Source organism: Lissotriton vulgaris, unplaced genomic scaffold, assembly GCF_964263255.1.
Source record: "Lissotriton vulgaris unplaced genomic scaffold, aLisVul1.2 SCAFFOLD_3092, whole genome shotgun sequence".
In the NCBI taxonomy this organism is placed as follows: domain Eukaryota; kingdom Metazoa; phylum Chordata; class Amphibia; order Caudata; family Salamandridae; genus Lissotriton; species Lissotriton vulgaris.
This window is the reverse complement of record NW_028245399.1, coordinates 151978-275981: the sequence shown is the minus strand read 5'-3', so window position 1 is coordinate 275981 and position 124004 is coordinate 151978. Positions and strand designations below refer to the sequence as shown.

Here is a 124004-nt window from a genome sequence, read left to right as displayed (position 1 = left end):
AGACTGTTGATGGTGGCCTGCTTGGCAATTCGTCCTTAAACAGTGATGGATTCTCCTAAATGCACCACAAATTCAAACAAATCAATGTTCAAATACAATTTATTTATTTATTTATTAGAAAGTTTTGTATAGCGCGAACAAGACCCGTGGGTATCAGAGCGCTTAACATATAGGCGTATGCGACAGACAATATATATCACTCAGTTATACGGGCATCGGAACGAATTACATATGAGGCGTGGACGAAAGACATATATATCAAACAGTTCTACAGACAACAAGTATGAGGTAGATGATAAGAGGTAGGTAATAAATATAGACAGTGTTGGATATACTTCAATCACGAGAAGATGTGTAAGCAACTATGAGGTAGATGATAGGAGGTAGATGATAAATAAGGTCGTAGGTGGATATATATCTATCATAGGTAGAGTGTGTAAACAGGTATGATATTTAGTTCATTGTCAGTTCGAGACTGATCAGTTCTAGATAGCTCTTTAACTCTCGCTTGAATGCTTCTACATTTTGGATCTTCCTGATGATAGGAGGAATTGAGTTCCATATTCTGGGGGCAGCTCCTGAGAACGCTCTGTCATAGGTTTTTTTCTTGTGGAAAAAGGCTGGCCGTAGTAGAAATTCTTCAGTACTCCTCGCTGGCCGATTCCTTCCCGAAAGCTGGAGTTTCTTCGCTAGGTATCCTGGGGTGTTGTGGTGTAGCGCTTTATGGGTGATACAAGCTATCTTCATTTGGATTCTGACTTCATAGGGTAGCCAGCTTAGAGCTTTCAGGTGTGGCGATATGTGGTCGTATTTCCTGGATCCGGTGATAATTCTTGCCGCAGCGTTTAGGCATGCTTTCAGTGGTGCTGTGGACATTTTTGGTAAGCCCGCTAAGGTGGTGCAGCCATATTCAATCCTAGAGATAACTAAGGATTGGATAGCCAATTTGAGATCCGTCTCTGAGATGAAAGGTTTCAGTTTTTTTAAGTAGTTCAGGTGGAATCGAGCATTCTTGGCCATTGCGTTGATGTGGGCTTTCATGTCTAAATTCTCATCCAGGGTGATTCCTAGAGATTTCGCTGACTTGATTAATGTTGGGGTGCAGTTTAGGGCAGTCATCACTTTCGTCCATTCCTTTATTTCCGTACGGCTCCTTGCTGGTCAGATTAGTAGGAACTCCGTTTTGTTGGCGTTAAGCTTCAGTTGGTTGGTAGTTAACCATTGCAGAGCCATTTTTAAAGCCTTGTTTCCTCGTTCCAAGTCTTGTAGGGACGAGATCTTTAGATATATTTGCGTGTCATCTGCATACATGTGATACGATATCCCTGCTTTTTGGAAAATTTCTGTAAGCGGCTCAACATAAAGGTTGAACAGATCTGGGGATAACATAGACCCTTGAGGGACTCCGATTGAAATAGGACAGGGAGGTGAAGTTGACTGGTTGACCAGGAATCGTTGTGATCTGTTCTGTAGAAAAGAGATGAACCATTTCAGCACAATTCCTGATAGACCCATCCTATCCCGTAGCCTGGACAATAATGCTTCGTGATTTACGGTGTCGAAGGCCGACGACAGATCGAGGAGAATCAGTAGGCACGCTTTGTTTTGGTCGAGTGCCTGTAGCGCATCGTCAACAATATGGAGGATCGCAGTTTCAGTACTGTGACCTGTTCTGAATCCTGATTGGCATTCATCCAGCAATGAGAACTTGATGATGTGTCGGCTCAGTTGGTTCTGTACGCATTTTTCAATTAGTTTGGCCAATAGTGGGATGTTGGTCACTGGGCGATAGTTGTTTGGGTCTGATCTATCTGCTGTAGGTTTTTTGATTAAGGGGGCAACTTGACCTGTTTTTAGGCAGTCAGGGAGGATCCCTTGTGAAAGTGAGGCATTTATAATTTCGGTCCATATCGGAATCAGAACGTGATTGATTTCTTTTACACATTTTGCGGGAAGGGGATCTTGATAGTGATTGTTTGGTTTAATTTTGGAAAGCGTTTTGGCGATACTGTGCTGGTCATACAATTCGAACGTGTCCCAGCTTGCCTCATTTTTTGTTATGGTACTCTCCGTTGTCACGGCGATATCTATCATAGGCATTTGTTCAGTGGGAATGTTTGCCACAGCGTCTTTGAGCTCAACTTCCAGAGATTTCGCCTTCTCTGTGAAAAATGTAGCAAATTCTCCGCAGTTTAGGGGTGTTTTTGAGTTCTCATGGGCAGATTTGGCTAATTTGTTTGATTGTTGCTTTAGGATTTCAAAGAGTTTTCGTGGTCTGTTTTTAGCACTCTCCAGTTCTGACCGTATGAATTCCTGTTTTGATTTGATGATCATTTTATTATAGTGGCCTCTGATTTCTCTGAGTGCTTTCAGCTCTGGGGATGAAGGGTGTTGTCTCCATTTTCTTTCGGCCATTCTCAATTTACGCCTTACTAATAATAACTAATAACTTACTAATCATTTTCCGCTTCTTGGATCTCATATTGTAGACCTGAGGAAGGGCCCTCAACCTGCACATAAATTGCGGACCACCTCCAGAAGAATCTGAATGCCAGTTATCACCTGGCTTAATGGCAGTTGATTAATTTCTCAAGTAAGGAAATCTCCAGTGCACAATAACACAGAACACAGACTACAGTACATTGCTATGCTCAGCAGAAATGGACACTTCCTCTGATACTCTATTTTGATAATAGGATGCTTTTGATTCCCACTTGTCTCTTGCAGTGGTTATAGTTCATTCCTGTTTAATTTATTCTGCTACCGTATGTATTTGCAGAAATATGTCCAACTGCTTGTTGTGTTTTCTAAGCCTTTAGTCAAGAACCATCTCTTTCTTTTTTTACCCGTGTTAGGGAACTACAAACAAAGAGAGAGCCAGCAAATGTAGATAGTGAATCATAGTTAAGTTCAATATCAATAAAAGGTGGTGGAAAATGTGAATAGAGGTCAAGTTATTGACCACTTCACATTGATTGAGATCCGGATGCTATTTTGTTCTGCTCTGAGACGCCTTGTGGTCAGGTAATTGTAAGTGCACTATTGTCTGTACTCAGTAGACTAAGACTATGTGAGTTGCCGTTCTGCGTTTGATTTGTAGGCTGGTATGGTACATTGACGGGGTGACTCCTCTATGGAGGGAGTACTGGCTCCACTACGCAGCTCCTTTAGAGAGCTTTTATAAATGGAAAACTATCAGCATCTTTGACCTTGGAGATGTTTAGGGGGGGAAACATATTATGCCCTTCAAAGAACTGCAGGATTGCTATTAGTTTAATCAAACACAATTCCATAAATATCGGCAGCTACATCAGGCATTCATGGCTAACATTCCTCTAGACACTGAGATACCAAAATGTATTCCCTGTTGATAAGTTGCATTGGTAGATGCGCCATCTCCCAGGTTTATCGATGACTTGTTGTGAACACTCTGCATGATTTTGACAAGTTCCGTTGTCAGGCAGTCTACAGGCAATGAAACACCAAAAAAAAGTGATGGTCTGAATGCTTGCAAATAGTCTAACGAGTAGCAAATGCTTGGGGTTTCATTCACAAACTCCAATTCCACCCTGGAGATCGTCGGAGTTTTAATCCAGAAAAGTGCAATCCCCCTTCCGGGATGGGAAAGGGAGCATCAAATTTTAGAAGAAATGTGGTAGCAAGAGTTTTTCCGGGGGTTTAAAAAAGTTATTTCCAATTTATTCCTATGGAGGAAAAAATATTCAATTATGCTTTGAGTGGGTAATGTAAAGGCAATGTGCATGCTATATTGTCTCTTCCCAGCCCTATCTATTCTCTCTCACCCGCCCTCAACCAGACACACAGGTGCCCATTCTGAATTCCCTTGGGATTGCAGTGGTAGAAATGCCCGCGATAAATGACAGTTCCACACGATTGAGAAACACAAATAAGGCACAGTCTCCGTGTGCACACAGTCTCGTGTTTACCGCAGGATTCACGATGAGCTCCACAATGTTTAAGTTATTATTTTATTTCTAATAGTGTAAATATTAAATAACCCACCCGAGAGCCATATAAACCAAAAGGAGCTATGATTGTTAAACAAATAATGAGGACTGGAGTTTCAGCAGAGTAGGTCGAGTCCAAAGACCTATAATTAATAGGTCGCCTGTTTAGATGCGTTTGTTCCATTTTGTTTGTGTCTCTGGTGAAATGCTTAAACATGGAGCTTCAAGGAAGATTTGCTTCTGGGCCCCCATGACGACTAGATCAGCATTCCACTGTTGCAATAGAGTCCACTAGTTTGTAGTATTAGAGACACCCTAGGAAAAACTCAAACCAAGAAGTGCTCTTTTTGGGAAAAATATAATTTGATTTGGAGGTGCTGACACCTCTTATTGGAACTGTAAACACGGAATTTTCATATACAATAGTGCATTGGGTCACGTCTTCTGATTTGTGTTGAAGTATAGTCGCTCAGCTTAGAAACGGTGATTTCTGAATATGTTTTTTAATGTTTTTTTCTATTTCCTATAAGGGATGTTTTGCCTTTCACCTTGAAGCTGCCCCAAGCGGTTACACGAGCTAGGACCGAGAGTGAGCTTGAAGATATTGCCAGGTTAGGAATACGTAAGTATGGCCAATTATTTGTGCTGGTGCAGAAATTTATTCTCTGAGAGATCTAAATATGTCATAATTATTCCCTCATAGTTGTCTTTATTTTGTTATGAAACAAATATAACGAAATGCCTAACATAAGAAACTCTAAAGGAAAATATGAGTTTCCCCTTCAGTGTGAATGTGCATCGTTAGGGTGACCAGATGTAGTTGAGCTTATATAGCGCACAGCTACCCGCAGTGGGTGTCCCGGCGCTTGCTTAGGGAACCCGTCCTGATATTCCCCTGTGTGATAGCCCCAGCGGGTATCCACAAGGTGAAAGTCAGGCATCCCGCCGCGAGGGGCCGTTGTGGAGATTAAGCAAGCTATTGCCCAGAGTCGCAGAGTGTGAACCCGTGAGTCGAGAAGGCACCGGAGCGAGAATTATCGAGTCCGTGGAATTTTTAGCCCAAGACCCGCCGAGGCGGGGAATTGAACCTTGGTCCTAGGACCGATCTCAGCTTCCGGGTCTGCCGCCTCTAACCCCTGAGCCACACTTCTTCGTTTTTTCCATAGGACCAGATTGTCCTATGGAAAAAACGGGTGGGGCACAAACATAGAAATAGGACTAAATGTCCTATTAAGTTTCAGGGAATCAAAAAATACATTTATATGTATATGTGTGCGTGTAAAACATTTCACATCCCCTCCCCTGCCTGTGAAGGGGTTCGGGTGCTGGGCCCGGCCGGGCTCTGCGGCCTGATTTACACCTCATTAACTCCTGTTGTGCTGTCTGAATGAGGCAACAAATGCACTTCTGTCCCCAGTTTTTAAGAGGGTGGTTGAAATATGAACCTGCACAACACTGTGATTAATGTGCAAAATCACCCGAACCTTCCTTAAAAGCCGGGACATTCTTGTGTTTTTTACGAGAAAGTGTTGGGACGCCAGGACAGTCCTTCAAAACCCGGGACTGTCCTTGCAAATCCGGGAAGTCTCGCCACCCCCATCCATCGTTCATAATCTTCCGATATGAAGTAGGCTCCAATCTAGCTGTCTGTTTTCTCTTTTTATATTCTACTCGATTGGAAGTAAAGGCAGGTGGTGAGTTTCGGTTTAGAAGGCAGCAGGTAATTCCCGAAAATAAGTGCACCAGTTGGTACTGGCAGTTATTTTGGTTCCAACTTTTTTATGGCAGTTTAATAAAGTTTGCCTTTCAATATTAACCCACTTAATCTGGGCTGATCTGAAAGTATGCATGGCTGTGACCATGGATGTGGAATGGACAGGGAGTTACAGGGCCCATTGGAACTACAAGGTTTTTCCACACAGAGAAAGCAAAACATTTTCTGTGAAACTTGTGGTTGAAGGCGTAAATAGAGGCAAAAAACTTGCTATCCATGTTATTTCCCTAACACCCGAAGTACCGTTTTTCCTGGTGACCGTAATTTCAAGGTGGGCAAAAAATGAGGATTTGAACAGCACACCATATTGAGGCTCTTAGTGTCCGATTCAAATATTCCTCGGGTTCTCATTATTGCCTCTCAGATAGAAGTGCAAAGTGTAGGACCTTTGTTTAATCAAACAGTGCTGTGTTGATTGGTTCATACCAAAAAAACTCTAATGTTTGTCAAATAAAGGGTAGCCTGTCCTTGGGATCAGCTCATGCTGGAGGAATAAACCATAAAGAACGCCAGTCTTAACGTGCATTATAGGTAAAGATACAGGTGTATCCGTTTACGTAAAAAGAGTCTGTTAACTGTTAAAGTGGGCTGCCTAGCCATTTTTCCTTACTGATGATTATACCAAATTCCCAATATTAACACATGAGTGCTGTGTGCATGAAGATTGTATTTAGGCGCCAAGCATAAACAAAGGCTATTATATCAATAGATAGAAAGTAATTTAAGGAAAAAAACAACTTTTTGTTGAAACTGCATATAGTCCTGCTGAATATAGTCATTTGAGTAAAACATATTGGCGTCTTATTGTGATAAAAACACATATTCTGTCTCCCTATTACAAGTGCCATGCACTGAAATGCATGTGTAATATGGCAGACTGGACACCTGACACATTTGTGATGGAAGATTCTGTCCACCATAGTCTAAATAAGGTTCTAAGTCTTTGGAGTGAAATAAAACATTGATGCCCATGTATGCATTTAGACGTCCTAAAACTGGTCCCTTGACAATTGTCTCAAAAACCTGCAAGGTTCTTTTACCTCAAGTCGGGCCCATTTCACAAAGGGCCTCTGCACATGTGATGGAGACCCCGCATTTGTGGTGGAGGGCCTTCACTCGAGGCAGGACTTCCATACTTCAATTTCCCTTTGCGATGGTCCCGCCACGAGTGCGGCCCTCTGCCAAGACTGCGGAGCCTCCCCCACAAGTGCAGAGGCTCTTTGTGAATCGAGCTCCACCAAGAATAATGCACTTATCTTGTAAACACAGGGGAAGACTTACAAATAGTATTGATTTTCCATAATAAATGTCATCATTCACAAAGGCCAAGGGGATGGGGGTCAACTTGAAGATTTCAGTGTCAAACGGATGCCATGTGTTTTTTGTTAATCTTTCCCTTGTACCCAGAGAGCTTGACCCATTTCAGAAGGATTTCTGACAGTAGCACTTGTAATTAAATGAAATGAACAGAATTTATAGAGCACACTATACCCTGAGGTGTCAGAGGGCTATAGGAAGGCACCCTAAAGCAGTCAAAAATTGCCCTAGAGATGGCTAAAGGATATGAGAAGAGAAAAGCCACGTTTTCAAGAGTTTTTTTAAAATATGGATAGTGAGTCAGCTTCCGAAATATGGGCTGGCAAAGTATTCCACAGTTTGGCAGCAACAAGATAGATCGGCCTCCCCATCTTGCCTTCTGAAATATGAGAACGACTACCTTCTTGCACAAGGAGGATCTGTGAATCCTACTAGGGGTCTACCAGTGGAAGGGATAGTTAAGTTGCTTCGAACCTTTCTGATGCAGGGCTAGAAAGACCATACAAAGAACCTTAAAACAAATCCTCTTTCTGACCGAGAGGTGCCTCAGGATGTTAAGGATAAGTCAATCAGCCGCATTCTAGGTGACTTGAAGTTTGTTAATGCATGAAGCATTACTGTTGAGATACAGTGACTTGCAATAATCCAATTGCGAGGTGACTAATTTCAATGATGACTGTTTGGTGCAGTTCTACAGGGATATTTATTTTATTTATTTATTTATTTAAAAGGTTTGATATAGCGCTACTGGACCCAAGAGTATCAGACCGCTTTACAGATAGGTAAACAACATAGAGACAAATTACAAAGTGAATTAAACTGTTGAGATACAGTGACTTGCAATAATCCAATTGCGAGGTGACTAATTTCAATGATGACTGTTTGGTGCAGTTCTACAGGGATATTTATTTTATTTATTTATTTATTTAAAAGGTTTGATATAGCGCTACTGGACCCAAGAGTATCAGACCGCTTTACAGATAGGTAAACAACATAGAGACAAATTACAAAGTGAATTAAACTAAAGGGGTTGAGGAGTAGGAGAGAGAAGGGAAGAAAGAGAGGGGGTACAAAAATAGGAAAAGGAAGAAGGAGGGGGTGTGTTGAGATCTTTCTCATGGTCCTGTTGAGGAGGAAATAGGTGCCTGTAGTGTGACTGACCTGAATATCAAAGCTCAAGGCATTGTCAATCAAGACACCCAGGTTTTTGGCAGATTTGACAGGAGTAGGAAGAGGTCCACATTCTTCCGGCCACCGGATGTTGGACTAAATAGGTTCCTGAGTGCCATACACAAATACCTCCTTTTTTTGTCTGCATTTAGTTTTGGGCATTGTCTTTAATCCACCTACTAAAGCTAGACATACAATAATTGAACTTCACAGCTACAGAAGTCAGGATGTTGTAAATAGACAAGATAATCTGGATGTCAACTGCGTACGACTGTGCCTGGAACCCAAAAGTGCACACCATTTCAGCCAGGAGAGCAACATACACAATAAAAAGAGTCGACTAAACGACGAGCCTTGGAGCACCCACCCTCCGAAACCCTTCGGTGGGCACTACTTTTTATCCTGCTATGCTGCATCTGCCAATATATGACGACCCAACACATTGAAAAAAGAGTCAGTGAAATCACTCCGACCCAAACGGAAATTAACGATTTTAAGCAGATTTATTGTTAAGTTGTCCTTGACTGCTCAGAGGTACCAGATCCACAATTAAATTGTAACTTTACCTCATACTGAAAGAAGCACTACGAGGCCGGCCGGCGAGATAATAGTGTGTATTTTTTGATTGTTTTCTTTTTTGTGTGTGTCAGAGTGAATATTGTGTGCTTGGATGCGAGTGAGCAGTTTAGAGGCTCTAATCTAGACGAGTTTGGAATGTCATTCTTAGAAGTACTATCCATTCATTCACTTACGAGTTGAGTAACATTATCATCAACTTTCAGTTTTGTACCCCATGTAAATAATCAATATCTTATGACTTTATTAACTACATTGTTGTTACTCATTTACGGACTGAGGCCTCCATTGCGAGCCGTCTGTTGTATGCTATCAGCAGATCGCGCACCTCGCAGAAAGGCCTGGCTGTCTGTCCTTCAGGCGGCGGCAAGGACATTTTCCTCATGACGGGTTTATAATCAGTGCTGAGGGAAAGCAGGCGGGGGCCTCTGGCGTCCCTGGATGAAAGCAGCGTAGATGAAGAACAGTCTGTCCTGTAGGTTCTTCTCAGAAGAAAAGTCAAAACAAGAGCTATTTCCCAATTCTCCCTTTTCTGTCTCGTAAAGCTCAGTCAGTGTCGCTTTTGGATTTATGCTGAGCCGCGTCTAAAAGCAGGAGTTGTGTAAGGCCCGCTCACCGCACTGCCACAGCTGCGCGCCCGGCGCCGCCTCCTCGAGGGGAAGCATTAGCAGATGATGAACTTGGCTGCACTGTTCTTCCGCGGGTACTTAGGGGCGGCTTGGGTAGACGGGGTGAAACCAGCCAGCAGGGTACAAGGACAGACTCTCAAGAGACGGGACGCGGGGACCGGCATACTCCCCGTTGCATTGCACCCTCTGATGAACACAACTGCAAATGAGCGTAACTAAGCTGACACTTGAAGAAAAAAAAGCAAGGTTTGGCAAACTATTTCAGTTTGCCTTTAGAAAATAACATTCTAATTATTTGGTCATTTTATTATGTTTATTGGATCTTCCGCTAGATATAGGGAACCCATTGTACGGGCTAAACCACAACTGGTGAGAAAAGGGACGTTGTTTGTGTTTAGTGTTTTTTTTCCGAGGGGGGAGGAGTGTGTGTCAGTTCTGTGCTTGGCACTTAACAATTTCTTGTTCTCTTTGGCTTGTTTTTCAGGTTTTTGGCAGTCTCCGGTTCACAACAAACCGCCTCCTCCCCCGAAGCCTCTCCCCTCGGACTCTGCAAGCGGAGGCCCGCGTCACGGGCCGCATATAAATGGAGTGCATTCCATCAGGACCCGGACGCCCTCGGAGCTGGAGTGCAGCCAGAGCAACGGGGCGCTGTGTTTCATCAATCCCCTCTTCATCGAGGTGCACAACCGAGACTCCGGGGGAAGCGCGAAGAGGCCAGGGAAGCGGGCTTCTGAGGTGAATGGCACGAGCAGGCCTCGCTCGCCTCCTCCGAGACCCCCTCCACCTGCGCTCGCGAGCCCGCAGCTGTACAGAGCCGCGCGGCCGGAGGCAGCAGGCATGCCAGAAATAGAGAGCCGCCAGCTGCGCGCGAGCAGCGACCCACCGGCCAAAAAGCAAGCTCCGATCCCGCCACCGCGTCGAAAGAAGCAGTCAGTGCTCATTGAGTGGGACACGGGTGCGAGGATAGCTTCGGAGCCTCTCTCTTGCCCCAACGCCGCGCTTCGGCTGCAGACTGCGAGGCGAGACCCAGCAGGAGCCCCCCTAGATATGGCCGGGAGTCCGCAAACGGTGGTGGGCTGCCTGCAGCCGGAAGCGCCGATCAACATACAGCGGCTTAGCGACTTGAGCATTTCCACGTCCTCCTCTGACTCCCTGGATCGTGACCGGACCATCCCGTTCTACGACTACGACGGGGACAGCTTCGAGAGCGACCAGGAGAGCATGGCGCCCCCCCTGAAGCCCAGGAAGAAGCGGCACAGCTCCTTTGGGTTTCCCAAAATCGTGAAGACGCAGCTCCGCAAAATGAGTGGGGTGTTCAGCTCTCTGATGACCCCCGAGAAGAAGATGGTGAAGAGGATTGCGGAGCTCTCTCGGGACAAACGGACATACTTTGGTTCTCTGGTGCAGGACTACATCAGCTTCTTGCAGGAAAACAAGGAGTGTCACGTGTCTGTCACAGACATGCTTCAGACTGTGCGGCAATTCATGACCCAAGTCAAAAACTACTTGGCGCAGAGTTCCGAGCTGGACCCTCCCATCGAATCCCTCATCCCCGAAGACCAGATTGGTAAGCAAGACTGATCCATATTGCTTCTGCCATGTTTGAGTTTCTTTGTGATAATGTCTCATAGTGGATCATTCATGCTGTATGTATGTGGAAATTCTTACAGGGTGAAACCTAGGCGAAAGGACAACAGAACGCGGTACACAGTCTCAGTCAAGAATACAATGAAGGATAGGAGAGGTGGCTGGTTAATCGATTGTTACTGCTTTCCATGGCGGCCAACTTGAAGTGGAGTGGTGGCATGGGGAATGTGTTTGGGAGGGTTAGGGGAATGATAATAAATACAATAAAAAAATACTTACCTGCTGCTAATGTGGCAGGCTGGCCGCCTCAGGGCCCTTGGGCTACAAGCATAGATTCCCCACTCATACCAAACGCTGCTCTCTAGCTATACCTAGCATGAGAGAAGCACCTGGGTTGGCCTCATGTTCGCTTAAGCAAATGGAGCCAGCCTGTAGCTTTTCTCCAACCAGGCGGTGCAACACAGCTGGGTTGGAGAAATATAGGTGTGCATGTCTGTTTGGCTGCCCTAAGACAGCTGACCAAACAGACATGCACACTTATAATTGCCCACCACTCCACCTTCCTGCTATGCCGCCTCGCCCATGACTCCGTGGGTCAGGTTACTCGGGCAGTGATGAATAAAATTATATATTTTTTCATTATCAGTTTATTTTTCACCTGCTGACAGTGGGGCGAAACGGATGAGCTATGCCTAGCTGCTTGTGATATAGTGTTCTTTAAAAGGGTGTGCCTTGAACTCTTTCCTAAATTGGAGCAGCGTTGAAGCATTTTGTATAGATATGGGGATGTGGATTGAGATTCTGGGGCACAGATGGAAAAGGCCTAGTTGCCAGCGTCACAAGAAACACCAGAGAGGCAAGCTTGTCTGCAGAATTGCAGGGGTGCTGGTTTATAATGGTTTTGTTATTACAAAAAAAGAGAAACATAAAGTCAAATTCAGAGTTCCTTGTAAATTACACAACAAGCCTATTTGTGCTTGATTATTCTTATATTGCTTTTTTTCATCTGGAGGACAGAAAAAACATACTCAGCTAACACGTTTCGCCCAAGCTTGGGCTTCTTCTTGGCAGTGTTATCAAGGCAGCAGTGATGTAATTGAAAAATGACCAGAGTCCTTCGTCATACATTCCACATCATTGAAATAAATAGAAGCTTGAGCAATCAGAAACATTAGATCATTTTCAGAGTCAAATATCCAAACAAATAGTTTTTAATTCAGGTATAATGTCTCAGTTGGATAAAGTGCCTTGTTCAGCAGGAGTATCTGGCCCATTACATCCAAATCCAACCATATTGTGGATTGTACTGTGCTTGCTTTTATGTTTTGCTATCTGTGTAAAGGAAGAGAGAATGGTCCTCTTGGCCATTGTAAATGAGAGATCACAAGAAGAGAAGAAATCAATAATTCTTTAATAATTAGTTTGTAGCACAAGTCAGGAAGATGACTGTAAAATATTTCATTATCAATAATGTAGAGATTTCTTGGCCTATCAAGGCAGACAAATGCATCTAATTTTCCCACTTTCTAAGTGCCTCCCCATTCTTGGCCAAACGTCTACTTTAGAGCCTCTACATTACCCTTGTTTTCTCTTTATCCCACTTTTCCTTCCCAGCCGCGACACACAATTTGATTTCACAGTTAGAAAAGTTTGAAATTGATAGAGCCTTTACAAGTGACCGAAATTATATTGAGCAAATGGGCCTCCATTTTAAGCTGTCTTTTCATTAAGTTGGGTCTTGTACACCACCAACTAAAATGAATTATAGTCTCTAAGTGAAATACCAAGATTAGGGGGGAAATGAGGAATAAGCAGGGCAGGCAAGATCATAATTATTGTTTGCGCAGGTATTTCTTCATTTCTTAGAAGACCCTCAGGATTGCACACGGGAGTTATCAAAGCCTTGGGTATTAGTAACTGTGGGGTATGATGTTACCACATGCAACTCTTGGGCACTCAGACCATTTTCTGTGATGTGGCAATGATTATGAGCACAGAGAACAGCAGACGTACTTTACCGCCCACTCACCTTTTTGCCACAGCCTTTTTCTCTCCACTGCATATAGAAACTTTGTTCCTCAGTTAAAAAGTTTTGAAGTAGCAACTTTAAATCTAAAAAGAGGCACTTCATTTAAACAAATATCCAAGAAAGCGATCATTCCTTGCGAATAAGTTAAAGTGCTACATATTTAGTAACAGATAAAAACTAAGTTGCAGAGTGTCTGCCAAGAATGCTTCCTAACGTGAGTTTTTGGCTTTATTTTCAGTTGAGTTTTGTAGGACCTGTGGGAGTGCTCTAATTCTTTTTTTTTTTTTTTTTCTTCTTCTTTGTTTTGCCGGTAGTGAGCTAGCATGCTACTGATGCATTGTGGGTAGGGCCATTAGAAGTAGGCTTGTGAATGCTGTGCCGTCATCCTGCCAGTACAGTACACTCAAGAACACACAGATCCTGTGCTCAATGTGCAGTTTCAATATGCTTAAGTCTTTGTTCTTCAAGAGACAGAGTTAGAAGGAGAACCGTTATGTGAAAATTGCTTCCCACAGGAATTTCCTTCACTCGCACTCTGTTTAAAGACTGAAGCAGTTTATTTGTGAGACTGGGTTGTCCTTTTCCAGGGCTTTATGTTCACGTATTTTGCTGCTTTAACAAAATCTTTTGATACGAAGGACCAATTTTTGGTGATTAGTTAGGTTTGCTTTATCTATGTTCTACCAACACCAGTAAACATCAAGGGGTCATGCTCAGGGTTGTTTTTTTATGAAATTTGAAGGATATTTTGTGTACCGAAGCTTTCCCGATGAGACAAAAAGTGTATTTTTTTGTAATATGCAGTGTCTACTACTACCTCTCTGTAGTAACTGGCAATAAAAGCTTGGATGCTTGTAAAACATTTCCATGTAAGCTTGCCTTGACAGTGCATTTGTGCCGGTGGTTGCAGGTGATGTGTGCCATCACTCACTTTTGGGAACTGGGGTTTATTTTTTTATCATCTAACGATGCTGGGCCAGAGTGACAGGCAGAAAATGGAGAAAACAGGAGGAATAAAAAGATAAGAAGGCGGTGACAAAGGGAGAACGCAGAGATGCAAAAGAGCCTATAAGAGTGAGAGAAACAGATGGGATGGTTGGTTGTACAAGGAAGAGTCTGAGGGGAAAATAAAGGCTTTAGCTCCTTCAGGAGCATTTTGGGCACTTGTGTTTTGACAACATTGCCAGCCTCAAATGCATTCATAGTATACTCTTCCTGTTCTTTCTTTTCTACCCTGTACCCGTCCCCACGCACAGACATCTAGGGGCATATTATCAAGGGGGTTTATCTCCGCTTTTTTGGCTTTAAAAGCCAAGAAAGCGGAGATAACAATCTCCCTAATACCTAGCTGTCGCTAACACCAGTTAGCGACAGCTAGTAGGAGATAGCGACCATCTTGGGCCCCACTTTGCATGTCAGTGATATTTATCACTAATGACATGCAAAGTGGGCGTGCCAAGATGTTAGCGACTGGAAACAGTCGCTAACATCGCTATCTCCTATTACCAACTTTTGGAGATATTCGCGCTAAGCGCGAATATCTCCAAAAGCTAACACCTGCCCTGAGCAGTTCTTAGCCATGTTATCCAATGGGAGGTGGATAACATGGCTAAGGGCATTAGCTTGCTAATGCATGAATATCGCTGACTTTTCAGCGATATTCATGCATTGCAGCGATTTTTATCGCATTTGCGATAAACCTTGGTAATACCAAGGTTTATTTGCGGTAAAAATCGCCGCAGCTCAGCGGTAAATTTTTCCCGCTAACCAAGCAATAGCGATAATTATCGCTATTGCTTGGTAATATGCCCCCTAGACCCTTTTGTATCAACACATTCCAGACCTTCCAACTCACACGGCGTGTGTCACACTATTTCGGCTCCCTTCACACAACCACTGTGTGAGGAGCCGAAATCACAAGGTGGCATGCTAGGCGAGGTGGAAAGCCTTCAAAGAGTGATTTTCCAGCTCCTCTTTTGCATCTGTAAGCAGCCAGTTTCTAATAAGAGGCGTGAAAACGCCTTAGGGCATCAGCTAAAGCACTAGGGACCCTTGGTGTTTTTTGGGGGGATGGGGGGTGGTGGGCTTGGTGAAGGGCAGAGTGCTACGTGCATTGCGCTCTGCACGAGACCCCGCACGCTCTAAGGCTCCGCCCCCTCTTAACCTGTGATTTTTGTTGGCCCTGGCAGGTCATGGACCCGGAATGAATAAATCCCGTTGATACACGAGCCCGCTATTTTTCAGTCAATGCCCTGATATGGAATTGCCGCCAACAAACTGTTTAAACAGACAAAAAAAGAAGATTGTTTACAATAAGGAGGATTTGTTTTCTTGCAGTAAGGCTAGCGTGTCTCAAAACACCCGCATTTGAACAGCTATTTGTGACAATGTGATGACTTAAGACTCCGTTAAACCTATTGAAGAGAGGACGGGGGTGTTTGAAGCTAAAGTAAACGCAGAAGCGTAGCGGCGCATGCTCGGATGAGAATCGCCCCTGTGGCTTTTGGCTGCCAGGCAAGGCCCGCTGGTAATGCTTCAAGTATGCTCACGCCCGCTGTCCAATAAGTGAAGGTTACCATGGGGACAACCACAGTGCGGTAAACATTCTAAAAGTGAAAATGCTATCGGAATTCTGATACGCCCGAGGCTCTGAGCACATTGTTGAAAGCACTTCCCTGCCATTGCTCACAGATTAACCTTATCTACTAGAACCTGTTCCCTGTTAGAAAACGGGTTTGCTATACTGCACGGATGTGTTACATTAGACAGGCTAACCTAGTAGTACTTAAATATAGCACCGGTTTCAGAGCTCTTCGAATCACAACAGTCCGGAAAAAGAGAGGGAGTAAAGTTGCAGGTTAAGGGAAAACAACAACTTGTCCTTAGTGATGGATCCTTGTGTACAATATGTCTTTAACGGCTTTTAGTATTACTTTCTAAAAAAATAACGTTATCCCTCTGCACAAACATTTAGGAGTGCATCAAAAAGGTTTATTATAATCAAATCTCTTTTAATGCAATGCTACTAAAGAACAGTAAGACCATGTCACGTGTTTCTAAGCACTTGGTACTGGGAACAGCTGGGGTGGCATCATAGCTAAACTGACACAACTAATCTCTGCGTGAGAACTAATGGCAGCAGATGGGCACCCAATGTGAGCAAGCTCTTTTCAGCTTTAAATGGTTTAGGTTTGGACACAATGCATCAAGAGCAGGCTACATGCACTTTTCTAACATGCAAAAAAAGAAGTGATTCAGTCTACGCCCTTGATAGTAAAATCAAAGACTGAAACCCAATCATACTTTGGGGGGATATTTACAATAAAATGTCGGTGAGCAGTGTTATACGTAAATTGGTTGTGCCGTGCTCCAACATTTTTTAAACACAGGTATGTGCCATATTAACAAAAATATGGCTCACCCTTGAGTTTCCCATAGTGCTATTGTCCATAGACAGTTAAATACACACAGCAGCTTGCAAGAATACATGAAACTCATGGCTTAAACCCATTTATTTCAAGTTAATTTGATGTACTTGTTAATATCTCGTAAACTGCCAGTTTTCACTCGGCCATGGATGATTTTCTCAGATTTGCACACCATCATTCAAAGAATGGGCCATGTTTTGATTTCCAGTCCCAGCCTTATGGTGCTTTAATAGCATCATAACTAGGGAAAGAAATTTGGTTGCCAGTTAGCTTCTATTAAAAATCGTATTTGTCATTAAGTTCCGGCACTGCAACTCTTTATGAGTGGGAGAACAGAATGGGGGCTCCTGAAAAGCAACTTTATTCACATGTGCCACCAGCTCCTTTCTGAAGCCTTGTTGTGCCCTTATAAACCTCCTGGGCATCTCCGCCCATGCCAGAGACCGGGATAAAGGCTTTGGTTGGTGCATTGGCTGCTGTTGGTAAACGCTATTACAATGCTTAGCTAGAAGCCTACAAGAGTCAATAGATAAAGTGAGGGCAACTCTTCTATAGCAAGTCAATAGAGATGACAATGCTATTCGGAGACGAGAGTGGGCAGAAAGAGTTTTGTCAGACCAGGTTATATAAGAGCTTCAAATAGGACTGTAGAGATGTTTGTAAATAACAGATTAGGATGATCTTCTTGGTGAATGAGGTACTCCATCAATTTGTGATGTTCACATGATAACACTTGATAGCGCCTCAGAATTAGATGATATGTAATAAATGAGATGAAAGCTCATTGCAAGGAACAACTATTAAGACCACCAGGGAAGTGCTACAAGGCGCACTCTTCTAGATAATAAAAACTGGCTTGAAAATTAGGCACCTTGGATAATTTTAGTATTGAGCTGATAAAGGACGTAGTCTCCGCTACGTGTCAAACATAGCTGCACCACATTCATTCATTTTTAAATAATTCGATTTAATAGGTCAGGCTACTCATTAAAACTTAACAAAACTTTGTGCACTAATAGGACACTCTTACGTTAACATCTTAGTGCCCGACAGAAGTGCCATATTGCTTGAGTAAATTAGGTTAGTATAATCTTGTGCAAATTGAGCGAAAAAGAAATCAATGACTTTAAAACGCCTGATCTAGGTCGGCCATGTAGTCAATCATTTGTGGTCAATTTTGCATGATCACATTGATTATCAATTCCTTCTCTGGTGGTGATGCAATTTCCTACTCCTTATAAACTAAATACTCTTGACAGACAGAACGTGTTGTAGATGATGGTTCATGTGGTAAAGAATACATGTTTAAACTTTACACAGAAATAGGTGAAACTAACAAAGAAGTATTTCAGAGGTGGTCTTCATCGTAAGAGTGTTGGATCAATGAGCAACCCATTGGTGTAACTGGGGGCGTTGCTCCCGTTTCCACTAATGGGGTGGAGTGGTTTGCCTTTCTGCTCACACTTGATATAATACAATGTTCTTCCTTGCTTAATGACCTGAACAATTACTGGCAGCTAGATTTATTTAATGTTGTTCTGAATATTGATGTAGTGTTGGATTATAGATGCTGGAAAATTTTAAACATAAAATATACGTGTTGAGTCAGGCTTGGATGGCAAATTATTTCAATTATGTGTGTTGGACTTTCTTGATGCTTTTTTTTTCTGTGGACTGCTCTGATGGTAATTGCCCCAAAGGGAGCACAACTAAGTAACCTGAGAATGAATGCCATACGCTCTGAAAAGCGTCCCGTAATTTCCAGCCTGACCATCCATGCAGGACCTTAAACCCGCATTTCACCTGTTCCAGTTATCTGCCTTATTTAGTCATCCTTTCTAAGTCACCGTAGGCACTCTGAGCCTCTGGTCAGGTTTAGTGGAGTTTTGAAAATGAGAGGATTAAAGTGATCCAGGGAAATTTGTTTACATTCTAAAATATCTTCAATGGAACACATTTTTGAATCTACCAATTGTCATCCGCCCGTTCAGTGCTATGACACATTAGTAATGTGTTATCCAAGGTCAGTCTAGGGCCTAGACTCTAGGCTGTTGTAACCTTGTTCCCTTGAGTTAAAAGCAGGTCAGCTATTTCTTTCATAGTTCAACACCCACTTTGAGCTTGAAAAATACATGTCTTACTTGTCAGGTATTGTGAGAATGATCCTGTTGAGGTTGATTGAGTTCCTATGTGATATTGTTTTACTTGTTTCCACTTTGTTTCGTCCAGGGCCTGCTATAAGGCATGTGTAAGCTGACTATTTTATTTAAACACTAGCAAGAGGAGAAAGGTGTGGTTATCTAGAGAGGGTAGATAACCAATTAGCTTTTATTAAGTCATCCTTGCGGGAACAGAAACATATATCTTTGCCTCGGTCGGTAAAAACCACCCTACTGTCACCACTGTTTTGGTGAATGGAATATACAGTTTTCAAATGAGGGAAAATACAAAGTGAAAAGTTCTGCGAGAGGTCGTGCGCGTATAGTCTGCAAGGTAACAGTTTAATGAGGATTTCCTGCATTATGCGTGAGAATAATCCGTTTTGCTGTGGTCAGAAGCCTTCTTTTTTTTTAAATGTTTGTGTCAGTTCATTTGATGCTGATCTCTCTCGGTACCCAAAAAGTAGACTGAAGCGCTGCGCTTTGTTTGTGGCTTGACAGGAATTGGAGCTTGTGCTGCATTGTCCTGCTGCCTGGGTGTGTTGCAACACTAGTTTGTACATTTGTCTTATTAATGTAGAGTTTGCTCACCAGAGTATCTGAAAACAGTGCCTGGCTCGCAGTTGGTTGGTTCCCTTTGCTTCAGCTGTCCAAAGTCTATCCGAAAAGATTATTTTAACTCTCCATTCACTAGGTCGTTTCAGTTGCGTAGCTCGCTGTGCCAAGCAGCTGGCTATGATGTTGTCTTGCAACATATTAGCAGCCCGGGAAGAGCCCCAGAAGAGCAGACGGCCATTACTGCTGACGTAAGGAAGCAAATATTGTCATCCCCACATCCTGACTCTTGCTGAGAGAAGCAAGTCAAGGCATAAGAGTCTGACAGTGCACTTCTCTCTCCCTTCACCTCTTTAATCTTCATCTTGAAAGGAAAGCGTCATTTGGGAAAATTCATCTGGTTCTAATTTCACGTCCCCCCACCGCAGGAAAGTTCACTGCTGCAGTCCTTTCCTCGAAGTTTATCTTTCAACAACAACAAAACGTCAAACTTTTTCTGCCGACGGCACCATGTAATATCTTTTTGCACCCCTCTTTCTCCTAGTGCTTCAATTCATATGGCCTATTATAAAATGTTTTGTATTTAGTTTCATATCACAATAAAGCCAAAGCAAAAATTAGAGCTCGCTCTAGGGATTAGTATCTCCGATGTTAAGCGCGTATTTTGCCTGGGTGATGTCACTTTTTGCGGAAAGAGTTGTTACTGAATAAGGTGACACTTTGCGAAGGCAGCAGTATTCTTGACGCTGAGGACTATTTCCCAGCTGCCTGTGTAGAAAAATAGAACTTTATATTAAACAATTATCCTTAGATCTATTTTAACCCTTTTGTGCCTCTAATTTCTAGCTCTATAACGGTATAAAGCTCTATTTAAACAAAATATTGCTATCTCTATTTCTCTTTTTCTTATTTTTAATGTTAATAACAAAAACAATAATACTATTAATCATTTTTAACAATAACAGCACGAATAACATTAAAACATTATTGATATTTGTAATTAATCTGATTGGTGTTATTTAATAGTAAAAACAATAAACATAATAGCAATAATAAAAAGAATAATTCCACTCTACATATTTCTTTTTTTCATTGAACTTTCTTAAGTTGTAACTTAATAGATCACAATTTCAGAGGAAAAGGCATAGAAATGAGTAAGTGTTCCTGGCTAGGTGTTTGTTAATCAACATACCTAAGAAATAAACATGCCAAGAAGTTACCCTAATCATACTAAGCAATCTTATTCAGAATTCGAAAGGTGGGGTTGCTGGTAATGTTGGCATGTAGATGTTCTGTGTTTCAGTTCTACTGCAAAACAGGAATGTATCATTAGAAAATATACTGCGACATGCTACAAAAGCATTTAAAGTATATCCCTCAGGTGACATGAATAATTTGCTGGATGAATTCCTAAACATATCGTCGCAGAGTGCATGGAAAGCAGGGTAGTCCCGTTGACGTACGTCTTCTAATAGTGTGTGCAAGGACATGCGAGGCCGGATTCACAAACTTTTTTTTCATTATCTTTGCTTTATTATAAACTTCGGTGTGAGTTACAAATGTAGATTCAATCCCAAGCAGGCCTATACTAATTTAACCCCTTGCATGCTCATGACGAGCTCAGCTCGTCATGAGGCATGGTGCTCCGGTGCTCATGACGAGCTGAGCTCGTCATGAGCCGTGGAACGCTGGGCTAATTCCCCTGCTGTACTGAACGTTCCACGAAAATGGGTGTGGTCATGGCGAGCTCAGCTCGTCAGGAGCACACGAGCACTGTGCCTCATGACGAGCTGAGCTCGTCATGAGCACAGGGGCGCTGTGCGCGCCCCCCCTCCCCCTAGCACAGCGGGGGAATAACACCAGCATGCAAGGGTTTAAGAGAACTGGTAACATGCTATTTACAGCCCACTTTAATCTGCGAATGTTTCCTATCTGGCTTTATCAGCATCTTCTGTTGATATTTTCTGATGCTTTCCCAATCCAGGAGGTGATGTTCAGGGTCAAAGTCAAGATGTGCAAAATGATTATTAAAGAATAGCTGTGCTTCGTGTGTGAAAACCGAAGGGTTAAAACATTTTCCATCCTTCTTTTCTATTTCCCTTTCTTTATAAATGCAAAAAAAAATTCCTGTGGTAGGAATGGGAACAGGATTGTTTTTCCCACCAGCTGCATTTTAGAATCTCTTGCACTGATGGAAAGAGTATGATTTTTTTTTGTTAGGTGGATGCTGCCTACTGAATTGCCAGTAAATTTGGGGTGTGGGTTAATTTGCAGCCTGTGTTTTGTGCTCGATGAGAATCTCTACAGAATGAAGTCCACCATTGTAGCAAAACTTTGTTCAAATGACCCACTGAAGTCCGTCCCCTATTGGGCCTGTGTTTTACCAAAGACACCTCAATTTTGCTCAGGCAAAGGCCCGGGTAAGAGGTAAAGTCCTGTTTAATCACTTCAGATTAATGTCCCTTTAGCTTGTGACTTCTTATCCCAGTGTTGTCCTCAGAGATTCCTAACACGTTAGAGATATGAAGGATTCCAAGAACAAGGGAAACAACTGAGGTACTTATATTTTCTATGAACAATGACCTTCAAGTTATCATTTACACACCCACAATGTAATGAGACTGAACGCAACATTTGCTATCTTTTGATATTTGAATTCTCTTGCAAGTATTGTGCGGTTCCATCACCACATGGAAATCTGCTATGTATAGCAGGAGACCTGTGTCAATTTAGTACTAATAAGAAGTGATGTAGACACGCACTGCTTGAATTGTATCAGAAATTGATAAGTTGTAGCGTGCTCCTAGGGTGTCACTCTCCAGTCCTGAAGAGTGTTATATGAGAAGAATACATTTGAGCATGCCCTGGCTAGGGGATGTCCCTTAGGGCACAGCGTAGTGGCCTAGTGTGGCTTAATAGTTCATTGATTTGTGGCTGAAAAAACTGAAAAATTCCACAGTTCGTGGTTGACTCATTGTTTTAATAGTGTCAGTTATTCACAATTTGTGAGTCACAAATAATAGTATTTTCCGTAAAACATTGTAGTTTCATTCCAAATTAGAATTGATCCCGATGCATTTCGGGCATCTTCGTGCCCTTCTTCAGGGGCCTATCTGTAGATAAAAGCCAGATACATGCGCTATTACCATCCTTACATATATAACACATTATATTCATGGCATTGGCATAGCATTTGTAGTGATCTTGCTTTCCATGTTCATGCAGCAAATTGTGAATCTGTGACTTTTAAAACATGAAAAATAGTGCCCATAGTTCAGGTTGTGTGAAACCGAAACTGTGCAAAGATGTGGTAGATAAACGTTCAGAATATGTTATGCTTGCTGATGATATTGAAAAGTGTGACACACATGCGTGTCAGAATCTGGGGTAAAACAACGTTCCCGAAAAAGTGAAGCGTGTTGCAAGATAGGAGACCAAGGAAACCCGTAAAGCATGCAGTTTGGATTCAGAAAAAACGTGGGACTTACGGAAAATGTATTGAAAACACATAACCGGTTCAAGTAACCGGGGCGTCTTTATAGGTAGCGTGTTGCGCTGGTAAGTAAGCTTTACAAACATGCTCCATTAAAAACAATGACATCTAAAAGAAGAGCAAAAAGGCTTTGAATAAAACTTGCGCGAATAAACATTCACAAGTTTGAAAGTCAAGGAATATATTTCCGCATTACTTCCAAGAAATGAAGCGGCACTTCCCCGATTTTCCTATCGCAGTGTGAGTCTGTTTGGCGTTTGGGCATAAGTGTGCACCAGTATAATAAAAAGTGTCAATTTAGAACTAACCTCACACATCTTTCCCTTTGACAATGGCTTATTAGATTTATTTATGACGAGTAGTCATGTGTGCATTTGAGAAAGTAGCAAGACTGCACACTGATGCTTTTCTTTAACTAACAGTTCTGATGTGATCAGATTATCACAAAGGCTGCTAGTCTTAGCCCCTTTTGAAACCAAGTATTAACAAGCCATTTGTCTGTGGAGCAGCCACGTCAGATCCTGGGTTAGCCAGATATTCTCTCCTCCCTCTGCCACCCAACAGAGGTCCAGATACGATCGCAGCACCATAGTAAAAGAGTTAATAAAGACTCTATGACCCACAGTAGGTAATATTGTCTTCTCTGCAGTATGTTTTCCCATCAACATAAAAACAGTTCCAACAACTTGTAGGGCCAGTTTGAGACTGCCCCATGGTATCCATTTTCCAAACACATCTTAGTGCAAATCCCACTTAATGACCAAGAATGCCATTGCATTGTTCATTCTAATGGATAATTTATATTTATCTGCTACATCATTCAAAGGTTGTCTATACAGAGAAAATAGATAGCAATTTGGTTCAGTACCCTCTTTTAGAAATCTCCCATGAAACCACATCCTCAATGGAGATGTATTGCATTATGTATATTCCACTTGACATCCAGTTCCACCGACCTTAGACAAGAACTCATCAGTGGAATTTCTGAAGGCCAAATATGTTGACTTCAACTGCTGTTTGAATATGGCCATCCATTAGGGTGCCCATTCCCTAAAAATCAATTTTTAAGACAACACATATGGTCCATTTGACAATGCTCAGCACTGATTTAATGTTAGAGAAGAAACCATAGCCAGAATTACGTATTCATTTATATGCCTTGGTAAGTGAAACCTGTTAGGAAACTGCAAACATTTATCCCCAAAAACCTTCTCATTCATGTGATGGCCTATGTTTATTTGCCCTGGTTTGGCATAGTGAAAAGTAATAGTTGTCTCATCACTTTACAATTGTCAGGCGAAACCACTTCCTAAATTGTAACACATCGCAAGTGTGAGACCATCACATGTTGAACCTTTTCTAAAGACTTCAAGTCTTCTCTTATAATTCTCATTTTGGCCAAATTGTGAATCCAGTTTTTAAGAGAAATTGCCATTTAAAAATTTATTTTTTACTATGAGGCAATGTCATCAGAAAAGGCTTTGGCGTTGTGGAATTCTTTTCATCCAGATCCCACGCTCTGTGACATACTCCTTTTGATAATAACACCTCTTTCACAATCTGAATGATGTTAACTCTTCGTTATAGGAGTGGCCGACCATGTTTTTCATTCCAGTAACACCTATCTGTTTCTTTGAGGGAAAGCAATTATGACATGAGTGAATTCACGTTTACATTTTTATTCCTCAGCAGCATCATACCTAGTCCATCAACCACACCTTAAAATAAAAAGATGTCCTCATGAAAGAGATGCAAAAAAAGCAATCCGAGTTTGAGCAAAATTATCTGTTTTTAAGAGTTGAGTAATATGGAAAACCACAGAAACGGAAGCCACTCCTAACGCATTTCGGTTCAATTAATGGGTCGAGAGGTCAACACCGGAACAGCTTCCAGCAGAGAAAGTTTAAAAAACAGAGCTTTTTAATCTATCCTCTAGATCCTCCACCTTCTTAGCATAAGAGTGTCTCCCATCTATTTCCCATGTTCACCCATCCCAGGTATGTATTTAGGCATTATATTTAGAATGTTGTATACTTAGATGAACATGGCTCAACAAAAACGTTGAGCCTACCTCCAAAGAAGAAGCACCAGAGCTTGACCATCTTCCTTTCATGCCTGCATTCGGGAAATTCCATATTGGCAGTGTGTCCTTCTCTGTACTGGCAAGCAAACTCTGGAAATAAATCTCTCCCAGCAAGGATAAGGAACCTCAGTAACAATCTTGAGTTCTGTAGAGTTGTAAAGACAGATGTTCTTATCCACCCTCAGACTTATCAGTCTACCTACCACCAATCGTTCACCCGCCAGAAAATCTGTTCCCGTATCTTTTGTCTAGCTTTGTTCCTTTCCCATTTTTTTTTAGGGGGGGGGGGGGGGGTTATATAGTGCAAGCTCGACTTAAAGGTATCAGAGCGCTTTACATGAACACCAATTAGGTTACAGATGGACTCATTAATTTTGTTAGGCACAGGGAGATGAATTGATTTGCCCAGAATCACAGGATGTTGAGCGTCCTTGCCGAGACTCCTACCAGGTTCCCCTAAGCTTCGGTGTCGACGGCTCTAACCCGTAGACCACATCCTCTCTCCTTCACTTATCCTCAGTAACTATCTGCTTGTTGTACCTTCAGTAAAACATGAGATAGGCTTTCACTTCCAAAGTCACTTGTAATATTTTAAATTGTGGCTGACTTCAAAATGCAAAGTTTTGCCATCTTTGAATAACAAAGATTGATGTTTGTATTGACCATTTTTATTGTAGGTATTTGACTTCAATGGTTTGTTAGTTCAGTACAGCTAAGAACTCATGTAACATGTATAATCAAATTTCACTTGTACTCGGAAACTATAGTATTGCATATTTGATGGTTTCATTTTGGCATAATGAATAATGTATGAGGGGCAACTCGAAATTGAGACTAGCTGTTCTGAACTTTCGAAGTTTGTGAAATGAGCTGGTGGAGCAATACGTTTGATGAAATACGAATTTTCCTTTTGCTTGTGCTAAACAGTGAAAACCAGCTAAATTAAACATACCATATTGAATGTATACTGTGCAAGATCTTGTGCTCTTCTAAAGGGACACGTCATAGGCTACTGTTTTGCCTGCACTAAATGGCAAATGGGAACTCCTAACATCCACCAGGCTTCCTACCTATTCAATTTCCAGCTCAATGCATGTCAGAAGATGCTCTCATGCTGTGGAAAGTACAGCGAACGGGCGACCTAAGGAGGTGGTGCCAGGCAGTAGTCACGCTAACTCTGTAGTCAGTAGATGCAGTGCTTACTTTGTTCTGGTGGTTGCTGGTGCTCAGCCTCCGTGCTTATTTTTGGGGACCGGGGCTTAGGTAGCTAAGGGAAGGAAGAATGAAGGGATCGATAGGAAAAGAGTGACCCAAAAAAAAGGGATGGAACAAAACATGCAAGAGTGAGATAAAGAAACAGGAAATGTGGGGTGTGAGAAGAAAGAGGCTTGAGGGAGATTCAAGACTAGGAAGCCTTGGTATTTGACAACCCTGGCATTTGAGAAATACCTGCACCGGGCTCCTAAGAAAATGTTTAAGCCCCTGCACTTATGTTTTTGTTACATATTAACCCGTTAACTGCGGCGGTAATTCCGCCACGGTGCGGCCGTTTCCGTGCGCGGGCGGGGCCGCGTCGGCCATTGGCCGACGGCAGCACTGGGAAGGTAGTGCTGTCATCGGCCAATGGCCGACGGCAGCAAGGAAAGGGTTAAATTGTGGGTAGATGCCCCCAATAACAAAAAGCCGAGCTGAGCAGTGTCATCAACGCCACTTGGCAAAGACAGACAAGCCGAAAAACATTTGCATGTAGGTGTTTTTCGGATCACTGACCTAATATCAAATACACAAATATAGAATTACCAAAATATCGAGGAAAAAATATAGAATGCAAAAATATCGAATTCCTATCTCCGAACAGGTAAGTATAAACATATCGAATCAAAAATATTGTTTTAAAAAATAGTTAGTCAAAATATCAAATTTTTTAAATTGTCTTAAAAGTAATTTAAAATTAATGAAATAATAAATATAATTAACTAAAACCTACTTAAACAACCTTAACATTATTAAATTAATTTTAGTATAAAAAAAATAAAATTGTATTTTTAATATATATATATATATATATATATATATATATATATATATATATATATATATATATATATATACATACATAATACTAATAAAAAATATACAATATATTTACCATAGGATAACGGGGGGGTAACATTTACTATTACCACTCCAGTGAGTGCAACAGTAGGGAAAACGTTGGATAGCCTAGGGGCAAAAATTACTATTCCCACACCAGTGAGTGCAATAGTATGGAAAGCGTTGGTTAGCGTAGGGGTAAAAATTACTATTCCCACTACAGAGTGAGCAACAGTAGGGAAAGCGTTGGATAGCGTAGGGGTAAAAATTACTATTCCCACTCCAGAGAGTGCAACAGTAGGGAAAGCCTTGGATAGTTGGAGGGTGAAAATTACTATTCCCACTCCAGAGAGTGCAACAGTAGGGAAAGCGTTGGATAGTGGGAGGGTAAAAAGTACTATTCCCACTCCAGAGAGTGCAACAGTAGGGAAAGTGTTGGATAGTGGGAGGGTAAAAATTACTATTCCCACTCCAGAGAGTGCAATAGTAGGGAAAGCTTTGGATAGCGTAGGGATAAAAATTACTATTCCCACTCTAGTGAATTTAACAGTAGGGAAAGTAATGATTTAATATATTAATACAAATAAATTAAATACCAATAAAAAAGTAATTACAATTAATTGGCAATTTAATATTATGTAATCCATTATAAATACCAATAAATATTAGTTATTAGAATTAATTACCTATTCATAATTAATTAATTTCCAATAACAAACTAATTAATAATAAAGTTAATACCAATTAATAATTAGTTAACAGTAAATTAATTATCAATACACATACAATATTTTTAAGATGCAATTAATTACAATTAAATTACTTCCCACCCAATTCCCCTATAAACCCACAATCCGATACAGAAAATAAATTAATACAATTATTGTAATTATCAATTAATAAATTAATGCAAATTAATTACCAATTAATACAAATTAATTAACAATTAATTTACAATAAATAAAAAATCAAAACCAATAAAATATTTATTTAATTACAATTAAATTACTTCCCACTCTATTCCCCTATAAACCCACTACAGAACTAAAACGCAAAATTAAATTAAAAACAATTAGTAATTTCTAAAAATGAATATTTATTTTAATATAATTAGATTACTTCCCCCCTATAAACCCACAACCCGCTACAGAATTAAATTACGCAAAAATTAAATAACAAAAAATTCATTTAAAATAAATTACAAAAATAATATACACTTTTCACACATATACTAACATACAAAACACTTTAAAAATTCGATATTATTAAAAACTCGATATATTTTAAAACCTATAATATATACTTAGATATTTTGACTTTCTATATTTTAAAAAATCGATATTATATTACTCCCCTTAAATTCGATATTTTTGACCATTGTATTCTGTCCATTTGAAATTTTGTCCATTCTATAGTTTGACTTCGATTTGGTAATTCTATGTTTTGAAATCAATATTTTGTCTTGTTACTGTGTTTTTGAAAGACGTGCTGTCAGGCCTGTCAAATTAAGCACATTGTCTGTACCTTGAAGAATGCCGGAATCACACGAACTGAAAGAAGAGGATTGTGGAACCGCAAATGGTCTCGAGCAGTTCACTCGCGGAATTCTAAGATGGCCACCAACTCGGTAGACAAGTTGGCGGTGTAGTGTTTTTCCCTGTATGCAGGTGCAAGGCTCTAGGTGAAGCGCGCAAGCTATTTCTGCTGCACACTTCACCAGAGCTCATGGAGTATCCGGACGTAGTATTTAGGTTCTAGTCACCACAGTTAGTTTCTGGCGTCGCGTTTATTATTTTGTAGCCAAGTTATCTTATTTTCCCATTCCCGGTCAGAGGTCAAAGCGATATCACAACTTGATGAGAATCCACGGCACTGCTTACTGGCTATTCTGAAGGAAAGAAGCGTTCCCAGTCGGTTAGTCACGAAGCTGAGTTCCTGAGAAGACAAAGACACAGATAAGTCATTGAAGTAAGCGTTATTTGAATTCATGACAATAACGTAACTTATGAGAATAAAGAATATACAAGCACAGTTAACGATATCTAGAATACTTACCAAATGGCAGGAAGTTCAACACTCCTGTGAGAGAAGAAGACAAACTTGAGTTAGTATTCATCTAGAAAAGGTCAAACAGAGTACAATTTAAATACAAGGCTACAGAGCTCAAATAGGAGGTAAGACCAACAAATAGAATAACATATTTAGAAAGGCCAGTAATAACAGTAAAGAAGAGTTATTACATTAAAAATTATTTACAGATACTTCTTGAGGGCAAGAGAGCAGAAGAAACAAATAAAGATAAGAAGAGATAAGAAGAGTAGCTAAATCCTAGATCAAATAGGTAGGAGAGGAGAGAGTTCAGATAGTGTATAACGAATTAGAGGCCAGGAAGTTTTTGACCTTTTATTTGTTGATGTATTTGCATTAGGACTTCTGCGGCTTCTAAGATTAGACGAATTCGAGGAAGCCAAGAAGAAGACGATCCAGGACAGCCTCTTCTTGTTTATTTTATCCAATTTCCCTCTTTTACCCTGAGGAATCTTGAGTTTTGTTAAATTGAATGACGGACTCTGAGTGTCTTTAGGGTGGAGTCTTGAAAAGGGCTTCAGACTGTTCCCGTGCAATTCGTGGCAAAGCACTGTACCCTTTGCAAGTCGTTCTGACACGTGCAATATTAGAAGGCGGACTGTGCCTGCTTTGTATATGTCGGTGGTGCAGGGCATTAATTCTGCAGACCAGTATATTTCCATGCATGTTTTTGACTGCTTATGTGATAGAATTACATGATATGTGTTGCTTGGCAGTGCCATTCGGCTCCTCTCCTAAACTCAGACCAGCTGAGTGGTTACATTTCAAAAGCGAAGCTGTTTCCAGCTGTGAAAGCATACCAGGTGCATTATTAACACGCACATTTATGCTGATTGGTACCCAGTCCAATCAAACAGCAAAGTCTTCAAGAAATGTGTTATGCATTTTGGATGTTGGATGTGGAGAAGTGTGGCTCACTGGTTAGAGCAGGCAGACCCTGAAGCAGAGGTCAGACCCGGGACCAGGGTTCAATTCCCGACGCGGCAGGGTCATGAGCTCAAAAGTCCATGGACTCGATAATTCTCGCTTCGGTGCCTGACCTAATCATGGGTTCACACTCTGCAACTCTGGGCATTAAGCTTGCTTAATCTCCACAACGGCCCCCCCGCGGCGGGATGCCTGGCTTTCACCTTAGGGATGCCCTGTAGGGGCTATCTCACAGGGAAAAGCCAGGACGGGTTCCCAAGGCAAGCGCGGAGATACCCCTTCGGGGGTCGATTCAGGCGCTATATAAGAAACATAATAATAATAATGTGGAAAGCTCGGCCCATTCGACTTTTGGACATTTTAACAGATGTGTCAGAACAACTGTTGCTAATATTGAGAACTACAAAGATTCAGTAGCAGCCGGCATTGCTCGCAGGTGTGGGGGCGGGATCAAGGGATTGCTGGGTGGGTGGGGTTCATGGGGGGGATCGCGGGGGAAATAAAAAAAAAAATCAAATAAACTTACCTTTACGCCGGATCCCACGTCTTCTCACCTCCTGCTCTCCTGCCTCCGACAGGAACTGGAAGCAGGCAGTCAGGCTCCCTCCTCTAAGCCAATCACACAGTTACAAACAACGTTGTGATTGGTCGAGATGCTGCTCAGTATTGGGGCTAATGGGGTGGCCATGTTCTCCATGCAGCCTGCATGTGGAAGGGGGAGTGCGCATGGCTGGTTTGGGCGGCCCGAGAGGGCCGACCAAACAGTCTTTGCACACTCAGAGGTGGGCAAACCACTCCTCCCCTGCCCTGTTCAAAGATCAGAGCAACCCCATCCACATGCCCACCCACCTGCAATGCGCAAAGGAAACATAAAATGGTAATACGTTTTAGTTATTCCCACTTTATGTTTTGGGTTTCTCGCACTGCGAGAAGGCAGTGGTGTGATGTTCCTTTGTCCTAGTGGAGGAGCCGCCCCTGCAAATATCATGGGCCATAGCACAAAAAGAGAGCTTTGTTAGTGCTAATTTAAGATTCAGGGCCATACCACATTTTTGGCTGGCACTATTTCTTTTCCTTGGTGGTAAGTAAGGCCTGTGCTTGTTTCAAAATCTTTTAACACCGTTTTATAAAAGCACAATTCTGGAGGAGGGAATATGTGACATGAGTGTTTGTACACATTTACTTTGTGGAACTGTATTGTGGTGCTTATATGTTCTATTGTGTTTGTTAGTACTTCTGTATTTTTTAGTGCTGCCTTATAGGAGTGTGATTTTGTTGTGTTAGTTGCAGTGCTCTCAGTTTTAACTATTTTGTTGTGATATGCCATGTTATGTTTTAAATGTCTTGGAGTTGCTATTTTCTCAGCAAGTTATTACGTATACAGATAACTGTGGATTCATTTTACAGCAACAATGCACATGTTTCATTGCAACAGCTTGAGAAAAAAACACTATGAGCAGTAAGTGGTAGTTTAAATGACAAACCAAGTGAAAGTTGAATGTGAGAAGTCTTCTTGATAAAAGTAGCTGACATGGCTACTGCAGCACCAGTAGATATTGTTGTTTCTAGTTTGGCTTACTTCTTACTGCTGTTATGGGTATCTAATGGCGTGTCATTCAATATCCTCAAAGATGCTGTTCTGGAGAAATCTATGCACAAGTGCATTCTGAAGCCGCTGAAGAGTCACATCGATGCTATGCTGAAGGAGTTCCACACAGCAGACGGCTCTTGGAGGCAGCTGAAAGAAAACCTGCAGCTGGTGCGGCAGAGGAATCCTCAGGAACTGGGTGTCTTTGCTCCAGTCCCAGATTTTGTTGATGTGGAGAAGATTAAAGTGAAGCTGATGACCATGCAAAAGATGTACTCACCAGAGAAGAAAGTGATGCTGCTGCTGAGGATCTGCAAGCTTATTTACACTTGCATGGAAAATAAATCAGGTGAGACATGGGTGGGAGTCTTTAAATCGGAGATCTTGTTGGTTTAAAAAAAAAAGACCCCATTCGGATATAATGTGCATCGACAGGTAGAAGTCTCCTGTGCAGGATATAGTATCTACCTGCAATTGTCCATTCTAAAACAACTAAAGCGAAGAGCTGGGGAATCCACTTAAAGGGTGCAGCCACCAGAAAAATATTTGTGGCATAATTTGATGGAAATTAAGCCTTCTCTCTAGCAAACAGAGGAGGGGGGGTGCATTCCCCTACATAAATGCAACCTTGGAGGGATGGCATCTGGCAGAAGTAGTGTAGACCTTGGAACAACCTCTGCAGGGTGGGACAAAAACATCTTCCTCTCAAAGTGTCTTTTGTTTCATTTGATGGCAACATTACCACCCTTTACCCATTCAGAATTTAGTCTGACTACCCAGCTCACTTGCTCTTCGTGTGAGCAGCATCACCAAACTAATGGGCGAGAACCTGAACGGAGCTGCAATGCAGTGCATACTTCTTATTAAAAAATGCAGTGACTTTAGATTGTTGAATATGCCCTTAGGCTCGGCTGGTCTCTTATGTTGCATACACGAGCCATCATTTGATGTGACGTGCGTGGTCCCTTTTGTAGTCCAAGTAGGCAACACAGTGACACTTAGGAGGTCATTAGGATGGCGGGCGGACTTTGCCAGCCCGCCATCCTCACGGGGATTGGGACCGCCCACCATAAGGGCGGGGGTCCCGGGGTGGGGATTAGGATGCGCCCACCACATTGGTGGGTGCATCCCTCATTTTCAACATTGTGGCGGGTGGTGCTCTCTGCACCGCCCGCTACAATGTTAAAAATGCATGTATGCATTTGCATACACGAAGCGGCAGGCACCGCGCGGTGCCTGCTGCTTCGTATATGAAAATGCTGGGGGGTACCACAGGTACCCCCCGTGTGCACCCCCCACCTCTCCTTCACTCTGGGGGCCTGCATGGGGCCCCCAGAGTGAAGACCGCATGCCTTTCTGGCATCTAACTGAGCCCATTGTAATATGGCTGGTGGTGTCTAATAGACACCGCCACCATATTAATCCTTTTCCGCCCCGGCCCAAGGCGACAGGGGCGGAAATATGGCGGACGGTCTTCGCGTCCACCGCAGTCCCCCCCGCCATACTAATATGGCGGGGGGAATTTAGGTGCGGGTGGATTGCCCCCGCCAGGCCGGCGGTGGCTACCGCCAGCCTGGCGGGGGCATTCCGCCCGCCATCCTAATGGGCCCCTTAGTTCTTAAAATTAAGTAAATAGGTGGCATCTTTGCTATATAAGTCGCAGCTAGTCAAGCAATCCCTGCTGCAAGCCAAACATTTACTGATAGTGGACAGTCAACTCTGATGTGGTTCAGTTCAGCAGAACTCTCCCACCTAGCCTGGAAATAATACTGGCCTGAAAGATTTCCATCCTTCCTTCTGACTATTTAAATTTCAGTTTCATATCTGTCAATGGAGGGGGCTAAGAATTGTCCGTTGAATAGGGTGTGAATTAAAGTGATGCTAATTGCACTGCAGACAGCCATTGGCAATGCATTTAGGCGTTGTCCTTTAAAGATCATGAAGGTAACCTAGTTACCAAAAATTTCTGCATTTTCTGTCCAGCGTAGTTTGGTTCTGGAAACCATAGCTGAATATTATTGGGAGAAATGGCTATTCTACACCACTCTACGTGGTGATTTTCACCAATGTCTAAATAATATGCAGAAGAAAACATTGGCTGGTGCCTGTTTCTCAGTCATTTTTCCGCTCTGCCGGCATTCCATTAAAATGTAAATAAAGGTACGTGCAGACTCACTACCTGTCCCACTAGCCACCGCAGCAGTGTCACACAAGACTTGAAATATAGCAGTACAAAAATAGAAACAAGGAAACCCTCCAGGTCAAAAAGGGACCAAGGGTTCTAGTTATTTCAAGAGACAACGGTCCCTTTAGAAGGAGAATCAGTGAAATGTAGCCAAATTAGCACAATGACGATTAGCTCAGTCTGTGTCTAAATTGACTGTATCAACAAATTTAATCGCAATAAATGTTAAGTTAGGAGGTTCAGTTGGGGATGGAGCCTGCGGGTGGGGAGGGAAACCCAGAATGAGGAGGGGCGGCAAGCGGGTGATTTGCGGAAATCACCCGCTTGCCGCCCCTCCTCCTAACTTAATACCAGTATCAAACCAGCCGCGCTCCATGCAGGACGTTATTTCACGTAGTCTCCGCGCTGGAATTTGTGGTGTGCGCCTCATAGCTTGAGCGATAAGCGATCTATACACGCTCATATTACCCGCAGCCTCCGGTAGCATATCCCAACTTGACCGCCTGCCTTATTTCAGCTCCCTCTCCAACTTTCCCCACTCACCTCTATCCTCCTTTCTCTATGGGCCGTTTTATCCTGGTATAACTGGCTGGCTCTTGCCAGCACGTTTAAATTGACTGTGTTGCTCATTCAGGGTAAGCCCTTCTCTCTCTCACCCCGCATTCCCTTACTCCTCTGACTATTGGCTACCTAAAAACTTCTATGATTATCTACCTCAGCAATTCTGTTCATGTTGTTATTTGGAACTGGTGCATAACCATGCTTTGTTGAATTTTGTGGCTTCCACTGCATTTTTTCAAAGTTTTGCGGGTATTTACACTGTCCTAATTTTCTATATTGTGGCTCTAGTGCGTTGGTGTATGAATTTGTATAGTTGGCTTAGTGGTGTCTCCACGAATTTCATTGGATAACTGTAGTCATGCCTCTATGATTTTAATATTTTTTCCCCCGACTCGCCTTCTCCTCCCCCTCTTCTTTCCCTTCACCTACCCAGGCTGTTTCCCAGGCATTTGTTCTATTATTTAGTCCTGATGATGATCCCATAACCATGCTTGGGATCGAAATGTTGTCAACACCTGCATCTTAACTCTAAACTCTAATTGATTATATATGTAGAGTACAAGATGTATTTTTGATTGTAACTTTTACATATTTAAATTTTTACACCTTAAAGTCACTTTTAAGTCACTTGACTGGGGTAAGGAAATCGGCAGATTTCCTCTTACCCTGTCACATCCAGTTCACTCACTTTATTATGTATTGTGTTGTTTTTCATTTATTGCGATTACATTTGTTGCTACTGTTAATTTAGACACAGACTGAGCCAATCGTCATTGTGCTAATTTGGCTACATTTAATTGATTCTCCTTCTAATGGGACCGTTTTCTCTTGAAAAGAAATATAGCAGTAGCAGGACAGGGCATGAATCAGCCTACCACAGAAGTAATTTGGCATTATCCAGCTTACCATCCGAATCCAACAGAGGTAGTGATCAGGAGAACACTACTGCTATTGGCTGCCCGGGTTAAAATGAGACCTACGGGCCTGATTTAGACTTTGGTGAATGGGTAATCCGCCTTATTGCAAGTGCCTTAGTTTATAAGTCACCTGTAATACAGCTGAAGAGATATATGCCATGTTTGTGATGGAGTAAAACATCCACTAAACTCTACATCATGCTCTCTTCTTTACTTCCATAAAACACTAGAATTCCTTCACATATCTGCAATTCTGCAAGTTTGAATTACAATTACCGAAACACGTTTTCGACTGATGCAGACCCACTTCCCATGAATTATGTTTTAATAGCTTTCCATTAAATTGTTTTACCCAGTGGGAAGGTCAGTTGAAATGTATCACCTTTCAGCAAGTCAGGAAGAGGCTGAAAGTAAATTAAGCCTCTTTCAAATAAAGAGATACTACAGGACTAAAGAGTTAGATAGAGCATCCAGTTCAAATTTGTATATACCAGCATTTCCTTTGTTATTCAGAATTTGAATTGCTAAAAAACCATGATAAGGTGGGTTGCCATTTCCATTGAGTCACATTGGAGAACGCCCCTCCCAGCTAATCCGTGTTGACTGTCCAGCCAATCAAGACGATTGATGGCATCCTTTCTCTGTGCTAGGCAGGGGCATATCAATGCTGCTAGCTCCTACGCTTCCATTTATGCGCTCTTTAGCCATTCTCCTAATACCTAATTATCCATTTTGAAATTCTGCGCATACCAACAAAATAATAATTGGAGTTTTTACAACCACTTTCTATGGACTTTACTATTTTCTTTAGATGCAGAAGTTATTGCAGTACATGGTTGGGCTAATCATTGGGTGTAAAGTGACTGCAAAATTCTCGGAAACAACTTTTTAGTTGCGCTAGGAAAACGATTTTAACTGGGGGGAAAAAAAAACAAATGCACATTTCAAAATCACTTACTAATGTGAATAAGGTACCCCGCAATTCTCAGGTGAAACCATAAAGCAGGCTGCACATGCTAAAAATCTGCAATTTGAATATTATGACATTTTTTACAATAAAGAGAAAGCTATGAAAACCACAAGCAGAAGTATTCAATGCACACATTTGCATCCTTCAAATATATTTTTCACGATTAGATTCAATGGGCCTGATTCACAAAGGTCAGCTACACTTCCGTGTAAGTTTAGGATTATTTGCTATTCACAAAGGGATTTACGAGTAGTATCTTTTGGAGTGTGGAGTCTCAGGTCATTTTATCTACGGAGATGTCACCCCGGTAAAGATACTACCCGTAAGTCCCTTTGTGAATAGCAAGCAATCGTAAATTTAGACAAAAGTGTACTTTTACCTTTGTGAATCAGGCCCTCCGTGATCAGCTGCACTTGCCTCCGGGCCTATCAGTCTTCGCTCTGCCTCACTCCTGACTTACAGGCCTATTGCCATGATATGTGTTTGATAATCTAAGGTAAGAAGTGAGACTAGAGGTTCTCTAGGGTCATCCCTTCACGGGCACACAGTTGGTTGTCTTCCCTCCAAAAGAAGACTTTCACTCAAATGTTTCAGTTATTCACTTTTGTTGATTTATTTCATTAAATTTAGGTGATGTTGATCTTAGGCATAATTTAATATCCTTCATTCAATGATTCACATATACTTATTATTCAGACATTGTCATTGTGAAGCTTTGGTTTTACGAAATAGCTGTGCATTTATCCTAATCCAATTACTTTGATAATCTAAGCTCATTTCCAACAATGAAGTGCAGAGAAGATCTGTGAAGGTTCACTGCTGTTCTCCTAAGCACAGGCCGAGGTTTGAACTAGGGTGAGGAATGTGGGCTTGCAGAACACTCATTTTGTTTCTGGAAAGCAGACCCACCCAGCTGTGCTGACAGCAGATCGGATTTATATCCGAAGGGTGGGTCCACTGGGCCTCACTGTGCAATGGAATCACTTCTTGGCTCTGACCACCAGAAATTCACATGTACCAATTAGAAAAAAACGATCGAGTTATGAGCTCATTTCCAAGTATTTTTTGGCAGCAGAAGTACTTACATTCAGTATTTTGACATGTTAATATTTTTAAGTTACTTACATTCGGTATTTTGACGCATTCATATTTTTAAGTTAAACTGTGTATTATATGAAATGTAACTCCAATATCCATGATTAAAAAAAAGATAATGCCATAAGGAATATGGTGCTACATGTATGAATCATTGTCTTTTACTCTAATTCTAGGGAGGATGTATGGCGCTGATGACTTTCTGCCTATGTTGACTTACGTCATAGCTCAGTGTGATATGCTGGAGCTAGAGACAGAAATCGAATACATGATGGAACTGCTGGATCCTATTCTTCTGCATGGAGAGGGTAAACCGACTTTTCAGTTACAATGACACTTATACATTTATATTATGTTCCTGGCACTTTTATAGTATGCCATTGCCACTAGTGTGGTATCGTGGCACTCAAACTGTCCGGATGGACTTGCATGTTTGATCGCTGAAGCATGTGTTTGTAGCATAATTCATGTGGGAAGAGTTGTGTTTAGTGCATGAGGTTCTGATAAGTGATGTGATAATGTTGTGGTGAACATCACCTGCTCATATGCTTGCTCTTGTTTAAAAAGTATATAAAGGACAAATAAGATTCTCTAAAGCTTTATTTTACGTTAAGGGTCTTGTCTACAAGATATATTATCTTGTTTTGCATTGCATTTTGCTGATCTCATAGTTGAAGGGTGTTTTCTTGAAGGTTGCATAGGAATCATTGAGGACAGCAACATTTGAAGAGCCAAGTCCGTATGGCTTTTCTGAAAGAGAGGTGGTTTCCTTGTTTTCTTACCTGGGTGGGGAGTGAGTTTAACAGCTTGCTGATTGGGATTGAGAAAGCACATCCTCCGAGATGGGGCGTGTTGAAACGTGACACTTTCAGATGTAGAAGTATTTTAGATTGAAGTCTTTGTTTGTGCCTTTTTGTATTTTTATGTGTCTATAGAAAAGGAGACTCATGCCATGGTGTATGTTAGTAGTACATTCCTGAAATGTCTAATTGTCTCACTATGTGAGTATGAGTGCAGGAAGCAAGATAATGGCTTTAATTGAAAACCTGACAGACGTGTCTGGCATAGATGCATTGAGGAAAAAAAATATTTTATTATTGGTATCTCCAACACTTTACTTTGGACGTTGACACATTTGGAAGGTACGGCATCGCCATGTAAGTGAACCGAGAAGTCTGGCTGCATCCACCTTAGAATCTTCTATTTTGGTCGTAGTGAGATGATATGTTTCCTACAAGGAGATATATTCAAAGCAATGTTATTAACGTGCTAGGTAGAGAAGGCGACAAGCATCCACTATAATGAGCAATAGAAAGATGACCCCTTTCATCTTATAAATGCAGGAGTTACCCACACCACACCATGCAATTTGACAAGTTGAGCATAAGTGGCAGGCGTGCACATTTTCTGCCACGAATAATCAATGCTTTTAAACATTAACATCATTAAAACAAAATAAAAAATAGAGATCGCTACTACTGGAAAGCCAATAACTGTGTCTATTTCCAGTCCTGTTTATGCCTTCTACAGCGATGAAATTCACTGCTAAATACTGAACGGTGGGTGCGTGGGGAGGACAATGATAATATTTTCTTTCTATTACACTTTGCTTAACATGCGATGCTCTCTTTATTCTGCTTGCCACAAAAGTTACATTGAGTTGTGTTCTCCTCTTAAGCTACTTTTAAAGTTTGTAAATTATACCATAGCGACCAGCCTTCAGATGAGGCTGAAAGTGTTTGCTGAATATCTGTGGTGACAGCCTTGATTGACAAATAAATAAGGATCATTGCTTTTTTACCATGGCACTAGATAATTGGAAACAAAATGGCGGGTTATGTATTCCATACCTTCCATATGCCATACCTTCCACTTTTTTTTAAAATTAACAATATTTTATTGACATGTAACAAAAATACCATGCACAACCTAGTTCAGTGCCTAATACAGGATAATAACCGAACAAGTAGGCGAGTGAACCTATGTAATAAGACATTTTATAATGAAACCCGAAAATCCCCTCCCCCCATCACCCACCCCTCCCTCTCTGTCAAGCCCAACCCATGAAATTCAGTACAAGCTCTGATGGTTCCTTTCACATACCTTCCACTCTGACTCTATTCTGGGGGCGTATCTTTACAAGAATATGGGGCCCATGTAGCTTTATATAGTTCAGAGGTTTATGTGGTTCAGGACTACATTCGGTGTCATCCCAGAGTGTGTGTTTATGGTTGCACTGCTCATCCTGCATGCATTGAATGAGGCTGAAGGGTTACCAGGGGAAATCCTATAACCCGGTCCATTGATCTGAGACTAACTACCTGTGTGTAGGGCACAGGGAGGAATGCTGTGACCCTCATTGCATCTCCCCAAAAGCCCCAAGGACACAAATTTAGATCCTCCTCAGGAAGTTAACAATATGTGCCCTCTACGTAGGCTAACTCATCCATGTACATGGTTCTTAACTGGGATACGTGCATGGAAAAGAACAACTTTCCTCTGCATGGGGAGCCTCTTAAGCAGCTGTGAGAATTTCTGAGAAATGCATACAGACTTTTTTAAAGGGGACCATTAGGAACTTTCTGAAATGTTAGATTTCATAGTCCCCACAAAAAGTGGTAGAATGTGGCCAAAGTTAATGCTTTCCCCAACATTAGACCTCAATACAACCTCAGTAATATGGTTTCTATTGTGAAATGTCCTTTACGGTGGGTATCAATTTAAGAGGTCGTGTGACAGAGACACCTAAGAGCTGCTACTGACAGAGCAGTGTGTGCAATGTTAAGCTACATTAGACCACGTTCAACTCAATTACCAAATAGAGATGGTGTCAAAATAAGCAAGGGCGGTTTAAAATCAACCCATTACAAGTTTACATGGGCTACTTGGTGTAAGACTGTTTTTCCTTAAACCCACATTTAAAGAGCTCTCTTTTGAGGTCTGCAAGTTTATAGTTTGGCAGGCAGGAATGTTGTGGACCATGACAGTGTGTACAGCCGGCACTGTTTCACCAGAAGACATTTTAAATAAAAAAAGTATTTTACTCCCCTTTAGATGTAGGAGTCAGACGACTGTATGTAATGAAGCCTTGTTAACCGAACGTAGTAATAAAATGGAACACTTCACTCTGTGGATCTTCGTGAAGAAGGTGGAATGTGACATAGGCAATAGACTGTGGTGCATATTTATGAGAAGTTTGTCTCATGCTTGCACCACACAATGTGGTACATGCACAACGCAAACCTCTACAACAGATTTATGAAGCCACGCAAAGCCACTTGGTGTGGCTACGAGTGGCTTCGTAAATCTGGAGTAAGGCAAAGCGGAGCAAATCACTGCGTTGCCTTATTCTGCCCTGGGCAGGTGTTCCATGGGCATTGCAGTGGGAGTTCCCACACAACTCCTATGGAGTTTAACGCATTCCAATATTTACAAGTACTTGTAAACCTGGGAATGCACCAAAATCTTACACCTTTCCAGGGGAGGAGTAACAAGGAGAAATATCTTTATTTCTCCTTGTTTGTTTCTCTTTTTATGTGTTCTGTATTCTACAGCCCACATAGAACAAGCATTTACAATGCAATGGTCTCGGCAATATTATAGGTAGAGCTATTGGCATTGCTCATTCTTTTTTTTTTTTTGTATCCCTAAATAAATGGCATTGTCATTTATATTGGCAATAGCTTAATTGCTTGCATATGCGAGACCTATTGCATTAGCAGAGAGAGAGTGAGGTAGTGAGATAGTGAGGTAGTGAGATAGAGAGAGAGAGAGTGAGGTAGTGAAATAGAGAGAGAGTGAGGTAGTGAGAGAGAGAGTGAGGTAGATAGAGAGTGAGGTAGTGAGAGACCGAGAGAGTGAGGTAGTGAAAGAGTGAGGTAGTGAGGGAGAGGGATGTTCTGAGGTAGTGAGATAGAAACAGAGAGTGAGGTTGGGATTTAGTGAGATAGAGAGAGAGTGAGGTAGTGAAAGAGAGTGATAGTGAGTTAGTGAGATAGAAAGAGAGAGAGTGAGTCAGTCATTTTTTATGCAGGGACGTACTTTTCTCCCTCAGACTTTGTACCAGAGGTAAAGAGAGACAGAAAGGCGGAACATGTGAGAAAGATGGATTGGCAGAGGTTTTACAAATCACATTGCAGGTGCCCATCAGTGGGACTGGAGCAGCAGACCATTAGTATAACTGTGCATGGGGTCAGCCGTGAAACAGCATGGAGCATTGCGGGTTAGATAAAGATGCATTGATAGAGCTGTGTTTCCTCAGTGCTAGGACTCCGGGGTCCTCCGCGCTTTGGGATTGAGGAACCTGTGTAGAGTTGTGCATGGGTCTTTTTATGGCCTAATGTCGGAATTGAAATGGATTTTGCCAGTGGACTATGAACAGGGCCAAGTGTTGAAATAGTTGTAACAATAATTACAGATAGGTGTATGGTGCGTAAAATGTCCTCCATATACGACCTGGAGCAGGTTAAGGCGCATTGACAGAGTTATATAGTTCTCAGCACTTAAAACGATCTACCAATAAACCAGCAAAGAGTCTACAAAGAAGAGACACCTACAGACATATAAAACACATGCAAAATAGCAATATGATAATAATAAAATTACAATAGCCTAATGGAAATAACTGGCAGTGTGCATACTGCCATACAATTTACTGTGTTTAACAACAACAAGGCGTATGGGAAAAGGCTTTGTAACTAATGTATAGATGAGAGAAGGAGCAAGGAAGGCATATGAGGAAGAGAGGTGGGAGGTAGAGAGGAGAGACTAAGAGAAATATGAGCTAGAAAAGTGAGAGGTAAAGGGGAGAGAGGCAGCGGTGCAGAGGGCATGGGCAGTAAATAGTAGAATTGCAGAGGGCTTTTATGATAAAAAAGGCATGACATGGAAATTTGAAATGAGCAGCATATATGGTCAGATCAGAAACATTTCAGGATGAGTGATAACAGGTGGGATTAGGAGATGGGATTCGAATTAAATAGCTGAAAAGTGGCTACAAAGTAGAGAGAATTGCCAATAGCAACATAGCAAGAAGAAAGAGACCCAATAAAGGAAAAAAAGAGACTGTGACGAGAGGAGTGACATTTAATGGAGTACATATAGATGACAGTGAAAGAGCTCAGAGGGGGTCAAGGAATAGTGGAGTGGAAAGGCAGAGATACAGAACACTGGACTGGCATTAAAAGAAAGTGCAGTGAAATAACAATGAAGGAGTAAATACAAGAGAAAGAGAGAGATTAGAGGTGTGCCAATGGGAAGGGAATCTACTTAAGTATCCGTAAAATACCAGTGGCATGACAAACCACAGTAAGAAAGACAAGTGGTTTGGCACAGAGAGAAAGAGCAGCCTGGAACATCAAAAAATATAAACGCAACAGCAGGCTAGAGGGAGAGAATAGAGAGTGCTTGAAAACACCATAGAAATGACATTGAGATTAAAAGGTACATAAAAACATTAAAGAGATGAGATCAAAGGGAATGAAAGCATAGAGGATAAACTGAAAGAGGTCAGAGTAGAGTATGTATGTGAATCATGCCAGTCCTTTCTAAAATGACAATTAAAAAAAAAATATGGACTGTAATTTTTCCTGGGTCACAACCCTAGGAAGCTGAAATCTCAGTGAGATATGAACAATTCTTCACTCTCGCAGTGTAGTTTTGTAGGTGATGCAGGCTTGGTTTGTTGCCCTACATTTACCTCATAGGGAACAAGGAGAGATCGATTACCACCACCGCATCCAAAGCATAATGCCAAACTCACCTTGTAAGCTTTAATTTTTTTTATACGAGGGCCCTCTTCCAAACTAAGGCACACACTCAACCCTGTATCAGAGAATGCGGGAACCAGCCCGCTAGACTCTCAAACAAAGCACCGTGCTCACTGAGTCTCCATGATTATGGAAAGATGCAAGGATTCACACCCTCCTCTCCTAAATAAACAAAGAGGAAAAACACATTTCAATGGTAGGCAGCGCTCCCCTGAAAGTGAATCACAAGATGGCAAATAGGACTGTAGCGATAATCAAGTGAAAAACGACTGCTCTTCCTTCAAATGTACATCTCATAAGAGTAGAGGCAAGATAAAAAATAAAAAGTGAAGCCAGGCACACAGCTGCGAGGGGCACAGCTCACAGTACCATGGGGTACACGGTGTGTGAGAGAGAAATGTGTGTTTCAGGGAGTAGTGAAGAGAGTTATAAAGAGCCTTGAGCATGACGAAGAGTAGTAAAGAACATCATAGCACAGTGCGGAGAATGTAAGAGAACCTTGAGTGTGTTAAGGAGCAGGGAAGAGCCTGGGAGAGGGAATCAGTGGTAAAGTAACCCATGCGTGATCTGGCCGTGCTGGTAAAAAAATCCTGCCTGTGGTAATCGTGTGACGACAGTAACAAGTACCAAAGAGAGCCCTGCAAGTAGTGAAAAGAGGGAAGGTATCATGTTTGTGTAAAGAGAGCACTTGGGGGGGGGGGGGGAGGGGGTAAGTACCCTGCCTGTGGTAAGATAGCAACTGAAACTAGCGGAGTGCTGCAATACACTATATATAAGAAAGAGGGAGAACCGCCCGCTTACCTCAGAGGGGATAGAAACGGCACTCACCGGCTGTTTAGAGAGGCGGCGGCTCCTCTCTGCCGCGGGCAGGGCTGCTGGGCTTCGGCTGGGGACGTGCTTCTTCTCCTTGCCAGGCAGGAGCGCGGGGAGACCTCCCGTCCGCTTCCTGCCTGGCCCACTGTACTTCCGGGTCGCGGCTGCGGTAACCAATCGCACCGCGGCCCTGGAGTTTGGAGGCGGCCACAGCGCCTCTCAGAGAATCCCAGGGCCGGTAGGGGGGGGGTGGGGGGGGGCTTGAGAACGACTCGCGGGGCTCCCGGTGAATTAAATAAATAAAAAATAATTTAAAAAACGACAGACAGAGCACACTGCAGTCTTCTGGCAGGCGGCGGCGGGGATGCAAGGGCCAGCCATCACGACGAACAAGACGATCCTCCCCAGACGAGAAAAAAAAATGGCGGCCGCAAAGCCCGAAGAATTTCGGATTTGGGGGCGTGGTTTTGCTGTTCTGAGTGACGGATGACGTCACTGTCTAAAGAACAGCAAAAATTACGCCCCCAAATCCGAGAAAGACTGGGCTAAATCGGAGTGACGGCTCTCCCCTCCAATGGCTGGCCTCCGTTTAGGAAGCCAGCCAATGGGAGAGAGGCATAAACTGAGGCGGGACTAATAGTCCCACTAAGAAACATTAATTCTCGGACTTCCGGTATGCCTTCGGCAGACCGGATATTACCAAGACCTAAAAAGGAAAACCTCTCTCGGACTGTTTTTATGTCCCTTCCTGCGCAAAAACAATCCTACCTAAAACACAGGCACCATGGTGCAAGGAGGCTGCATTGGCACTAGGTTGCTAAAACGGCACCTGTGCAAGGGAAGAGGACAGAAACGTGGTATATTGGATAAATACTGCACATTTCTGTCCCTTCCCTGTGATGCAGGGCTGGGCAGCAAGGTGATTTGCTGTGCTGCCCTCTGCCACAATTTTCATAACTTTGCCCCTGGGTCTGATTTTTAATAATAGTGATGCTTTCCATGAATAGCATGACCTAATGCCAACAAAAAGTTTCCTTTCAAGAGAAAGAGAGCCACTGTGTCTTGTTGCGTGTATGATATGGTTGTGGTCACTCTGCCAGGCACGCTCTGTTCCTGCTCTATTCTGTTTCTAGCCTCCAGGAACATAGGTCCCTTGAGCACTTGGTTTTGGGCTTTTTTGCAGGTGGACATCCTTGATGCATGACGTTTTACTAACTTCATTAGTGGATTGCATGACAGAGCCAGGTGCCGAGGCAGTATGTTTTTTTCTACTTTCTGGCAGCAAACAAATGAATGGTGCTAGAATTGCTTCTTTTCTCTTCCCACGTAGCAGTAAATGTGTTGTTATTTTCAAGGGATGTGAGAGTACAGAAGTGTGTAGTCAATAGAAGCTGTTAGGATTTTCCAGATTGCATTAGTTTATGATTATGGGGTCTTCTTTTTCTAATTCTGCAAGCATTTTTGAAAACGCACATCCTGCCCTTGGACACATGAAGTCTGGTTGTTTGCAGCCTGCAATTATGGTCTCCACCTCTTAATGAATTTAAAATATTTATTTATAGCATTTTATACAGCACAAACAATTTATAGCATTTTATACATCACAAACAAGACCACATTTGGGTAACAGAGAGCTTTACATCTTGGCAGTTCACAATGTACACACCGTGGAAATCATAATACAACCAGAACAAGAAACAAACATACCAGATCATGATAAACATGACAGATCTATAAAGAACAAATGAAAGCAAATGCATCCTAAGGTGATTGGGTAGTAGTATGGAAATGTCTTCATCAGTAACTCTTTGACTTCCTTTTTGAAGGAAGCCTTGGAATTGTTAAGTCTTATTTCCAGTTGCAAAGTGTTCCAAATTCTTGGTGCAATCCCAGAGAATGCTCAAAGGTAGGTTTTCTTTCTTTTGAGTTTCATTGGCAGGAGCCTCTAGAGGACCGAGAGCCCAAAGAGAGCTCAAGTTTTTGTGCAAGATAAATTGGGATGTTGGAAGTGTAAAGCTTTATGAGTCATGCATGCGATTTTCAGATGAATCCTTGCTTCATATGGGAGCCATTTAAAGACTTCAACTCATGTGTGATGTGATGATAGCGTTTGAAGCCTGTAATGAGCCTTACAGCGTAGTTGAGAGCAGCTCTAAGTGGCGCTGTCTTCGCTCTAGGAATGGCGCAGAGGGCAGCACTACCATGATCCAGTTTAGAAATCACTAGGGCTTGCACCTCATTTTTTTTAGAATCGTTATGGGGTAGGAATGGTTTTATTTTTGTTAAGACTCAGTTGAAAGTTCGCACCTTTGGTGAGAGCATTATTCCTTTGCATGTTCAGATGTTTATCTAGCATCTAGCCAAGTCTTGAGGAGTCTTCTGAAGGTCAGCAGGTCTTGGGTCTGCTGTAGGCGGGTGGGTGACCGTTCTTCTAGTTTCGGTGGGGATCTACTTGTAGATCTTGCGGAGCATGCAAAGGGTGTTGAAGCAGGAGGATGAGACGGCGCTGACCTGCTTTGTCGTGGAGAGGGTAGAGTTGAGATGACCCCTAGGTTGCGTGCGTGGTCAGTGGGTGTTGGCACTGTTCCCAGTGTGGTCGGCCACCAGGAGTCGTCTCAGGCCGATGGGGTGGATCCGAGGATGAGGACTTCCGTCTTGTCCGAGTTCAGCGTCAGTTGGCTGTTCTTCCTCCACTCGGCGATGGCTTTCATTCCTTCGCGGAGGTTGGTTTTGGCGGCGTGGGGGTCCTTGGTGAGGGAGAGGATCAGCTGGGTGTCATCGGCTTAAGAGACGATGTTGAGGTCGTGCAGTCGGGCGAGTGCCATGTAAACGTTAAACAGCGTTGAGCTGAAGGATGCGCCCTGGGGTATGCTGCAGATGATCTTGGTGGCTTTGGAGCGGAAGGGGGGGAGGCGGACGCTTTGTGTTCTGCCGGAGAGGAAGGAGGTGTTCTACTCCAGGGCCTTCTCTTGGATCCCGGCGTCGTTGAGGCGTTTGCGTAGTGTGAAGTGGCAGGCCATGTCGAAAAGCGGCTGACAGGTCTAGGAGGATGAGGGCCACAGTTTCCCTGTTGTCTAGCAGGGCCCTGATGTCATTGTTGGCAGTGAAGAGGGCAGTTTTGATGCTGTGGTTGCTGCGGAACCCAGACTGGGACGGGTCCAGGATTGCTGTTCTCTTCTAGGTAGCGGGTCAGTTGTTTGTTGACGGTTTTGTCGATAACCATTGCTGGGAACGGGAGCAGGGAGATGGGTCGGAAGTACTTGAGGACTTTGGGATCCGCCTTGGGTTTCTTGAGTGAGGCATTGATCTCGGCATGCTTCTTGCTCTCCGGAAAGGTTGCAGACTCGAAGGAGATGTTGATGGCTTTCCAGAGATGGGGTGCGATGGCGGTGCTGGCTTTGTTGAAGATGGGGTGTGGGCATGGGTCTGACGGAGATCTGGAGTGGATGGTACTCATGATTTTGATGGTGTTGTCGTTTATGTTGGAATCAAAAGCTGACGATGGATCAAGGACGTTCAAAAGGCATGATTCATTTATGATTAATGCTTTTCCTATTTCTACTTTGTAGATCTGTCCATCCACCACCATTGTCCTTGGTGGGTTATTAGGGCTGCCTGATGGAGTACTCTTCAGCTTGAGTGCCTCCAGCTGTAGGCCCAGGCTGGGTCAGCAGGGCCACACAGTGGGCCTGAAACCAGACCGCAAAGAAAGAGATTAAGCATACCACCTGCATACTCTTCCTCAGGTTCTACAGCACCAAGGCTCCATTAGTCCACAGTGGAAGGCCATCAATGATGGGTCAGTTGTGGAGGGGCGGCCCCCTTCTCCCCGGTAGCTTGTCTCCTTTCTGGTAAAGAATTGGCTTGGTAGTTTAGTCTGCCCTGTTCCCATGATGCACTGGGCCAGGGACAGACTGATTTGCATATAGCCAGGTTCTGAGCTGGGATGGGGCAGTGAGATAAATAACGGTGATGGATCAAGCCCTGATCTTTGGACTGGGTAAGAGTGGTCTGCTCAATTCAGACACTCTGTTCATCACCACCCCCTTTTGTAAATCGATTTTGGCCACTATAGGTGTGGCAGGGTATACTCAGACATGAGTCCCTTTCTCACTGCTCCATCAGGATTCAAGCAAGCCGGGCCGAAGAGGCTGAAATGCCAGAAACCGGTCCCCGGTAGCTTGTCTCCTTTCTGGTAAAGAATTGGCTTGGTAGTTTAGTCTGCCCTGTTCCCATGATGCACTGGGCCAGGGACAGACTGATTTGCATATAGCCAGGTTCTGAGCTGGGATGGGGCAGTGAGATAAATAACGGTGATGGATCAAGCCCTGATCTTTGGACTGGGTAAGAGTGGTCTGCTCAATTCAGACACTCTGTTCATCACCACCCCCTTTTGTAAATCGATTTTGGCCACTATAGGTGTGGCAGGGTATACTCAGACATGAGTCCCTTTCTCACTGCTCCATCAGGATTCAAGCAAGCCGGGCCGAAGAGGCTGAAATGCCAGAAACCGGTCCCCGGTAGCTTGTCTCCTTTCTGGTAAAGAATTGGCTTGGTAGTTTAGTCTGCCCTGTTCCCATGATGCACTGGGCCAGGGACAGACTGATTTGCATATAGCCAGGTTCTGAGCTGGGATGGGGCAGTGAGATAAATAACGGTGATGGATCAAGCCCTGATCTTTGGACTGGGTAAGAGTGGTCTGCTCAATTCAGACACTCTGTTCATCACCACCCCCTTTTGTAAATCGATTTTGGCCACTATAGGTGTGGCAGGGTATACTCAGACATGAGTCCCTTTCTCACTGCTCCATCAGGATTCAAGCAAGCCGGGCCGAAGAGGCTGAAATGCCAGAAACCGGTCCCCGGTAGCTTGTCTCCTTTCTGGTAAAGAATTGGCTTGGTAGTTTAGTCTGCCCTGTTCCCATGATGCACTGGGCCAGGGACAGACTGATTTGCATATAGCCAGGTTCTGAGCTGGGATGGGGCAGTGAGATAAATAACGGTGATGGATCAAGCCCTGATCTTTGGACTGGGTAAGAGTGGTCTGCTCAATTCAGACACTCTGTTCATCACCACCCCCTTTTGTAAATCGATTTTGGCCACTATAGGTGTGGCAGGGTATACTCAGACATGAGTCCCTTTCTCACTGCTCCATCAGGATTCAAGCAAGCCGGGCCGAAGAGGCTGAAATGCCAGAAACCGGTCCCCGGTAGCTTGTCTCCTTTCTGGTAAAGAATTGGCTTGGTAGTTTAGTCTGCCCTGTTCCCATGATGCACTGGGCCAGGGACAGACTGATTTGCATATAGCCAGGTTCTGAGCTGGGATGGGGCAGTGAGATAAATAACGGTGATGGATCAAGCCCTGATCTTTGGACTGGGTAAGAGTGGTCTGCTCAATTCAGACACTCTGTTCATCACCACCCCCTTTTGTAAATCGATTTTGGCCACTATAGGTGTGGCAGGGTATACTCAGACATGAGTCCCTTTCTCACTGCTCCATCAGGATTCAAGCAAGCCGGGCCGAAGAGGCTGAAATGCCAGAAACCGGTCCCCGGTAGCTTGTCTCCTTTCTGGTAAAGAATTGGCTTGGTAGTTTAGTCTGCCCTGTTCCCATGATGCACTGGGCCAGGGACAGACTGATTTGCATATAGCCAGGTTCTGAGCTGGGATGGGGCAGTGAGATAAATAACGGTGATGGATCAAGCCCTGATCTTTGGACTGGGTAAGAGTGGTCTGCTCAATTCAGACACTCTGTTCATCACCACCCCCTTTTGTAAATCGATTTTGGCCACTATAGGTGTGGCAGGGTATACTCAGACATGAGTCCCTTTCTCACTGCTCCATCAGGATTCAAGCAAGCCGGGCCGAAGAGGCTGAAATGCCAGAAACCGGTCCCCGGTAGCTTGTCTCCTTTCTGGTAAAGAATTGGCTTGGTAGTTTAGTCTGCCCTGTTCCCATGATGCACTGGGCCAGGGACAGACTGATTTGCATATAGCCAGGTTCTGAGCTGGGATGGGGCAGTGAGATAAATAACGGTGATGGATCAAGCCCTGATCTTTGGACTGGGTAAGAGTGGTCTGCTCAATTCAGACACTCTGTTCATCACCACCCCCTTTTGTAAATCGATTTTGGCCACTATAGGTGTGGCAGGGTATACTCAGACATGAGTCCCTTTCTCACTGCTCCATCAGGATTCAAGCAAGCCGGGCCGAAGAGGCTGAAATGCCAGAAACCGGTCCCCGGTAGCTTGTCTCCTTTCTGGTAAAGAATTGGCTTGGTAGTTTAGTCTGCCCTGTTCCCATGATGCACTGGGCCAGGGACAGACTGATTTGCATATAGCCAGGTTCTGAGCTGGGATGGGGCAGTGAGATAAATAACGGTGATGGATCAAGCCCTGATCTTTGGACTGGGTAAGAGTGGTCTGCTCAATTCAGACACTCTGTTCATCACCACCCCCTTTTGTAAATCGATTTTGGCCACTATAGGTGTGGCAGGGTATACTCAGACATGAGTCCCTTTCTCACTGCTCCATCAGGATTCAAGCAAGCCGGGCCGAAGAGGCTGAAATGCCAGAAACCGGTCCCCGGTAGCTTGTCTCCTTTCTGGTAAAGAATTGGCTTGGTAGTTTAGTCTGCCCTGTTCCCATGATGCACTGGGCCAGGGACAGACTGATTTGCATATAGCCAGGTTCTGAGCTGGGATGGGGCAGTGAGATAAATAACGGTGATGGATCAAGCCCTGATCTTTGGACTGGGTAAGAGTGGTCTGCTCAATTCAGACACTCTGTTCATCACCACCCCCTTTTGTAAATCGATTTTGGCCACTATAGGTGTGGCTGGGTATACTCAGACATGAGTCCCTTTCTCACTGCTCCATCAGGATTCAAGCAAGCCGGGCCGAAGAGGCTGAAATGCCAGAAACCGGTCCCCGGTAGCTTGTCTCCTTTCTGGTAAAGAATTGGCTTGGTAGTTTAGTCTGCCCTGTTCCCATGATGCACTGGGCCAGGGACAGACTGATTTGCATATAGCCAGGTTCTGAGCTGGGATGGGGCAGTGAGATAAATAACGGTGATGGATCAAGCCCTGATCTTTGGACTGGGTAAGAGTGGTCTGCTCAATTCAGACACTCTGTTCATCACCACCCCCTTTTGTAAATCGATTTTGGCCACTATAGGTGTGGCAGGGTATACTCAGACATGAGTCCCTTTCTCACTGCTCCATCAGGATTCAAGCAAGCCGGGCCGAAGAGGCTGAAATGCCAGAAACCGGTCCCCGGTAGCTTGTCTCCTTTCTGGTAAAGAATTGGCTTGGTAGTTTAGTCTGCCCTGTTCCCATGATGCACTGGGCCAGGGACAGACTGATTTGCATATAGCCAGGTTCTGAGCTGGGATGGGGCAGTGAGATAAATAACGGTGATGGATCAAGCCCTGATCTTTGGACTGGGTAAGAGTGGTCTGCTCAATTCAGACACTCTGTTCATCACCACCCCCTTTTGTAAATCGATTGCTGGGAACGGGAGCAGGGAGATGGGTCGGAAGTACTTGAGGACTTTGGGATCCGCCTTGGGTTTCTTGAGTGAGGCATTGATCTCGGCATGCTTCTTGCTCTCCGGAAAGGTTGCAGACTCGAAGGAGATGTTGATGGCTTTCCAGAGATGGGGTGCGATGGCGGTGCTGGCTTTGTTGAAGATGGGGTGTGGGCATGGGTCTGACGGAGATCTGGAGTGGATGGTACTCATGATTTTGATGGTGTTGTCGTTTATGTTGGAATCAAAAGCTGACGATGGATCAAGGACGTTCAAAAGGCATGATTCATTTATGATTAATGCTTTTCCTATTTCTACTTTGTAGATCTGTCCATCCACCACCATTGTCCTTGGTGGGTTATTAGGGCTGCCTGATGGAGTACTCTTCAGCTTGAGTGCCTCCAGCTGTAGGCCCAGGCTGGGTCAGCAGGGCCACACAGTGGGCCTGAAACCAGACCGCAAAGAAAGAGATTAAGCATACCACCTGCATACTCTTCCTCAGGTTCTACAGCACCAAGGCTCCATTAGTCCACAGTGGAAGGCCATCAATGATGGGTCAGTTGAGGAGGGGCGGCCCCCTTCTCCCCACTGCTAAGCAGGTTACTCAGTGCAGGATACAAATTCAAGGACCACTCCAACATGAACACCATCATCACTGCATTTGATATAGGCTAACATTTTGAAGTGGATGAACAAACATCAAAATACATTGATTCCCCAGTTGGGGGTAGGTTGTTGAGATCATGGAGTTATTGGGCACTAGTTCTGTCAAATAAGTGCTTGTGATGCCCATCTGCAAACACTAGCATACATTAAGCAGTTTCATTGCTTCCATTATTTATGCTCACTTTGTAACTCACTCCTGCATCTTACAAATCACCAAGAAAAGTCCATCTCTGAATATAAATCCCCAATAAGACCAGGCAACGTTTTTAAAATTGATGTAAACATTTTTAATTTCGTGAATATATATGTCTACAAACTGCTGTGTAGAACTAGATTCTGGGTATTTTGTATTCTTGGTAAAGGGAATGATTGTTGAGGAATTCAAAAGTGTTTATATTCAGAGTGGTTTCCACCATAGTGTTATAAACGGAAAAAGCAGTTATTTCCTGTTTTTGTTTTGTTTCAAAAAATTATATTTTCTCGATCTTTCTCAGGAGGATATTACTTGACAAGCGCATACGGAGCACTTTCTTTGATTAAGAATTTCCAGGAAGAGCAAGCAGCCAGAATGCTGAGTTCAGAAGCCCGGGACACTCTCAAGCAGTGGCACAAGAGAAGGACAACAAACAGAACAGTTCCCTCAGTGGATGACTTCCAGGTATGAAGCCCCGAGCTGAATGACCTGTTCCAAAAAAGCTCCTTGAACAGTTGGTTCTATAAGCATGGGCTCGTACTATAGAATCAATACTTGAGGTGTATGAAATCACATAATTTGGTTTTGTGTAATCACACAAACATTATGCAAAATTATGCGAAGTGGAAGCCATCATATGACACTATATTTTAGTGTGAACTGTGTTCTCGCCTCAATTTAGGATGTAAGAATGCATCTTATGCAAAATAATAGCACTAAAAACAAAAGTGCCACCAACAGCCCCATCTCGTGTTCTGGTTATTCCAGTTGTTTTTCAAGTGCTCAAGCTAAAATTTTACTGCGAACAGTGAGTATTAACATGATATGGTGTTATTGAGCAATTTAAGAATTTCAAATACTGTACATTTCGCCTGGACCTAATCAGTATAGTTCTGAAATTCCTAAAGTTCTATTTGTAAATTCACTTGTTACTGTCAATAGTAAAAAATATTAACTGTCCCAGAACAAAACATCTTTCGAAACTAACCTAACCTTAACGAGACAGATCTACCGTTGTCCTTTTCAGGCATTAGACCTATTTACACCTGTATGCCGTCCTAACCTAGGCATCCCTTGTTTGCGTGTGCTATGGGGTGACAGTGGTAAACTACACGTAGGTCTATCTTAAATTCGAAATATCCGAGAGAGTTTGAAAAAGTAGATATCCCTTGAGTGCCGGTTGGAGGAATGGCAGTGAAAATTGAATAAAAATCATTTTCCTCAGCTTCAAAACAGTAACTTTGGAGATATTCGCAAACTTCAAGGCCAGCTCATTGCACAATTATCAACGCAACTAATACACACTTTAATTAATCTAGAATACGTAGTAACAGCATACAGAGAGCTGAAAAAATAGTTCGCTTTTTCCCAGATGTCTGTTCGAAGAGTGCTAGTTATTTTATATTTGCTTTCCTGTAAAAATAGAGTAATGAAATGTGAAATTCCAGCCATACTATCCCTTTATATACGTAATGTTCCAGTTGCACACATGAGCATGAGTAGGTGTAAGAAACCGACCAGAGATCACCATTGTACTGAAATGCCATATGTATCGACACATACATTAGAAAATGCACACGTTATGCATGACTTGCAAGGGAATTTAAGGGAATTCTCCAATGTATCTAGGAATTGTACAATCTGTACCTTTGTGAATTAATCTGTTTACCATAGTTTTGGTCTGAAAGATAAACAACCATTCTCAGTAAAGTGAGACTTCTATAGTATTGAATAATAACATAACATTCAGTCTTTTGATGTTTCAGGCTGTACCATCGTAGAAACTAGATCTCACGTGTCCAAACTGCTAACAGTCGACCCCATTGTAGGGATAAAGGACTTGTACTAAGCCCACGTGAAATTTGCACCGTGGGCATTAAATCTTGCTATATTTTGCATTAGGCACATTTTGCTGAATTATTTCTATTTTGTTGGCATGACATTTCTCAAATATTTCTCCCATCGGACCAGTTTCCTGCCAGTACCTTGTGTAACTTTTGATCTTGAGACACCTCCAATTTTAAATACGGATAGTGAAGATGAGATCTGCAAAATGCACGTAGTTTCGTGTAATTTTCACAAAAAGTCATAATCTTTCATAAAGAAATCCCATTTGTGATCAGTCTCAATTTATATATTGTAGTTCAGACATTTGTCTCCTTGAATGAACTGTGATAATCCCTTTTGCTTGCTGTGCTGGCGCATGGATTGACTTCCTGTCATGTAGCATGATGCTGACTGTGCCTTTAGGGGGTGATGGGCAATAAGTTCACTGAGAACCCGCTTCACTGCATCTCTAATTTTAAATGAGCTGCACTGGCCCTAATTGTGGAACTAATCATTACATACTATCAATAATCATCAATGCCATTAATTATGTGCCTTCATTGCATTATGAAATAAGCCCAAAAGGTCAAATCCGTTTTCTGGGGTATTTTTCTGAAAGTGTTTTTCTTATGCTAGTGCCCAGAACAAAAGCAATTACGAATAAGTTAATAATGGGCTACATTTTTGGTCTCCTTTTCAGAATGTAAAAAACTAGTGCCTTTCTTTGTTTTTTCCCCCAAATGTGGACGTTTGTGTGCCTTTTGCAGACAAGATAGTAAGTGGGGGCTCTTGAAAAATGGGTTCCATCTGTGCAGGTGAGAGGGAATGCTTCCTTTTTAAGTTGTGCATAGTATGTTGAATTTAATGTGCGTGTGCTTACGGCTGGCCATTTTAACCATATAAACTGTGGTGCAGTGCTTCAGCTCGTCTCTCATGGTGAAAAAAAACCAATGAAAAAGTTATTACTGGGATTAATGAGTCTCCATGTTTTTTGGCTTATGCTATTTATGGGCTGACAAAATATTGTAAAAAAGTTTGATGCAGTTTTTAGCTGTCCTTTAAAGGCTTGCTTGTGTATGTATTTTGAAAATCATGGATGTTGTGTTTGAATCACAATCCATTTATGTTGCTTTCTACACAAGTAATTCCAAGACCCCATTTTGGTTACAGCCAAGAGAGAGAATGTCACATTGGTGGTTGTTGAATATCCCAAGTGTCCATTCATCGAGCCTGTTAAGTCACTGTTACTTTACTTGTATGTTGAGCCATCACACACAGCACATAACCAAAGCATGGATTCATGAGAAAAAAGTTTGCCAAGGTCTACAAAGTAAAGTTATATCAATAAATACCATTATTAACATTCATGTAATGACTCCTCATAAACCTGAATATCCATTTTAAATCACTTGTATCGCATCCACATGTATCGCTCCATCCGCTAAATGTTTTTGGCATTTGCTATGAACATGATTCCAAAATGCAGTAGTTTACTTGAAGCAAAACAACAAGCTTATTCTGCAAAACGTCTTTGTATGTCAGAACCTCACAACAGGATGTACGCAGGTTAGGAATTGGCAATCGAGAGTACCCTTACAGACAAGTGTCTTGACTCAATTTAAATCTGTCTACTGTTTAGCACTTCACCATATAAAAACGATGGACTATTCTGGAAGCCATGTGTCATTTTTTGTTCCCAGTGCTTATAGTCCGAATCCTCATAGCATATCAATATACTCTCTTCTCCTAGAAACAACACATCAGAAAAATAGGTCATTGAGAGTCATAGGGATTGAATCTTTCAGCAAGTGTCTCAGATTTGTTCTGAGAGCAATAGAGGAATACACCAAGCTGCGCCATGGAGCTGCTTATCCAACCTTATTTCCATTCCGGCCTTTGCTGTGATAGTTAATCTCTGTGTTGGATACGATGTTTGGATGATCTGAGTTTTTAAAAAACAATATGCATGAACTGTTGCACTTTGAAAAATTTAATTAGCAACACATCCAGTTAACGTCCCAGCAGTTTATCAGTTTTGGCTGCATGTGTTGTTGCTTTGAGATGGTAAGGCATTATGAGTTGCGTCTCAGTGTCCCGTAAAATTAATTGAGATCTATGGTTAAATTAATTTCTTTCTGTCTCCCACAGAACTACCTTCGAGTCGCTCTTCAAGAAGTTGAAAGTGGATGCACAGGCAAGACTCTGCTTGTGAGGCCATACACAACCACAGAAGAGGTGTGCCAGATCTGTGCTGAGCGCTTTAAAGTACAAGACTCTGAGAACTTTGGCCTCTTTCTTTATATTGATGAAACCTGGCAACAGCTCACAGAAGACACCTACCCTCAGAAAATCAAGGCAGAGTTGCACAGTCGGCCACAGCCCCAGGTCTTTCACTTTGTCTACAAACGTGTCAACAGCAATTTTGCCGGAATTTTCCACTACGAAGACACTGATGCTGAATATGGTCATTTAGCTTCTTAAACAACTTGGGTTTCCACTGTTTACTTGTTTACAATTGTTACCCTTGACGAATGTCCACATTGGCCATTGACTTGAAGGTGGACTTGGAGCCTGACTGCCAAGTTCTTCATGGTGGCAAGTAAGGTTTGGAAAAAAATAGAACAGCACTTAAACTGGACTTGGACACCTTGCTGGTGAATGTGGGAGAAGTTGGAAGACACACAATGAAGTAATGTGTCACTTCTCGAAGGGGCATTAATTGCCAAAGGAGCTGGCTCCCAGCAAGACCATACTGCTGTTAAACATGGTTAGCCTTTCAAGCAGGAATACAAAATTCTTCAGAGGTTATTTTTTTTAAACGGGTTTCTCTTCTCAAAGTGTGGGATACGTGCTAAAAAAGAAACACCTTTTTTCCACTTCTCTTTTTCTACCTAACAGGCAGTAGTCTTTAGCACAGATGTCTAATGAGATACTTTCTGATATGCAATACCTCTTAGACTATGTACAGATGCTTCCCAGAGTGCCATGTAACATTCTGAGCAGAATGAACATTTGGACTATCCCATCACTCCACTTTATATTGGTGAGGAAATCTTAACTTGATTAAGTCTGTTAGAAAGGAAATGAGTTTTTTAAAATAAAAATGTATCTTTTTTATGTATGCTTTTGCTACATATGGTGTTAATCCCACCATGTATAACCCATTTCCTGCTGCTGGAACAGACAGGTTCAAATGCATTTTCTACTTTTTACTCAGTCTGCTGAAATTGAAAAATCCCTTGCCTGTAGTACTTGCTCTACATCCCAGAACCTTCTTAACCCGTACATTTCTACACCTTTCTACACCTTCTTTAGCTTTCTACATCTCTAGACCTTTTCACAGGGCTAGAAACTGTGCCTTAAGTATTAAACTGTGGGATTAGCATGTACACATTAGCAAACTTCTTACTCTTCCATGGCCCCATACTGCTTAGATTTTCCTCATGTCTTTAGTATGATTTCTTTCTTTTGTTCCTGCTAGTAAAAAAAAACGACACTATGATTCACGTGTTCATTTCAATTAGCATTAGGGCATTGTTTACATAATTTCTTTCTCAAACCACAGCTTCAGTTTCTTGAAGGTCTTATATCACCACTCCATAGACCTATGACATTTCTGACTGACTCCAAGCATTATGGAATTTGTTAGAGGTTTTCTGCGTAGAATCACCAAGAAATGCCCATTGACTGCGGTATTCATTTTAATCCAAATTCAGCAAACTTAGTTCCTGTCTGCTTTGAATGATTATGTCCCACTAGGTAAGAACTCTGTTTGAATACTTGCTCCTGGAATGCATTTAAAATACCTGTGTCCTGCCACATTTGTATCAGGCTTTCTGGCAAATGTTTTTCACCCTGTGTGCTTTTAACAAACCTACTGTCTTGTCACCACATAGTATGTTTATTCCAGACAAAGCTATGATATTTTTTAAACTGAGGATGGGTTTTGAAAGTACTCTGTATTAATAAGTAGGCAAAGTTCATCATGTGATCATATGCTTAACATGCCAGAGCTAGATATGTTTCTGGGATGAACTTCTTCACAACTGCTGATAGTGATTCTGCTTAGTCACTTCTTAAATGTCTGTCTACGGGTCCCCGAAGACAAAACAAAGATTTGACTTCTGATTCTTCCAAAGTATAACATCCTTACCAGTAGTTTTGAAGTATGCTAACCAAGAGTCATTTCTCTGAAATTGGCCTTACTACCTCTTCTGTAGCTTATGAATTACATTTTCATAAGCCTACGATATCCTTCAAGGTAAAAAGCACAAATTGAGCAAGAAGCGTAAGGCAATAATTAAGTGACTACCATCAACAGTTGATAAACTCCTCCAGTTCCCTGAGGTAGAGGTCTCAATGGGACTTTGTGAATTTCTGCCTGGGGGCTTGTTCAGTAGGTGTTATATCCAAACCTTGATTCCCCCTCATTAATCTAGGCCAGGCATTTTCAAACCAGAAATGTAATTTTAATTTCTATTACGAAACATAGCTGAGTGGAGAATCTGAAAGAGAACACTGTAATATGAGACCAGATCGCAGTAGTTTTTGATTAGGAAACTGCTGTCTTGTTGTGTAGCACTGTCGACCCACCTTTGTCTACTCTAGAGCCTCTGCTTCAATCCGTCTGCTTGAACATGCTGTGTAGGATCCAGTTTGACGTCAAACTCTGATTTCATTGTTTGGGTTCAAGTGGTGTAACCTCTAAATGATCCACTGCACCAGCCTTCTGATATCAAAAGTATTTTGACCAGGCAGTGCCTGTCATTTTTTTCTTACCTATTTCAGTATCTACCCACGATTATATCTTTGCATCCTTCTTAGTTTGCTAATCTTTTTCCTTTACTTTAGAATAGAGCTAAATGTAGGACAAAGAAGGAAAGACATTCTTCTCCTACCAACATCCACCGAACATCTTTGATTTAGCAAAATTATCACAGCATGTTGGCTTCCCATCTTCAGAAAGATGAGGTTAGGCACAGAATATTGAATGCTTAATCCAAAAGTTCTGTCAATCTAGTTACACAGTACTTAACAAGATAAAGAAGTATCTACCGTAAGAGAAGCATGCTTAAAACAATCTTTTGGCAGTAATGTAGATGCTTTGTTTCTTGATGAGCGGGGTTATAAAGACACCAGCCAACATGTCTTTCCCATTGGCTTGTGCTTTGGGATGTCTGGCACTACTTACTGACGCCAGTCTACGAATAATGAAGTTTAAGGAGATTTTACGGAACCAATATTATCTTACATTTTGAACGGGGTTTGCTGACCTACCTAATCTAAACATAAGAAACAGATCTCAGCGATAACAATGAATATTTATTCAAAAAGGACTTTTTTAGATGTGGCCATCTCCTTATAGAGGTCACAACTTTTAATGCTTCATTTCGTAAAGTAGAATGAATAGAGACACTGGTGCAGTTATTATGGTTGAGCCCTTTGGTGATATACATTGGTACTGTACTGAGAGCTTACCTCTTGTTTTATATTAAGTGTCTGTATATTTTATATTAAATTGCATTCAGGCTGGCCTTGCAGTTGTAGGAAGTACAACCACACAAATCCTATTGCACTTGTGGCAAAGACATACTGAGCAAAGCTTTGATTTTTTCAAGTTCAAATTCACTTATTTATTTAATAGTGTTCTTGATGGTCCAAGTCTTAAAATCAAACATTAGCTGTATTTCTTTTTTTAAAAGAGGAAACTCCGCACTGCATCATTTTTGTTTTTACCTCATTCTGCAGAGTCTGACAAAGGCTGTAATGAAATGGATCAATGATTAACGAAGGGTTGTCGATCCACATAATGTCGTAGAGCTCTCCCTGTGTTCAGCGCCATAAGGAGGGGATTGGAAGCATAGAATTGCTGGTAATGGGAAATGCTTTCCCTATTGGATCAGAGTTTTGCAACTGGTGCATGATGTCACATTGCTACCCACAAAACAAATACATCAATTTGATCTGTTTTTAATACCAGCAACTTAATTGCATGACATGCAATCCCATGCAAAATCTCCTAATAATGTTGCATTTGCCCAAAAGTCTTGTAATTTTCGTCCTAAAAATAAGGATTCTCATTTCTTGGATTTTCCTTGCAGGCCTTCAGTCACTGTCCACACAGTCACTGTCCACACAATAACTGTGGGCTGCTTGATACTTCTAAGGGCTGCATTTCGTTATATCATGGCTGCTAATATTGATCTCCATAAATATTGCAACCCTGTAACGTTTACTTCTGCATCATAAGGTAAGTATAGAATTACTATTCGTCACTTCACCTATACCAACCTTGGGATGTAAGTATAAGTGGAAGTGAGCATAGCAATTGTATACTTAACTTGGAATGTTATGATGGGTTTATAGTAGGGGATGTGATTTAATAGTCATGCAATATATTTCATGCAATATGGTGATCACCGTTAGGTTATAGCCGTATCGTGGGAAGGTTTGCATGTGCAAATATCTTTTGCGCATATTTTAGGGGAACGATTTGCACTGCAAATGCATGCCGAAGGTCATTTTCGGCATGTGTGCCTTTTTCATATATGCCATATATTAAGACTACATGTGCACATAATGCATACACATTCACAGTGTGTTAGTGCAAACTGAAAATGAAATTGAGCTGTTACTGTTACATTTTGCACACATGCATAATTTAAATAAAAGAAGAAAAGCCCAGATACCTTTTCATTATCTCGAAGGGTTCAAAACCTGCTTAGACATGCACGAAAATGGTTTGCACATGCACACTGCATGCACCCTAGTGCTCTTTAGTTAATTGTGTCAAATGTAAGGTAGTGCTAACTGTACTGTATCTTATCTGAATTCTATTTTTATAGCACTTCTTTACCCCCCGACAAGGTGGGAAGTGCTTTGCACTTGACGTGTGGAACTCTGGTGACAACTGTCAAATCCTACTGTAGATTTTAGAAGCAAGGGATTTTATGCCAAGCATTTTAAAATTAGGCCCTACACCAGTTAATCTCAACTTTTGGTGTCTTTCTGGCTGGCATGCTGTGCGTTTCGCCAGCCCGAGTGTGACAAGACTATCCAGTGCCTCTTTCAACTCTCACAGTTCACATGGATGGTTACATACTTTCTTCACGTTAAACGAAAAACAAAGTCTCTCTGTTTTGTCATGCATTGAAAAGCTTCATGTTTGTTCTTATTATTTTTCATAGAAATGTTTATAGCAGTTGCAGGTAAACTGTCCTGGATGGTTTAAAATATTTTTTTTAATGTAAAGTATTCTATAAGTATGCATGTGATTTTAACTAATATACGGGAAATAAATCTCTTGCTGGTTTTAGAGGAATACATTAAAACTTTTTTAATCAAAATAACTGTATTACTTGTGTTCGTCTCCATACCTACACTGAAGCAGGTCTTAGTGCCTATGTAAAGGAAAGCAAAAAGCAAAACATCTATAAACAGGACAGAGTTAAAAGAGGGGGAGAAAGTGAAAGTGAAAGCCAAGAAGAAAAACTGAGTGTAGAATTCACTATAGAAATAAGAGGTGTGATGGGTGTCCTCTGCAAGAGTGTTGCAAATCTGAGAATCGACCATTGAGAATGGCCATCAAATCAGAAATTCAGCTATTTGACCCCGAAGTACCCTTGCTTTAGGTTTGTTTTGTCAAACAGATATTTCATGAAGCTCAGTGCAGAGAGTGCCCATACCTAAGCTGTAAAATAATCTAAACTCATGCAGGAAGCTAAAGTCTTACGGTTATGACATCAAAGTCAATTCTTCTCCTCCGTCCTCCGTATTTCTGAAGGAAAGTCCCTCACCAACAGCGAGACAATAGACTGACTCCAGGGGTTATTGTTGCACTGGTACAATTGTTGTAGTATTGTTTAAAAAGTCAGCTGCCAATTTAATCTGAGAAAATACTGATATTTATGCTCCATACAAAGACAACTTTTTGAGGTTCTTGACGTTATCGATCAGAAAGGCATTTTTCTGGTGCCGCTTTATAATGTTCTTTCTTCATTTATATTGACCTTAAATGCTCAATAAAAATGAAGAAAGAACATTATAAAGCGGACCGTCACAAGGGGAGCGGTAAGACCGGATTCTTTGCCCTGGCTCCGTGCTTTTCAGCGCCCTCTATTTCTCCCACAAAATGTATTTGAATGATAATAAATAAGGCCTGTTCGGTTAATTAGTAATGAGACCGCTAGCGGCAGCCACATCCCCAGTCTGCACCAGATTTTTAAGCTCCCTGGTAAAGGAACACTTTTTTTCCTGAGAACATTTTCTCATAGTTCGAATAAGGAGTGGGTGGTGGGTGAAGTTTTTTATTGGGTCCCTGCAGAAGCTTTTAATAAGCCTGATTTTAGAGATGCTTTAAGTAGAAGCACTTGATGATGTGAAATGAAGGTATCCGAACAGAGATGTCGGTGGGATGATGAAGGCGTGGGAAGCCTAACATAGGATTTAAGCAGATCATGGTCTGCTGGTTCAGGCTCACAAAAGAAAACTGGTGTTGGAAACAATGAAACCATTGTACATTAAGGATTTAAAATTAATTGCATGTGTGATCATATGTAATGTCCAGTTGTATGTGCTTAGAACTGAGGGCTTGATTCACAAAGGGCTTACGCACTAGTGGGGGGGTGCCTGCACTTGTAGCAAGGGCTCCCCACTCGGGGGGGTCCTGCACTTGTGGCAAGGGCACCACACTCGTGGGGGGGCGTACCCACACTTATGGCAAGGACGCCACAGTGGTGGGGGAGCCCCCACTCATGGCAGGGGGGCCGCACTCATGGCTGGACCTTGAGGAATTGCAAAGCAGAGCTCCCGCCACGAATGCAGGACCTTCGCCACTAGTGCAGAGGCCCTTTGTGAAGCAGCCCTAAAGCATTAGTTGAAAAACACTAAACTTTCTCCACTCTGTCACAAGCACAGTGAAAATTGTTAACTCAATTGATGTTGATGTGATATGGTTCATAAGCGATATGATCTCTGTGCGGATAATGCCTTAAGTGAAAAAAGATATGAACCAATGAAAAGTATATTTTGAAAAAAGCATTTGTAATCGATGTGCGGTTGAATCTGCAAGGCGGAGCGAGGGGGGTTTGGCTTATAAGAATGTTTTTAAAGTTTTCATGTTTCTGGAATTGAACCCTCTGCACACTGTTGCATTTCATTTTGTAAATGATAATGAGTTTTGCACACAATACATTGTAATACTGAACTATATCATGGTGTTACGTTTTCTTTCCATCAACACTTTTTCCTGCTTCAAAGTATCCAGAACATGCCAGCACTTCAATGCTGCATCAGTGGTAGTAAGAACTAGATAAATGCACTTTCGATCCAGTTCAATTCAACATGCGTTGTTAAGCAGTTTTATTCAAGATCATTAACATAGAAAAACAGTTGGCCCATGGAGATGCACAGCTTAGGGAACAAAAATTAGTAAAATGAAAATGGCCGTTTTCTACAGTACAAAGTAAAAATCTGTCTCGTATAATTTACATAAATTGCAACCTACCTCATACCTGCCAACTCACATGGTGCCACCGTGTGGTGCACAATATCGGCTCTTATCACGCGGGCACCTGGTGAGGAGCCAATATTACACAGTGGCAGGAAAAACAAGCTGAAAAGAACTGTAAATAGTAGTTTTCCAGCTCGTTTTCCGAGGCTTTGAACTGTCGACTTCCATTAAGGGGTGTTTAAACACCCTAGGACATCAGCACCAGCTTCATCAAGCTTTTGGGAAGAAGGAATTGGGGGCAGGGTGAGGTTCAAAAGTGCATCTTGGGTACTTCTCTGCACGAGGCCCCACCCCCTCCAACGGCCCGCCCTTTCCTCATACAGTGTTAGTTTTGTTCAAATTGGCAGGTTTACTACTCCGACCTGTAATTTCCAACAAACTGCATGAAGTTTACTACACCCCTGTTTCTAATGTTACCCTAGGCTGCCAATCCTTCTCTTCATAGTTATGTCAATACAACTTATATTCAAGCATTGAGAGTAAAATACCTAATCATACTGTATTGTAGCATTTGGAGCGGAATTTGTGAACTGTGATTACATAGGGGTACGTACCCTTAGCAACTCCCTTGTGAATTAAAAGGTGGCGGGTTCATGTAAGAGGTTTCCTCCCCATCCTTTCAGTTAGCAATGAAATGTATCAGAGTTTTGTGATCTCAGTTGCAGTTGTAAACTATTCATAGGCTATTAATTTGTCATAGCAGGTGGTAACCATTCACAAGTGGAAGCTATTCTTGACTGCCCTTGAGGGACAGTTGCCACTTTGTGAATACAAAGAGTAGGTATTGTGGGAGCAATATGTCTAGCTCCATATAAGGCTACCTCATCCAAAAGGAACATCTTGCTAAAGGTACATATCTGTGTGCTTGTGCAACTTGAGTAGGAAGGAGATTCTCATCAGTCTTCAGAGAAAAAACGTTTTCTCCCCAAACCACTACTGATTCTCCAAGTAGCTGGACATGCTTAAACTGCTGCCACTGCATATTTAGTAGTGCCGCAGACTAACAGAAATGATGTACTCCACAAGAGATCAAATACATTTGCTCCCATGGGCTGCCAGATTTCCCGATTATCACTACAGCGTGGATAATAACCATTACATTAAGCATCCCTATAGGACCTCCTTAGAAGAGGGAAAACAAAACGACTGATATTGTATTGACAAAAGTTGAAGTGGGAGCAGCCACTCCATGGTCTATAAGTTCCACAACTGAATCGGCATTTGAACATTGCACATCTTTTATCTTTAATGGGATACTCCATTTTCAGAGTGCCTAAAATAAACATTCTGTTAACGTGTCTTAGTTTTTTTGCTGTTTTTATCTATTTAATTTACAATCCTATAAGTGTGTAGAATGTTCTAATAGCATTAGCCTTTCTGCTGTGGGCTATGCCAATTATTAAAATACCTTCTACCTCATTGCAGGAACTCGCGTGCTGCTTGGGTCTAGAACTTATGAGACTACTCGTAATGACTGTCCCTCATGAGCAGTCTATTATGCTATGTTAGAACACTGCAACATTGAGCACCCCATTGTAGACGAATGACTGGCGTAGACCTTGTGAACAACATTCCAGTTCTAGCCTTACTCTTTTATCTGATTATTGTACTAGAAGGTGATACTCCGAGGTGGATTTTTGTTTGATTTAATTTTTTTTATATTGAAAACCATTTTGAGACGAAAGAAAGCCTAGGAATGATTTACATCACATGTTGGTATTACAGTGCATAAAGTCTAAGAAAACCGTAATGACTGAAACTAACCGAAATTGCACCATATTATAGTCACATAAATAAATTAGAAGGAAAGATTCGCAGCATTGTTTAATAATATGTATCCCACACAGGAAAGAAAGTAGAGGAAGAGAAATCGAGGTAGCGAAGGGAGGACAGGGCGTGCATTGGTTTTATGGTAGTGTGATAATATCCATCATCACAGGTGGTGAATTTGGTATTACTGTAGAGCAGCCCATAGTGTAAAAACTAGTAACATTAATGTCTTAATCTGGGTATTACATTCAGTTCTTGGTGTGTGATGTTTGAGGTATTAGGTTGATGGTTAGGATAAAAAAAGATGGGTTTATGGGGTTTTGATTTTTGCAGGTAGAGGTCTAGTTTGATCCATAGTTTGCTTGAGCTCTTAGGGTTGAAGTTTCTGTTAAAAATAGTATTGTCCTCATTTCTCGTAAAGCAAACCCATATTCACCATGTATGGGAGTAAATATTTTTATATGATTTCCAATCACACATTATGTTTTTGATACCTAATGTTAGGAGAAGGACAATGAAGTCTTAGTTTGTGCTTGTTTAATATAGGAAAGAGTGTGAATAGCCAAGGGATATGGTACCAAACTAAGGGCAAGGTTGATTTTGAATATTTTGTTAATGGCTTTCTCAATTTGAGACCAGAATGTTTTTAACATGGAACAGTTGAATTACATATGTGCTTTGGACCCAAGAGATTTGTTACAGTTCCACCATTTTTTAGAGGGGAGTAGGCCTATTTTGAAGAGTTTTTCGAGAATCACTATAGGCCCACTCCGACGTTGAGTATTGATATAGCCCTCTGCTTTGGGGTACATTTATTTGACACTTTATGCCTGAGGATCAAGAGAAAAAGGTAGCCGCTTCACACAACAGGAAAAGCTTATATCCAATCAATACTCCGATGCAGCAATGGCAAGATGGCCATCGGCCTAGTGTTGAGATGTTATTCCAGGCTTTCATCTCGAGGTTCAAAGACATAAGTGGCATGCCCCTTGTTGGTGAAAGACATTTCATCTAGATTGTAGATAATGCCCTGGACTTTATCAAGAACTGTACTCAGTCAGTTAAAGCAATCACCTCTTTACAATGTGCCATGGGCTAGTCAGTCATCCGGACACACGTCATTCTAGCCATACAATGACATTTTAGCAAATGTGTAAGAATACCTCCAGAGTCAAAAATGTGTAGAAATTCCTCTACACCCTGAGTGTAAAGTTGAAATTGAGATCTTCACTTCTCCTTTACCTAAATGACTTTAGAATGCAGACCTTCATGTACTAGAATACTTATGCCTCTATTCTTTTATCAGAATATTGTATAGTGACCAGCAGACTTGGAGTAGACTAATGTTCTAAAAAAATCCTTTATTCAGTTACAAGCTATCAGAGGTACAAAATACATGCAACATTTTTGCTTCATTCAACAATCCTAATACATAAACATACCTTTTTATAAAACATAATCATTAAACACCCTAGCAGCCCATGAGCAGTGCCATTCCAATACAAATGTAGTCCTTCAGGTTAATTGTCCTATCTCTCCATATCAATTTTATGAACTAAAACACACCCTAGTTTCCAAAAAAGATATACAATTCATGATCATTTATAAAATTGTAAAAAGTGCTTTAAAATTGGACTGGCCAATCAATACTAGCTGTATAAAACACAATTTACCTAGACAAATATAATTATAATTAAATTGGTTCCCATGAAACAAACTATGTATTGAACTACTGGATTTACAGCAATTTAAGAAGCTTCTCCTGCTTAATCCTGAAATTGAGCAAAAATCAACTCACGGAAAAGACAATCAGCCCAGATGGGTCAGTCATCAAAAATTGCTCCGCCTCTCTAAAGTGAGGTACCACCAAGGCCAGACAGATCGGGCGCAAACATTTGCAGCGCATGCCATGATATTCCAGACAGACAAAGCGAATATGTTCAGGAATCTCAGAATTCATGCCACAAGCTGGACATGAATCATGTGAGGTACTATTCCAGTTTTTGCTAAATTATCAAAGCGACAAAGAGCCTGTTCTGAATCTGACAAACAAACTCTTGGCCAGTGGTGGTGTTATATTGTCCATATAGCATTCAAAAACAGGAATCTGTTTAAATGTCACGAACTGTTCAGTAAGAAGGGCCGTATTGCCCCTGGATGTTATTTCTTTCCACATTTGTGACCAGTAGGATGATTTTAAGATCTGCTGGTCTGCCTTGCACAGTACTTCAGGTGACTCCGATACTCTGCTCAGACCCAACTTTTTAAACCAGTCACAAAAAAATCTTAACCAAGGTATCTCCAATGCATGATCCATATTCTTTACATCCCTTAAACAATGTCTATATTCAGATAATTCCAGAGTAGTCCAAATAGGGATCCAAAATAATTGTGGCTTTAAATGCGCCAGATCAGATAATCTTTTCATCCCCGTGTCAAAATAAAGTGGCACCAGAGGGTACTTACGGGGACCAAGAGCAGTGCTCTAACAAATGTGTTTTCTATGACTGAGCCTCGTCAAAACACTGTAGCTCTAGACTTTTGCACCTTTAATGTGGTGCTTTGAGCCACGATAGGCTTCCAAGGCCGGGGAGATGAAACGTGTGTATGTGTTTTCCTGAAAGAGTAGAATGGTTTTAGACCTATGAGATATCATAAGTGCTCCTTTATTTACCAGGTTAGCCCACCTAAATGTGTCCAACAGTCTCCCCAGATAGCCAAAACAAAAATTCCTTTCCAAACAGTCCTTCCCAGCCATTACTGAGCAGCTCATCTTGACACATTCACCAAGAATCATACATTTAGTTTTTGCTGCGTTCAGTTTCAAACCCCTGTGATCACAAAACGCAAACAATTTAGTTTGCAGATTTTCTTACCTCATCAGGGATATGGAGATAAATAATGAATCATCTGTTAACAGGAATATTGGTATTTTAACCCTTTGAGAGTAGGAGAATCGTTAACACACTTTGTCAGTTCCATGACCACATCATTTATATATAGAGTGAACAAGGTGGGGGCCAGAAGGCACCCCTGTCGAACCCCCTCTTGCGACTGGGATGCGCTTTGCCCTCCCACTTTCACTGCTCAACCTGACCTGTGGATAGTTATTTTTGTGTAACCTAGCTATTAGTTCAATGAACCCCCCTGGGACTCCCATGTCTACTAGTATTCTCCAAAGACATTCCCTATGCATCAAGTCGAATGCAGCACGCAGGTCCACAAATGCCACATAGAGATTTTGGTTACCGAGCAAGACATATTCCTAATAGAGAAAGACAAATGTAAAAACCTGATCTAAAGTACTAACTTTGGCATGAAATCCTGCCAGAAAGGGAGTCTGAATGTTCCGATCTTCCATCCAATCTTGTAATTTATTTGGTCTACATGCAGAATATTTCTTCAAGGTTATGTACTAAGGTAATTGGCCAATAGTTAGATGGACAATTGGCATCTCCCTTTTAAAATATCAAGATAATTTCCACCCCCTCCAGATATCTCCCTACCCATTGCTATTGCTTTAGAAAGGATATTAAGGTAACTAACCTAAAGCCCAAGTTCTGATTTGTATAGGTCACCAGGAATGCGATTGGGACCCTGTGCCTTTAGCGCCTCAAGACTGTTAATTCATGTATTAATGCATACAAAAAAAATCATCATTCCAATATTGTCATCATTCCATCATTATTTAACAAAACAATTAGAAAAAACAATTGAAAGAAATAATAAATAGTGCTCATAAAAATCGTGAACGATATTGTCAATAACATTCGATATTCACATTATTTCATTTACAGGTGAATCAAGTTTTCAGTGTCTGTGCTTGATATTCAATCGATCACTTGGTCAACGTTTCTTTGAAAGGGAACAAGGAAGGGTTATTTGGGTACAATGACTGTACCTTGATCATGTCATGAAAATAAATCACAGATTGTTTAGTTGTTTAAAGACTTTTGGCACACGTCTTTAAACAACTAGACAAACTGTGATTTATTTTCATGACCTGATCAAGGAACAGTCACTGTACCCAAATAACCCTTCCTTGTTCCCTTTCCAAAAAACTTTATTGACCAAGTGATCGGTTGAATATCAAAGCACTGACACTGAAAACTTGATTCACCTGTAAATGAAATAATGTGAATATCAAATTGTTATTGACAATATCTTCCACGATTTTTATGAGCACTATTTATTATTTCTTTTAATAGTTTTTTCTAATTGTTTTGTTAAATAATGATGGAATGATGACATAATATTGGAGTGATGATGTTTTTTTCTATGCATTAATACATGAACAAACGAATGACGGAAAAAAAGGTATAATTAAAATTACCAAGATAAACAGAATAATTTTTGTTTACCTTTGTGCAGTAATTAATTGCATGTTTTGAATAAATTGAGGTACAGGCTAATTTCATAGTTACAATAGTTAGATGGCCCTGCTATCCCTCGTCCCCTAGGGCCTAACCCCCCTTTGTTCTAAACTTAAGACTGTTAATAGAAAAGTGGAGTGCAGTTCCTGCTGAGGAACAGAGCAGAGGAGGAGTCTCTGGGCTTGATGTGCTGTGGCACTTTTAAAATAACTAACTTTGTTTTTTAATTATATGCATTGCGCGCTGACCGCTAACGCGCTGTGTTTATTTTAATTATTTTCTCGCGCTGAGTGCTGGCGCGTGTCACCGCTTTCCCCAGTACTGCTCCTGGAACCATTGCGCTGATTGCAAGCGCCAGCACTGCTTATTGCTGAGTGCTTTTATATTTGGACAGGCTGTGTCTTCCGCCTTTCTGACCCTTATTCCCACTTGTACCTTTTCTTTTTCGGCACCTGAGGCGGAAAGCCGGGTGCTTTCTCCTCGCTGTCTATGTGCACTTTGCTTACGGTCTTCCCCCGCCTGTGCTGGGTGGCAACAGCACTGTGGGAGGGACAACAAACAGCAAAGCCCCTGCACTCGGAATTCCAAGGAGTATAAGTTCGAAGTTTGCGTGATTTTGTTGAATCTATATTCTTAAGTATTCAGGTAGTCACCGGGAGGAGAAACAAGTATACCGGCGGGGAAACCTAGCTGGTACCGGTCTCCCTCTTGTGGTTCCCGGCGCCGTTCTCCAAGGACGTCCTTGGAGAACGGCGCCGGGAACCACAAGAGGGAGACCGGTACCAGCTAGGTGTACCCGCCGGTAAATTGGTACCTATACTTGTTTCTCCTCCCGGTGACTACCTGAATACTTAAGAATATAGATTCAACAAAATCACGCAAACTTCTAACTTATACTCCTTGGAATTCAGAATACAGGATTCCATGAAATGCCCCTAACGGGTGCTCTCATTTTTCTGCAATTTCACCTATCACTTGTGAGGCCCTGAAGATTCGCAGTCTGTTCCCTGCGATGAAACATGTGTTGGCCTATGCAAAGGAACATTAAACAGAAATACTACACCAAGAAAAGAACGTTTCTGTATTGATATATGTGAACTTTTGCTTATTCATTCTCGAAGCCTAACATTTCATATTGGTGTGCTCAATTACTTTTACTACTTCCACTGTTACCATTATTACCAAGAATTATCTGTAAATTGTATAGTGCAGGGGCTTTGCTGTTTGTTGTTATTAGTGTGGATCCTTTTGGGTCCATCTTAGAGCGGTTGTGAGGGTTACCGTTCGCCTCATTGCCTATACTGACCACTTACTATCACCATCACCTTGCGGTCACCCAGGTTGTGCGCCTAGAAATTCTGGAACACCTAAAAACCTCCTAGTTGTATGTTATAAGCACTGTGGGAGGGGACCTGTCTTTTTCTTTCTTCCCCACCCCTGTCGGGCATACGAGGGGTACTGTGGGATTGGAGCAGTGGCCATCTTGGGAGGAGATCTTACACGCGAGTCGGCGGACCAGCGGTGCGGCTCTCCTTTCACTCCCCCTGAGCAACTATAAGTTCGAGCTGTTAGTTCGAGCTGAGTTGTTGCCTGACTAGCTCCGCGAAGAACTTGAGGCGGAGTCTCTGGGGCTTGAGGTGCTGTGGCACTTTTAAAATAACTAACTTTGTTTTTTAATTATATGCATTGCGCGCTGACTGCTAACGCGCTGTGTTTATTTTAATTATTTTCTCGCGCTGAGTGCTGGCGCGTGTCACCGCTTTCCCCAGTACTGCTCCTGGAACCATCGCGCTGATTGCAAGCGCCAGCACTGCTTATTGCTGAGTGCTTTTATATTTGGACAGGCTGTCTTCCGCCTTTCTGACCCTTATTCCCACTTGTACCTTTTCTTTTTCGGCACCTGAGGCGGAAAGCCGGGTGCTTTCTCCTCGCTGTCTCTGTGCACTTTGTTTCCGGTCTTCCCCCGCCTGTGTTGGGTGGCAACAGCACTGTGGGAGGGGACCTGTCTTTTTCTTTTTTCCCCACCTCTGTCCGGCATACGAGGTTCCGCTGGGTACTGTGGGATTGGAGCAGCGGCCATCTTGGGAGGAGATCTTACACGCCGGTCGGCGGACCAGCGGTGCGGCTCTCCTTTCACTCCCCCTGAGCGACTATAAGTTCAGGGGCTCTTCACTCCGCGCAGCGGACGCGCCTATCCCGCGCCAAAGGAGCGCCTAAGGTAGGCCCGTCTGCGCCTGTCAGCGTCCCGGATGCGGACGGGTGCGGACGTGGGTCTTCCTATTGGCGGTTTCTCCTCTTTCTTTACCACTATGCACTCCTATACTTCTGTGGAGCTCCTTTCCCTTCGGGGCGAGGTGGCTACGTGCCGCTGCATTTTTCCTGGTTGGCGGGCTTTGAGAAAAGGCTGCCCTGGTTGCGGATGGCGTTTGGTCGGCTCTCATGTCGCATCCCCTGCGACCCTGCCAACTTACAATCCTTGCTCTCTTCTTCATACCAGATCTCTCAGCAGGCACTCTTTGGACATCCACAATCTGTTGACGGAGTCCAAGCCGCCCTGTCTTTTTTTAACTGAGAACTGGCTGGGAGAAAGTTCTGGCCCTGACCTAGCGAATGCCATTCCTACTGACTATGTTATTATCAGAAAGGACAGGGCCTTAGGAAGAGGCGGCGGGATCACTTTGGTAGTTGACAAGCGCTTCCCCTGCGCCACTCTCCCCACTGATAATATTTCGGGCTGTGAGTCTCTTGGCTTTACCCTCTCTCTATCCCCACGCCAAGCCTGTGCTGGGCTTTTAAGTTATAGACCTCCGGGTCCCATAGGCCTTTTTTTTCGAGGAACTGCAGGCTGTCCTCTCTGTACTTTGTTTAAAATCCAAACATTGCATTTTATTGGGTGATTTTAATTTACACATGGATGATGGTAGTGATTTGGATGTTGTTAAGTTGTGGGACATTACAGCCCCTCTAGGGCTGTTACCGTATGTTTCTGTCCCCACACACAACAAAGGCCACACTTTAGACCAAATTTTTACTACAGCGGCGATCTGCGCATCCCCCGATCCCTGTCCTATGGTCTGACCACTTTTTAATAAATGTTATTATTTCTCCTGTCATCACTACCTCCCCCAGACCGTTGGAAGGCCCTAGAGGGACTGCTTGGGCTTTTCACCGGGTCTCCCCTGAAATGCTGGCATCTGCACTCTCCATGCACCCTTGTCAACTGTCTGGTAGTTTAGAGGAAGATCTGGATCTGCTACATAGGTGGCTAGTGGATAGATTTGAGGAGTTAGCTCCTATGTCTATTCCTAGAAAATCCTGCAACCGCGCCTCGGCACCGTGGTTCACTCCTTTTCTTGGTGAGCTGCGCCGAGAGTGTAAAAAAGCTGAAAGGGCCTGGCGCCGCATTTATGATCCCAGTGACAAAAATAAATATAGGGAACTCGCGAAGCTCTATCACTGCCATATTATGGCTGGGAAAAAAGCTTATTATGACAAAAGAATTGAGGACGCGGTGAATAAGAGTAAAGAAATTTTCCGCATTGTAAAAGATTTTATCTCCCCTACCTCGATATTGCCATCCCACTCCCACACGGAAGCATGGGTCCATCAACTTGCAATCTTTTTCACCTCTAAAATTAAAGCTATTCAAGATACTTTTTCCCCCTCTGAGTTCAGTATCTGTATCCGAGCACAGGCTCTCTCGGTTTCCATCCTTGGTAGTGGAAGGCCCCTCTCTTTCTGAGTTTCCCCCTCTGTCCCTACCTGCCTCTCTTGACCTTCTCACCCAGCTCAAGTCTGGCTCCCCGCAGGATCCCTGTCCCGTTAAATGCCTTTGAAAAGTAGCACCAGCCTTAAACTCCTTGTTTAACCCGGTGCTCAACATGTCTTTAAACACAGGGGTGGTTCCCCAGGCCTGGAAGCATGCCTTGATCCTGCCGCTTGTCAAGAAGCCCAATTTGGACCATCTTATCCATGCTAACTATAGGCCGATCTCCCTTCTCCCGGCTCTGGCAAAGGTGGTTGAGAAGCATGTTCACATCTCCCTCTCTGACTACATTGAGAGTAACGACATCCTTCACGATACTCAGTCAGGTTTTCGCACCAACATGAGTACGGAGACCGCTCTCCTTGAAGTTACTGATGCCATACGGGAAGTTCTGGATTTAGGTGGAAAGGCCATATTAGTTATGCTGGATTTGTCGGCGGCCTTTGACACCGTTCCCCATGACGGTCTCTTTTTAAGACTCTGGGAGATCGGATTGCGTGGAGTGGTGTTGAAGTGGTTCGAGTCATTCTTGGCCGGCTGCCGGCAAACGGTCTGGGCGCCACCTTTCTCCGCCGACATGCCGCCATTGGAGGTGGGGGTGCCTCAGGGCTCTATCTTGAGCCCCACCCTTTTTAATATCTACATGGCCCCTCTAGCGGCAGTGGCGGAGTCGTTCGGTGCCCAGATCGTATCCTACGCTGATTACACCCAGCTCCTTTTCACCTGCACTAAGGGCACTGACTTTGATGGTATGCGGATCAGGGACTGTCTGGGAGCGGTCTTTGACTGGTTTAAACAGCACAGTCTGAAATGTAATTCCGATAAATCGGAATTGCTTTTCTTTGGCTGCTCTCCTGATCCGAGATGGAAGGCCTGGTGGCCTCCTGACATGGACCCTCCGGCAGATGCCTCTTCCAAGGCGAAGAATCTTGGCTTCCAGATTGATGATGGCCTTTCCTTTGGGCCTCAGATTTGCGAGCTCACAGGGAAATGCTTTGGCATTTTAAAAATGCTAAGGAAATTCCTTCCGATCTTGTCCCTGGAGCACAGAAAGACCACAGTACAGGCTTTGATAGGCTCCCGCCTAGATTATGCGAATGTGCTCTATCTGGGATAGCCAAAATTTCTTCTTGCGCGCCTTCAGCTAGTGCAGAACTCCGCTGCAAGGGCTATTTTCAGCCTTCATCGAAGAGCGAGTGCATTGGAGCTGCTTAAAAGGCTTCACTGGCTCCCTGTCGCGAGACGGATTACTTTTAAGGCTCTGACTCTCGCCTTTAAGGCACTTCATCTTGCAGGGGCTAGATACATCAGAAGGCGTCTTGTCTTCTATCGGCCCTCCAGAACTCTGAGATCGGCTTCTTTGGCCATGGCTTCTGTTCCTCCCATCAAACGGGCTAGAATTGGAGGCCGCTCTTTTCGATACTTGGCACCACGATGCTGGAACTCCTTGCCCGTCTCCCTTAGGAAAATCAGCAATCTACTGGTTTTCAGGAAGGAACTGAAGACATGGCTTTTTACCCAGTAATTTTTTTCTGCAGCTCTGCATTTGCCCTGGATTGTCTCTCCTTCGGGTCTTTGTCAAAGCGCCGGGACACTCCATGGAGTAGCCGTGCGCTATAAAAAAGCCAAAATAACATAACATAACAATAGGAGATAGGGTGTCTTCTAGACTGAAGAATATCTCAGTGGTCTTAACATTACCCAGCTTATTTATTTCACCCTCGGGACACTCATCAACCACATTATAGGGTTGTTTTGTAAATGGGATCTAAGAGTATACTATTGCTAAATGTTCCTCCCATCTTTCTGGTGGGATATTGTTCCTCCTGTGATCAAAACTTTTAATTGTGCCATTTGCAATAATCTACCAAAATGTGTGCCCATCATTCATGTTAAGGGCCTGGAACATGTCATGCCAATTAGCATCCTCCCACTGCCTTTTTGCATGCATTGGGCTGTGCTAATCTCAAGTCGATTGTAGTCCCTAATAGTGCTTCTCAGTGCTTCCTTGGCTTGCTCACAGTCGGCCGAATACCATTAGATTTTTTCTAAAAAATACTTTGTCATTTGTTAAAAAACTAACATGAATATCTAGAATTGGTATATCCTCTTCAGGGGAATTCTCATAATTAGATCAAAAGTGAATGAACCACTGATATATATCAGCAAGAATGTTCTCATTGGCCATAACCCTAGGTCATGAAACTCTTCTGTAGTTGTTGGCCACAACAGGTTCAGGAACCACTGTGCTCTGCACACATAGTGATCTCAATAGGTCATTCCCTACAAGTTTAACCATCAGGGCATTATGGTCGCTATCTGAACATGGTAACACCACCATATCATAGATCAGAGGCCAGAGAATGACCTCCGGAAAAATTTAGTCAATCCCACCAGTAGAAGTTTCCTTCTTGAATATAGCAGCTGTCAGTTGGTCAGAGTGGGTTCTCCCATTATATGCTCTGAGACTGTGCCCCACTGTAACTGATGCAATTCATAGGGCAACACTGGAGAGGCAATGATGAGGTTTGCCCTCAAGGCTACGGATACCGCCACTACTCATCCTTCTTTCCTATTATCATACTAAGAGAATGAGAGGGTTCAAATTAAGAATTAAAATCACCTGCTTCAATCACTTTAGCATTCTGCTGGAACAATCAAATCATCTAAAAGAGAGATCATCTGTGATTAGCCAGTTAAGGGCATCGACCTGTCATGTATATTGAATAACACCAATTTCATACCCATTGGGAATTCTAGCATAACCCCCCTTAAATCAGATAAATCTACTTTTAGCAAATCATGGGCACACTGGATGTCGGTCTTAACAAATATCAGTAGGCCTCATACCTTCCACCCTGAATTTTTCGTGGTAGGTCCACGCTTCATGAAGCAAATCCATTGATAAAGATTTTGTCTAGGTCTCATGAAAAAAGCAAGCATCATCATTTCTAATAAAGGAGTACCACTCTAGCTCAACAAGTTCAGATTTGACTCAAGCCAGACTGAAGAAATCAGTGAGAAATCCTCTTTGCAGACAACATTCTGGTGGGACAACAATGCCCTCTTCCTTTCACTCCCATCGTGGTAGTGTTAACTGAAATGGGGGTATGCGCAATATAAGTAATTATAGAGTATGAACTAAGAAGCGGGTCTGGCTCAGTGCCAGCCTCTCTTGGACCGTGTGCACGTACACTAGGTGACAATAAATTGGTCTCCTGCAGATCTCCATGCGGTACTTCTCTAAGTCAATCTATGAGGCTGAGGGGTGAAACAAAGCCATTGTTGCCTGTAGAATCTTGAGGTCTAGTATATTTAAACTGTATATTGGACTTGCCTGACAGATTAGATCTATGATCTAGTTTGACTAGATTGTCACCCATAGCAGTGGAACCCAGAACTAAGTCAAACACGTCAAGACCAGAACAAGAGCAGCTAGATCTTTTTGCAGTAACTATGTCATCGCGTATGACTGAATGACACCCCCGAACATGATGAATCCATTGCATTGTCTTATTTTTTTACCCATCTTCGGTCTCTACTATCGATCATGATAGTAACTTGGTTGGTATTTATCATTCTAATAAAGCCATGTACTGTATGGTTCTCCCTGCTTCTTGGTAGATTGGCCTTTGCATAATTACTCTGCATGTTCCTTGAAACATGAGGCCGGTTGTTGCAGGAGATATTTTCTCAGTGTGACTGGAGCTTGATGCCGAGGAGCTGGAGCTTAAACCGGTGCTACTCGTGGTCAGAACATCCCCATAGTTGTACAGGACTGCACTTCCGACGGGCGTAAAAATCTCTCTATATTGTAATCTCCCTTATTGGTTAATAAGTAATGTGCAGGTTTTTTTTACAGGGCGTAGTGATCCAGAGGGAAGAGAGGGAGAAAAGGAAGAGCTCAGACATGGGTTAAGAGTTGCTGTGGATTTATTAGATGTTAGTAAGCTTTTGTCTATCGATGTTGGTGATGTAACCAACGATTTTAGGGTGCCTACCTCATCCCTCAGGGATTGAACAAGAGAAATATGAGATACTTCTTCAGAATGAATGTTGGTACTAGTGAGATGGACCAAGACTAGTAATGCGATAGAATGCAGTCCATGATTTTTATGTTTAATAGTTCCAGTATTAATATTTATCTGATTATCTTGTAAGTTGCTCAAAAGATCAAAGCAAGTACTGCAAGGAAAATCATCAACAACCACTTCAGCCACATTGTGATCAGTATTTGAGACAGTAGTAGACTAATATATTTGGTGAAGAATTATAATTGATTGTAGCCATCTGAATACTTATATGGGTTCGTGTAGAGCATTACCTGCATGCCTAGAAGACGTTACCTACACTTATGCTCAGCTTTGGTCGTTGTTAAATTTTGAGGCATTTTTTCCCTTTCTGTGGCTTTGCTACAATCCAATGTATGTGTGGGTGGTTGAAGGAAAGAAGTATGGAAATACTGTTAAGGGGGCAAATCTTATCCAACCAGGTGGTTTGGCTTGATGTTGTATACATGACAGTGCTAAGTGTTTTGTTTAATGTTGTTGTAGGGTTACATCTGAATATTCATTCATCTGTAGCTGTCTGGTAGACTAATAACAGAAGGAGGGCTAGTTAGAAAGTGCTGGGAACCAGGAAGCCACAGGAGGAAGGAATGAAAGGCCTACTGCCGATCAGTCAGATTGCAGGCTTGAACGGTGAGGTCTACAGCAAGGCACAGCATATATTCCACTGCTACAACATTAATGCTGTGGGAGGGGGTAATTGTCTGAGAGGGAAGAAGGTCCTGCAAAGTCAACTGCTTGGCAGGGTGGATTGCCTATGGTAGTGTGTCATACCAAGGGAAAGGTATGGCTGAGAGGCTTGATGAGGAGGAGGAACAAGAAAGTGGAGGCAAAAAAGGGAGAGGGAGAAAATTAGAAGTCAGAAAAGTGAGCAGTTGAGAGTCTAAAGAAAATGCAATGGTAAGATGGGATGAGAAAAGGAAGAATGAAGTGGAGAAGATGGGAAAGGCGAGATAGGGGAAGGTAGAGAATCAAAGAAGGGAGAGGAAGAGCCTCAGCCTGAATCACTGACCTACAAAAGGTCAAAGGTAATAAAGCAAAGATTTTGCACAAAACTCAAAGATATAAAAAGAAATCAGGCAGACACTACATTGAGTTGTGTAGATCAAGGTAAAGGCTGACCGAAATAGATTCCCATTTTTCAAATTTTGTTCAACAGTAGTGGAGGGTCACCTAGATCACCAGATCAAAATTCCGCTGATCAAATCATGGGGTCTTCAGCTGCAAGGAGTTTCCCAGTCTTGTCAGTATTAATCTTTAGTAAATTAGTTTCCATTCACAAGGTGATCTTGGACATACAATGAAGTGCTTTTTCTAGTAGATGAATCACTATCTAGGCGGATGATAATCCAGAAGTGCCAAAATCCCCTTGCCTGCTACTAGTTGGCTCCAATAGTATCAACATTTAAATTTCTTTAATCCTTCAAAGAAGAAACAGAGGACACCAAGCCCAATATTATATCTAATTAGTATGTGATTGAACCTAGAATTATGAATGTTCCACTCCAGCATTCCTATCACTAAACCTCTAAGCCCTTTCTAACCAAGAATCAAAACGTCGTCCAAGGTTGTGACTCAATCAAAAATCAAAGAATCCCACTAATTACCCTAGTGAAAACCTACATTGTTCACATGTACTTCATCACTCTGACTTAAATTCCATTTAATTATTTATTGTAAGTACACTGGTCAGAGAACTAACAAACTTCAGTATTAAGGTCCCCATTATGTGCTCTCATATTCTGCTATACTTAATTCCTAAAATGGATTCTATTTTTTTAACTTAATCAATTATCATTCTAACAATATTGATCATGACTACACTATAATCTAATAATCCAGTCACCTTTTTAAATTAAATTCCATAATTATTAAACCATGTAACCCCTGTAAGACAAGAGAGATACACAACAAATTTAGCATATTAGTGATATAGATTGACACTTCCCTAATAATAATGTCCTCTCCAAGCAGGATCCATATTGCTGAACCTCTATTCAGTTGTCACGGCCTCCAGAAATCCACTACACTAACAGATCCATAATGAACCTAAAAACTCGTACATGAGAGCAACAAACAATAATTTTGCTGTGACTTGCAGCCCTGTACATCTGCCTCTAGGCCCAGAAGACTCCAAATACTGTCTGCATATTATGCCTCATCCTAAGCAGTCAAAAACAAGTTCTCAACCCTGAAGGATCTCCGGTCTGCATTTTGAAACCCTTATTACCACAGTAAAAGGTACCTGCTATCAGGGCACCGTCATAGATGCATCCAGCAGAATCAAAGTACTCTTCAAAGCTATCTAACATGAATCAACCCTATTCCAGACCCCAGTCATATACAGGGGGACTCAAAGTAGCCTAGGCAATTTTCTCGGATCAGCTCCTGGTTTGGTACTGCCTGGCCCTGTGAGGTTGGAAATGCCTGCTTTTGTTGCTGGGGCCCGATACTCCAGCACCGCTGCAAAACCGGTCCCAGTAACAAAATCAGCCCCCACCCTCTGGGGGACATTCCCCATGCCCAATACGGCCAGTCCGGCCATGGTCGTATACTAATACAAAGATCAATCTGTTATTCATGGTCAAAAAAGTCAACATTAGGAATCAAGTAGAGAGCAGTAAACAGCCAACACCTTTATTATACCTTCTCAAAATATTAAAAAATAAAACTCCTTTAATTTGAACGAATAACTCCTAATTGACATTCTCAACATTATTTGAGCTATAACATTCAGAGAGGATTTGCTCTATACCATTGTGCAAATTATCCCAGAGGAGCACCTAAGCCACTGTTGAATATAATCAATGCAGACATCTATTCCAGCACTCTCACTATTGGAGAAATCCTCATGCTACTGAAAGAAACCATACTTGACTCTGACAGTCTGACCAACTGCTTGCCAATCCAACACCTACCCTTCCCTGGAAAATTCACTGAGAAAGAAGTTCTCGTCCCTTTACAAAAGCAACTCGGTGTCAGTGAACTCCTTCATGAGTACAGGTTGACAATGGTTACCATGCGTTTTGGTTTTGCCTGGCCTCTTGGTAGGCATCCAGACAGGCCTGGGTCAATAACCTTTCCCCGTGTCTCACCAAGGTCCTCGATTGGATGGACGCCTCTTTTCTGACACTTAACGGTTCAAAAACAGAGATTATGATGCTGGGATATAAGGCCCCCATCAATCTTGACGCTTATAAAGAGAGCGGAGGACTTCGGTAGATTTTCAGGATATGAAATTAACGCAGGGAAAACCGAAATTATGGTCTGGAACATTCAAAATCTTCAGCTTCCGATAAAATCTTCGTTGAGGTATTTGGGAATTACAATTACTAAAGAGTTAGAACATCTGGCCCAAAACAATTTAGCTCGTATTTCTCGAGAATGTCAAACCTTGATGAAAGCTTGGTCCTTTCTCCCGCTTACCATCTATGGGAGAACCAGCTTGATAAAAATGAGTATCCTCCCGAAATTTACTTTTATTTTTAATTCCATCCCGTTATCTTTTGATACTAAACAGCTTGTAAAATGTCAGCAAAATATCAATTCATTTGTTTGGGGGTATAAATCCAGCAGATTATCCTGGAAAAAACTGAGAAGGAGAAGAGAAAAAGGAGGGCTCGCACTGCCAGACCTAGAATATTACTCCTGGGCATTCCATCTGACCCACTCTAGGATGTTGCTTAAGATTCCTTGGGAAAATGCAAATGGGTTAATGTATAAGGCTATGCTAATAGGTTCGGACCTTCCTGTGAACGGATTCCTCTTCAAGTTCGGGCACCAGAAGTTCTTCAAAAAAATTAGATTAAAAACATTATCAGGCACTGCAAAAGAATGGTTTCGAATAAAATCTAAGATTGGGATAGGTTACCTATCCAAACATGCCCCGATTTGGGATTTACCGGGATTAACATCACAAGAAGCTAACACAGTTAAAAGAGTTTTGTTAGATGCGGATATCACACAGTGGGGCGATATACTGGTGGAAAGATCAATCATAAGCTGGGATATTTTCAATCTTAAGGTAACATCACCACTCTCTTGGTTAGTATATTTGCAATTAAGTAGCTGGCTTCGGGCTCAAACTAAGAAGAAAGCAATGATGGGCGAGGAGAGCTTGTTAGAAAACACCCTAGTTGAAAGACCTCCTGGGAAAAAGGAAGTAGCACTTTTTTACTGGCATATCATAGAGGATGGAGAGAGAGACCTCAACCTACCGGAAAAACTCTGGGGTGCGGAGGGGGAATCACATATGGAGGACACATGGGAGGAATCTTTTCTCCTTCTCTATAAAATTATCAAGCCTGCATGGTTGCGGCGCAACCACTTTTATACACTTCATAGAGCATATTATTCTCCTAAACGCTTGTCAAAATTTCAACTAGGGAAGTACTGTTCCAAATGCTCTCTTCCAGCTGCCTCGGACCTCCACATGTTTTGGGAATGCCCGAACATTGCTACTTTCTGGAACGAAGTTAGAGCAACACTTGAATCTATTCTTGGCTTATCTATCCGGTGCTCATGGCTTTTGATCATTTTTGGAACCAACGATAACATCAAGGGACTAGAGAGAGAATTTCTGTTTTACGCCATTTTATTGGCAAGAAGGGAGATCTGCAAAAATTGGATAAGCATAAACCCCCCAACACATGCAGAGTGGCTGTCCTCATTATATGTAATATCAAAGCAGGACTTATCCAGAACATGTAGCCCCCGATAGTTGAGATTTGGGGATTTTTTGGTCAATTGGAAAAGGGACAGTTAGCCAACCCCGGGGTTTTTTTTTTGGTTTTTTTTTTTTTTTTTTTTTTCTTTCCCCGGGTCCGATGATTAGGCCTAAAATCTCCTTGTCCAAAGGGAGGCACAGTACAGATATTGGACAACTGGTCAAACTGACCTGAAGGGAGAAGGTTCATCCAAGCTCTGCGGGCGACATCGGGGCGGACTTTCGGTGTACTGGGAGTTCATTGTTGGGCTTCGCGGTGCTGAGTAGAGAGCTGCCCCGATGGCTATGCGGTTAGGAGCACAATTGGACCGATCCAAGGGCTAATGAGGACAAAAAAAAAGAAAAAAAAAAATCTTGACGCTTGGTGGCCCATATGTTTGGGTCCGCCCCCTTCCCCTGCAGGAGCAAATTAAAAGTCTGGGGTTGTGGCTTGATCCCACCTTTAGTTTTCAAGTTCAAGCCCGTAAGGTCGCCGCTACCTGTTACGGCCTTCTGAAGATCCTACGGAAGGTCCTGACCCTTCTTCCGTTCCAGGCAAGACGGATCCTGGTTCAGTCCTTGATCCTCTCGCGGCTTGACTATGCGAACGCGGTCTACTTGGGGGCACCATTAGGGACCATTAAGATACTCCAGTCAGTCCAGAACTGTGCAGCCCAAATGCTTATGGATGTCCCTAGACACAGCTCGGCGAAGACGGCCATCCGGGCTCTACACTGGTTACCTGTTCAGGAAAGGATCCAGTTTAAGGCCTTGTGTATGGCCCATAAATCAATAATCAACAAGGGCCCTGCCATTCTGTGCCCTCTCCTGAGGCACCATCAAGGGCCCAGAGCTCTTAGATCCAACCACCGTAATTTGCTCTCTGTCCCGAGGATCAAGCGTTCTCGTACAGGGGGCCGACGTTTTGCAGTACAGGCAGCAAAAAGTTGGAATCGGCTGCCCGATTACCTGCGGCTTGAGCCTAATCATTTACAGTTTAGAAAGCGGCTGAAGACCTTCCTGTTCTGCTGAGTGATTTGTCTGAGATGGGTCTAAAGCGCTGGGATGCCCCCGGGTAGCCAGCGCTATACAAATCTGTACTCATTCATTCATTCACAGGCGACTATTACATGCTTCTGAATATCTCAACGATTTACACTAAGTTTACTAACCCTGCACAACAGTGGATCTCGTTATTCCTTTGTAAATAGCATCAATTCAATAAGAAATTACCCTGTGATCCGAAGAGTACCCCAAGGATCCCCACCCCTACTGGCAACCTTCAATTTACACATGAAATTAGGATTCAATGTTATGCCAATGACACACACTATTATCTGTAAATCTCTATGCAAGCATACATCAACTGTCTTAATACCTTCTTCACCTTCATACCGAGATGGATGTTTTGCATGTTAAACTGATCCACACAAATGCCAAGTTCTGTTTTATTGCCAACTGCTTCAAGCTCCTCAATTGTCTGTCCAAGATGAACTTGAGAGATTCACTCTCCACCTCAGATAGAAAACTCTTGATGATCACTGATCTAAAGTCGAAGAAACATTGTGATTCAGCAAATACATTTATTACATTTAGCTTTAAGAAAATAGCCTATATGCATGCAAAGGACATAGGTTGCACTGTTATGGGGGCTTAATCTACATTGCGATGTTATAGTTTGACATGAAATATGAAATTTGACTTCTGAAATCATTCATATCTGGGTGATATACCTTTATAATGTATACAACTGATCTGAGGTGTTGATTGATAGTTCTAACATGCTTATACATTTAGGGACTCATTTATGAGCGGTGTGACGCAGTGCCGTAAGCAAATCACCTTGTTGTGCTGTACACTGTGACAAGGAAAGGGCAGGAATACAAAGCATTTAGTGAAATGCGGCACATTCCTGTCCTTTCTCATGTTCTGGTGCACAATTGTCTGTTTAGCGCCAATGGAGGTATCCTTGCACCATGGCACAATGGTGCCTGCTTTGTATGCAGGGTTGTTTTTATGCACCAAGGAACACCTTCCTGTATAATACCAATCCTAGGAGGCATATTCCTCTTTCTATGTGGTCTGCTGAATGCAGCACACCTAGAAAGAGAAAGAAACGAGGAGAAATAGAGATATTTCTCTGTGTTACGCCTCCCTTGGGAAGGTGTAGGATTTTGACTCATCCTCAGGTTTACCAGGTCTTGTAACTCTGGTAAGATGTGTTAAAATCCATGGTAGTTGCATGGAAAAACCCAAACAACGCACATAGAGTGCCTTCTCAGGGTAGATTAATGTAATGCACAGATTTGCACTGCTTTGCGTTACTCCAGATTTTTTAAACGACTCAATGCCACACAAAGTGATCTGTCCACAGTATTCGATACAGTGGATCACCAAATCCTACTAGCCAGGCTTAAACGTGCAGGACTGGGGGGGGGGGGGGGCAGCTCTCTCCTGGCTGCAGTCTTATCTCAGTGACCATACGCAAAGGGTCTGTCTCCAACCATTTAAGTCAGAAGCAAAACCACTACGGTGTGGGGTGCCACAGGGATTGACCTTAAGCCCTTTACTCTTTAATATATATTTGGCTCCTCTTTCTTCGCTCATTGCCAAATGACAAATAAAAAACATTTCCTACGTGGATGACACCCAGTTGGTATTCTCCTTTAAGGACAACTCTGTGAACTCCTTCTCCAGGTTCAGGGGATGTCTGAAGGACATCTCTTGCTGGATGAATAATAACAAGTTAAAGCTTAATGCAGCAAAAACTGAGGTCCTGTTTTTTGGCAAGTCATTCCCCCATCGCCCACACTGTGGTGGCCGGATGAAATGGGACTCCCTTCCAGCCCCTCAACCACGGCAAAAAACCTTGGCGTAAAAAGGGAAACCGATCTGACGTTCACTAACCAAGTACGTCATATTGCATCCTCATGCTTCAGTATGCTGAGAAGCTTGAGAAAATGTCTGCATTTGTTACCCGCGAACTGCCGCAGAATCATCGCACATGACTCAGTACCATCGAGGCTGGATTATGCGAATAGCATTGGGGGCAGATCTTTCACTGAGGTTACAACCAGACTATGGAATTCTCTTCCGGCTAAACTATGCCTAATCCAATCTGAATTGGAGTTCAGGAAAGCTCTAAGAGACCTGATTATTCAGCCTGAGCTAGACCCCCGGCAACCTCTCTCTTCTGCTTGTCTGCTACAAAGCTAGGACACCTCTGTTTGAGGTAGCTGTCGCGCTTTATAAATATATTAAATTGAATTAAAAAGTGCCTTTGCCTTGCTTAACAAATCTGACATAAGGTTTGTGCTGCCCTTGCATCACGTTGCATTTCAGTGGGACAACACTGCTCTGATATAACGGAGGAGCCACACCTGATTTGTGGTAAATTTAACTTACTTTATTTCCAAATTTACTAGACTCCTCACTACCCTTTCCAATTTAGGGTATGATCAAAAACTGTGGTAAATAATGGAGAATAAATGATCTCTACTAAAGAATCCTCTTTTTAGGGGCCACTGTGGATTGCAGCACCCACCCAGTGGGGAGCAAAAGCACAATGATGAAGCATACCATCTAGGTGGGTGAGGGCTTAAGTATCCTTTAATGAATACCCCTGATGATCCATGAGATGGATTTTCATTGTAAGAACTGAATGGAACAGCACACATTTGAGTACTGTCTTGATTTGGGTGAGAAAGTGTCCTGTACCGCATTATAAAACTTGTCTCCTTCCCCCTTTTGTTTGTGATGCAATAAAGATCTGGGTATGGAATTCCTCTAATGTTTACATTTTGCAAAGGGGATGAGTATTACAGACCCAATTGGTATCACCTGGGAGTTTGCTAGTCAATTTGAATCCCTCTATGCGTCATAGCCACCTTACTGAAGAGAATAGGAACTCTATTGTAGAAGACCTACCTATCCAAACTGTGAGAAAATGGGTTACTGGTTGAGGGGGGTGGAACCTTTAGTCAAGCAGCAACCACAATCCTTGTCAGGGTAAGACAAAAGCATACCCCAAATTAATTTGTACCCAACTCTTTGGTAGCTTGGCACAGAGGTGTCAGACTTAACTTAGAAGAAATGTGTAAAGTTATGCAGCACTTCAAACAGTAATACAGTGCACACACAAAAGAAGAAATATTCCACATCAATTTAGAAAAATGTAGCAAAATGTAATGAATAAATCAAGACTAGAGTGACAAAAATCCAGTTAATAGACCCAGAGATATGCGGGTTTAAGGATTTAGTTTAAATTCGCACCACAAAGCTCCAACTGCGGATATCTAGTCCCATAGGACAAGGACGCAGTCACAAGTTTAGGCTGACCGTAATGGTGCATGAGCCGCCTACAGGGATCCAGTTAGCCCTGCTGAACAAGAGTACCTTAAATCCTGGTTGCATAGCATTTCAATGTCCTATATAGAGGTTGTGACCTGCAGCTTAGGCCATAAGTCAGTTTTGAGGAGCTACGAAACTACGATGCGAGGTCCTGCTTTGTCATTGAGGATCCTGTTGATGAGGGCTTGAGATAAGATGTCCAGCATCAAAGATGCATCATCTATTCAAGGCAGTGAGTCGGTTCCGAGGATCTGCGAGGCTGTGATGGTGGAATTTGCATTGTCATTGAGGCTGTCATCAACAAGAGATCTGTGATGTAATGGCCTGTGTCGGGTAGGCATCGCAGCGACAGTTCCGATGTGAGATGTGAGGTCACTGCGCAGTCCTTATGCTCGGAAAGTTATGGAAGCAGAGGCAATGCGTCCATTCTGCTCAGGGCTGTACCACGCAGCAGAGAACCTGTTTTGGTTCTTCTGGAGCCACAGATGAGCTGGCAGAGCACTTTAAGGCCCACTTCCAAGGTTTCAGGACTGGGGTGGCACCATTTGGCAGAGTGAAACACAGTTGGCAGAGTCCAGGTGCTGAGTTAAAAGTATCTGGAGACTTCTATCCCTGAGGCTGTAGTCAGAATACCAGCCAAGAAGCCCTTAAAATCACTCTGGGATCCTGGGTTCAACAGATCCAGTCCTTTTCACCCAGGCAAGAGGACAGCAGGTAGCAGATCAGCACAGCAGTGCTTCAGAGCAGCAATTCAGTAGAGTGGCAGTTCTTTCAGCAAGCCCAGCAGCAGTCGTTCTGCCTGGCAGAGTCCACAGGTCCAGAAGTGTACTGAAGAGTTGATATCTGAGGTCCAGTATGTATACCTGGCAATTTCTTTAAAGTGGGAGAAGCTTCTAGAGGTTTCCCCTTGAAGTGCCCATGTTTCCTGTCTTCTCTGTATGACTCCAGACTAACTATGGGTGTATGCACCCTTTGTGTGGATGCAGGACACCGCGTATTCAAATGGAAGTAGGGCTATGCCGATCTCTGCCTTCCCAGGAAACACAATATGAAGATGGAAGGAGTGCTGAAACTTTTCATACACTCAGCCCCAGTCACAGATCTGGGTTGAATCCATCATCGTTCTTCTGCTCACTAAGTGCCCCAGTTTGGACCCAGCCATATGCAAATCAGTCTGGACCCTGCTCCTCAAAGACACAATCCAGCCCAAACTGCCAGGCCATGTGCTCCTTGGACCTGGAACAGACTTCCTGAGACAGGTTTCAGGGTGTCACACCTCATTAGCCAGGCTAGCTTGAATAGAGTGGCAAAGTGAGCAGGAGACCCACGTCTGGCCATACCCTGACAACTTAGGGTGAACATAATTCCAATAAGATGATGGATGGAGTGCTGAAACTTTTCAGACACTCACCCCCAGTCATAGATCTGGGTTGAATCCATCATCATTCTTCTGCTCACTAAGTCACCCAAGTTTGGATCCAGCCATATGCAAATTAGTCTTGACTCTGCTCTCCATGTGATCAGTCCAGCTTGAACTGCAAGGCCAGGTCCTCCCTGGACCGGAAACAGGCATCCTGGGGCCATTTCCGGGGTTTCACCCCTTACCAACCAGGCTAGCTTGAATTCAGTGGCAAGGTGAGCAAGGGACCTATATCTGTGTATACCATAGCCACTTAGGGTGAACATAGCAAACTCAGTAAGATGATGGACAGAGTGCTGAAACTTTTCAGACACTCTCCCCCAGTCACAGATCTGGATTGAATCCATCATCGTTCTTCTGTTCACTAAGCCACTCCAGTTTGGATCCAGCCATATGCAAATCAGTCTTGACCCTGACGATGAACTTAACCCAGATCTGTAACTGGGGGTGATTTGCATATGGCTGGGTCCAAGCTGGGGAGGCATGGTGAGCAAAATAACTATGGATTTAACACAGATCTCTTGACTGGCAGTGAGTGTTTGAAAAGTTTCAGCACTCTGTCCATCATTTTGTATTTTCCATCTCTACCTTCCCATCCTGCCAGTGATGGCCTATCAGGCACACACAATAAGTTTAGTTTAGATGCTCTCTGTTGTGTGTGGCTGTCAAGGAGGAATACACAAAGTCCAACTGTCAGCTACACACAACTGACACAATCAGTGCTGCAGGCCCACTAGTAGCATTCACTTTACAGGCTTTGAACACAGGTAGTGCTAATTTGTAGGGATTTAAAAGTAAATTAAATAAGCCAGTTGAGTATAAGCCAATGGCACCCTGTTTTAACGAGATATCACAAGCACTCTAGCACTAGTTAGCACTGGTAAAGTGCACAGAGTCCTAAAGCCATGAAACAAAAGTCCTCAAATAGAAGGGTTGAAGGAAAAAGGATAGTGGGATAACCACACCAATGATGCCAGTTCTAACACTAACGCTTCCCCGACGAACTGCAGCTGATAGACAAGCCACGTGATGAAGAGGAAATACAAGAGGCCGTAGCGGGTCCGCCGCATGGGAAGACCCCTTGGTCCAATGCATTCCAGCTGGAGATGTTACAGAGGTACTCTTTACATATCATTCCACACCTCCTGAAAATATAACAGGAGGCGTACAGGACAGGGATGATAGTACAGGACCTTAGAGGAACGGCTCTGACAGTTATATTGAAGCCAGGTAAGCCTCTTTATGAATACGGCTCAGACTGCCTTATATCCTTAACTAACCTAGATGCCAAGATACTCGACAAAGTGCTGGCCAACAGACCACTGTTGATGATCCGCTATCTGGTGGGATACGACCAAAATGGTTTCCTACCTCATTGCAGTACCAGACACTGCCTTAGGTGACTGAACACAACACTAGGCACCCCATAGACCGCCAGAAGGCACGAGTCTTAGGTCTTAGTTTACATCTTCTGTAAATAGGCATTTGACTTGTTGTACTGGCCCCTTATGTTGCATCTCCTGGAAAGGATACATTTTGGCCTTGTTTTTCACCAATGACACAGAGTATTAGACCAGTATCAGGGAAACAGTGAGTTGTCAGAACCCTTCCAATCCGATAGGACACCAGACAAGGATGCCACCTGTCCCCACTCCGGTTCTTGTTAATAACTGATCCCCTGGCAGAATTGATCTGTCGAAATGCACAGCTCTGTGGATTAGCATTGCAGTCTGCATGGGTATAGAGAGTTTTCTTCTTAGCAGATGACCTTCTGTATACATCAGTGACCTCCTCAATCGTTGGCCCGACTAATTAACATATTACAAATCTATGTTGACCGGTCAAAGGTTACCTTTTTTGTAGTATCCGAAAGTCATTCCAGCCTTCAAAAATATACAGCCCTAAGTTGGGCACTTGAGCATTTTGAACACCTAGGCCCACAGCAAACCTGGATAAACAGCGGGTGTGGGATTTGAACATCGTCGCACTACTCTCTTGAGTAAAACACGAAACTGAAATATGGAACTCGCTGCTGATCAATCGGGCAGGTAGGGCGCCTTTGTTTAAAATGATCTCTCATCCTCAGCTGCTCGAAAGCCTGCAAAACTTTCCTCATGAACTGCCGTAATCCTTTTTTTCAAACAGCATGCACATTGATGCAACAGTTTCTATGGGCAGGCAAACATATGAAGGCATCAATGACGTAGCAGACATCCAATTATACTACTGCTGAGTCATATCCTCCCAGTAAATGATTGTCTCTTCTCTGACCGTGATGGCTCAATGGTAAGTAAGTAAGTAAGTATGTACATTTTTATTTGCATAGTTAATAAAAACCATTGCAATTTCTCCATTTTAAAAATACATATACGTACTGTAAATTTGCACCGTAAACTTAATATTACATATAAAACGATCTAATTCCTTTTTAAAATCGTGAGTATTAAATACAAATTTACATTGAAGTTCAATTTGGGTTAGATTTTCTTTGTGAGCTTATAAAAAAGAAGGTTGAGTTCTAGTTTCATCTTTCCGCCACCTTCGTGAATTTGATAATAGTAAACAAACATTTTAAATGTAGTTCAGCTTAATCAAGTAACTGCAAGCTAAATTGAGAATCACATTTCTGCATCTTTTTCTCCACCTCTTTCATAAACTTCACCAAGCTGCAGTTCAACTGCGGGTCGTCGGGTGTGAAGCAGGCAAGAACTGCATGCCTTCAAGTACATATTCCTCGTTGGTTGAACAGAAATTTCAACATGCGTTTTCTTTCCTTTAGCAATTTGTCGCAGGAACACAACAGATGGGGCATGTCCTCATTTGCCTTGCCACATAAACGACAGAGGAACCCTCCTTTATCCCTCAGCCAGTGTGGAAGATGGGTTATGCAAGGTAACATGCCCAATCTAAATTTTAAAAACTTCAATTTTATAGTTCTTGAGTACCCCTAGTCGAGGTAACTCTGTTGACCTTGTTTAGAGTAGGAATTTAAAATAAACCATCCGTGTGACCTCTTGGCGACTGTCGCCTTATCTTCAATCCATGAAAGATATTTTGTTGTTTTCTTTATGAATCTTTTGACCGTGGTGTGATTAGTAGAGGTGTTCCACAACTCCTGTATGCCTAGGTTCGCCAGGCTTTTTTCCAAGTACTTGGCAGCTGGCGAGGCAGGGTTTCGCTGTAGTTCCGACAATAAGAAGCTATTTAAGGTCCCCTTTTTGGCCTGCCTGATTTAGTCCCACGTGATTATGTACGCCCCCTGTCTTGCAAGAGACTGTTTCTGATCACCAAACTCTAGCCTAAGTTGAGCTGGAGAGGTATATTTTGGCAGGCCAAAAATGATCCTGTATGCTGCTGTCACAACCTTATCCAGAACTGCTGCATCTCTTCCTCTTTGTACTTCGCTACCGTAGGTAATTGTGGGCAAGAGTTTGGCTCGTATAACTTGTGCAAGCGGGAGGAGAGATGGGCTGGTGAGTCTGCAGTTTAATTTTTTTTGCGAGATTGCTATAGCAATGCCTTTTCCTCTGATGCTTTCTTTTTGGATGATAAACTGGCCACTGCTATCAATTTTGACCCCTAGATATTTGTACATTGTTGTATCCTCTATACGGGTGTTGTTCCAAAACCAACTGTGTGATGTTTTTCCTTTCTTGTTGATGGACATTGTTTTGGTCTTCTCCAAGTTTATTGTCAGATGATTCTCATCGGAGTATCTTTTTGTTGCATCCACAAGATTTTGCATCCCTATTTTTGTGTGACTGATTAAAACCAAGTCGTATGCATACAGTAGCGTGGGCAATATTTGACCTCCTAATTTTTGTGCATGAGAATTGCAATTGTTAAGCACCGGAATGAGATCTCCTAAGAACAGATTAAAAAGCGTTGGGGCCAAAACATATCCTTGTTTAAGGCCCTTGTTAGTTGGGATGGGTCTTGACAAATGGGAGCCGTCGCCCAGCTTCACCTGTATCCATGTCTCATTGTGTAAGTTAATCAACAGGTCTAACAAGGGCTTTGGTATCCCCCATCTCTTCAGTTTTGATCATAATAGATTACGATTGATGTGGTCGAAAGCCGCCTTGTAGTCTATGAAGCACAAGTGGATTGGCATTTCATTTGTTTTTGCTTTGTCAATTAGCAGACCCATAGCCAAAATGTTTGTTGATGTCCCTACAGATTTAGCAAAACCAGTCTGATTTGCAGGAATTGGAGAGTTTTCTGTGGCCCAGGCCTGCAATTCCTCCAAAAGGATCCCAGCAAACTACTTTGTTTCGTTATCCATGAGGGCAACCAATCTGTAGGTGCATGGTAGAGATTATTCCCCTGCCTCGAAGATTGGGGAAATAATAGAACCCTTCCAGGAGACAGGAAATACATTAAGATGTTTAATTTCTAAAAACAGTGGCTCGAGGGCTTCAGCCCATTCCTTTTCGTTCAGTTGGTAGAAGATGGGAGGCATTCCATTCGGGCCCGGCGCCCCCTCCCTCCTACCTTTTTTAATTTGGTGCCCGATTATCTTTTGTAGTTTTGTCGCGCCTATACTTGTAATTCGGCCTATTTGTTTATATTGAGTATCGCACAATTGTATTAGTTGTATTGGTTCGTTGTCGTTGTTTTCTGTCGCCAGATCGTAGATTGTGTGTTGTTTGAAATGTTCTTAAAGATGGTTTTTCCAAGTTTGTTGGGAGATATTAGACGAGACTCCATCATGTCTAGGGTTTTTAAAGGAATTGATTGTTTTCCAAAATTTTGCCCCATCATTCTGCTTGGTGTCTGAATATAATTTTGTCCACAGATTGTCCTCCATTGCTCTATTCGCTTCCCATTTTGTTTTTTTCAGGGATACCTTTAATTCTCGCAGATGGTTGTGTCTCGTCGTATCTCTTGGAAGATGCCTAAGTTGGCGCATAGTTTGTGCTATGCATTTTTTTATATGTTTTATCTTTACTTTGTGATCTTTTGTCAAATAAGTCATATTGCTATCCTTCTGTGCATATTGGAGCTTTGGAGTTGTAGTGTAACCTGCCATGGTGGTTGTAAAACTCTCCCATTTCTCAACCTCCCTTGCTGCAATTCTCCAGTCGAAATGTCGCTTTGCCATTTCTTGTATGTCTCCATCCTTGACTACCGAATACTTAATCCTTTTGTAATTGATGGTATAAATTAGGTCATTCGGTACCAGCGATTGCTCAAATTTAGGTTTGCTGATGTTAAGTATGATTTCCTGAGGACAGTGGTCGCTGTCAGCCTTTTCCCCTATTTTGAATGAGGCAATATGACCGAATAAGGATAGTGACATAAAAGTGTAATCCAGTATTTTACTGAATCGTTGTGTAAAATGTATACGCTGGTGGAGTATCTCCATTAAATCTGCCACTTTAATGCTCTGAGGTTATAGCACTCAAGGTTCTCTAACACCTCGTCTCCTAACTTTGAATATTTGGATGTTTGTGGAGCCTCTTGATATGCTATGTTCCAGGCTATGTTTCGATAGTAATTCTCATAATTTGTTGAGTTTTCCATCAGGTTAAGATTAACGTCCCCAGTGATCATAACGTCCGTTATCGAAGTATATTTTATAATTTCCTTCAGGCTTTTACATAGTTCTTTTACAACCTTTCCTTTCCCTTTTGGGTGCATATAGGCATTAACCAGTGTAAGATTTGTGCCCTTCTTGCCTAGTTTGGTGGTTGATAAATTTATTATCTTTAGATCTAGAGTACTTGATCCTAGTTCCTTGATATCATAGACACTTACTGTTGAGACGTAGGTTACTAGGCCCCCTTGTAAATGGCCATATTTTGCTGTTCTCACCGCACTGGTGAAGAAGCGTAGAAATCCATGCGGGCGCGGGGGCTCTAGTTGCCAAGTTTCTTGCAGGGACATAATATCAAAGGATCGTAGATAGCTAACAAATTCTGGATCAGATATTTTAGAGGCAAGACCGTTGATGTTCCATGAGAATATTTTAAGTTGGTTTTGCCTGCTTAATTTCTGGAGATTTTTTGTTGGTCAATTTGACAGATTATTTAATGTTCTCGCGATCCATCTTAGGTCGAATGAACCTAATGGTGCACCATCAGAAGTACGGCCCCTGACTTTGAGATCTTCCATGCTTCTTCCTCCTTCTGTCTCTTTAGCACCTCTAAGTACTGTTGATCCAGTCCTATTAGAGGAGTTCTGTTCCCCATCAATTGCTGCTGGAATTAGTAGATCCGGATATTTTGGCTTTATGTATGGGGCAATTGTTATTCCCCAATTTTTAAAGGTTGTAGTTTCTGACAGTATGTTTTGTGCAACTAAAGGTGTTGTCCATGTTGCTTTTGTTTTCTCAGCATTCATTCCAACTTCTGCTGTGAATTCAATAGAATCCAAGTCCTGAGTTGTCACACCTGCTAGGGATGGAATATGAGCTAGCAGCCGTAAGATGTTGCCTCCATTCAATATGTCGTGCTTTCCTTTTGAGGTGTAATCAGGGTTAAACCATATAATATTTGTTTCATAGTTTATGGTTTCCATGCTGCTGTTTTTTTTGTTATCATCGTTTTGTCCTTGTACCAATTCATGTCCTTGCGGTGTTCTCACTAATGCTTGATCTAAAAGGGGTGTTACGTCATCCCACCCTCCCTGGCGAAGAATTTGCCCTCCTATGGTTGCCTTTGTTTTCCCGTCTCCCTGGTCGTGGAATGCTGATTCAGTTCCTGCTCCCCTTTCATGTGTCTTAGTGTCGTTTCTATGGATTGCTCTTCAGTCAATAGATTTTGATGTTCGTCTGCTAGGTACCAGTCCATTTTCGTCTGATTCTCTAGGTTCCCCCTTCGTTGTTTTCTGCTGTATTTTCTGTGCGCTTTTTCTCCCATGCTTTGTTCCGTTTGTTTCAACAGAGTTAATTGCAGTGACAGTGGTCGAAAGATCTGTGGGGTTCTGCTTTACCATCTGGATCTGGGCTGACTCTTTGATTTTGTTGTCATTCACTGTTGGCGGAGACAATCTATTAGTCTCTCTTTGATGCAGAGCATCTACTTTTACGATTTTATTTGTTTCCTTTTTGGGCTCCCCTTCTTCCTTTTTGCTAGTGTCATCCAGAAAATTGGGTTCACATTCGTCTGATTGAGACGTCGACCCGAAGAGACGCCTGAATCCCTCTCGAGCTAGGTATGGTATTTGATTTCTACCTTTGCGTTTTTCGCCCGCCTTTGTTTTGCGTTAAGTTGCTTCTCACCCTTGTCTTCCGTTAAAACTGCAGGCCGTCGATCTTCTGCTGTTGTTATATCTTTAGCTTCTTCATTTTGGTTTTTGAAAATCTGTGTGTCCTTTGCCCCCGGGCACCCGTTTTTCATAATGATTAATGTTCCTGTGGTTTTTGTTTTATCAGTTGAATTTGCAGTACAGCTGTCAAGGGTATGCTTGTCCGCATCTGCATCTGCTTGTCTGTTGTACAAATAGCTGTCTTTTCTTTGAGAGGGCTTTTTTATTTGTGTGCATAGGTCGCTAAACATTGATGGTAGTGTGGCCAGTTTGTCAATAATGAGGCCACATCCACATCCCACATTCTTATTTTGGGCTTGGTCCTGTTTATTTTGTAGCAGTGTATTTAGTGAACTCAGCTTCCCATCGATAGCGACCATAAAAACAGCCAGAGTATCTAAAAGGGTCAGCTGGACATCCATCTTATCTGACTGATAGTGGAGTGCTTCTACCAGTAGTTGCATTGTTTTTAGCAAGCTGGGCCATGCCGTTCCCTGGCTAGCGTTTTTTGGTGAATCCTTTACACAGGCCAAAATTGTCGTATCCTTTCGATCTTTATTTATTTTTCCTCCGTCAGGTAAGTCCTGTGTAAATTTAGTTATATGACCATGAGTTTTGGTATCAAGCCTATTCCTGCTTGTATCATGGCTGTAGGCTGCCATAAGGCCTTTCCATTCTTCCGTTCCATGGTATGAGGAGATGCCTATGTCTTCGACTGCGTTTTTTACTGTGATCGGCTCATTGATTTTCTCCCCCCCCCCTATTTAACTCTAATTGATGATTTGGTGTTTCTTTATTCGATGATGGAGTAGGCCGTGTCATTTTAGAACACATGTCTTCCTGTACCTCACCATTCTTTGTTTGGCTACAGTCATTTCTCTTGAGCAGAGTTTTTTCCCCTTGGCTTAATTGGCTGTCGGTCGTTGATGTATTAATTGTGGCACAGTTGCCAATTATGTTTTTACTGTATTTAGGTCTACTGTCGCCATTCAAATCATAGCCGGTTTCTTGTATATCCTGTTTTTTTCCTTGGGCGTCGTTGGGCATCTTGGTCTCCTCATCTTGCCTGTGTAAATTGGACTGACTCTGTATTACCGGTTAATTTTCTACCAGTAGTTTCCCAACTTGTCCGTATTTTACTATATTGAGGTATTGATGTTATTTGTAAAGGGCCAGTAACTACCGGCCCGATTCACAGAATGAACTTAAGACTAAATCCTAAACTTACTACTATTTGGTATTCACAGAATGCACTTACTACTTTCGGGATTCACAGAGTGAACTTACTACTTTCGAGATTCACAGAATGAACTTACTACTTTCGGTATTCACAGAATAGATTTAAGACTACTAACTTTACATCCGCACTCGGGCCGGAAATTCCGGCCCGGAGGCGGAGCTTCCGGCTTGGGTGCGGAGCTTGCGGGCCGGAAGCGGAGCTTCCGGCCCAGAGGTGGAGCTTGCGGCATGGAGGCGGAGCTTCCGGCTCAGAGGTGGGGATTTAGCCATAGCTGAAATCTCCACCTCTGGGCCGTAAGCTCCACCTCTGGGCCGGAAGCTCCGCAAACTCCGCCCCCAAGCCAGAAGCCCCGCCTCCGGGCCGGAATTTCCAGCCCGAGTGCGGACGTAAAGTTAGTAGTCTTAAATCTATTCTGTGAATACCGAAAGTAGTAAGTTCATTCTGTGAATCCCGAAAGTAGTAAGTTCACTCTGTGAATCCCGAAAGTAGTAAGTGCATTCTGTGAATACCAAATAGTAGTAAGTTTAGGATTTAGTCTTAAGTTCATTCTGTGAATCGGGCCCAACTATACTAGCATTTGTGTCCAGACTTTTCCTTTCATAAGTTGATTTCAGGTCTTCTTCAATAGCTAGTGATGATTGATTTGGTTGTAGAGGCTGAAGAGGTGATTGAAGACCTGGGCAAAGTGGCAAAGTGAGCAGGAGACCCACGTCTGGCCATACCCTGACAACTTAGGGTGAACATAATTCCAATAAGATGATGGATGGAGTGCTGAAACTTTTCAGACACTCACCCCCAGTCATAGATCTGGGTTGAATCCATCATCATTCTTCTGCTCACTAAGTCACCCAAGTTTGGATCCAGCCATATGCAAATTAGTCTTGACTCTGCTCTCCATGTGATCAGTCCAGCTTGAACTGCAAGGCCAGGTCCTCCCTGGACCGGAAACAGGCATCCTGGGGCCATTTCCGGGGTTTCACCCCTTACCAACCAGGCTAGCTTGAATTCAGTGGCAAGGTGAGCAAGGGACCTATATCTGTGCATACCATACCCACTTAGGGTGAACATAGCAAACTCAGTAAGATGATGGACAGAGTGCTGAAACTTTTCAGACACTCTCCCCCAGTCACAGATCTGGATTGAATCCATCATCGTTCTTCTGTTCACTAAGCCACTCCAGTTTGGATCCAGCCATATGCAAATCAGTCTTGACCCTGACGATGAACTTAACCCAGATCTGTAACTGGGGGTGATTTGCATATGGCTGGGTCCAAGCTGGGGAGGCATGGTGAGCAAAATAACTATGGATTTAACCCAGATCTCTTGACTGGCAGTGAGTGTTTGAAAAGTTTCAGCACTCTGTCCATCATTTTGTATTTTCCATCTCTACCTTCCCATCCTGCCAGTGATGGCCTATCAGGCACACACAATAAGTTTAGTTTAGATGCTCTCTGTTGTGTGTGGCTGTCAAGGAGGAATACACAAAGTCCAACTGTCAGCTACACACAACTGACACAATCAGTGCTGCAGGCCTACTAGTAGCATTCACTTTACAGGCTTTGAACACAGGTAGTGCTAATTTGTAGGGATTTAAAAGTAAATTAAATAAGCCAGTTGAGTATAAGCCAATGGCACCCTGTTTTAACGAGATATCACAAGCACTCTAGCACTAGTTAGCACTGGTAAAGTGCACAGAGTCCTAAAGCCATGAAACAAAAGTCCTCAAATAGAAGGGTTGAAGGAAAAAGGATAGTGGGATAACCACACCAATGATGCCAGTTCTAACACTAACGCTTCCCCGACGAACTGCAGCTGATAGACAAGCCACGTGATGAAGAGGAAATACAAGAGGCCGTAGCGGGTCCGCCGCATGGGAAGACCCCTTGGTCCAATGCATTCCAGCTGGAGATGTTACAGAGGTACTCTTTACATATCATTCCACACCTCCTGAAAATATAACAGGAGGCGTACAGGACAGGGATGATAGTACAGGACCTTAGAGGAACGGCTCTGACAGTTATATTGAAGCCAGGTAAGCCTCTTTATGAATACGGCTCAGACTGCCTTATATCCTTAACTAACCTAGATGTCAAGATACTCGACAAAGTGCTGGCCAACAGACCACTGTTGATGATCCGCTATCTGGTGGGATACGACCAAAATGGTTTCCTACCTCATTGCAGTACCAGACACTGCCTTAGGTGACTGAACACAACACTAGGCACCCCATAGACCGCCAGAAGGCACGAGTCTTAGTTTACATCTTCTGTAAATAGGCATTTGACTTGTTGTACTGGCCCCTTATGTTGCATCTCCTGGAAAGGATACATTTTGGCCTTGTTTTTCACCAATGACACAGAGTATTAGACCAGTATCAGGGAAACAGTGAGTTGTCAGAACCCTTCCAATCCGATAGGACACCAGACAAGGATGCCACCTGTCCCCACTCCGGTTCTTGTTAATAACTGATCCCCTGGCAGAATTGATCTGTCGAAATGCACAGCTCTGTGGATTAGCATTGCAGTCTGCATGGGTATAGAGAGTTTTCTTCTTAGCAGATGACCTTCTGTATACATCAGTGACCTCCTCAATCATTGGCCCGACTAATTAACATATTACAAATCTATGTTGACCGGTCAAAGGTTACCTTTTTTGTAGTATCCGAAAGTCATTCCAGCCTTCAAAAATATACAGCCCTAAGTTGGGCACTTGAGCATTTTGAACACCTAGGCCCACAGCAAACCTGGATAAACAGCGGGTGTGGGATTTGAACATCGTCACACTACTCTCTTGAGTAAAACACGAAACTGAAATATGGAACTCGCTGCTGATCAATCGGGCAGGTAGGGCGCCTTTGTTTAAAATGATCTCTCATCCTCAGCTGCTCGAAAGCCTGCAAAACTTTCCTCATGAACTGCCGTAATCCTTTTTTCAAACAGCATGCACATTGATGCAACAGTTTCTATGGGCAGGCAAACATATGAAGGCATCAATGGCGTAGCAGACATCCAATTATACTACTGCTGAGTCAAATCCTCCCAGTAAATGATTGTCTCTTCTCTGACCGTGATGGCTCAATGGTAAGTAAGTAAGTAAGTATGTACATTTTTATTTGCATAGTTAATAAAAACCATTGCAATTTCTCCATTTTAAAAATACATATACGTACTGTAAATTTGCACCGTAAACTTAATATTACATATAAAACGATCTAATTCCTTTTTAAAATCGTGAGTATTAAATACAAATTTACATTGAAGTTCAATTTGGGTTAGATTTTCTTTGTGAGCTTATAAAAAAGAAGGTTGAGTTCTAGTTTCATCTTTCCGCCACCTTCGTGAATTTGATAATAGTAAACAAACATTTTAAATGTAGTTCAGCTTAATCAAGTAACTGCAAGCTAAATTGAGAATCACATTTCTGCATCTTTTTCTCCACCTCTTTCATAAACTTCACCAAGCTGCAGTTCAACTGCGGGTCGTCGGGTGTGAAGCAGGCAAGAACTGCATGCCTTCAAGTACATATTCCTCGTTGGTTGAACAGAAATTTCAACATGCGTTTTCTTTCCTTTAGCAATTTGTCGCAGGAACACAACAGATGGGGCATGTCCTCATTTGCCTTGCCACATAAACGACAGAGGAACCCTCCTTTATCCCTCAGCCAGTGTGGAAGATGGGTTATGCAAGGTAACATGCCCAATCTAAATTTTAAAAACTTCAATTTTATAGTTCTTGAGTACCCCTAGTCGAGGTAACTCTGTTGACCTTGTTTAGAGTAGGAATTTAAAATAAACCATCCGTGTGACCTCTTGGCGACTGTCGCCTTATCTTCAATCCATGAAAGATATTTTGTTGTTTTCTTTATGAATCTTTTGACCGTGGTGTGATTAGTAGAGGTGTTCCACAACTCCTGTATGCCTAGGTTCGCCAGGATTTTTTCCAAGTACTTGGCAGCTGGCGAGGCAGGGTTTCGCTGTAGTTCCGACAATAAGAAGCTATTTAAGGTCCCCTTTTTGGCCTGCCTGATTTAGTCCCACGTGATTATGTACGCCCCCTGTCTTGCAAGAGACTGTTTCTGATCACCAAACTCTAGCCTAAGTTGAGCTGGAGAGGTATATTTTGGCAGGCCAAAAATGATCCTGTATGCTGCTGTCACAACCTTATCCAGAACTGCTGCATCTCTTCCTCTTTGTACTTCGCTACCGTAGGTAATTGTGGGCAAGAGTTTGGCTCGTATAACTTGTGCAAGCGGGAGGAGAGATGGGCTGGTGAGTCTGCAGTTTAATTTTTTTTGCGAGATTGCTATAGCAATGCCTTTTCCTCTGATGCTTTCTTTTTGGATGATAAACTGGCCACTGCTATCAATTTTGACCCCTAGATATTTGTACATTGTTGTATCCTCTATACGGGTGTTGTTCCAAAACCAACTGTGTGATGTTTTTCCTTTCTTGTTGATGGACATTGTTTTGGTCTTCTCCAAGTTTATTGTCAGATGATTCTCATCGGAGTATCTTTTTGTTGCATCCACAAGATTTTGCATCCCTATTTTTGTGTGACTGATTAAAACCAAGTCGTATGCATACAGTAGCGTGGGCAATATTTGACCTCCTAATTTTTGTGCATGAGAATTGCAATTGTTAAGCACCGGAATGAGATCTCCTAAGAACAGATTAAAAAGCGTTGGGGCCAAAACATATCCTTGTTTAAGGCCCTTGTTAGTTGGGATGGGTCTTGACAAATGGGAGCCGTCGCCCAGCTTCACCTGTATCCATGTCTCATTGTGTAAGTTAATCAACAGGTCTAACAAGGGCTTTGGTATCCCCCATCTCTTCAGTTTTGATCATAATAGATTACGATTGATGTGGTCGAAAGCCGCCTTGTAGTCTATGAAGCACAAGTGGATTGGCATTTCATTTGTTTTTGCTTTGTCAATTAGCAGACCCATAGCCAAAATGTTTGTTGATGTCCCTACAGATTTAGCAAAACCAGTCTGATTTGCAGGAATTGGAGAGTTTTCTGTGGCCCAGGCCTGCAATTCCTCCAAAAGGATCCCAGCAAACTACTTTGTTTCGTTATCCATGAGGGCAACCAATCTGTAGGTGCATGGTAGAGATTATTCCCCTGCCTCGAAGATTGGGGAAATAATAGAACCCTTCCAGGAGACAGGAAATACATTAAGATGTTTAATTTCTAAAAACAGTGGCTCGAGGGCTTCAGCCCATTCCTTTTCGTTCAGTTGGTAGAAGATGGGAGGCATTGCATTCGGGCCCGGCGCCCCCTCCCTCCTACCTTTTTTAATTTGGTGCCCGATTATCTTTTGTAGTTTTGTCGCGCCTATACTTGTAATTCGGCCTATTTGTTTATATTGAGTATCGCACAATTGTATTAGTTGTATTGGTTCGTTGTCGTTGTTTTCTGTCGCCAGATCGTAGATTGTGTGTTGTTTGAAATGTTCTTAAAGATGGTTTTTCCAAGTTTGTTGGGAGATATTAGACGAGACTCCATCATGTCTAGGGTTTTTAAAGGAATTGATTGTTTTCCAAAATTTTGCCCCATCATTCTGCTTGGTGTCTGAATATAATTTTGTCCACAGATTGTCCTCCATTGCTCTATTCGCTTCCCATTTTGTTTTTTTCAGGGATACCTTTAATTCTCGCAGATGGTTGTGTCTCGTCGTATCTCTTGGAAGATGCCTAAGTTGGCGCATAGTTTGTGCGATGCATTTTTTTATATGTTTTATCTTTACTTTGTGATCTTTTGTCAAATAAGTCATATTGCTATCCTTCTGTGCATATTGGAGCTTTGGAGTTGTAGTGTAACCTGCCATGGTGGTTGTAAAACTCTCCCATTTCTCAACCTCCCTTGCTGCAATTCTCCAGTCGAAATGTCGCTTTGCCATTTCTTGTATGTCTCCATCCTTGACTACCGAATACTTAATCCTTTTGTAATTGATGGTGTAAATTAGGTCATTCGGTACCAGCGATTGCTCAAATTTAGGTTTGCTGATGTTAAGTATGATTTCCTGAGGACAGTGGTCGCTGTCAGCCTTTTCCCCTATTTTGAATGAGGCAATATGACGGAATAAGGATAGTGACATAAAAGTGTAATCCAGTATTTTACTGAATCGTTGTGTAAAATGTATAAGCTGGTGGAGTATCTCCATTAAATCTGCCACTTTAATGCTCTGAGGTTATAGCACTCAAGGTTCTCTAACACCTCGTCTCCTAACTTTGAATATTTGGATGTTTGTGGAGCCTCTTGATATGCTATGTTCCAGGCTATGTTTCGATAGTAATTCTCATAATTTGTTGAGTTTTCCATCAGGTTAAGATTAACGTCCCCAGTGATCATAACGTCCGTTATCGAAGTATCGTTTATAATTTCCTTCAGGCTTTTACATAGTTCTTTTACAACCTTTCCTTTCCCTTTTGGGTGCATATAGGCATTAACCAGTGTAAGATTTGTGCCCTTCTTGCCTAGTTTGGTGGTTGATAAATTTATTATCTTTAGATCTAGAGTACTTGATCCTAGTTCCTTGATATCATAGACACTTACTGTTGAGACGTAGGTTACTAGGCCCCCTTGTAAATGGCCATATTTTGCTGTTCTCACCGCACTGGTGAAGAAGCGTAGAAATCCATGCGGGCGCGGGGGCTCTAGTTGCCAAGTTTCTTGCAGGGACATAATATCAAAGGATCGTAGATAGCTAACAAATTCTGGATCAGATATTTTAGAGGCAAGACCGTTGATGTTCCATGAAAATATTTTAAGTTGGTTTTGCCTGCTTAATTTCTGGAGATTTTTTGTTGGTCAATTTGACAGATTATTTAATGTTCTCGCGATCCATCTTAGGTCGAATGAACCTAATGGTGCACCATCAGAAGTACGGCCCCTGACTTTGAGATCTTCCATGCTTCTTCCTCCTTCTGTCTCTTTAGCACCTCTAAGTACTGTTGATCCAGTCCTATTAGAGGAGTTCTGTTCCCCATCAATTGCTGCTGGAATTAGTAGATCCGGATATTTTGGCTTTATGTATGGGGCAATTGTTATTCCCCAATTTTTAAAGGTTGTAGTTTCTGACAGTATGTTTTGTGCAACTAAAGGTGTTGTCCATGTTGCTTTTGTTTTCTCAGCATTCATTCCAACTTCTGCTGTGAATTCAATAGAATCCAAGTCCTGAGTTGTCACACCTGCTAGGGATGGAATATGAGCTAGCAGCCGTAAGATGTTGCCTCCATTCAATATGTTGTGCTTTCCTTTTGAGGTGTAATCCGGGTTAAACCATATAATATTTGTTTCATAGTTTATGGTTTCCATGCTGCTGTTTTTTTTGTTATCATCGTTTTGTCCTTGTACCAATTCATGTCCTTGCGGTGTTCTCACTAATGCTTGATCTAAAAGGGGTGTTACGTCATCCCACCCTCCCTGGCGAAGAATTTGCCCTCCTATGGTTGACTTTGTTTTCCCGTCTCCCTGGTCGTGGAATGCTGATTCAGTTCCTGCTCCCCTTTCATGTGTCTTAGTGTTGTTTCTATGGATTGCTCTTCAGTCAATAGATTTTGATGTTCGTCTGCTAGGTACCAGTCCATTTTCGTCTGATTCTCTAGGTTCCCCCTTCGTTGTTTTCTGCTGTATTTTCTGTGCGCTTTTTCTCCCATGCTTTGTTCCGTTTGTTTCAACAGAGTTAATTGCAGTGACAGTGGTCGAAAGATCTGTGGGGTTCTGCTTTACCATCTGGATCTGGGCTGACTCTTTGATTTTGTTGTCATTCACTGTTGGCGGAGACAATCTATTAGTCTCTCTTTGATGCAGAGCATCTACTTTTACGATTTTATTTGTTTCCTTTTTGGGCTCTCCTTCTTCCTTTTTGCTAGTGTCATCCAGAAAATTGGGTTCACATTCGTCTGATTGAGACGTCGACCCGAAGAGACGCCTGAATCCCTCTCGAGCTAGGTATGGTATTTGATTTCTACCTTTGCGTTTTTCGCCCGCTTTTGTTTTGCGTTAAGTTGCTTCTCACCCTTGTCTTCCGTTGAAACTGCAGGCCGTCGATCTTCTGCTGTTGTTATATCTTTAGCTTCTTCATTTTGGTTTTTGAAAATCTGTGTGTCCTTTGCCCCCGGGCACCCGTTTTTCATAATGATTAATGTTCCTGTGGTTTTTGTTTTATCAGTTGAATTTGCAGTACAGCTGTCAAGGGTATGCTTGTCCGCATCTGCATCTGCTTGTCTGTTGTACAAATAGCTGTCTTTTCTTTGAGAGGGCTTTTTTATTTGTGTGCATAGGTCGCTAAACATTGATGGTAGTGTGGCCAGTTTGTCAATAATGAGGCCACATCCACATCCCACATTCTTATTTTGGGCTTGGTCCTGTTTATTTTGTAGCAGTGTATTTAGTGAACTCAGCTTCCCATCGATAGCGACCATAAAAACAGCCAGAGTATCTAAAAGGGTCAGCTGGACATCCATCTTATCTGACTGATAGTGGAGTGCTTCTACCAGTAGTTGCATTGTTTTTAGCAAGCTGGGCCATGCCGTTCCGTGGCTAGCGTTTTTTGGTGAATCCTTTACACAGGCCAAAATTGTCGTATCCTTTCGATCTTCATTAATTTTTCCTCCGTCAGGTAAGTCCTGTGTAAATTTAGTTATATGACCATGAGTTTTGGTATCAAGCCTATTCCTGCTTGTATCATGGCTGTAGGCTGCCATAAGGCCTTTCCATTCTTCAGTTCCATGGTATGAGGAGATGCCTATGTCTTCGACTGCATTTTTTACTGTGATCGGCTCATTGATTTTCTCCCCCCCCCCCTATTTAACTCTAATTGATGATTTGGTGTTTCTTTATTCGATGATGGAGTAGGCCGTGTCATTTTAGAACACATGTCTTCCTGTACCTCACCATTCTTTGTTTGGCTACAGTCATTTCTCTTGAGCAGAGTTTTTTCCCCTTGGCTTAATTGGCTGTCGGTCGTTGATGTATTAATTGGGCACAGTTGCCAATTATGTTTTTACTGTATTTAGGTCTACTGTCGCCATTCAAATCATAGCCGGTTTCTTGTATATCATGTTTTTTTCCTTGGGCGTCGTTGGGCATCTTGGTCTCCTCATCTTGCCTGTGTAAATTGGACTGACTCTGTATTACCGGTTAATTTTCTACCAGTAGTTTCCCAACTTGTCCGTATTTTGCTATATTGAGGTATTGATGTTATTTGTAAAGGGCCAGTAACTACCGGCCCGATTCACAGAATGAACTTAAGACTAAATCCTAAACTTACTACTATTTGGTATTCACAGAATGCACTTACTACTTTCGGGATTCACAGAGTGAACTTACTACTTTCGAGATTCACAGAATGAACTTACTACTTTCGGTATTCACAGAATAGATTTAAGACTACTAACTTTACATCCGCACTCGGGCCGGAAATTCCGGCCCGGAGGCGGAGCTTCCGGCTTGGGTGCGGAGCTTGCGGGCCGGAAGCGGAGCTTCCGGCCCAGAGGTGGAGCTTGCGGCATGGAGGCGGAGCTTCCGGCTCAGAGGTGGGGATTTAGCCATAGCTGAAATCTCCACCTCTGGGCCGTAAGCTCCACCTCTGGGCCGGAAGCTCCGCAAACTCCGCCCCCAAGCCAGAAGCCCCGCCTCCGGGCCGGAATTTCCAGCCCGAGTGCGGACGTAAAGTTAGTAGTCTTAAATCTATTCTGTGAATACCGAAAGTAGTAAGTTCATTCTGTGAATCCCGAAAGTAGTAAGTTCACTCTGTGAATCCCGAAAGTAGTAAGTGCATTCTGTGAATACCAAATAGTAGTAAGTTTAGGATTTAGTCTTAAGTTCATTCTGTGAATCGGGCCCAACTATACTAGCATTTGTGTCCGGACTTTTCCTTTCATAAGTTGATTTCAGGTCTTCTTCAATAGCTAGTGATGATTGATTTGGTTGTAGAGGCTGAAGAGGTGATTGAAGACCTGGGACATCTCTTATGTTTGAGCGTAGAGTGTCCCCTGCATTTTTTAGGAAAACTGCATTTTTGTTGTTTTATTGCTTGTCTCCAAAATTTGTGGTTGTCCCTTCTTTCCTGTCCCAGAGATGTTTCCGACTGCTGATATGTCTACGAGGGAACACTTTTTTTGGGTTGCCAGACCTATTTCTGATGGTGGGTCAATCTTTTCTTCTTCCAACGTCATAGTTTTCTGCTTCCCTTTTTTTGTCTCCGTAAGGGGCAGCTCACCGGGGGAAGCTCACCGTGCACACCGCACTGACGCTGGCTTCACTCCTTGGAGCTCCTAGCTCCACAAATGGTGGTAAATGCAGGCTCCCAGCGGGTCTCCTTCAACAATGGCAGGAGCAAAGGAAAAGGCTCCCAGCGACCGGCACTCGTGTGGCCCAACCGCCAACAGCACTACAGGGCATGGCAAGGCAAGGGGGCGGAGACGGCTCCCGACTCCCGGTGATGGCGGCTTCCTGAAGCTCTCTGCAGCTGCTTTTGCTCTCGCCGCTTCTCGCTCTCTGCTCGCTATCTGCTCGATCTCTGTTTATGAAAGGGGTAAGGAGTGCCTCCAACGGAGTTTGTTCCAAAAATATTTCAATATTTACATAAAGTTTTTTAGGAAGGACAATTCAATGGTCCTAGAATAGATTAGTTTAGTCAAACATATGTATTCAATTCTCAATAAATGTTCACACATAAATACATTAAACATAAAACAATGAACAAGAACAACAATAACATGTATAACAGGCACCATATGTAATGTTGCAGGTACTTACAACTGTGACACACAGTGGAAGCACATTGAGGTGTCCTCACTAAACTACTCACCCATAACCCGCTGGAGACACAGGTCACACTATCTGCCACTGAGACCAAAGGCAATTCAAGACTCTCAGTCTTCAGTAACTAATGCTCCCGACCCTATGTTGGCACTGGCTGACAGGTGGGTGCAGGATGTTGGTCATTAGACAAGGCTGACTGGGTGGAGGCAAGAATGGTTCCAAGCACAATGGCGATCTCTACCAGACTTCACCTCACCCAGATCAAGTACTTACATAGAGTCTGCAACAGCCTCTCAAGGCTCAGTGAACTGCAGAAGGGCTCTGACGTGAGTTGCCATAGGTGCAAAACTGAACTGGGGGCTACTTACTATACTGAACTGGGGACCTTTTACCATACTGTGTCCTCATATGCAGGGGTACTAGACCCAGATGCATTCAATCCTCTCAAAGGTGGTGAGTAGAGTCATTGCAGATGAACCCACAATGCCACTTTGGGGGCTAATGAATGGATGGGGAGGCCAATGAGCCACTAGATCCCTGATGGAGCTTGGACTTTCAGTGGCCAATCACGATATAGCGTGACATTGGCACTCCACCAGGGCTCATACTCTACAGGAATGGCTCCACAGGATTAACTAGTGTATCAGAGTGGAAGAATATATTTACAAATCCAGGGTGTGTCCCCAAAAACAGATCGAAATATCAGATATGTGGTTGAACTGTTCCACCACAGCAGAAATGTAGGTAATGCCTGTTTTTGATGTGTACAATGTACCACTGCTTTCCCTTTTCTCTGCATTACTTTGTACGATGTTGAGATGCTAGTTCCTGGTATGTTTATGGCTTTCAAAATAATAAACAATGCAAAAAGTGGCACCTTCAGAGCCCCCCATCAGAACATTCCAGGACCTCTGGAAGATTCAGAAGAAGGACTGCTATGTTGTCTGAAAAATGAAGACCGGGCCTGCTTACCTTGACCCAAGACTCCCCATGAGTGACTCCTATGGTTGGCTGACTTCCAGTTTGAGGTACAGGGACACCACAAACTTCCATATGACTCCTTGCGGCTGTCAAGCACCAAACAACTGGATCTGTCTGAGCCCTGTTGCTCACCTCTGCTGGAGTCAGTCCTGATCCAGAGGAGGTGGTCCCCAGGACCTGAACCTTTGGCTGGCATCAGACACTGCTCATTCTGCACACCTGGTGAAAAATCCAGAACATGACAAAAAACTCAAGGAAAAAGGAGTTTAAGATAGCCCTCAGAACCTGGGTGGTGGCTTGCCAGCTGCAGGCTATGAAACAGGTGCGGGGGGGTGGGTAATAATAACATGGGAGAAAGGATACAATGGAAGAAGAGGGAGAGAGCCTAATATCCACTGTCCAGAGGAGATGGATACACCCACAGGAGTGAGGTACCCCTCAGTATCCAGAGCAGGAAGTAGCCTGTCCTCTCACAACCTGTTTCCTGAGGAGATGGAGGATAGAAGAGCTGAAAAGTAGTTTGGACTACAGCTGGCTAAGCTTAAATCGGCTGCAGGGGAACAGAACACAGCTGCTGAAGAGAAACAGGCTTAGAGTCAACTGGTCTTGAAGGGGAGAAAACTAGCTCTGGAAGAAAAGAAGATTTTGCTGGCTCATAAAATCAGTCAATAGGAACTGGCCCTCAACACTAAACAGCGTTTAGAGTTCATCTGCAATAGCAGCAGCGACAACCCAGTGTCCAACAAATATAAGAGGACCCACATACCCAAAGACCTGGTGTCTAGCTTTGTGGTGAGGATGACATAGACATGTGGTTTGAAGCCTATGATATAGATCTGGAGATGCACAGGTCTTCTGAGGTGGTTTGGATTGGGAAGAAAGTCTCTAGAGGCACATGCCCACTGAGGGGAGACATTCCTTGTAGGTCCTAAGGAAGGGCCAAAGGATGAAGTACCCACTCACGAAGGAAGGCCTTGTCAGGAAATATGATTTCCATCCTGAGAAATGGAGGCTGAAGTTCATGGAATGTCAGATGCTGTCAAGGCAGTTCCTGGGGGAATTTTGTGGATTATTCCAAAAAATGAACTAGATGGTTGAGTGAATGTGATTAATCATGATAAGCTGTACAATAATTTTCTTGGAGAGCATATATTCAATAAATATTTGCTGAGCTGCATCCGCATCTCATAGATTCAAAGTTCATTGTACATAGTGACCTTGCCAAGTAAGTGTACCTCTAACTCAAGCCCCAGGGTCCACAAGAAGGTCCGAGGGACAACGCAGGAAAGGTGGGCACAGTGCCCCCAGCTGAAGAAGGGGAGAAACAAGGTAAACTGTAGAGCTCTCCTAAGACCCCCAAAATAGTTCTCAGGGAAGGGCTTCCAGTCTCATCCTGAACAAAAGAATGGTGGGTTTCATGAGAAAGAGCCCTCAGGCCACTTTACATCCAAGTGCAATAAGGTCTACCAATATGGGCACTTTAAGGTAGATCTCATCTTCAAGCACAGGAAGCAGTCTTCCACTATTGGGCAGATGCCAGGGATGGCGAGTGTAGTGCGTGAAAATAAAAAGGGTCCCCCAGTTAATGTTAGGTGAGTATAGATGTTACCCTAGTGTCCTTGGGTGACAGAGAGATGGTGTCAAAGGCACAAGTGCCTAACAATACCAAAAAGTATAGGCCGTGGGTGACTATCAAAGGGCAGAGGGTGGAGGCTCTGAGAGATACAGGAGCCAGCATGACTACTGTCAGGTCTTCTCTAGTGTCTTCCGAACAGGTAGCCCCTTATCTAGTCCACCAGACTGTGACAACAGACAATCAGTGAACTACTTTCTAGTGGCTCTGGTTCCCTTTGAATGAAGAAGAGGGTCTTAGGTCCCTTAAAGGCAGCTGTGAGTACATGGTTGCATGTGGACTATCTCCTAGGAAATTATCTGAACAACACCAGCTGGAAAGAGTTGGAGCACCAGTCCCACTTACAGATGTTAGGGTTGCCTGAGGGGTATGTCTGACTACCCAATCAATGGCGGCCCAAAGGGAGAATCCAAAGGACCAGGATTCTGGAACAATGGCACAGGTACCTGCCAAAAATAAAATGGGGAAGGGGTGTTTTGTACCAGCCTCAGATGTTCCCACTGTCCAGTAGTACGCTGATCCTGAGAGTGATGCCCTAGAACCTACGGGGAGGGCATTGCTGCCCTGAGAGACCTACCTGCGCTAGCCAGCTGGCAAGCTCCCAGGCAGAGTTCTGCCAGGCGCAGAAAAAGTGCCCCACAGTTGAGGGCCTATTGCGAGAGGAAGAGCACCTGGCAAATTGAGAACCTCTGGTGGTCACCTCATCTACTGTGAGAATGATCTGTATAGTGAGCCTAAGGTCCCTAAGCCTGATGCAACCCATGTGCTGGTGGTCCTTCCTACTTGGACTGGTTCATGAGGTACCCCTGGCAGGACATCTGGGACAGACCAAACCCTTTGCTAGGTTGGTCACCCACTTCTGTTGGCCCTGGACGAGAATGACCTCAGGTGCATTATGTAGATCTTGTCGCATCTGCCAGGGCAGTGGAAAGTCATCAGTCACTAACTTAATGTCAGCATACATGAAGTCTATCTGAGATGAGTATGGGATAACTAACATGTTCCCTATACCTTTATATCCCCCAGACCAAGAAGGTTGCTGAAATGTTCAACAAGACCCTCAGAGGCATGATCTATGGTCTGTTAGAGCCCTTGATGTATAAGTTGGAAATCCTCTTGCCATGTCTGTTTGCATACAGGGAAGTGCCTCAGAATGAAATAGGGTTAAGTGTCTTTGAACTTCTGTATGGTCACTCTGTCAGAGGGGAACAAAGCCTTGCGGAAGAGGTGTGAGGGAAGCTGCAAAAAAACCTTCCCAAAATGTAGTAAGCTACATTTTGGCACTCCAGACTCAGATGAAACACTTTTGGAAAAAGGCCACTGACACCCTGGCAGCCAGACACGAAGTCATGAAACTCTGGCATGACCAGGACATCCCTCTGGAAGAGTTTAAGCCTGGTCAAAAAGTGTTGTTAATAAAGCCAATGGAACCCTGAGCTTTGCAGGATCAGTTGACCGGGCCCTATGAGGTCAAAGAGCGCAAGGGGAGATTCCCTACCTGGTTGACCTCTAGACCCTCTAGAACCCTTGAAATATCCTGCATGCCTGCTACCTCAAACTAACATTGATAGATCCAAATGGGGTCCCCTTTGTTTGCTTTGCCTTGCCCTTGGGTTGCTCACCTGCCCATTTGTTTGCCGTGATGGACTTGGACTCGGTGTCCCAGTGTATGCCAGTTTTACCGGAGGAGGAGTGGGAGGGTCCAGCCCCAAAATGACCCACACAGAGCACCGTAAAGGAACTGAACATCTCCTTCAGCGCGGGACAACTTTGTTTGCTTTGTCTTATATTGCGCACCTGCTCATTTGCCTGCCTTGACAAACTCAGACTCAGTTTCCAAGTTTATTCCAGTTTCACCAAAGGAGGAGGGGGAGGAGCCAGCTCCTAGCTGACCCGCACCAGGCACCATAAAGGTGCTGCACATCTCCAGAGTGCGAGAGGGGCACGGTCGAAGCACGGGCCAAGGATGGGCCCGTCCGCACCCGTCAGCACCCGGAGGAGACTGGGCTGGGCCCCCTAGTGGCTTTTTTTACTTTTACCACAACTCTGGGCCCGGGGATTTGGTTCGCGCATCCTGACCCACAGAAGTTATCCAGGATATTGGGACTTGACCCTTGGCTTGGACTCATACACAGTGGGATGTGCAGGTAAGAGACCCATTTCCCTCCAACCGTGTGTGGGCTTTGAGCTGATCCTACTGTATATTCCCCCTTTAATAGTCCCTCTTGCATTGGAGCGGTCTTTAGTAAGAGATTTTTTTATTTTTTTATTAGGACAGTCTGGTTGCTGGTGGCCGACTTGCTGGGCACCTGTTAGGTCTAGTTGGATACTCAAGGTTTGATAATTACAGCAATGGGAAAACATAGGGTGGCGCTGGGACCTAAATCAAAAGATCCCTCGATCATGGTGAACACCATGGACGCCTTTCTGCAGTGAGTCGTTGGGTTCTTAGACAAGGAGATTTAATTGGCCATCCGGTGTCTGACCCGATCACCTATCTCCCACCCTCAGGGTTTTTCTATCCCCCTATGAGAAGGTTCACCAGTACTGGCATAGCAACTATGTGTTGGGCATACAGACACGGTGCAAGATCAGGCCGGGGTTACTGGTCTATCCATACCAGCCCCCTCCATGTGGGTCAGTGCCCAGCAAACAGTGCCCAGGGTGCGTCCTTGTGTGACACCTGGAGTGGGGAAGGGAGCAGGGGCACAAAAAGGAAATGCCCCTCTATCGAGGGCTTGACAAGTGCAGGAAGAGTACCGATCCGCAGTCAAATTCAACAAGGTCCCAAGTAGGGCCCAACACAGATACCACATTGTTTGACATGTTCAAAGCAGCTTTGTTGTCAGTACTGGACACTAAATTAGACCCAATCTAATTTTGTCTACCCACGCTGGAAAATAATTTAACCAAAGTAACTGCTTCACTGCAAAGGAACATCATTCCACCTCTTATAAGCTCTCCATCTCTAAGTGTCATGGATAACAGTTCCTGTGGTATTTGTACGGGACCTGGCCTCAGGTTTGTGATGGAGGCTATCACAGAGAAGACAAGCCAACTAGTATCTAAAGCCTGCCCTCCTTCGACAGTACCACCTTGTTGGACATGGCCCTTTCTGCTGGGTCATCCCAGAGCTTTTTGCCTTCCTCCTGTATTTTTCTGACCTGTTGTTTGTCGTTATATGACTCTTGGCACTTCATCACTGCTGAACAGTGCCAAAGTTAATGTCCTCCCTATGGTAAACTTGGTAAGATTGGCCTACATCTGTTTGGCATATTTATTTTGCATATTTGATTTATCCCCCAGTCCCTTGAATAGTGGTATCTCATATACCCAGAGCCAGTACATTAAATGCTACTAGCGGGCTTGCAATGCTGCTTGCGCTACCCACCAAAGTAGCTTTTTAAACATGTCTCAGGCCTTTGCCACTGGAGGGCCTGAATGCGCAGTTTACTGCAGCTGAGACATGGCTCATAAAGTGGGTGCAAAGTCTGTGACTCCCCTTTTACTTCATATCAGTCACCCTTAAGATAGGCCCTAGCTAGCCCTGTGGGCAAAATGCGGTGTAGGTAAAAGGTAGGACATGTGCCTTAACAGTGTGGCATGTCCTGGTAGTGACAAACAACCTATTTGGTTTCTCACTGCTGTGCGGGTGCCCTCTCATAGGAATGCATTGGTGATTCCCTGATCTGTGCTTCAGTGGTAACTCCTCATCTGAGAGGGGTTACGTGATCAAGTTTGGTATGTTTGGAATAGTGGTGAAAAATGCTGCTTACTGGAGACAGTGCATTTATTATTACTATTTTAGAAATGCCACTTAGGTCTGGTTCTGACTGACAGGAGGAGAGTGGAGGTGCAGTGACTCCAGAGAGTCTGGATGAGTCAGCCCTAGGCTGAATAGGCCTGGTCTGCATATGGAGTGGTGGGAGGAGTAGCACTTGCACCTGATTAGGGCTGTGCCTGCCTTCCACAATGATGACTTGCTGTGGTGTTAGATAATGTGCCCCGTCTTGACCCCAGAATCAAGGAAGACTTTGATAAATTGGAGAACAAGGATGTGCACTGGCTAAATTCAAACATTGCTCCAGGGCCGAGGGTGGATAACCAAATTATCATGATACGGGTCAGGGCACAGACACCGCCCTTATAGCTGTGACTGAAGAGGCAAGATGCATCTTGGATTCAGGGGGATCAGTGGCCCTGATCCTCCTGGATCTAAGCTCTGCATTCGATACCGTTGACCATGTAATTTTGGTTCAACGTCTTGCCAAGCTGGGCATTACAGGGTCAGCCCTCAGATGGCTGCAGTCTTTCCTGGACAATCGATCCTTCAGGATATGGGAAAATGGCTCTATGTCCAAATCCACTCCTCTCCAGTGTGGGGTGCCGCAGGGCTCCTCCCTCAGCCCCACACTGTTTAATGTCTATATGGCCCTGTTAGAGAAGGTAGTAGCCCCCTTTGGGATCAAATCCATTAGCTACGCAGACGACACTCAACTTGTCGTCTCGCTGTCACAACAAGGGGGCTGCCCGGATGACCTCCCGAAATGCCTTACTGCAATTTCCTCCTGGATGTCTAGCTCAAAGCTCAAACTGAATGGAGCTAAGACCGAGATCATGTTTCTGGGCAATCAATTTACCTCCCTGCCCCCTGAGCTGTGGCCCCCTTGCATGGGGGACTTACCCCCCCCAAGGAGAAAATTAAAAGCCTCGGGATCTGGTTTGAACCCCAATTAACCTTTAAGACCCATGCGCAGAAGGTCGCAGGAGGCTGCTTCGGCCTGTTACGGGCAGCTCGGAAGGTTCTCCCCCTCCTTCCTTTTCAATCGAGAAAGCTATTAATCCAGGGCCTAATTCTGTCCAGACTGGATTATGGCAATGCTCTCCTACTGGCTGCACCTCTTGCCACTATTAATACCCTCCAGCGAGCACAGAACGCTGCAGCCAGGTTGCTCATGGGGGCGCCTAGACGGGCATCAGCCAAACCATTGTTGAAAGCCCTTCACTGGCTCCCAATCCAGGAGCGAATCACTTTTAAGTCACTCTGTATCGCTCATAAAACGCTGCAGGGTAAAGGCCCCTCGGCCTTGAGAGGTCTGATTCGCCCCTACAAGTCTGCCAGGGCCCTTCGCTCCGACAGAGAAAACCTGGCCTTCACACCGAGAGTAAGGAAAGCACGTACCGGAGGCCGCCGGTTCTCGTTAAATGCAGCAAACAAGTGGAACGCACTTCCTAGAGATCTCCGGATGGAACCCGCCTACCTTAAATTCAGAAAAGCACTTAAAACCTTTCTCTTCCCTATCACTCCCTAAATACTTCCCTTCTTGAGTTCTCTGTGTTTAGTTCAGCCTTCAGCGCTGGGACGCTTCAGGGCAGCCATGCGCTCTATAAATCCAATTTCATTTCATTTCATTCATTTCATTTCATACGCCGGACATCCTGGGTAAGCGGTGCCAAGGAAGCCTGGACCAGGGATTGTGTTATCATTAATTTTAACAATTCTTTTATGGTAAACCAAATTAAAAGCACACTTGCCCAATCTAATTATAGGAGTTGGAACTCAGCAATTCTGGCACTCCCGTTGGGCTACTTTCATAGGCCCAGGAGTTACTGTTTTCCTTCACTCCGCTACCCACAGTGGCGGCCCCAAGACGTGGGCCACAGGAGCCGATTTGAGGCAACCACAGGAGTTAGTTTGGCAAATAGGTTCACACCACTGAGTTCACTAGAACGTTGTGATTGATGGTGTGCTGGCTCCCAGTACCCAGAGTTTTCCACCACAGGGGGAGGCACAGCCCTTGGACCCAGGATTTAACGAGTATAAAGGGCGTACGTTTATTTCCTGGAAAATCGCATGACTTGCGAGCAAGATTGAGGATCCTGATTAGTTACTCTTTGTCAAATGTTTTGACATGATCTGCCTCCAGGAAACATGGGCTGTAGAGAATAGATTTCATCTGTAAGGTTACAAAACCTTCTTTGTGTCTGCTAGGGAGTCGCCCACATGGAAGAATGTAACATTACACAACTGGGGTCCGTATTACGGAACATTACCTTGAGAGGGCAGAGTTACCATGACATCTTTTTAGCAGGGGATTTTAACATTCACATGTGTGGAGATATCAGGCACGGGGGTGAAAGCCTTAGGCTGCGCACATCAAGCTGGTTGGAATATGAAACACACCCCTCAGGGCACCACACTTAATGCTATCTTGCATGAATTTGATCTAACATCTTCTATGAATAGGCTGCCTCTGGAGAAAACCTATATTGTTACCACCTTCATCGGTAGAGGGTGTGATGCCTTTATTGATTTTATTTTTGTCTCCAGACCATTTTACTTCCTTATTAAGTACTTTTTAGTTAAGGCGTGTGCACATAGTGATAAAAATCCTGTATATGTCTCAACAGGATGACCTCGAGTAAATAAGCACACTAAGGAAACTTCAGGGAATCCCCTAAAAGCGGTGGGGAGGAGACAAAAGTGCGCTCACATCATCCCAGAGCATCTTTATGAATCCCTTCAATAAGTGTCAAAAGGAGTTTGCCACCTGTTTAGATTGTGAGGCCACTCCACCAGACATCGTGGACGCCTTAGGAAGTATGTCCAGTACTATAGTGAAGCTACGACAGGCCTTGGGTGGGTGCTCTATGCATTTAGGACTGACATGGTGTGACTCTGAGTGTTCCCGTGCCTCCAAGAAACTGAAACAGGCCTTGAGAGTGATGCCTCGTGACCAGGTGGTTATGAAGAAGCTCTGGAGAGCCTATCATACTCTGGGAGTATGGATGGACTCTAATCTATCCTTTGATGCCCATATCAAAAGAACAAGAGGAAAATATTTTGTAATCCTGAAGATCCTCAGGAAAATCCTGGACATTCTTCCTATATCTGCCAGAAAAATCTTGATCCATGCTCATGTTACGGCAAGACTGGACTACGGGAATGTGCTGCTCTTGGGCGCAACAAAAAAGGGTCTTCAGAAATTGCAATCCATCCAGAATGCAGCTGCCAGTCTGGCTCTGAACCTGCAGAGAAGGGCACCTTCTAAGAATGCATTGGAAAGACTGCATTGGTTGCCTGTTCAGAAACGGATCACGTTCAAGGCACTGTGTTTTGGCCATCGTATTTTGCAGGGAAAAGGCCCTGCATACATGCACAACGTACTTCTACCATATAAAACGGAACGCCAGTTAAGATCTACTGTAATGCACCAGGTTAAAGTCCCAAAGATAAAAAGAGCACGCGTGGGCGGCGGGCGCACGCTCTTTCAGTTATCTGGCAACAAAGAGCTGGAATGGGCTTCCTGTGTCCCTTCGGGAGGAACAATCACAGAAAGTTTTCTGCATGAAACTAAAAACATGGCTTTTTACACAGTAGATAAGAGCCATACATGCACTGCAGACAAATGATTCTTGGAATTGTCAGTTGGTGTGAGTTAGCGCGGGGATACACCAGCTGGTTTAACCAGGCGCTTCCTAAATCCAAAAGTTCAAACTAAAACTCTAGCAAAGCGCAAGTCTGCCCTGAAGGAGGAGGCCTGGTCAGAACTAGTAAGGCTAGCACTTTGAGCAACAGTTCAAGATTTTGGAGCACTGTCAATAGTCCCTTTTCAGCAGGAGACACCAGCAACCTAATAGATGCTCACATTTCAGAGGAAGACTGGGTAAACAATGGCCCAGAATGCCTTGGAGTCCTTGCGTGAAAGTGCTGATCTTAGTTCATCCCATCTATTCTCCTCCAAGTCTTTCTTTGCCCTATTGATAACCTGTTTGTACTTGAGCCGACAATGTTTAATGCCGGTTTTATCCTTTTCTTTTATTGCGGTTAGCAGATCTTTTTTTGCTTTCTGACAGGGTGCATCATACCAGGGATGAGTTAAAACTGGACTTGACTTATTACTACCATAGGGGTAAAACACATCAGACAATTTAGCAACCAACTGCTTATGAATTACCAAGGTCCTGACATGAGAGTCGGGAACCTTCTCTCCCATCTCCCCCATTTCTATCAGCTGCGGTAATGCCAGCTGGTAGATACCTGCAAGTTTAGTTGGAGAACCCTGCAGGTTGGACCATTTAACTCTCCTCATGTTGTTAGTTAACAGGAGGGGCTGTTGAGCGGCATTAGGCTCATGGGGGGGGGGGGGTTGTACAGCCCAAAACTCCCAGGCTTCAATGTCAGAACAAGGGCATTATGATCACTATCTTTCCTTGGATGTACCCTGAAATCCAGAATCTTATCCCAATGTCTGGGTTCGACCATTATGTAGTCAATAATGGAGTTTTGCCCTACTCTATTGAAGGTTGTTGAGCCTGTTCTATCAGGTTCTACCCTCCCATTACACGCCCGCAGGGATGCTGTAAGGGAAAAAGATTTAATTTGAAGAGCTAGCGAGGTCCGGTGGTATCTGCGGGTCTTGGATACGCCAAGGCTGATCCTCATCTGCTAATCCTCCCATATCTAGGCTGCTGAGAGGTTTGAATTGGCAATTGAAGTCTCCACCAACTAATAGGGCTACTGTGGGATCAAGAGTCAGGAAAAACTGCCTTAGCATGTCAATAGTGCCAGATTCTTGCCTACTCTTCCTAGGCCTGGAATAGACGTTAAGTAAGGCTATCCGACTGGAGTCTGGGAGCGTTAGAAGGACACATCGAACGTCGGGTGAGTCAGTTGTAATATGGGTCGCTTTTGCACCCAGATGCGTGCCCACTCCTATAGTAAGGCCTCCCGAGGGTCTGCCCCTTCCCTGTGTTGTGGCCAGAATATTAAAAGTGGCAAAACCTGCCATCACAGTCTCTTCCAACGCCCACGCCTTCTGCATCAGGCAAATATCATGTCTTTCTATAAAGAGACCCCACTCAGGCGATGTTAGTTTATTTCTAATCCCTGCCAGGTTCCAGGACTGGATTTTAATACTACCTTCCATTGCACTAGTACTAGTTGGGCCTGATTCTCTCACTGGGCTGTGTTCCCCATGATATAATACTTCACTAGTTTCTAGCCCACTGATACACATTGGCCTCATGTTCGCTTGCATTCTTTCTTTGTCCCCTACCGTTAACAACCCAACTGTAGAATCTCCTGCCTCCACTTGTGTCCCAGAAGATTGGAGACCATATGCTTAAATACGTAATGTCACACGACCAGTTTGTAAAAGATACAGGTTCCACAATGCATTGTACTGAATTTAAAATGTTCCACATAGAATCTCAGTAGATCTGTTACTTAGCATGTGCAAAAGCGATTCTTTCAAAGTACCTGCATTGTTATAGTGGCAAAGTAAATCATGCAGTCATATGTTTTCAATTTGTTCCTGCAAGTGCTCACAGTAAACGTAGGCCTCCGTGAAAAATCATTGTTGCTCAGAACGGTCAAAAGAGGGATGTCACCCCTCCGACGCCATTCCACACAGTCACTTCCTAAGTAGGTGGGGTTACTGCAGTGGGTCATGCTCCCGATCAAAATCCACAAACACAGTCTCCAAGCACAAGGAGCCCCCCACCCTTTAGGGCGGCCTCATGGAACAGTGAGCATGGAACAGCTCACCAGTAGTCATCACGACAAGGCTAACCTGTGTTCAAGGCATCTGCCGAAACGCATAAGGAAAGGGAAATATGTGCTGCTGCCTTCGAAATAAATGACTTGCTCTCAGAATTGGGGCTCATTTCTTTTGCCTTGTCGTGATGACTACTGGTGAGCTACTCCATGCTCACTGTTATATGAGGCCGCCCAAATTGTCGGGGGCTCCTTCTGCTTGGAGACTGTGTTTGTGCATATATATATATATATACTATATATACACATATACACTCACACAGACACATATATATATATATTTTTTTCACTAAAAAACACATGTTTGAGGGACGTTATAGTTAGTTGGACATTTCACTCATACAAAAGCAGAGAAATTCTGCTGTTATAGATAGTTAAGCTAACTATAACTCGTGCCACGCAATGCCCTGCTGATGCGTCATATATTACATCATTCATGACATGGTCAGTGACATCACTGATGACATTTTAAATGACATCACTGATGACATAATCCAGTGATTGTGTTTCTGTAAAGTTTAAATATGATATATATATATATATATATATATATATATATATATATATATATATATATATATATCCAAAAATAACAGGTTGCCCCAGTTGGTGACACCACACACGGAGAAGTTGAAACAGCTTTTAATGGCAGGCAGCAGTGACAGCATATGAATCCTCTGCAGACTTCAATGAATTACCCAACGCGTTTCGAGCGTCACCGCGCTCTTGATCACGGGTCAACAGGTGAGGAAACAAACAGGCAGGCTTTTTTTCAATCATTGTAAGTCCCGCCCCTCTGGGCATGAGCCCCGGGGCATGCTTGTCTTCGTAGTTTATCCCAAGTGGGTGCCGTTTTGTTCTCGAGTGTCCTGATAAATGTTCCAGTGGTTTGCAGAAAGGAAAACAAACCCTGTTGCACTGTCTTTTAAAACTCCTGCCATGCAGCCTTCTCCGTTCCCCAGGGCTCGGTGATTACCAAACCCCGATCTGCAACCAAGCAGCAGGGTGTCACCGCGACCGAGCCGGCCGCTTAAAATCCAAAAATAACAGGTTGCCCCAGTTGGTGACACCACACACGGAGAAGTTGAAACAGCTTTTAATGGCAGGCAGCAGTGACAGCATATGAATCCTCTGCAGACTTCAATGAATTACCCAACGCGTTTCGAGCGTCACCGCGCTCTTGATCACGGGTCAACAGGTGAGGAAACAAACAGGCAGGCTTTTTTTCAATCATTGTAAGTCCCGCCCCTCTGGGCATGAGCCCCGGGGCATGCTTGTCTTCGTAGTTTATCCCAAGTGGGTGCCGTTTTGTTCTCGAGTGTCCTGATAAATGTTCCAGTGGTTTGCAGAAAGGAAAACAAACCCTGTTGCACTGTCTTTTAAAACATCCTGCCATGCAGCCTTCTCCGTTCCCCAGGGCTCGGTGATTACCAAACCCCGATCTGCAACCAAGCAGCAGGGTGTCACCGCGACCGAGCCGGCCGCTTAAAATCCAAAAATAACAGGTTGCCCCAGTTGGTGACACCACACACGGAGAAGTTGAAACAGCTTTTAATGGCAGGCAGCAGTGACAGCATATGAATCCTCTGCAGACTTCAATGAATTACCCAACGCGTTTCGAGCGTCACCGCGCTCTTGATCACGGGTCAACAGGTGAGGAAACAAACAGGCAGGCTTTTTTTCAATCATTGTAAGTCCCGCCCCTCTGGGCATGAGCCCCGGGGCATGCTTGTCTTCGTAGTTTATCCCAAGTGGGTGCCGTTTTGTTCTCGAGTGTCCTGATAAATGTTCCAGTGGTTTGCAGAAAGGAAAACAAACCCTGTTGCACTGTCTTTTAAAACATCCTGCCATGCAGCCTTCTCCGTTCCCCAGGGCTCGGTGATTACCAAACCCCGATCTGCAACCAAGCAGCAGGGTGTCACCGCGACCGAGCCGGCCGCTTAAAATCCAAAAATAACAGGTTGCCCCAGTTGGTGACACCACACACGGAGAAGTTGAAACAGCTTTTAATGGCAGGCAGCAGTGACAGCATATGAATCCTCTGCAGACTTCAATGAATTACCCAACGCGTTTCGAGCGTCACCGCGCTCTTGATCACGGGTCAACAGGTGAGGAAACAAACAGGCAGGCTTTTTTTCAATCATTGTAAGTCCCGCCCCTCTGGGCATGAGCCCCGGGGCATGCTTGTCTTCGTAGTTTATCCCAAGTGGGTGCCGTTTTGTTCTCGAGTGTCCTGATAAATGTTCCAGTGGTTAGCAGAAAGGAAAACAAACCCTGTTGCACTGTCTTTTAAAACATCCTGCCATGCAGCCTTCTCCGTTCCCCAGGGCTCGGTGATTACCAAACCCCGATCTGCAACCAAGCAGCAGGGTGTCACCGCGACCGAGCCGGCCGCTTAAAATCCAAAAATAACAGGTTGCCCCAGTTGGTGACACCACACACGGAGAAGTTGAAACAGCTTTTAATGGCAGGCAGCAGTGACAGCATATGAATCCTCTGCAGACTTCAATGAATTACCCAACGCGTTTCGAGCGTCACCGCGCTCTTGATCACGGGTCAACAGGTGAGGAAACAAACAGGCAGGCTTTTTTTCAATCATTGTAAGTCCCGCCCCTCTGGGCATGAGCCCCGGGGCATGCTTGTCTTCGTAGTTTATCCCAAGTGGGTGCCGTTTTGTTCTCGAGTGTCCTGATAAATGTTCCAGTGGTTTGCAGAAAGGAAAACAAACCCTGTTGCACTGTCTTTTAAAACATCCTGCCATGCAGCCTTCTCCGTTCCCCAGGGCTCGGTGATTACCAAACCCCGATCTGCAACCAAGCAGCAGGGTGTCACCGCGACCGAGCCGGCCGCTTAAAATCCAAAAATAACAGGTTGCCCCAGTTGGTGACACCACACACGGAGAAGTTGAAACAGCTTTTAATGGCAGGCAGCAGTGACAGCATATGAATCCTCTGCAGACTTCAATGAATTACCCAACGCGTTTCGAGCGTCACCGCGCTCTTGATCACGGGTCAACAGGTGAGGAAACAAACAGGCAGGCTTTTTTTCAATCATTGTAAGTCCCGCCCCTCTGGGCATGAGCCCCGGGGCATGCTTGTCTTCGTAGTTTATCCCAAGTGGGTGCCGTTTTGTTCTCGAGTGTCCTGATAAATGTTCCAGTGGTTTGCAGAAAGGAAAACAAACCCTGTTGCACTGTCTTTTAAAACATCCTGCCATGCAGCCTTCTCCGTTCCCCAGGGCTCGGTGATTACCAAACCCCGATCTGCAACCAAGCAGCAGGGTGTCACCGCGACCGAGCCGGCCGCTTAAAATCCAAAAATAACAGGTTGCCCCAATTGGTGACACCACACACGGAGAAGTTGAAACAGCTTTTAATGGCAGGCAGCAGTGACAGCATATGAATCCTCTGCAGACTTCAATGAATTACCCAACGCGTTTCGAGCGTCACCGCGCTCTTGATCACGGGTCAACAGGTGAGGAAACAAACAGGCAGGCTTTTTTTCAATCATTGTAAGTCCCGCCCCTCTGGGCATGAGCCCCGGGGCATGCTTGTCTTCGTAGTTTATCCCAAGTGGGTGCCGTTTTGTTCTCGAGTGTCCTGATAAATGTTCCAGTGGTTTGCAGAAAGGAAAACAAACCCTGTTGCACTGTCTTTTAAAACATCCTGCCATGCAGCCTTCTCCGTTCCCCAGGGCTCGGTGATTACCAAACCCCGATCTGCAACCAAGCAGCAGGGTGTCACCGCGACCGAGCCGGCCGCTTAAAATCCAAAAATAACAGGTTGCCCCAGTTGGTGACACCACACACGGAGAAGTTGAAACAGCTTTTAATGGCAGGCAGCAGTGACAGCATATGAATCCTCTGCAGACTTCAATGAATTACCCAACGCGTTTCGAGCGTCACCGCGCTCTTGATCACGGGTCAACAGGTGAGGAAACAAACAGGCAGGCTTTTTTTCAATCATTGTAAGTCCCGCCCCTCTGGGCATGAGCCCCGGGGCATGCTTGTCTTCGTAGTTTATCCCAAGTGGGTGCCGTTTTGTTCTCGAGTGTCCTGATAAATGTTCCAGTGGTTTGCAGAAAGGAAAACAAACCCTGTTGCACTGTCTTTTAAAACATCCTGCCATGCAGCCTTCTCCGTTCCCCAGGGCTCGGTGATTACCAAACCCCGATCTGCAACCAAGCAGCAGGGTGTCACCGCGACCGAGCCGGCCGCTTAAAATCCAAAAATAACAGGTTGCCCCAGTTGGTGACACCACACACGGAGAAGTTGAAACAGCTTTTAATGGCAGGCAGCAGTGACAGCATATGAATCCTCTGCAGACTTCAATGAATTACCCAACGCGTTTCGAGCGTCACCGCGCTCTTGATCACGGGTCAACAGGTGAGGAAACAAACAGGCAGGCTTTTTTTCAATCATTGTAAGTCCCGCCCCTCTGGGCATGAGCCCCGGGGCATGCTTGTCTTCGTAGTTTATCCCAAGTGGGTGCCGTGTGTGGTGTCACCAACTGGGGCAACCTGTTATTTTTGGATTTTAAGCGGCCGGCTCGGTCGCGGTGACACCCTGCTGCTTGGTTGCAGATCGGGGTTTGGTAATCACCGAGCCCTGGGGAACGGAGAAGGCTGCA

At 43.3% G+C, this 124004-nt stretch overlaps 1 protein-coding gene across 1 annotated transcript; it reads left to right on the top strand.

Annotated features, from left to right (window-relative positions):
- Positions 1-4498: 4498 nt before the first annotated feature.
- Positions 4499-63192, top strand: RIN2 (Ras and Rab interactor 2; the record flags this gene model as incomplete). The annotated part of the gene is made up of 6 exons (XM_086949067.1): positions 4499-4590; positions 9919-11001; positions 31509-31814; positions 37370-37501; positions 52457-52620; positions 56131-63192. Coding segments are annotated over 6 exons (2110 nt in total), but the record flags the coding sequence as incomplete, so codon positions are not given.
- Between the last annotated feature and the right edge of the window lie 60812 nt (positions 63193-124004).